The sequence below is a fragment of the Phascolarctos cinereus genome, unplaced genomic scaffold (assembly GCF_003287225.1).
Source record: "Phascolarctos cinereus isolate Bilbo 61053 unplaced genomic scaffold, phaCin_HiC Scaffold_2;HRSCAF=192, whole genome shotgun sequence".
In the NCBI taxonomy this organism is placed as follows: Eukaryota; Metazoa; Chordata; class Mammalia; order Diprotodontia; family Phascolarctidae; genus Phascolarctos; species Phascolarctos cinereus.
In genome coordinates, this window is record NW_027555625.1 from 37,474,645 (window position 1) to 37,592,780 (window position 118,136).

At 40.0% G+C, this 118,136-nt stretch overlaps 2 protein-coding genes and 2 pseudogenes across 6 annotated transcripts; 2 read left to right on the forward strand and 2 right to left on the reverse strand.

The window, feature by feature from the left end:
- Window positions 1-6,295: 6,295 nt before the first annotated feature.
- LOC110203469 (uncharacterized) lies at window positions 6,296-30,886 on the reverse strand (annotated as a pseudogene). The gene is made up of 5 exons (XR_013484451.1): window positions 30,664-30,886; window positions 29,898-29,986; window positions 14,822-14,948; window positions 13,962-14,057; window positions 6,296-12,438 (listed from the first exon to the last, which is right to left on the reverse strand). The product of XR_013484451.1 is annotated as an uncharacterized LOC110203469 (transcript).
- A 19,560-nt stretch (window positions 30,887-50,446) lies between these two features.
- On the reverse strand, window positions 50,447-64,085 carry LOC110203476 (uncharacterized). Of its 3 annotated transcripts, none has more exons than XM_020979982.2 (5): window positions 63,867-64,085; window positions 62,900-62,988; window positions 56,648-56,774; window positions 55,787-55,882; window positions 50,447-53,833 (listed from the first exon to the last, which is right to left on the reverse strand). In XM_020979982.2, exons 1-5 carry the CDS (start codon window positions 63,925-63,927, stop codon window positions 52,806-52,808), a joined length of 1,401 nt encoding a protein of 466 aa, XP_020835641.1. In that variant the 5' UTR covers window positions 63,928-64,085; the 3' UTR covers window positions 50,447-52,805. The 3 variants fall into 3 exon arrangements, with proteins under 3 accessions (XP_020835641.1, XP_020835642.1, XP_020835643.1); XM_020979983.2 differs by lacking the exon at window positions 63,867-64,085 and adding an exon at window positions 63,728-63,823; XM_020979984.2 differs by lacking the exon at window positions 63,867-64,085 and having other exon boundaries at window positions 62,900-63,098.
- A 6,548-nt stretch (window positions 64,086-70,633) lies between these two features.
- On the forward strand, window positions 70,634-81,738 carry LOC110203486 (uncharacterized; annotated as a pseudogene). Its single transcript, XR_013484450.1, has 4 exons — window positions 70,634-71,027; window positions 75,090-75,216; window positions 75,961-76,056; window positions 77,775-81,738. The product of XR_013484450.1 is annotated as an uncharacterized LOC110203486 (transcript).
- Window positions 81,739-88,232: 6,494 nt separating this feature from the next.
- On the forward strand, window positions 88,233-117,150 carry LOC110203470 (uncharacterized). The gene is given in 7 exon segments (XM_020979975.2): window positions 88,233-88,475; window positions 89,337-89,433; window positions 97,394-97,520; window positions 98,265-98,360; window positions 100,118-102,062; window positions 112,782-113,026; window positions 113,029-117,150. Coding segments are annotated over 7 exon segments (3,990 nt in total). The 5' UTR covers window positions 88,233-88,281; the 3' UTR covers window positions 114,315-117,150.
- Window positions 117,151-118,136: the final 986 nt, after the last annotated feature.

Genomic DNA, 118,136 nt, shown 5'->3' on the forward strand with positions numbered 1-118,136 from the left:
CGCTGTTGCCCCACTAGGACTAAGGAAAAAGAACCCCAAAGGGGACACACCAGCCTCTTTAAACAATCTAGATTTCTATTTTTATTCTGTGTGGGAACTTGATTCTGTCCCCCAGAACTCCTGACCTAGATATCATGTCAGCAAATTCCTCAAAGATGAGAAGAAATGGAATAATAAGTGAGGTAGGCTTTACAGGAAGTTTGGTTAAGGCAAGGAAGAGAGACACATTATACCCACTTCAGGGGGATGGTAAGGTCTAGTGGCATTTTTTGTGTGTGTTTTTTAAACTACATTAGGTGATTAGTTCCTTATGAATTCACAGAATTTTCTTTAGAGAATCCATCATTTTGCTCTTCATTGGACTCGTTTCTCTTTGAATCATAAGAAATTCATTCTTGAAAGCTTCCCATAGCTCTCATTCTGAGATCCTCACACATAACTATTTTTTCCTATGAGCATGACTATCTTTTTTTTTCAAATCCTTGAAATCTCTGCCAAAATTGAGGGCACATGTCAAACTTTTCCCAACTTACCTTTCCTTTGTGGGGAAAATACTTTTTTTTATTAATATGGTTTGAACCCAGCCTTATACAGTAGGAATTACTTAACCCAAAGCTTACCATAGTGTTAACACTGACCTCAGAGATGCTCTAGGGAAGACAGATGGCTGCAAGATTACATTCAGTTCTAAAATGGTTTGGCTCCAGCTAGGCTTTAGGGCCACCCGACAACTTTTGAGCTGTTCAAATCTGATTGAATGTTTACACTTTTGTGCTGATACACAACTCGACCAACCCTTTCTGAAAACTGCCTACGGGCTGGCAACCAGCTGCTTGTCATTAAGTCCTTCTCTGAACCCTATATAATGTCAACTTTTCAAGACTTGAGAGAGGAAGCCATACCCTTATCTGGCTCTCTCCTCTGCTGAATCAACCAAATTCTTTCAAAAAAGCTTTTTTCAGTTTAGGGGGTTTGCTGTCAACTGACATCTTCTCTAACACAATCTTCAACACAATCTCTAGATTGGCTTGGCCACTTGCTCCCCGGCTTTTCATTAGTTCCACTCTTGTGACGAAAATTAGGTTCAGAATAGAATTTTCATTACTGGACTCCCATTCTTCTTGAAGTTTGACATTGTCATTCAGACTTGTCAGGGTATTTTATCTTTTCTCTTCTTGCCCCAGAGGAAGGTAGGGGGCATTATCAAATGTCCAAATAACCGAAGTCCCTCATCACTACTGTATTATGACTATGTGATATGCTTATTCTCTGTCAAGTCTTTATCAATTTCTCTTTTCTTTCCCATCATCTTTAATGAATGAACAGAAACACAGACTCCTGTAACTTGGAGCTAGAGGCTTCAGTGGCTGTTTCATCCAACATGTGTAGAATCAATTGTTCTTATACATTCTTAGTAAATAGTTGTTTTTTTTTTTCTTCACTAGGCAATCAGGGTTAAATCACTTGCCCAGAGTCACACAGCTAGCTAGGATCAAGTGTCTGAGGTTGGATTTGAATTCAGGTCCTCCTGACTCCAGGGCTATTGCTCTATCCACTGTGCCACCTAGCTGCCCAGGTAAATAGTTTTTTTTCTAAAAACTGATTAAGTCGGGTTAGCTAGGTGGCACAGTGGATAGAGCACCAGCTCTGGAGTCATGAGGACCTGAGTTCAAATCTGGCCTCAGACACATAACACTCACTTAGCTGTGTGACTCTGGGCAAGTCACTTAACCCTAATTGCCTCACCCCCCAAAAAAAAAATTGCATAAAAACTGATTAAGTCTTGGTCCCTGTTCATGGGGCAGCTCACTGAATTCACTGAATTCCTTCACTTTCACATTCAGAACACTGGGCTCTAAGAACTTCATGTAAGAACTCAGAATCATAGTCTAGACAGCTATGGGATCCTCCCCCATTCCTTACATTCACAAAGATTCTAGAGAGTATGAATTCTTTAAAGGACATCAGAGTAGTGTCCTCAGTCAAAATGCCTTCTTACATACATTCTGTAACTCATAAAATTTCTCTCCAGAATAGATCTTTTGATGCTAACTAAGTTGTGTCCTCATTCTGAAGGGCTTCCACATTCATTAAATTCATAAGGTCTCTCTCCACTATTAAGGTGCTGATAGTAAGTTCCACAGACAGGAGGAAGGTCTGCCCACATACAGTACATTCTATAAGGTTTCTTTTCAGTTGAATTCTGTGATGTCTAGTAAGTTCTGAGTTGTAGTTGAAGGCCTTCCCATGCTCCTTATATTCATAATCTTCCCAGTATGAATTTTCAATGCATAGTAAATTGTGTCTTACTCCTGAAGGCCTTCCCATATTCACTGCATTCATTAGATTTCTATCCACTATAAATATTCTGATGCACAGTAAGTTGTGCCTTACTTTTGAAGGGCTTTCTACATTCATCATGTCCCTCACCCGTATGACATCTCTTCTATTCAATAAAATCTGAGTTGTAATGGATGATCCTCCTAATCTTTACATTCGTGAGGAATCTCTCAAGTATGAATTTTCCGATGGACATAAAGTCATGTCCTCTATCTTAAGGCCTTCTCACATTCAGAATATTCATAAGGTTTCTCTCTAATATGACTGCTCTGATGAAAAATAAGTTGCATCTTACTATTGAATGCCTTTCGACATTTACTACATTCTTAATGTTTCTCTCTAGCATAAATTCTTTAATGCATAATAAGTTGTAGCTTCCTCATGAAGGCCTTCTCATACTTACTATATTCAGGTTTCTTTCCAATATGAATTCTCTGATGCACAGTAAGTTGTGTCTTACTCCTGAAGGCCTTTCTACATTCACTACATTCATAAGGCCTCTCTCTAGTATGAATGCTCTGATGAATATTATGATGCCCCTTACTGCTGAAGGCTTTCCCACATACGCTACATTCATAAGGTTCCTTTCCTGTATGAATTCTCCGATGCATGGTAAGTTGTTTCTTACTCCTGAAGGCCTTCCCACAGTCCTTACATTCATAAGGTTTCTCTCTAGAATGAATTCTTTGATGCACAGTAAGATTTTCCCACAAACACTACATGCATAAGGTTTCTCTCCAGTATGAATTCTCTGATGGAGAGTAAAATGTGACTTCCTATTGAAGGCCTTCCCACATTCACTACATTATTAAGTTTTCTCTCCAGTGTGAATTCTCTGGTGTAGACTAAGTTCTGAGTTGTAGATGAAAGCCTTCCCACAGTCCTTACATGCATAAAGAATCTTTCTAGTATGAATACTCTGATGCACAGTAAGTTGTGTCTTACTCCTGAAGGCCTTCCTATATTCACTACATTCATAAGATTTCTCTCCATTAAATTCTTTGCTTCCTGAAAGGAAGAATGATGAGCTGATTAACCCTACCTTTTCTTCCATTTTCCAAGGCTCCTACTTACTCAAAAGGTTTTACAGTAAATATTCTCTTGCCTGTCCACTTGAGAAGACTAGTCTCACTACTTCCCTAAGGCAATAGTTTTAATAGAACAGTCAGAATAAAAGCCACATTATAAAGGGGTTACAGAGATGGTTGGTGGATAGGAAAGCAGACTCATTAATAGAAAAATAAAATAGCACATTTCTGTTCTTAGAAAGTAAGCTCCTTGAAGGGAGGGACTGTTTTTGTCCTAATATGGGAAGACCTTCAGATTGAGGACACAGTTTCCTAAGCAGCAGAGCATTCATTCTGTAGAGAAACCTGATGAATGTAATCACACCACATACCACAACTTGTTCAGCCATTTGTCAGTTGATGGGCATCCACAGATTCCCAATTCTTTGCCACCATAAAGAAATGTTATAAACATTTTTTTTTTACAAATAGGTCCCTTTCCCTCTTCTTTGATCCCTTTGGGACATAGACCTAGCAGTAGTATTGCTAAGTCAAAAGGTATGCATAGTTTTATAGTCATTTGAGTGTAGTTCAAAATTATTCTCCAGAATGGTTAGCCTAGTTCATAACTCCTACAATAGTACATTAATGTTCCAATTTTTCCACATCCCCCCAGCATTTGTCACTTTCCTTTTCTGTCAAGTTAGCCAATCTGATAGGTGTGAGGTGGTACCTCTAATTTGTTTTAATTTGCATTTTTCTAATAAGCAGTTATTTAGAACATTTTTCATGCAACTAATAATAGTTTTCATTTTTTCTTCTGAAAACTACTTGTTCATATCCTTTGACCATTATCAACTGGGGAATGGCTCTTAAGTTTTATGAATTTTAAATCATAAATTTTATGTAATTGTAATTATGTAGCTGTAAAATTGTAAACAATGAGACATCTTGTCATTAGGCACTACATGAGATTGGTTTTGGATGACACTCTTAAAGAGTTGGAGCGATATATTAGGTCCTCTTGTTTGGCCACCTCATTCACTTGCTCAATCTCCACTAGACTTTTCTGTGAGTTCCAATGTGCTAAACATGTATCAAAACTTCATTCTCTGGATGATTTTAAGTCTAGAATTGCAAATGCAATCCTTTCAGTCATTGAGCAGCGGCTGATGAAAATTTTTAGGAAGTCAGAAAGTTGGCTACATTTCACGTGTTTTTTGTAAGTTCATAGAATTCATACTCCTGGACTAATTAAAGCATAAAACTGCATTGACTTTTGGGATGTCCCATAAGTTCTGTCTCCCTGTATCCAAGCATGGTGTTCTACCTGCTGCATCACCACAATGACAACTCCTTGGGAAGCTATGGTAATGGAAGAGGCAAGAGCTAATACAGTCCTGACCCTGAGCAGGAAGAACAGAATGAAAAAGAAGTTTGAATACAAGTGATATTTGAGAGGTAAGAATGACAGAATGTGGCCACTGACTGGAATGGAAGAGTTAGAACAAAGGTCAACATATATTTGAGATTTTGAGGCTGGGTGAACAAGGGGTTGGTGCCATTGACTAAAAATAGCAACTCAGGAAAGAAAGGAACAACTTTTTTGGGAAAACTAATGAGTTAAATTTAAGACATGCTCAGTTTGAGCTACTCTCAAGAAAAACAAGTGGAAGCACCCAAGAACTGGTTGAAAATGCAGTTATAGTACTCAGGAAAGAAAAGGGCTGAAGACAGAGATTTGAGAATTCTCTCTCTACAGAGCTAGATTTATCAGAATGAATTAGATCCAAAAAGAGAGATTTGCATACCTTTAAAGAAAATAAAAAGGCATGGGTGTTGGGAAATGCCTTCCAAAAGGAACCTCCAGAAATAGCTTGTGAGTAGATCTTTTCCATACCTGCTGGAAAGGGTTGTGTTTCACCAGACACCAGGCAATGTGTTTGGAGTAGTTACTTGGAGCTGGTGAACCACCAAATGGTACTCCAGAGTCATCACCTATATGACCAGCTTCACATGTAACGCTGCCTGTTACTCATGGATTCTATAACCACCATGGCTCACTCCTAGTGGTTTCTTTGGTTTTTGTCTCAAGCTTAGGGGTAAGGATATTCTGACTCCTGTAGAGAGAACAGAGACACTGGTTGATCTAAGACTCAGAGGCTGATGATCAATATCATGCTCTAGCCCATACTCTTGTTTCCTTTCTCCAGAGTTCTTCCAGCTCAACAGGACTCCAGGATGAAATACAATGCCTAGACTATGGCCTACTCCAAGGTTCCATGAGAAGGCCAGGAATAGAGACTGAGAATGCTCCAAGGACTGAAGGGCCCAGAACTTAATAACTGATAATTCTTTTGGTCATTGCTCTAATTCTCTCACTTATTTTCCCGGAAATCTTTTCTCTCCTTCTGAAATCTCAAAGGATTCAGTCAATTAGCTTTTAAATGAAATTCCATAGAAGGAGGGGCAGCTAGGTGGTGCAGTGGATAGAGCACCAGCCCTGAAGTCAGGAGGACCTGAGTTCAAATGTGCCCTCAGACCAAATGCTTGACACTTACTAGCTGTGTGACCCTGGGCATGTCACTTAACCCCAATTGCCTAAAAATAAATAAATAAATCAATAAGCAAATAAATAAATGAATGAATGAATGAATAAAAGCTGAAAAAAGAAATTCCATAGAAGGAAACAATATGAAAAGTGAAATGTATAACTTTAAAACTTAGGCACTATGGGTATTTCCCTTCCCCTATTCTTCTGGGACATGCCTCCTTGTTCTCCAAGGGAAAGAAAGGCTGTTACTCCTTAACAGAGAAGCACTCTAAAACTTCCAATATCCAAATCAAGAGGTGGAGGAAAGAAAAATGATCTTGTCATCTCATTTATTTTTCACCAATTACATATAAAAACAATTTTAACATTTTTTCCCCAAATTTTGAGTTCCAAATTCTTTCCCTCCCTCCCTACCCTCACCACCCCCACTGAGAAGGCAATTTGACATAGATTATACATGTGTCATCATGCAAAACATATTTCCAAGTAAGGCATGCTGTGAAAGAAAACACAAACAAAAATTAAAAGTATGTCAGGATATTTTTCTGCTGTTAGCTCATTTTGCTGAACAATTTCTAGACTTCTAACTCTATGCTAAAGTGCTTATGGACTGGAAGGGACACTGACCCAAGAGTCAGGTTTTTTGTGCAGCTGTTTTCAGAGTAATTCTGGGGAACCTGTAAGTTTGCAGTTTTTCCAAGGTGGCATGACCTAGGAATAGGGTATTTACTACTTTTCTGCTTTGGTCCGAGTGACCACAAGCACTCTTTTCCATTCCAGAATGTGACCAGGGTCCCAGGTCCCCTGTGGCTGCAAGCTCTAGTATGCTAGGGTTTCTCTTCATCCTGGGCCTGAGACCCACATCCAGGTATGGGCAATGCAACAGAGTCCTGCCTCTGGTGCCAGCAAAGGGACCCTGCAATCTCCTTCTGACCAATTATCTGACTCCCCTTACTGTGTGTTGAGATCAGGAAACTGCTTCAGTCACCACCCTCCCTCCCTAAGACCTACTTGTGGTTTGCTGGAGCGTTACCTATGCTGGACTCTTATCCCAGTGTAACAGACCTTTTCTGCTGACCCTCCAACTTGTCTTAGGCTGGATAACTGTTTCACTCAGTTGTTTTGTGGGTTCTCTTGCTCTAGAACTTATTTTGAGGCATTATTTAAAGATGTTTGGAGGGGTTTTGGGGAGAGCTCAGAAAAAGTCCCTGCCTTTTCTCCATTATCTAGGTATTGCCTCTATCACCTCATTTTTCTAGTCCTTAGAAGGGGCACTGTAGTGTCCACTGAACTCCTAGCTGCCAACCAAGGATGTCACTTCTTTGTATCGTCATGGGCAGGATGGGCAAGTTTCCATCTCTTGTTTTCTCCTGGAGTTGCACTTTTCTCCCAATCAGGAAGAACTAATGCCCCCAAGGTTGAGTAGGAAACAGTGACTCCCAGGGGACAGTCACAAAATGCTGCCCTTTTACACTGACCCACTGGAGTTCTTCATCTGGTATATCTCTGATGTGAGTACTTTAAGTACTTCTCTAACATCTCTTGATACCTAAAGGCATAAAATATTCAGGAGGGAAATACTTTGGCTGGAGCAAAAGTTGCATTGGGGCTACATCTGAATTAGAAGCCAACAAGAATTACAGCAATTTGGAGCAAATGGCAAGTTTGAGAAACCACTTTGGATATTGAGGTTTTATTCTTGAAAGATTTATTTAAAAAACAGAAAACCTCCCATCACAAATACAGTAAAAAAAATGTGAATTTCGTCTTTATGTTTCTGTGGGGACTGGGGAGGGAGAGGAGAGAGACAGAACCCTTTAAGATGAGGATCCTGGCCAAGTCTAGGGTTATATGTTCAATGTGCTCCTTGCCCAGATATGTCTGATTGTTTATAGCAAACACTTGCTTAGAATGCAATAAAAATCAGCTCATTTTTGTCTCTAGCCAAAAACCATTATAAAAGTGCAGACGGCAAATACATAACGATTTAAGGGTAAGTAATGTCAGTTCACCAAACAGGATGAGGAAATGCGAAGTGGGAATATATTCCATCAGCTCTCACTAGCAGCATGACAGCAATATCTTGTCTTGGCAGATTACTCCTTAAGTGCATTCAGAAGTTCGACAACTTATGAGTAGACAACTACTCATGACTGTATTAAGTCTTGGGTAGGGACATCCTTCATATGCTGTCAGCTCTCCAACCAGCTCTAAAGTTCCTACTCTCTTTGGCCCTTATAGCTTCCAAGTACCACCAGGCCTAGGCCCTCTTTGTGTCTGGGAAAACTATGCTCCCTATTAGTCTCTGTACTGATAAAGGACTAAACATTCCCCCAGCCCCCTTGCTGAGGGACAATGCTTTAAGGTAGATTCATGAACCAATAAACAACTACTTATTATCAGTAGTGAATCAGATTCTGCACATATATATTTAATAACGACCACTTGGGAGGGTCAACTCAAATCACTTCCATTCCCTCCCCCTGAAACTGCAGGGATTATTACTGCAGAGCCAACTTCTGGCTAGTATGTGCATTAGTCACGCAACAAACTATCCATTACCCTAGAGCCCAAGCTTGGCCCTCCACAAATTAATCCGCATTACACTTTGCATCCATCTGGCTAGAAATGGCGGGCGGATCACTAGGGCTCAGGGAGGCAGGCAGAAATCTTATGTTTTTTCTCTCTGCTGCAGAAAGACCCAAGTATCATAATTCAATTATCTGGTCCATATCATGAGTGATTCCAAATTTTTTTCATCATTCAAAAAATATTTTTAACATTCTTATAAAAATTTGGAATTACAAATTCCCTTTCTCACTCCATCCCCTCCCACATCCACATGGAAGGCAAGCAATATATCATTTATACATGTGACATCATGCAAAACAAATTTCTATATTAGTCAAAGACAATGAAAAAATTATACTTCAATTTACACTGAATTCATCAGTTCTCCTTCTGGAGGTAGAAAGCATTTTTTATCATGAGTCCTTTGGAATTCTCTTAGATCATCATCTTAAACAGAGTAGCTAAGTCTTTCACAGCTGACTGTTATTACAATACTGCTGTTACTGTATACAATGACCTCCAGGCTCTGCTCACTTCACTCTGCATCAATTCATATAGGTCTTACCAGGTTTTTCTGACCCCATCCCCCTCATCATTTCTTTTGTTGTTGTTCAGTTGTTTCTCACCCTTTGTGACACCACTGTGGGGTTTTCTTGGGAAAGATACCGGAGTGGTTTTGCCATTTTCTTCTTCAGTGGATTAAGGCAAACAGTGGTTAAGTGACTTGCTGAGGGACACACAGCCAGTGAGTGACTGAGGCCAAATTCGAACCATGGTCTTCCTAATTCCAAGCTCAGCGCAATATCCCCTGAGCCATCTAATGTTTCTTATAGTGCAATAATATTCCACCACAATCATATACCACAACTTGTTCAGCCATTCCCCAATTGATGGCTTTCCCCTCAATTTCAAATTCTTTGCCATCACAAGAAGAGCTGCTATGAAGATTTTTGTACATATAGATCCTTCTTCTTTTATCTCTTTGGGATACAAATCTAGTAGGATATTGCTGAATCAAAGGATAGGCATACTTTTATAGTCCTTTGGGCACAGTTCCAAATTGTTCTCCAAAATGGTTGGTCAAGTTATAAACTATTTTTTTACATCTCCTCCAGAATTTATCATTTTTCTTTTCAGTCAAGTTAGCCATCTGATAGAAATAAGGTGGTACTTGTTTTCATTTGTAATTTTCTGACCAACAGTGATTTAGAGCATTTTTTCACATGATAATTGATAGCTTTGATTTCCTCTTCTAAAAACCCCATTCATACCACTTGACTACAATGAAAATCTCATTCATCTTTTCCTACGTGTCACTAATTACATAAAATGGGAAGCTAAGTGGCACAGTGGATAGAGTACTAGCCCTGGAGTCAGGAAGAAATGACTTCACATCCAGCCTCTGACACTTACTAGCTGTGACTCGGGACAAGTCATTTATTTAACCCTGTTTGCCTCACTTCCACATCTGTGAAATGAACTGAAAAAGGAAATGGTAAACCACTCCAATATCTTTGCCAAGAAAACCAAAAGGGGGTCACAAAGAGTCAGCCACAATGGAAAATGCGTAAACAACAACAAATTAGATAATGTACTTGACTAACAGAGTCACAGTTATTCATGTCATTTACCTGCACTTAACTGGATTTCTCCATTTGACATTAAGAAAACTGGGAAGAAATCATATCCCACGAACATCTGCCACAAGCTCTCTGATGCTTTGTTTTAACTAATAAGATTCCAAATCTTTGCAGTTCACACTGGCTACCCTGATGAATACAAGCAGAAGCAGCACCATCAAAATCAGGAACACAATTCAGATCATGCTTCCTCAAGCACAGTCCACAATTACGTAGCAAACATCATGATCATCTGATGGCCAAGAGGTAATTCATATACCTCTTGCATGACATATGTCAGGGATCAAAGTTAACACCAAGGCTTTTCCAATACCACTAGCCACTCAGGATCCTCTGCCCATCCAGCATAACCTCTCACTCCCTGAAGGCCCATGGAAGGATAACATTAAATTTTATCCTATTAGAGGACTCCGAAGAAAGAAGGGATATTTCTTTATCCCATGAGGGCTAAATAAGGACTCTCTGAACTTCATTTAGTGACTCAGAATCATAGTTTACTTAGCTAGATCTTCCCACACTCCTTAAATTTATAAAGAATCTCTCCAGTGTGAATTTTCTGATGGAAATAAAGCAGCATTCTTAGTCTAAAGTCCTTTCCCACATGCATTACACTCATAAGATTCCTCTACAAAATGAATTCTTTGATGCTGAGCAAGCTGTGTCCTAAGTTTGAAGGTCTTCCCACATTCATTACACTCAAAAAAGTCTCTCTCCAGAATGAATGTTCTGATGTTCAGTAAATTCTACATTCAGGCATAATACCTTCCTTCTTACAGTACACTCATAAGGTTTCTCTCTGGATGAATTTTTTAATGTTGCATAACTTCTGGGTTGTAACAGAAAGCTTTCCCACATTTCTTACATTCATAAAGGATCTCTCCGGTATGAATTCTCTGATGCACAGTAAGTTGTGCCTTCCTATTGAAGGTCTAACCACATATACTATATTCATAAGATTTCTCTCCAGTATGAATTCTTTGATGTCGGATAAGTTCTGAGTTGTAAGAGAAAGCCTTCCCACAATCCTTACATTCATAAAGAATCTCTCCATTATGAATTCTCTGATGGATATAAAGGTGTGTCCTCTGTCTAAAGAACTTTCCACATTCACTGCACTCATAAGGTTTCTCTCCAGTATGAATTCTCTGATGCACAGTAAGTTGTGTCCTACTCCTGAAGGCCTTCATACATACAGTACATTTATAAGGTTTCTCTCCATTATGAATTCTCTGATGTTGAATGAGATCTGAGATGTAAGGGAAAGCCTTTCCACACTCCTTACATTCATAAAGAATGTCTCTGGTATGAAGTCTCTGATGCATATAGAGGTGTGTCCTCTGTCTAAAGAACTTCCCACATTCATTACATTCATAAGGTTTCTCTCCGGTATGAATTCTCTGATGCACAGCAAGTTGTGTCTTATTCCTGAATGCCTTTCCACATACAGTACAGTCATAAGGTTTCTCTACACTATGAATTCTTTGATGTCGAATAAGATCTGAGTTGTAGAGGAAAGCCTTCCCACAATCCTTACATTCATAAAGAATGTCTCCAGTATGAATTCTCTGATGCAGGTTAAGATGTACCTTCCTCTTGAAGGCCTTTCCACATTCACTACATTTATAAGGTTTCTCTCCAGTATGAATTCTTTGATGTTTAATAAGATGTGAGTTTCTATGGAAGGTCTTCCCACACTCCTTACATTCATAAAGAATTTTTCCAGGATGAAGTCTTTGATGTACAGAAAGATGTATCTTACTCCTGAAAGCCTTTCCACATTCATTACATTCATAAGCTTTCTCTACAGTATGAATTCTCTGGTGTTTAGTAAGATCTGACTTGCAGAGGAAACCTTTCCCACACTCCTTACATTCATAAAGAATCTTTCCAGGATGAATTCTCTGATGGACAGTAAGTTGTGTCTTCCTCTTGAAGGCCTTTCCACATTCACTACATTCATAAGGAATCTCACCAGTATGAATTCTCTGATGGACATAAAGGTGTGTCCTCTGTCTAAAGGCCTTTCCACATTCACTACATTCATAAGGTTTCTCTCCAGTATGAATTCTCTGATGTACAATGAGATTTGCATTCATGCTGAAGGCCTTACCACACACTGTACATTCGTAAGGTTTCTCTCCAGTATGCATTCTTTGATGTCGAATAAGTTCTGAGTTGCAGTGACAAGCCTTCCCACACTCCTTACATTCATAGAAAATCTCTCCAGTATGAATTCTCCGATGTATACTAAGTTGTGTCTTACTCCTAAAGGCCTTCCCACATTCACTACATTCATAAGGTTTCTCTCCAGTAAATTCTTTGCTTCCTGAAAGGAAAAATACAGAGCAAATTAATCCTGCCTTTTTTCTCCTTTCCCAAGGTTCCCAGTTGCTCAAAGCTTTTAGAGGTATTCTCTTGCCTTCGCACTTGAGAAGCCTAGTCTCACTGTCTTTCGCTAAATATCATAATTTATGTTATGTGAAAGTGTAATAATTTAAAGTTAACATATGTAAATGAATTGACTTAGGATGAAACTACCTGGAAAGATGAGTAAGTGCTTACACTACTGTAAATGGCTAATATTTGAATGAAATAAGGAAATGAAAGACTACCCATAAAAAACCAGATGACTCTGAGAGCTTGCAAACATATCTGGGGGGAATATAGGAAGAAAAAACACCGGACAGAAAGAAAAAAAATTGATGAGTTTAGAGTGAGGAGAAGAGATAGAGACACAAAACAAGCAGAATAAAAAGAAATATGAGGAAAGGGGGTCATATCAGACAACTGTTGCCATAAATTTTCTCTAAAAATCCAACGTATCTATTTTGTAAGGAACTGATTCAAATTTGTAAGAGTAAGATCCAATTCCAAAAGGTAAATGATCAAGACATATAAGTATTTTTCACAAGACAGATTATAATAATCACCTGAAACATAAAAAACCCCCCTAATTTGGAGGTATCACCAAATAGTCATCAGATTTGCAAAGATACTTTAAAATTTAAAAGATACTTTAATTTTTGGCTGTTATGTTGAAATAGGCACTTAATAAGCTGCTGGTGCCATTTTTTTTCTTTTGTAAAAAGCAACATAACAATTTAACCAAGAGCTATAAAACTGTTCATATCCTTTGACTCAATGGTCTTACTATCAGATCTATATCCTCAAAATGTTGTCAAAAGCAAACAAAGATCTCTCTCAAAATATATTGACAGCAGTTTTTTGTGAAATAGCAAAATACTGAAAAACTATAGGTCCAAAGATGCGGTTATAGCCAAACAAGTCCTGAGATATGAACATAATATTGTGACTTTATAAACATAACTTCAAAGCACAAGGTAAAACAGGATGATGTATAAAATGACAGACTGGAGAATGGAAAATTAGGTTATGATTAAATATTTTAAAAAGTAACAGAAGCAAAGGAACATTAACCATAAAAACAACACAGAAGAAAATATTAAAATGGAACTCCAAAACAAAAAGGGCATATTGTTAATATTTTAAGTAACATGTCTATTTTAAAAAGGAGAATGAATTCATGCAACTGAGGCAAGAGAATGCCTGTTTAAGATAAGATAATCTTCAATGAAGAGAACAGAAATACCTATCCTGTATAGAGGCAAGAACTTTCTCTTAGAGTGGAGGTACATGTGAGTAAAGACATACATAAAAAGGTAACTTTCTGAATTAGAAAATGAAGTTGTAAAGTCTCCACTCTTCTCAACAGGCCTGAGAAGCTTTAGTAACATCACCTTGTTCCACATTTTACAAGAGCTTTGACCTACAATGACCAACAGAGCTGCAATTTGCAATGATCCATCTAATTGATTTCTATGTAGTCACCTGGACAGCTGCTACTTGGAAAATCTGGCTCTGACATCCAAGATGCTTCCTTATGTTCCAATTGGTAGATCACGTCTGGTTTGGAAACTGCAAATCCTGTCCATCGAAAATAAAAAAGTACTACAGACAGTCAACTCAGAACCCATCATAAAACAGATATGAAATCCTCCTTAGTAGAAAGGCGATGAAATAAGGGTGCAGAATATATCTTATATCATCAAGGGCACTGTCTATGTTAGCTGATTTTCTCTGAAAATTTTTATTTTTTTCAACCAGAGAGGGCTCAATGCACTAGTTAGAAAGACAGATAGGTTTTTGTTGTTGTTGTTGTTGTTGTTTGTTTGTTTTTTAAGGGGTAGAGTGGGAGTGTAGAGGAGAACTGACATTAAAAAAACAATCTATTAAACTTAATAAAAGAATTCCAAATCAGATCAAGCTCTTTGGTAAAAAAAAATGTAGGCATGCTAGGAAGACCTCAAAAATAGTACAAAGGACCACTGAAGGATATTCTACATCATGGAGAAAGGGGTTACAGAGTAGGACTTAGAAAATACAGTTCATTTGACTCAATCCTTACTTAGACAATGGGAAATAATACCTATACTAGGATTGAACAGAAAAATCTTGGAGTTGAAGCAACAGAGAGGGGAAGATACATTCTCAAGGATAACAAATGAAGCAGGCTAGTTTATAGATATACTACAGAAAGACATTTTCCCTCAAAACAGATAGCACAAGTATTCTGTCTCTTGGCTACAAAAGGATTATGAATATCTTCCTTTTGTATGACAAAAAATAACTTAAAATCTCAAAAGTCTCTATAGCATACATCATGGCTCCAAAGGGGAAGCTGTTCTTACCCAAAGAGACCAAGTTCCTATAGTTCTCCAGCATCACATCCTTGTACAGTGTTTTCTGAGACGGGTTCAAACGTACCCACTCCTCCCAGGTGAACTCCACAGCCACATCCTGGAATGTCACCGATTCCTGAGACACCAAAAATATTTGTGCTTACTCAAGTATAGTTCTAACTGTTATGAAGTTTGAATATAAACTTCTTGCCAGTGGGGATTATTTCATTTACATATCTGTAACCCCATACAAAGACTGATGTACAGCAGGCACTTAGGAATTCTTCTCCCATCAGACTGTAAGCTCCTTGAAGGCAGGGGCTATTTTCACCTTCCTTTATATCCTTATCACTTAGCGCAATGCCCAGTACACAGTAGGTACTAAATAAATACTTGTTGTTAATGGATCCAATGATACAGATTTTAAATGTTTTTTTTAAACACGCACCAGTGACTCTTACTTCTGCCCTCTAAGCTCAAATAGTAATAGCCTAGTTCCTTTTATACTTGCTGAAATAAAACAATGAAAATGAAATAGATGAAAGTAGCTATCATGTAGCCCTAAGTCTTCTCTTCTAGGCTAAATACACCCACTTCATTCAACCAATCATCCCGATCTCTTCACCACTAAGGTGGTTTCCTCTCTTCATCAAATCACTTTGCTTGTTAAAATGTAGTGCTTTGAAATTAACAAGATTGTGCTCAGTGCTCCCAGGGCCAAAAGAACAAAAACAAGGGAAGGTGGCAGAATAGGTTAGAAAGTTCCAAGCTCTACAGATTTCCTCCATAAACAAGACAGAATGGCACCTCAGGGTGAATGGAGAGTTGTGGTAGAGCAGTGGCTCTCTGAGGACAACTGAAAAAGACCTGAAGACAGACCCCAGGATGGGAAGTTTGGCCCAAGTAAAGTCCAAACACTCAGGCCCTCTCCTCCCAAACTACAAACAACAGCCCTGGGGGTAGCTGGGTTGGGAGGCATCCCCAGCCTCAACCTCAGCCACAGCAATTTTCACCTCACAGGGACTGTAGGGCTCAGATATCCGAGCAGGGGAGGACTGAAGGACCCTTTGCTTTCCTGTGCTGGCTGACTAGAAGCCTAACCCTAAACGCGTGCTACGGCTAACAACAAGGAGCTAGCACATGCCTGTTATAACAGCCACCTTAGCAGTGTGGCAGGGAGGCTGCTGGCTGTGGATACTTACAGGAGAGTGGATAAGAAGCATCTACCTAAAACCATTAGCAAGCATTATTTGTAATGGGGATGAGCTAGAAGCTTTCCCAGTAAGATCAGATGTGAAACAAGGATGCCCACTGTCATCAGTATTATTCAGTATTGTTTTGGAAATCTAAGCAATAGCAAAAAGAGAAGAAAAAGAAATAAAAGGAATCAGAATAGGGAATAAAGTAATAAAACTATCTCTTTTTGCAGATAATATGATGATGTATTTGGAAAATCCTAAAGACTCAACTAAAAAGTTACTTGAGATAATAATTTCAGCAAAGTGGCAGGATATAAAGTAAACCCTCACAAATCATCAGTATTTCTATATATCACCAACAGGACCCTGCAGGAAGAGAAAGCTATAGATATGCCATTTAAAATAACTCTAGACAGTATAACATATTTGGAAATACAAATGCCAAAATAAACCCAGGAACTATTTGAATAAAATCATTAAAAAAACATTTTGTATTAAAAAAAAAATCAGATTTAAATGGAGAAATATTAATTCTTCATGGGTAAGCAGGGCCAATACAATAAAAGTGAAAATCTTACCAAAATTAAGTTATACATTCAATGACATCGCAAATAATACTAAAAAGTTATTTTGCTGAGCTAGAAAAAATAATAACAAAATTTATTTGGAAGAACAAAAGGCTAAGAATATCAAAAGAACTAATGGGAAAAAAGTATAAAGGAAGGAGGTTTAGTAATACCAGATCTTAAACTATATTATAAAGCAGTGGTTATCAAAACTGTCTGCTACTGGCTAAGAAACAGAGAGGTAGATCAGTGGAACAGAGAAGACATACAACTTACAGCAGCAAACAAATATAGCTACCAGTGTTTGACAAGTGTAAAGCCTTCAAGCTGCTGGGACAAGAATTCAGTATTTGGTAAAGATTGGTGAGGCTAGGAAGCAGACTGGCAGAAAGTAGGCATAGACTAATATCTTCCACCATTTACCAAGGTAAGGTCAAAATGGATACATGATCTAGACATAAAGGGAAATATTACATGAAAATCTGAAGAATACGCATGGGGTCCCAATTGGGGAGAAACCATAATACACAGTAAGAAATTGTGATGAATGAATTTTTAAAAAAAAGACATTCTGACCTCGCTCAGTATGCCTGCAATTTGACCCAGACTCTTTTTTCATGTTAATCTTACTCCTAGGTTGAAGGACTGTTCATGGTATGTGCTCCCAGGAAGAGCTAGCCATCCCTCCAGTAATCCAATATTCATAAATAGGAATACTCTCAAAGATAATTTTAAAGCAGCTCCTTTCTCACAGATCATATATTTTTTGGCAAATTGCCTTCTTTGTTAGAATGAACTATTAAAGGCAAGTAGCCCTGAATTATCTTTGGAGTCTCCCCTACACGCAGACATGTAGCCTGGGATTTTCCTGTTGGTACTCTGGAGGCTGAAAACCAGAACTCCCCAGCCCATGTGGCCAGATGTAGGTGGTTCCCCTGACAGTGATGATTAATTGTGACAAGATTTGATACCGATTGAGACTTAAGTATATTATTGTTACCTATTGGGACTTATTAACTCTAACTCTACTCTACTTACTAATCTTAATCCTATTTTACTATCTTAACAATAAATACTTTTACTATATACTTACATATAAATCAAACTTGAGATTCTGTGTCCTTTCTAAGTCAATCCAAACCAAAACTAATTGCTGCAGTAAATAAGGCTGCTTAGCAGTACAGAAGTAAAAAGCCATTAACTTAAACTCTGTGAAAGGTGGAAGCCTGGACATGTGACCTGTTAAAAAAATCATAATTTAGACACCGAGGGATAACTTAAATACTGTAACCGATGAAAGCCATAACATAGACACAGTGACCAGTTCATGTCCAGTACACAATTTTGTGTTTGGGCATTTACTCATCGACATTGGCTTAACACCCATGCTTGGAAATGAGCTCACTACTAAGCAGAAACCTAAATATCCACCAATCAGCAGTGATATGTAGAGGGCTTGCACCAATGGGTTTGAGGATTTAGGCTAGGCCAGGTTTTACCTCCAGCCTGTTCTAAAATCTAAGGGCCACCTAAGTCAGACCATAGGCTCTCCAAGCCCTCCCTTGCTCTGTTTTCTCCTGAGAACAGAAGGGCCTTGAAAAATAACCGGGAAGCAAGGAGACGATTCTAAGGGGACTCCCCCCAGTTACTGTTTCCATGAGAAAAATTATTGTTGATAACTTGGCTTTTTCCACTCTGGGTTCTGTTCCCACAAATGGGGTATAAAAACCCTAACCCTCAGATCAATAAACGGAGCTTGTTCTTAACTTGCTACCCCCAGTCTGCCTGATTCCTTTTTTTCTCTCATACCTCACTGGCAATTAAACATGCAATTAAACACAGTCGTAAATGCAGGTGTCTGCAACAGGTGGCGCCCAATGTGAGGCACTCAGGAGCCTGAAAGAGTGGTTTCCTCCGGTAAGGAGCCCTTGACCAAGGTGGGCTGTCTGGCCATCAGCCCTAATGAGGAACATTCCACTCGTCTCAAACAAGATGGGAAACACGTTGCCGGAAAGCAGATGACTCCCGCTGTTTGAAAAAAGACAGCAAACGGATCTCCGGAAAGGGAAAGGAGGCAATGCCAGCCTTTGAAAAAAGACAGCAAACAAGGTAAGGGTGGTAATTTCTTTCTAAGTAGTTTTATTCACCAGGTTAAGCAGGATTAGAAAAATAGATCAGTGTGTGTGTTTTATTTTCACTTTGAATTGATGTACTTTGCTAGGTTGGTTTACAGTGAAAGTGAAGTTACACAAGCTGAATGAGAGTATAAGAAAATATAAACAACAGAAAAGAAAGACAGAGAATATTGTTTAAAAGAAAACATAAGCAGTAAAAATAGGGCAAGCTTCATCAGCAGAGCAAAGAGATCGAGAATATTATTTACAAGTATTAAAATCATTAGTAAAAGATAGGGGATTATTGATCAATTCTAGACAACTGATTGAATTTTTAGATACAGTTGGAACAATGCTGTCCTTGGTTTCCCAAAGAAGGGACCACAGATATAGAAACATGGGAAATGGTAGGTAAACAGTTCAGTGAGTCTTATCAGGAATGTGGACCTGGTGCTTTTCCAGTGTCCACTTTTTCAATTTGTAACATACTTAAAATATGACTCCAAAAACCAGAAGAAGTGCCTTAGCCACAAAAGTAGTTAAGGTGGAGGCTTCTTGTAGCACCACAGAGGAGGAAGAAGTAGCAGAAATATTAACAAAAACAGAAATTAAGGATGAGAGAAGTCAGAAAGGGGCTGGAGTTTTAAAACCCCCTCCACATGCTCCATGCCCTCCAGCTCCTCCAAAACATTTATCCCAGTCAAATCTGGATCGATGGAGAGGAGGAAGACATTGTGACCAGAGCTCTAAGACACACAGCAGGGTAGGATGTCCCTACAGAATTGCAGATTGCTTTGCCTGTTACAGAAACAGCAAATCCTAATGGAGGGGTCATCAGAGAACATCGGTCTTTTGATCTAAAATTACTAAAAGAATTGAAACATGGGGGCAAGGAGGTGATTATTTAGTCTGGAAATCAGAATTTTGGGAACTGTGTCAGAAGAAGGCTAGGCAGAACCATCAACAGGGAATAAACATAACTTTTGAACAGTAACTGGTACTGGACAATATGCAGAATTAAGAGAGCAATTAATTACACTATGACCTACATGCTTGTGAGCAAATTATGCAGTGTGCTCGTGCAGCGTGCATGAAGGTCCCAGGGAAAACTGATCGCTCTACTTCCTGTACTAAACTTGTTCAAGGGCCTCAAGAACCTTTTGCCAACTTCCTAGCTCATCTATCTTTAGCCATTCAAGAAGTTATCAGTGACCCTGAGGCAGCTGCTATTTTGTTACAAAGGCTAGCTAAAGAAAATGCTAATTCTGACCATAAAAAGTGCTTAGCTGGAACAAGGGATGACATATCTGTTACTGAGATGATTAAAAGGTGTAGGAACAACTGCTTATTTCGCGGGAACTTTTGCTACGGCATTAAAGCAGTCTCAGGGCAGCAAAGATCTCCGCTGTTATAATTGTGGGAAACAAGGTCACATGAAAAAGATTGTAAGGCCCCCATGCATAACCCTCAATTTCAGAAATCTCAGCTACCTTCACAGGTCTGTCCTAGATGCCACAAGGGCAAACACCGGGCTAAGGAGTGTTACTCCACTACAGACAAAAAGGGGAATCCACTTTCGGGAAACGTCTCCTGGGGCCAGCTCCGGCCCCACCAAACAATGGGAGCAGCGTTATCCTTAATTCCTCCAGTTCAAATGCCCGCTCAGCCACACTAAAAGAATTATATCATGCTACTAAGGGTAGTGCAGGTCTTGATCTCCCTACTGCATGTTCTTATTCAATAACCCCCTCTACAGGCACATGTTCATTACCTACTGGTATTTTGGGCCCTATCCCTCAAAGGACAATGGGACTCATTCTTGGTCTTAGTTCATCCTCTTTAAAAGGACTTGTAATATTACCAGGAGTTGTTGATTCTGATTATACTGGAGAAATTCATGTTCTTTCATATTCACTGTACCCTGAGCCTCTGCTACTAACCAAAGGGGAGAGAATTGCACAGCTGATACTTATTCCTTATATGAACACAGGCAGTAGTAAAAATAAGATCAGAGGGGCACAAGGATTTGGCAGTACAGGTAGAGAAGCTTTTTGGGCACAGGCAATTACCGGTAGTCGCCCCACTTTAACAATAAATATTGAAGGAAAAACTTTTGAAGGGTTAATAGATACTGGAGCTGATAAGTCTGTTATTGCTAGAACACACTGGCCTCAGACATGGCCTTTATATCAAACAGAGATGCCTCTTCAGGGAGTAGGGACTGTAACAATGCCACAACAGAGTGCCCAATGGCTCTCGTGGCAAGTACAGGAGGTCAGAAAATTTCGGTCTTAAGTTCTTGAAAATCTGCCAGTAAATCTTTGGGGGCGAGATGTGCTTAAGGATATGGGAGTATCCACACAATCTACACATCAGGGTTTTTAATTGGGGTCACTGTTGAGAATAATAGAAAGGTAGAGACCCCTAACATAACTTGGAGGAAGGGGCCTCCCATATGGGTGGAACAATGGCCCCTGTCTCAAGAAAAACTGGCTGCCTTAACAGAAATAGTAAAGGAACAGTTAGAAGTTGGTCACATTGAACCCTCTAATAGTCCATGGAATTTACCTATTTTTGCTATAAAAAAGAAATCAGGAAAATGGAGAATGTTAACTGATCTTAGATGCATAAATGATAGAACGCAAGATATAGGCAGCCTTCAACCAGGCTTACCCTCTCCTAATATGATACCACAAGAATGGCGTTTACAGATAATAGATTTAAAAGACTGTTTTTATACTATTCCGCTACAACCCACTGACAGACCGTATTTTGCATTTTCTTTGCCTTCAATAAATTTAAGAGCCCCTCACAAAAGATATCAATGGAAAGTTCTCCCTCAAGGGATGAAAAATAGCCCCACCATTTGTCAACAATTTGTAGCAGCAGCTATTCAACCAGTTAGAGATCGTTTTCCACAGGCTTATATTATACATTATATGGATGATATTTTATGTTCTCACCCAGATGCTGGAGTATTAGAAGTAATTTTGGGTACTATGACTAAAGCGTTGGAATATCAAGGTTTAGTTGTAACACCAAATAAAATACAGCTTGCTCCACCCTTTTCATACTCACGACAAACAGTAGATCAGGCAGACGTCAGACCGCGGAAGGTTACAATAAGAAGGGATCAATTAAAGTCTTTAAATGTTTTCAGAAATTATTGGAAGATACCAATTGGCTTCAACCTCATTTAGAAATAGGAACTCATGAATTAGGGGAACTTTTTAAAATACTCTGAGGAGATCCTAATCTTAATTCCCCAAGGCAGTTAACTCCAAAGGCAGATATACAATTGAAAAAAGTTGAATCTGCAGTTGACAAATGTAAAATTCAAAGAATAGAAAGCAATCTTCCTATTGAAATAACAATTATGCCAACTCCAGAAATCCCTTCTGGAGCTATACACCAACAAGCGGGAATCTTAGAGTGGGTATTCCTGCCATTTCAAACTAAAAAGTCTGTAACTCCTTATGCACGGCTCATAAAGCAACTTATATCAAAAGTGCTAAAAAGAGTACTTGCAATCAGTGGGTGCCTCCCTCAAATGATTCATCAACCATATACTCAGGAGCAGCTTGATATGTTAGTCAACGGTGACACCTTCTGGCCAGTTGTGGTATCTGTGTATCAAGGATCTATGGATAATATAGTTACTCAAAAACTCTTTCAATTCAATTATAAGTGGATTTTCCCTCAGATTGTACAGACACAACCATTATCTAAAGCACTAACTATTTTTACTGATGCCACGAAAAACTGTAGGGCAGCTTATTACTGCCCGCCTGACACTAAAAGGATTATTAATACTCCAATTCTACTCAACAAAATGAAATTTTTACAATTATTGAAGTCATAAAACATTACAATTGCCCTCTCAATATTGCTTCTGATAGCAAGTATGCTGTTTATGTAGATAATTCTATAGAAAATGCACAATTGAAGTACTCCACTAACCTCTCTATTTTTCAGCTTTTTCACGAATTACAAAGTGCAATACGAGAACATACCCATTCTCTTGTTTGCATGCATGTTCCTGCTCATACTTCTCTTCTAGGTCCTATTGTAGAAGGAAACTCCATTTTCCCTACTTGAAGCAAAACAATCACATGCACATTTTCATCAGTCTCCTAATATGTTAAGGGGACAATTTCACATTACACGAGAACAAGCAAGGAATATTGTTAAAACATGTACAAAATGTATTCCTTATCTTCCCTCTCCGCGTATAACCTCTGTTAATCCAAGATGTCTCCATCCATTGGACATATGGCAAATGGATGTCACTCATTATCCATCTTTTGGACATCTTTACTATCTACATGTGACTGTAGATACTTTTTCTAGTTTTACTATGGCTACACCCCAAGCTGGGGAAGCTACTACTCATGTTATTGATCATTTATTATTTTGTTTCAGTATTCTTGGAATTCAAGACACCTCAAAACTGACAATGGTCCTGCCTACACTAGCAGGAATTCTGCACAATTCTGTCTCACTTACAATGTCACTCATTCTACTGGCATCCCGTACAATTCTACAGGACAAGCCACTGTTGAAAGATGCAACAAAGATATTAAAGTCCTCCTTGGAAAACAGAAAAAAGGGGGAATAGAGAATAGGGTACAGAGGAGATCGGATCTGGTAATATATACCATAAATTTTTTGACACTAGATGATCAGGGACGTACTCCTGCACAAAAACATTTTGCAGGGCAAAAGAACAGGTTGTTAGATGAGCAACCAGATGTCACAGTAATGTGGAAGGATCCACAGACAGGGAAGTGGGATGGTCCAGTAAAATTATTAACCTGGGGTCGAGGTTGTGCTTGTGTTTTTCCAGGAAATGCAGGAGAACCAGCCTGGGTCCCCGAGAGAAACATCCGTATGTGTCAACACGCTCGCTGCAGAGATGAAGACCCTGAGGATCTGAAGAGGTTCTTCAAGCATGCAAAAGTGGAAGAGGAAAGCAAGACCAAGGAGAAGACCAAGACCGAGTGCTAAGTCAGTGACTTTACTTATGCCATGATGTCTATCACGGGTGCCTATGGGATGGGAGAACAACTGCAGTGGACTTCTCTGCCTTATCCCCCGCGGGTCAAACCTGTTACTTGGTATGATAACTTGGTCCCGATAGCTGTAAATGATACTGACAGTCTTGGTGGGAAAGCACACAATCCACACATTGTAAACATGCAAAAAATTGTATCCACGAACCTTTTAGCAACAAGAGTTCCCATATGTTTTTCTAAAATCAGTTTGGCCGGGGAAGAAGAACTGAACAAAATGTGTTATAGTCTTGTTTATAAGAAAAAGACAGCTCAACTTCTTGAGCTTGCACAATGGTGGACAGTGAAAAAACTGTTTTTGAATACTTGTGCTTGAAGAAAGATGTCTAGGTCACAAACCCCTGGGCCTCCTTATCATACTTGTTCCCTTACCCAGGGTGTTAAATGGCATTCTCTTCCACCTTGGGAAAAATGTGTTGCTCACCTTAATATAACCTGTGGGGGAGGGGGCCTAGGTTATTTGTGTGGTCTGATACTGGAGGTGGTGCATCTATAGGCTCTCTTATAGAAGACACTATTATAACAAAACCAGGAGGAAAAATGTCCCCGGATCTTTGGAGGGCCATGGCAGCATTAGGCTCTATAACAACACGGAAAATGGTGTGCAAATGCCAGATGACTCCTAAAACTCATTACATACAAGTTTGTATTGGGTATCCTTAAATGTTCTTGCATGGTAATTTGTTAGTCCAAAAGTATCACAAATAAATGTTTAACATGTCTTGCATTAATTATACTTTTATCCAGATGTATAGATCCTACGTCAGGACCGATAGTTTTGATTGTAGAACAACCCAGTTATGCATTATTTCCCACCAAAGTGTCACATAGGTGGTATCAGTCTGCAGGAGAAGAAACTTTTGATAAAATAACCCATGAAATGGCTCTTGTAAAACACAGAAGAAAAAGATTCATTGGTACTTTAGTTCTAGGTATAATAGCTGCAATTTCCATAATTGCCTCTCTCTCTGGGTCTGCAGTGGCCTTACAAACTTCTGTACAAACTGCTCAGTATGCTAACAATTTAGCTCAGAACACATCCGTAGCTTTACAACATCAAATTGAAATAGATGCTATGGTGCAACAAGAATTGGATCTTTTAGAACAATCAGTGCTTGCATTAGGTAAACATATACAACAATGAGAAACGTGCTTCAGTTTGAAATGTGATTATCGCTATTCATTTATCTGTGTAACTCCATATGTGTATTCAGACTTTATAAGGTACCTACTGAACAAACATTAAATAAGCTCCAAGGTGCATGGCACTCTGACAGGATTACCTGGGATGTTAACCAGCTATCCAAAGTACAGCGTGAAATCGCTGATTCTCGTATTGACGTGTTAATCAGTCAAGAGTAATCTACTCAGCAAAACCGAGCATCATCCTCAAAGACACGGCATTTACTGAAACAGAGGACTTTGAAGCATTCCTGACGAAAAGAGCAGAGCCCAATAGAAAATCTCACAATAAAACACAAGACTCAAGAGAAGCACAGAAGAGTAAACAGGAAAAAGAAATCATAAGGGACTTAAAGTTTTATTTTGACAAGGTAGTTGAGGTTAAGTGACTTGCCCAGGGTCACACAGCTAGTGTCAAGTGTCTGAGGGTGGATTTGAACTCAGGTCCTCTTGACTCCAGGACTGGTACACTAATCTGCTGTGCCACCTCACTGTCCCTGGGAATTAATAAGTTAAACTGTTATTGTGAGAAGACACATGCAATGTCTAAGAACTTTATTATTAAGGCAGTTGGAAGGAATCTACATAAACAGAAGGCAAGGATATGAGTTGATAATGTGGGGAAGATCTCAAAAAAAATAGGGGGTGAAAAGAAGGAACGCATTAGGAGAAGAAGGAAGGAAGCAGGAAAATAGGGAAAAGTGTCTCACATAAAAGAGGTGCAAAAGGAAGTATTCTTACATTGGAGGGAAAAACAGGTAGGCAAAGCTTGAACCTCACTCTCATCTGGTTCAAAGAAGAAAGAATAAAGAATACAAACAAACTCAGTGAGGTAAAGAAATCTATCTCACCCAGTGAGGAAGTAGGAAAGGAAGAGGATAAGAGAAAAGACTGGAGGTGATAAGAGGAAGTGCTGATTAAAGCAGGCATAGTCAGAAGCAAAACAAAAAAAAAAGGCTTTTAAAAAAGGAGAGAGGGTTAAACTGAAGAAAACAGGACAGAGGGAAATACACAGTTAGTAATCATAACCGTGAATCTGAGTGGAATGAATTCACATATAGCGTCAAGGGGGGAAACAGAATGGATTAGAAACCAGAACTTATTATGTTGCTTACAAGAAACACACCTGAAAGTGAAAGATACACAGTTAAAATGAGGGGCTGTGGCAGAAACTATTATGTTACAGCAGAAGTTAAAAAAAAAAAGCAGGAGTAGAAATCATAATCTCAGACAAAGGAAAGCAAAAATAGATCTAATTAAAAGAGATAAGCAGGGACTCTATATCTTGCTAAAAGGCAGTTTAGATAATAAATAATATCAATACTAAATATATATGAATCAAATGGCATAGCATTCAAATTTCTTAAAGGAAAAAAATTAGTTACAGTAGGAAAGAGACATTAAAATCCTGCTAGTAGGGGACCTCAACTTTCCTCTCTCAGAAACAGATAAATGTAACCATAAAACACATAAGAAGTTAAGAAGACAAATGAAATTTTTAAAAAACTCAGCTATGGTAGAGAAAATTGGATTTCTAAAGAAAAATGAATGAGAACAGAAAGGAATACACCTTTTCCTCAGCTGCACATGACATTTTCACATAAATTCACCATGTATTAGGGCATAAAAACTACACAAACACAGAGAAGCAGAAATATTAAACACAACTTTTCATTACAGAAGGCAATGAAAATCATACTAAAGTAGGGCCTTTGAGACAGACTGAAAATTAACTGAAAACTAAATAAAAATTAGTTTAAAACTAAAGAATGTGGAGGTCAACGAACAAATCAGAGCAACAATCAATAATTTCATTAGAGGTAACAAAAACAACGAGACAACATACCAAAATCTGCAGGATGCAACCAAAGTAGTATTCATATCAATAGCTGCAGAAAAAGGCTGTGACAAAATACAACACCCATTTCTACTAAAAAACACCATAAGGCACAGGAATAAGTGGATCTTTTCTTTAAATAATTAGTATATATCCAAAACCAAGAGAAAGCATTATCTGTGACAGGAATAAACTAGAAGCTTTCCCCAAACGACCAGGGTGAAGCAAGGATGAGTACTGTAGGCACTTTTGTTCAACATTATACTGGAAAAGACAGCTGTAGTAATTATACAAGAAGAAAGCAACTGAAGGAAGAAGGCAACAAAGAAATAAAACCGTCACCCGTTGTGGGCGGTATGAAGTTTACTTCAAAGAATCACAGAGAACCAAATAAAAGGCTGGTTGAAACAATGCAGAGCATTACCAACCGTGCAGGACAGAAAACAAACCCACACAAATTTTCAGCATTTCTATATGCTGATACAGCAATACGTCTATCAAAACTCAACAAAGCCCAGCAGCAAGAGAAAGAGAAATGCCATTTAAAATAACTGCAGACAATATAAAATACTTAGGATTCTATCTGCCCAGATACAACCAGGAATTACAAGAACATAATTACAAAACACTGTTCACACAAAGCCAGATCTAATTAGGTGGAAAAATATTAATTGCTCATGGGTAAACTGAGCCAATAATATAATACAATGACAATTCTACCCAAATTAATTTGCATATTCAATACCATACCAATCAAACTATCCAAGAAAATTGGGGGGAGGGGCGCTAGGCAATGGGGTTAAGTGACTTGCCCAGGGTCACACAGCTGGTAAATGGGTTTTTTTATGTATCTGAGGCCAAATTTGAACTCAGGTTCTCCTGAACCCAGGGCTATCCATTTCACCACCTAGCTGCCTCTAAAGAAATTTTTTATAGAACCAGAAAAAAAATAAAATTTGTAAGGAAGAAAAAAAGGTCAAGAATTTTTTTTGCTTTTTTTTAAGGCAGCTGGGGTTAAGTGACTTGCCCAGGGTCACCCAGCTAGTAAGTGAAAGGTCAAGAATATTAAGGAAATCGATAAAAAAAAAATTTTAAAGGGTGACTGCCTAGCAGTACAAGATTTCTAACTATACTAGAAGGAGTCATCATCAAAAGAATCTGGTGGGGTAGCTAGGTGGCACAGTGGATAGAGCACTGGCCCAGTGGATAGAGCACTGGCCCTGAAGTCTGGAGGACCTGAGTTCAAATCCGGCCTCAGAGCAAACACTTGACACTTACTAGCTGTGTGACCCTGGGCAAGTCACTTAACCCAATTGCCCCCCCCAAAAAAAATCTGGTAAGAGTTAAGAAATAGAGTGCTTGATCAATGGCATAAATTAGGTAGACAATAAAAAGAAACAAATGACCATAGTAATCTACTGCTTGATAAATCCAAAGATCCAAGCTTTGGGGGCAAGAATTCCCTATCTGACAAAAACTGGAAAGCTGTCAGGCAGAAACTAAGCAAAGAGAAACATCTCATAACATATATCAAGATAAGGTAAAGTTGGGTAGATGATCTAGACATAAATAATGACATCATAAGAGAAGTAGAGAGGAGCATGGAATAGTTTACCTGTCAGATATGGGAAGAATTCATGACCAAACAAGAAAAAGAAAGCATCACAGGAGGTAACAGGAATAATTTTGAGTACGAGGAATGTAAAAGTTTTTATAAAAACAAAAACAACGCGGCTAAAATAAGAAGGCAATCAGGAAAATGGTAAGAATTTTTACAGCAAACTTGTCTAATAAAGGCCTCATTTCACAAATACAGAAGCAACAGAGACAAATTTATAAAAAGAAGCGCCATTTTCTAATTCAAAAATGGTCAAATGATCTGAACAGGCATTTTTCAGAAGGAGAAATCAAAGCTATCAAGAGTCATATGAAAAATATGCCCTAAATCACTAATAATTAAAGAAATGCAAATTAAAACACTTCAGGCCTATCGGATTGGCTAACATGACAGAAATAATAAATGATAAATGCTGGGAGGGACGTGGAAAAAGATGGAAACTAATGCACTGCTGGTGGCGTGGCCAACTGCCTCAAGCACTCCTGAGAACAATTTGGAACTAAGGGCCACAGAGCTATAAAACTGTGCATATCCTTAGACCTAGCAATACCACTGTCATGTCTGCATCCCAAAGACATGAAAGAAAAAAGAAAGACTCAGTTTACCATGACCAATTAATACGTTTCCACCTAGTTAGGCCTGGCTTTGTGTGAACAGTGTTTTGTAACTGTGTTCTTATAATTCCTGATTGTATCTGGGTAGATAGACTCCTAAGTATTTTATACTGTCTGCAATTATTTTAAATGCAATTTCTCTTTCTCTTGCTTCTGAGTTTTGTTGAATTTTGATATACATATTGATATATCAGCATATATAACTGTACAAAAACATACCCGTTTTTTTCTGTTTCTTTTTAAGGATCAGAAATTGAGTGGATGCACATCACTTAGGGAACGGCTGAATAAAATGTGGTCTAAGATTCTGGCGGAATATTATTGTGCACTAAGAAATGATGAAGAGGGTGAGTTCAGAAAAGTCTCTAGGAAGACTTCTATGAAGTGAGCTGAACTAGGAGAATTCTGTGCACAGTAACTGCAATAGTCAGGTTGATCAACTGTGAACATAGCTACTCTGATCAATACAATGATCCATGAAACTTCTACACGCTCATGATGAAAAATGAAGTGAACTGCAGATCAAAGCTAACTTTTTCAAACTTTATTTTATTTTTTTTTCAACATGGCTAATACTGAAGTGTTTTGCACGATGTCATATGCACAATCGGTATCATACTGTTTAATTTCATGTGAGGGGAAGGAGTTGGATGGAAGGAAAAAATCTGGAAATCAAAACTTAAAAATGATTGTTAAAAAAAAGGTAAATCTAATTTGTTTTATGGGGGGAGGATAAATAGAAGACCTATATGGTATCTTTACGCTCTAAACACAGAATTCCTTCATGCCCACAATTCCTAGTGCTACAGCACAGAACAAAGAAACCTATCCCATGGTCTCTGGCCTGAGATGCTATTTCAGGAAAGCAGCAAGTGGCACTCACCTTCCCAGGCCTGGCTGTCAGGGCAGAAGCCATTCTCTCCTCCTCCAGGCTGTCCTCCTGGGGCAGAGCAGAGGCCACAGAAGGGAGAGCTGGGGAGCAAAGGAGAAGCAGGACAGTGAGGAGTCACGCTGGGGGTCTGCCCTGCTCACACCAGACATTCCCATTTCTCCACTGCGGGATCAGGGAGGGGGGCAGAGGCTGGGGGTGGGTGGGTGGGAGGGGCCCAGAAGGAAGCAGTCATTTCTCTCCTGGGGGGGGCTGTCTTGGGGCCAGCACCTCCTGACCCTTTCAGCAGGGCAGGGCACGGTCACCAGGGGCATCGCAGCCTCCCTCCAGGGACACAGAAGCACCAGGACTTCATGCCCCAGGGCTCTGCACATGGAAGGGCCGAGGCCTGGAGGGGCAGGGCCTGTCGGAGGCGGCTCTGGCTCCAGCCCCCAGCCCCGGGGCAGAGTGCGGGCCCGAACGCTGCAGACACAATCTCAGCGCCCGCTAGCCGGGTGACCCTGGCCAAGTCACTGAACCCTGTGGGCCTCGGTCTCCTCATCTGCCAAATGGGCTGAAGGAAAGGGCAAACCATCGTTGCCAAGGAAACCCCAACCGGGGTCACGGAGAGTGGGCAGACACGGGACAACCCCCGCCCACGGCCTCGCCCCCACGCCCCTAGGGGCTTCGCCCTCTGGTGGGAGCCCCCCCCAGATCCCAGGGCTCCGGCCCCGCAGCCCGCCTCCGCCTAGGCCAGGCCCTGCTTTCCGTGGCCACTCACCCCGTTTTCGGTCAACTCGGTGTAGAGAAGGGAAACAGACACCCCCCAAACATGAAAAAAGGGGTGAGGGGGCACGGCGGAAATGACGTCAAAGGCACCGCCCAACCTCCCTCCTCTGAACTTGCAAGATGCACGCGGGTGAGCAAGCCCTTCTGGGAATCGTAGTCTCGAGGCTGCCGCACTTTCTGCGCATGTCTGGGGCTCGGCTCCTCCCTGGCCGCCGATGCACGCGCCATCGCGCCCGCCTTTCGTGGCGTCCCCTTGACCTGGGCCAGCCTGTGTCACACACACGGGGAGGGGTGCTGCGTTTGCTGAAGGCTGCCCAGGCCGGCCTGACCCCACGCGAGTGTCTGCAGAGGCGGAGTGCCAAAAAGCAGAAGGAGGGAGAGGCCCATGTGGAGGCTTTTGTGCAGAGGCAGCGGGGGCCCGGCATCCTCATCAGGAGCCAGACGAGCAGCCTGGTCAGAGCCGCGCGAGAGCCACCGTGGCAGCCCGGGGAGGACGGACTGCGGGGTGGCCCGGGAGCAGATTGCGGCAGCACCGCCTGTCCGGAGATCTGAGCCGCCCAACGGAGCTGGCGGCCTTGGAGAGGGCGGCAGGGAGGGACGGCTTTGCCCCGGGAGGAGCCACCAGACTGGCCAGCTGAGGGGAAGGTGGACAGTGAAAATGGGCTGCAAAAGAGGGCAATGGAAGAGCACTGAGGACCAGCCCTGGTCCTGCACGTGCCCTGCGCAGGTTAGGAGGCCAGCTGATTCTCTGGAATGAGATCCTTCACAGGAACTCAGCCCACGGAGACAGGAGGGTCCAAAATGAAATCATAAGGACACCAAGGACAACAGTTTTTTGAGGAAGAAAACAGTTGTCTGATGGACGCACAGACAGCTTGTTCACCAACCCAGGCGTGTCTTCATGGGCAAGACTGCCCAGGTTCCACCTCTTGATTTCTCCTGGAGTTGCAGACATAGCTCAGGGAGGAAGAGTAAATGCTTCAAGGACATCTTTTGGGGGCAGCTAGGTGGTGCAGTGGATGGAGCATCGGCCCTGAAGTCAGGAGGAACTGAGTTCAAATCGGGCCTCAGACAAAACACTTGACACTTACTAGCAAGTCACTTAACCCCAATTGCCTAAAAGCAAAAAAAAGCACTGACCCTTTCTTAGGACCCACTGGAGCACCAGACCTCACAAGTCTCTGACATGACTACTCCAAGTCCTTACCTAAAGATACAGAAATGCAGGAGGGAAATACCTCAGCTTCCAGCAAAAGCTGTTCCTGATTGGAACTACAATTGAACTGTAAAGCAAAGACCATTTATAGCTGTTGTTTGGGGGGTACAGCAATATCCAGAAACCACTTTGGACATATGAAGTTTCAGTCTTGAAAAAGAAAACAAAACAAAATGAAAACCCTCCCATCTCAAAACTAATAAAACACATATGTCCTCCCTTTCTGTTTCTTTGGATGGGGCTCAGGAGAACCCTTAAATATGAAGCTTCTGGCCAAGTCCAGGGTTAGGTGTCCAAATTTTCCCCTTTTTCCTTCTCCAGGGAGTTCCAGTTATTGACAGCAAACACTTGCTTAGAATTTGACAGAATTAGCTTATTTTTTTTTCTCCATCCAAAACGCATTGTAAAAGTGCAGACAGTAAATACACCTAGGGTAAAAGTAATGTCACTTCACCAAGCAGGATGAAGGGGAGAAGGAAGTGAAGTTAAAATGAATTCACTCAGCTCCCAAAAGTAGCAGAACATCAACATTCAGTCTGACACACTATGCCCTAAATGGGTCCATAACTTGCACGAGCCTCCCACTCTGGATCACGTTCAGTTTTGGATAGCAGCGCCCTTCATTTGCTATCAGTTCTCCAAACAGCTCCCAAGCTCCTACACCCTTTACCCACTGCAGCTTCCAGCTCCCACCATCCTTTGGCCTCTCCTTCTATCTGGGAAAACTATACTTGTTAATAGTCGACTTACTAATAAGGGACTACACATTCTCCAGTCCCTCCCAACCACCATTAAAACAAATTCACGAAGTGATATTTATCTGCTTCTATTCGGCAGCAAAAGTCTGCACAGATGACATATTTGATGATGGCTACTTGGAAGGGCCAACTCAATCTCTTGCTTTCTCTCCCCCTGACCACTCCAGGGATGCTTACTACTGATGCTCAAGTCCTTTCTGTCTTCCCACCAATTTTCGTTCCCCCTCCACAACTCCCTCTTGTGTGGGTGGAGAGCTTGGTCTGTGGTAGCAGGGGATGGGAAGGAAGTGCAAAGGCCCAAGGCTTCTCCTTCATCTGGTCCACCATTATCATTCCTTTGAATTTATCCTTCTTATTTGTAATTGTTTTCTTTATGTTTATTCTGTATATTATGGTGGTCAACACATTCCACCTAAAGAGGTTCGGACATGCTCTAAACCCTAATTATAGAGTTTTTAAATTTAAAATTACACATTGGAAAGATATTAGGAGACACTCTGGTTTCCAGAGCTAAGGTCCAGCAAGCAAGCTGTGCCTCGAGCTTGGCAAAACAAGAATCCTTTCTGCTTGCCCTCTGGCAAAATGCCATAATTATTATATTGCTTGGACAGCACTTCTCTGAGCTCAGAGAAGCTCAGGAAAAGCTTGGACAAAACCCATGTTCCAGTCATAAAGCCCGATATGAATCAAACTTGTATCATTGTGGCTGTTACCCCTCATTGTCAGGGCTACAGCTCACTGTGCAGCTATTGGCATAAATATTGAGATCTCCCCCCACTGCCTCGAGTCCCCCTACTAGGGGCAGGGCACCAACACATGTGTCTCATTCTCTCTCTCTTTTTAAGCCATTTCACTCACTTTGAAATTGAACTTTCGTTTGATTCCTGACTCCCTTGCATTTAGCCTGCTCTGTTCAGCATATAGCCACTCCGAGGTTAGAAGCCTGTTAGGTACAGCTGACACTTTTATTTTAGCAATTATTTTTCCTTCTCTCTCAGTGAACAAAAAAGACAAGAAAAATAAAACTTTCATATCATATATTGTCCAAAAAAAAAATTTCCACATTGGTCACATCCAAAAATCTAAATCTTATTCTGTATTTTAAATCCACCACCCCTGCAGAAAGAGATGAGTACCAATCTTATTAGTCCTCTTGAATCACAGTTTGGCTAGGACAGTAATTTATAAAAAGGTGTCCAACTCTGAGTGTAGGTAACCTCCACACAGGTGCAGACCAAAACAGACATACAGGCAGTCTTTCCTCTTTCCAACACATTCTGTATACAATGAACAATCTGATATTCCTAAATCATAGATCAGACCATACCATTCTGTCCCAAGGATTCAGCAGTTTTCTTACAGACTCTGGGATAAAATATGAACCCCTTTGTTAAAGCCTACCAGGGATCTACAAGCTGATTTTTTTGGGATCTGTAAGGATTGTTAACCTGAAAGTTTGGTTAAAGAAGGCAAACAAGTTAGGTGATACATGATTATATAGTTTATTCCCTTTTAGCTAGCGAATCATGTTAACATGGGAGCCAGATGTGATTCTGACTCGGAGATTAAGCAAAATGAGAGGGGTTTTATACAGTTTAGAGTGATCAGACTCAGGATGTCTGTGTTACAAAACATACAGCCTCCATATGTTTGTTTAACATATAGCATGGGAAAGGAATTTTCTTAGTTGAATAAGGTTGTAAATACAATAAAACAGAAGAATGTCAAAGTGTCAATAGAAACTCGAGATAAGAAAAGTCCCATTATTCAAGAGAGTATCTGCTCCCAGACATCCTGGGGTTAGTTGATCAGTTCTATCTGTTCCTGGAATTTGCTGACACAGGAAGGGGTGTTTTTACTTCACTCAGAGAGAAAAAGATTAATTCAGGCTTTTTGGCCCTTATTGGGGCTCAGTTGATCTTAAATGATTATCAGGAGGTAGAGGGCCACAGGCTGTTCATGAGGTCTCACTGATGGGCGGAGGCCCCCCTCCGGTGCTGATCTTTGAGCAAAGGTCACCTGGTTCAGTGCTCCATTGTATGGATCTGTAACAATCTTTAACTCCCCTAGTTATTGTATGGCCATTAGCAGTCTGTTCTGGGATTGGAGTCAGATAAGTGCACAGGACGTGCGTGCACTGTCCTCGTGTAATGCAGAACATTATTTTACCATTTAGGTAGTAGAACCCTTTAGGCCGTGGAAAACTCCAAATTCCTTAGCAAGATCCTTATCTGGCTGCTCAGGCCACAGCCCTCAGATCATATCTCTGGAAGCCTCCATTGTTAGAAAGTTTGCAGAGCATTATCATATCTACACAGAGGAGAAGGGTGTCCTTGACCAGCCCCCCCAAAAAAACTCTTCCTCTTGCCAGACTTCAAAGATCCATCCCCTCCCTGTCCTGTATACTCCCTATATAAACCCTAACTCGACCCCTGATGGGTGCTGCTTGATTTGGATGTGAATATCCCTGGCAGCCGCGCGCTAATAAAGTCCACAATTTAAAATTAGCTTGGGTGGTCAACTCGCTCATTTCTCGGTATAACATTTTGGAGGCGCCAGCGAGATAGCAGCGTACCGTGTCGCTGCAGAGACCCACCTGGAGAGGACATCGGCCTCGGGAGGGGGAATTGTTCTGTTCTGACTTCTAGGGGAGCCGGCCCCTGATGATGTTCCAGGGCCCCAGGACTCAGGACTAGGAGAAGCCTCCCTCCCCGACTCCGACTGTACCTCATTTCGGCCCTCGTGGACCTGGTAACCCTCTGGAGGTAAATGTTTGCAAACCTGTTTTCTGGTGGGGAACGAGTGCCAGACGTGGCAGAGCACCTAATTAGTGCCTCAATCCCCCGGGCACCCCGAGACGTTGGGACTATGCCCGTATCTGGTTCCTGGTACCCGGTTTCTGGTTCCTGGTTTCTGTCTTAGTTCTGTTGGGCCCGTGTCTCGTTCCTGGTTTCTGTCTCAGTGTTGGTCTATTAGTTTATATGTGTAGAGATTGTGTTTTTAAGAGATTCTGTTTTGCAATCATCTGCCTGAAGCCACCTCTGTTTCATACTGAAAGACAGGTGTCAGACTGGATTGCAGACAGTTTTCTCCAGACTTCCATTGGGAGGATGTGTTTGTGTTCAGGCTCTTATTGTTTGTCTGTGTCTGTGTTCTGCAATAATGGGGGGATACGGCCAGTACATCATTTCCCTCCCTTTTGGGTTGTTTGCAGCCAGACAGCCAAAGGCTGCAGCAGGACTCTGAAAAGTTGCCTTCATTCTCCCCTCTCCTCCCCAGGTAACAGCAGCTTCAAAGCAGTGCGTGGATGGGAGAGGGAAAGAGAGAAGAATACTTTATTATTTAGGTTATATGGTTGGTAGAGGGCAAGTTGGGAAGGATTTTTGAAGTGTCAGGTCAGAATTAGAAAGGAATGAGATATGTACAGGTTTTAAGGGGATTTTAAATCATTAGAAAGAAAGGCAAGGAAGTTTAAGCATGTAGGAGAGAGGAGTGTGTGTAGAAAATTTGAAGGGAATATGATTTAGTTGCATGGTGTGACTGGAGGTTTTGAAAGTGAGAAGGTTTTGGGACTTTTGCATGAGTAATAGTTTCTCTCTCTCTGCATTCTAACTCTGGCCAAGTTTGAGTGTGGAGACAAAGAGAAAAGTTCTTGTGTACCAGAACATAGACAAATGGTTTATATGCTGAGGACTACTTGCTGGGTTTAGTTGATATTTTCCCACGAGCCCCAGCTCATCCAAATTGGTAAATATGTGAGGTTTTCAATTTCAGCATTTGTTACACTGTTTTGCACTTAGGTACATTGAAGGAAACTCAGACGAGTGGATTGTTTTGAGTGCACAGTGAGGGCAGTTTGAGGAGAGATGGAGGGAATTATGTCCACCCACCTTTCAGGCTAGATCCCCGGGTGGGTTCTTTTAAAGACTGGTCATTATGGGAAAGAAAAAGCAATCAGAATACTGGTCCAGTACATTTCTAAGCTTAACAAGGGTATTGCATTTGGGAATATATTTTTACCCCTCCAAAAACTAAATAAATAAATAGGGAGAATGAATGGGTTAGAATAAACTTCCAAATTTTATTTTTTGAGGAAGTTTCACCTATAATTCTTATCAAATCTGTGTAAACGTTTTCTGTGTTGTGAAATTCCTGAGTAAATGAGAATTCTTGAGATAAAAATTGAGTAAATTTTTAAAAGTTTGATAATATTTGTTATTGTGGTAATGTTCTTATTATAAAAACTGAATTTTTTTCTCTGTTTTTGACTAAGGAACTTTGATGTCTAGGAATTCTGTAACAACTAGGAATTTAGTTTGTTATGGTACTTTGGGAAGTTATTTATGTTACTTGAGGACATTTTACATCAACTTAGTTTTAATGAATTCCATTTTTAAAGGTTTATTTTTACTTTAAGGTAGAAAGATATCTATCACCTTAAAAATTTCTAACAAATGTTCTTCATGAAAGTTTAGTGATTATTCCTTCTAACATCAGGATAAACTGTAAGCTTTTTTAGAAAGGGAAATACTTTTTACAAAGTAATGTTTTGCAAAATCTTTTTGTATGATTTTTAGAAGGCCTACTAAATTTCCATTTGCAAGCTAATTTGTTGCAATAATTTAATACTTATAACAATTATGTCTTAATCCACTGTGAATTTTCTAAGTTTCATTCCTATGTAAAGTGTCCTTGAATTGGCCTTAAATGGGTGCTTTCAGAGAAACAGAGTCAATGGTTCCTGCTTCAGGTAGCATAAGAAAGGGCACTGGTCTCAAGAATGTAGGTTTGAAAGTTCAATGCCCCACTCTAAGTTTTTAAGGGGTGGACGTAGAAGTGAAAAAGATAGGACAGCTAAAACATCTTAGCAGATTCTGGAAGTTTTTGAGATTGATCATTAAGGAGTTTTTAAACACCTCCTTACAATCTTGTCACTCCTTTCCCCCACTTCCTCCCCTTGAGTCAAGAGGGTATCTCTGTGTGGGGATCCCAAACAGCGCTGGGTTTCTCTATTAACCCCTTTCAGCCCAGATCAGATTAGGAAGAGAGTGTTTTACCCCCTCTCCCCTGCCCGCAAATTCACCTTCCCCCACCTGGCTATAGGAAGGAAGGGGAGGGGCAGCAGCTACAGCCTGGAAGTATCTTCCAGCACACAGCCATGGGGAGTAAAAGGGGATGGGTCAAGGTAAAGAAGCCAGTCTATAGGGATGGGAGTGGCCCCAGGAGACTGTTGGACCTGGTGAAAGGGTCTAGAAAGAAGAAAGATTTTTTATTGGGTCAATTGTATTAGTTATGTTGCTGGAAGGGCAATTTCTTTTATAATCTAGAATGTTAAATTAATTGTGTCTTCAAAAAAAAAAGGAGTCAATTTGGCTGTTGGGGCATTTTATATGATCCTGTTTTGTAACATTTCCTTTTAAATATTGTAATTCAAGGAAGTATAAAATTTTCAAATTTTGTCTCTATTGAAAGGGAATTTTCAGTTGAAATTGTTTTGTTATAATTTATAAAATTTGTGAGATTGTTAACTAAGTTATTTGGGGTTATTGTTTTAATATCAAAACCTAAGATTGTTAATTGATTACTTGTGTGTGAAAAGGAGGGGCACATGGCAATTCCCCTTATTTTGTAAACTTGCCAGGATCCCTGGAAACTATGGGGGGGGGGCAAGGTCATCTGCCCTGAAAGAAAAAAAAAAGTGCAGCTTCCATATGTTTGTTTGACATGTGGCATGGGAAGGAATTTTCTTAATTGAATGGGTTGTAAATTCAATAGAGCGGGAGGGTGTCAAAGTGTCAGTTGAAATTATAGACCAAGATATCTGTGTTTCTTTTACCATTAACATGACATAGCATAGTCTATGTCCATAAGATACCGAGATAAGAAAAGTCCCATTGTTCTGGAGAGTGTTTGGTCCCAGACATCTTGGGCTCAGTGATAACAAACAGAAAGAATGTTGGTCAGTTCTATCTGGTCCTGGAAAGGGGTGTTTTTGGTTCACTTGAAAAAAAAAAAGAATTAGCAGGTTTTTGGCCCTTATTGGGGTTCAATTGATTATACTCACCTCAAGATGTTCCCATTGTTTAAAGGAATTATGAGAGCAGTAGTATTTTTCTGTGATCAGTCTCTTACTATTACCAATGTGAGATTAAATTCTTATTATCTAGGATTTGTGATTTTATGGGACAGACATTTACTATTGTTTTGAGCTTTGATTACCAGGGTACTTGTCTGAGTTGTCATAAAGCCAATAGTAGAATGGCATGTGCTGCAGGCTGATAACTGATAAAGGTGGAAGTCTGTGCCTGGGAAGACTTTTGAGGACAACCTTGGACACAGCCTAGATAGGATCTTCTGACTCTATTTCCCAATTGTGCTATTTCCTTTTGACAAGGGAAATCCCCACCTGATTAATCCCAGGCCCTGCTTTTAACATCCAGTGACTACGTGATTACCTATCAGATATGACTCATGCCTGGAATCAAATGGAGCTAAGGAAGTTCTTTCCTTCTGATATGATATATGACCCTGTCCCTCTGGAACATCCCTGTGTTACCGTAATAGGATGCAAGTACATTCATGGCCACATAATAATAATATAGGGATAACATCCCCCTAAGGAGGAAATGTTTACACACAATAATAGGACAAAGGTGTAATGTGATAGATGTCTAATTAAATAGGATAGCAAATTTTGAGAAAAGCAATAGGATTAGACTGATATGATTGGCTTCCAAGATGTATCTATCATGCAATCCAAGCTTTAAGCATGTTTAGGTAGGAAGATCACAGTTTTGGATTTTTACACTAAGCCAGAGAAGCAGAGCTCCCTTTTTGAACTGCCTATGAATTAAACCGATTGTACATGAGCAAGGAACTTAATGTTAGTTAATATAGGTAATACTGATTGTATTGATTTGTATGATTCCTGTCTAAGGTTTTCTTTGTTACCCTGATTACATGTAAATCTCTCTTTTCCAAACTAGTCTATTGTGAGCTCTCTGATTGGTTTAATCTGTACCTGACTTAATGTAATTATGCAATTTTGCGAATTATGAGTAAACTTTGTTGTATTGTTTGAACCTAGTCCTGTGTGACTGGGAAAACTGAACTATCTCTATGTGCCTTTAACTAAAGACTTATGAGGGATTCTGGAATACTTAGGAATTCAGTTTCCTTAATACTACTCTGGAATTTGTGTTATTTAAGAACTTTTGTACCAATTTAGTGAGGTTTTATGAACAAGAGTAGAAATGCATGCAAGCTTTTAGGGCTCATTTTGGAAATGTTCCTTAGGCAATGTGACATCTTAGGGTACTATAGAACTGGGACTTGTGTTCTGTGTGTGTTCCTATATGAGTTAAGGTTCTTTACAATTAGGTCAGGGGTTTGTGAGAATGTTATTTTGTTATTTGGGTAATATCATACTTGTTTAAAGTTGTGTTACAATTAATAATGTTAAAAGGGAAATGGCTTGTGGTTTATCTTGTCCATGTCATCAGAGAAACATGGCATGACTGAAACATTTAAGATCCTATATGCACTGTGTTAAAATGGATTCTTTCATATATCTATGTATGTATTGGGGCCTGTGGATTAATGTAAGGTATGCATATTGTTGTTTGCTCTTGTTTACTATTTAGTGGGGGTTGGCAGTATGGGTCCGCTCTTACGGCAGTCCTCTTCCTTGGATGATTCCTTTGCCAAAAACTAAAAGGGGGGAGTAGGAACTCAGGGATGGCACTAATTCTTCCTTAACCAAGTTCCTGCAGGGACTCCAGAAAGAAAACACAGAGGCCACTACTGATCATACTTCTCTTGTGTTTGTTTGGTCCATGTTTACTAAATATTCTTGCCAGATTCCTTTCTTCTAGGGTCGGAGCCATCAACTTCCAGATGACTGTATACCAACCCAAGGTCTCTAGTCCACTGAACCTGGCATCAGCCAGGTTTTGAAGTTTGACCCCTCGAACGGGACCCAGAGAGGCAGGGACAGCTCTACGCCCCTTGCCAGCAGGAAGCAGTTTCAGAAGCAGAGACCTCGCCCCTTTTCACCAAAAGAATTTGGTTCCTATTTGTTTGAGGGGGGGAATGATGGGGGCGGGGCCCAAACCAAGATCTTAGCTCTTTGCCTCAAAGGGAATCTGACTCACAGGCCCCAGACCCTCATCTCCCTTTGAAAGCCTTAGCCTTACCTTTTAATCTTATTCAGATCTGGCTCCCTCTTGTCTATAGGCCCCAGGCCTTCCTTTATCTCCTTTTGAAAGTCCTAGCCCCACCTTGATTTTGTGCAGATGCCTTTCAAACTTCTGCCTTCCTGTTCCCTCCATTATCTATTCCCATTGTCTATTCAATCTCCCTTGACCCCTGCATTTCCCTATTCTCCCTACCCCTCCCTGTTTCACATGCCCCCACCTACTTGCCCATCCCCCCTTTCCCTTGGTTCTCCTTCCCTTTTCCTCTGGCTCCTAGTAGGACCCCTCAGGCAGATCCTCCTCACCCTCGATTATGAGACTGCTCTGAGCCATCCATAGCATTGTCAACTCCACCGGCCTGACCTAGGACCTAGCTGCTGGCTGTGTATGGATGCACAACCCCCATACTATGTGGGAGTGGCAGTTAATGGTTCTGTTTCCCATAGCCCAGACTCGGAAAATTGTCGGTGGGAACAACCTAAGTTGACCCTGGGGATGTCCAAGGAAAAGGTACCTGTCTTATCATCACCACATCCCTGAAAACTTCTCCTTACTCTCCTGTCTGTAATAGTACTGTGGTTGTTCCCCAATCCTCCTCTTTTTATTCAGCGCCATCCGGCACTTGGTGGGCCTGTCTGGATGGGATCACACAGTGTGTCTCCGCTGCAGTGTTCCTAAAAGAATCTGAGCCTCTATGTATATGTTTCCATTATCCCCAGGTTCTCCCTTCTTCAGCGCCTGGAGGGTTGGGAGTACTTCACTCATGAGGGCAGTGTGTCCTGCTGAAGCAAGCGAGCCATTCACCTCCTCATCCCTATCCTCAGTGGTGTTGGGGTTAGTGGGATCAACTGCTGTAGGTACCACTGCCCTAGTCCGAGGAGAGGCCAGTTACCAGGAACTTAGTGCTCAGGTCAACATAGACCTCAGTCATCTGGAGCATTCTATTTCCCAACTGGAGAGACAGGTCAACTCCTTGGCAGAGATGGTTCTGCAGAACTGGAAGGGTTTGGGCTTATTGTTTCTCAGGCAAGGCGGCCTTTGTGCCGCCCTAGGGGAGGCCTGCTGTTTCTATACCAATAACTCAGGTGTAGTTCAGGAGCAGCTTTCCCTAGTACGGAAAAATATTGCAGACAGGCAGAGGGAATGAGAAGGGAACAAAAATTGGTACCAGAGCCTGTTTTGGACTTCCCCATGGTTACCCATTCTTATTTCTGCCCTAGCTGGGCCTTTGCTCCTCCTTACTATAGCCCTAATTCTTGACCCTTGTCTAGTTAATCGGCTCCTTGACTTTGTTAGATCCTGTATTAATTTAGTTAAGTTACTGTTGGTTAGAGTCCCCGTTATCAGACCCTGGTTTCTGCCTTCTTTGCACCCTATAATGAGGCAGCCCCCACCACGTCAAGGGTTTGACATGGTACACAAAAGAAGTGGGGAATGTAATGCAGAACATTATTTTACCATTTAGGTAGTAGAACCCTTTAGGCCGTGGAAACCTCCAAATTCCTTAGCAAGACCCTTATCTGGCTGCTCAGGCCACAGCCCTCAGATTATATCTCTGGAAGCCTCCATTGTGAGAAAGTTTGCAGAGCATTATCATATCTACACAGAGGGAGAAGGGTGTCCTTGACCAGCCCCCAAAAAAAACCTCTTCCTCTTGCCAGACTTCAAAGATCCATCCCCCTCCTGTCCTGTATACTCCCTATATAAACCTAGCTCGACCCCTGATGGGTGCTGCTTGATTTGGATGTGAATATCCCTGGCAGCCGCACGCTAATAAAGTCCACAATTTAAAATTAGCCTGGGTGGTCAACTCGCTCATTTCTTGGTATAACACTTGAGCACAGCATGGGCTATATGTCATTGTAACTTGAGAAAGAGTGCCTGTTATTTTACTACATAAGTAAGTGCTTTGCTAAAAATAAACGGAGTTGCTTCCATCCTGCCTCCCACCTCATCAATGCACATTCAAGATAGGAAATCAAGCTGGTCTTGATTCATCAGGTGAGTGGGAAATCCTAGGCCCTAGGTAGCTCTATAGCCAAGTGAACTAGTTGCGCACAACAAACTGGCGCCCAACGTGGGGCTGCACTGCTGCCGTGAAGAAGATACGGAGAGTAAGACAGCTGCATAAAACAGTCAGGAAACGTCTGGACCAAGAAGATGCGACACCCACATCAAGACACCGAGGTCTGTTGGAGCCAGGCAGCCTCCTTGTGAGAGGTCTCCAAATTGTATCCCGTGGCAGAAAACTACGGAGAGGTAAGATAAAGTCTTATCATGAGGCAAAATCTAGGTAAACTCTCAGATAAGGAACAGAATGTTAGAGTAATATGTAAAGTGATTGAGGAACAGGGGTGCTCGGTAACTCCTAAGAAAATAAGAGTTTTAGATATTATTGATATAAAATCTCCATGGCACCCCAGAGAAGGGAGTTTAGATTTAGAACCATGGAAAATAGTGGGAGAACAATCGACAGAATTTTATAACACCAAAGGCCCAAAATCAGTTCCTCTGGGTACTTTCACTATCTATAATCTTATAAAAATGGGCTTGTAGGAGCTGTGAGAACAAAGGAAGCTCCCACCATGTGCCTTGAGGAATTTCAAAAATCCCCAAGGGGAAGTAGAAAAGAAACGTGTAGTCACAGCACTATATTGTAGACGTTGTGGAGCATTACAAAGTGAAAAAGTTTCCTTTTATAAAAACCAAAACCTTAAGAAAGATTTTGCCTGGTTTCAGAATACCATGAAAAGAAAAGATAAAATAAAATAAAAATAGTATTATTTCATTTGTGTAGGGAATTTCTGACAAGTGTCTCACTTTTGGATTCTCCCTGTCATTTTGTTCTATGTTTGTCTGTGTCTGTGTGAATGATGGTCTGTGATTAATGTCTGTGATCTGGTTAATCTTTTACTGCCAGGCAGCCAAGGGCTGGAACGGGATTTTGAAATGCTGTTAGTGACTTTCTCTCCTTCCCCCTCCCTAATAACAGTCGCATTTCCCGGGGGCAGGTGGATTGGGGAGAGAATGGGAGAAAAAGTACCTCATTATTTAGGTTATATAATTTGATAAAAGGCAAGAAAGTTTAAACATACAGGAATAAGAAAAGTATGGGTGGAAAGAATAATATAATCTGTTTGCATGAATAGCAGGAACAGATGATTTGAGAGTAGAAGATCTGGAAACTTTTGGAGAAAAAATTCTCTTTCTTTTTTGCATTCTAAAGCTCTGGACAAAGCTTTGGATGTAAGATTGAAAGATTATGTTGAAAAATATTCTCTTCCTTTCTCTCAAATTCCAACCCTGGCCAGGTTGGGGTGGGGAGAAAAGAAGGAGAAGGAGGAGTTTTCCTCTTCAAATCAAAAAGAAAGTTTTTAAGTATTGGAACACAATCTAAAGATAATATAGTTCATTCACATTAGTAATATGCATGTTTCAAGTTTTAAAAATCTAGTCTCATTACAAATTGGTACACTTTTATGTGTTATATCAAGCAATTTTTAATAATTTAAATGTTACTAAAATGTGAACTAAAAGAAACTGAAAGGTAGTGAGATAACTGTGTAAATCCAGCTAAATTATTTTATCAAGTCCGGTTAATCTTGTTCTATGACATTTTATAACTATCATTTAGAAAATCAGGTATTTCTATCTTTACCTATGATTAAAAGAACAGCTTAGAACTAAAATAATTTAACTATCACTCATGAAAATTACCAAAATTGTTAACTAAGTTATTTGAAGTTACTGTTTTAAAGCCAACACCTAGAATTCTTAATTACTTCTGAGTGAAAAGGAGGGACACAAGGCAATTCCCTTAACTTTGTAAGCTTGCCAAAAGCTCCTACCAGCTGTGTCAAGGTCGTCTGCTCTGAGAGAAGAATTTGTTTATGTTATTGAGTTCCTAAACAATTCATTTAGCTTACTGAGAAATTGCAGCTTTATATAAATTATTTCTAATAATTGGTTTTTTCACCAAGAGAAGGTTTAAATGTGGGAAAGAAAGGATGTTAAGTAAAATTTCTTATATATGTGAGTCCTAGTAAATCTTTATTGATTATTGCACTTCTATGAAAACAATTAACTGTATCTGGCTTTAAGCCATAATTAGTGAAACTTACTGCTTGAGGTAAAAGACTCTTAGAACTATAATTAACTTTGTTTTGAGCTTGAATTTGGGTATGGTTGTCTCATTAAATCAGTATTTCCCATTTTCCCTATTATGATCCTTTAAGGAAGAATGTTTCTTACCATGTGCCGAAATTTTGTTCATCACACTATTAAACTTGTTAGTCAGAAATATTCCCAGACAAAAATAATTTATTGTATGGATGATAAACTTTGCAGTTGTCCTACTACTACCAAACTTTCCTTATTAATGCCCAAGTTTTAACAAGCTTTTCAGTCAACAAGCCTTTCAGTCTCATAGATTTATAATTACCCCTGAAAGGGTACAGAGCGTGTCAACCTTTGCTTACTTTGGGTGTATTGTTCTGCAGTCTGCAGGTATACCACACCAAAATGTTGCAAATTAATCAAGATTCCTTGATAATTTTTAATAATTTTCACATGACTTTTTACAGATATTAATTACTTTTAGCTTGCCTAATAAATCACCACTAATCAATTATTTTAAGATGAAGTTAAACTACTAGGATAACAGATAGCTAAAACTCAATTCATTTCCCCTTAATCTGTGGGCGCGATATTTTACATTTACTGAGAGCTGTTATTTTCTCCTGCCCACTGTTTGTGTTTTTTCTATCCATAAAACTGACGAAATACAAAATGAAATCCAATGAACTTGTCTGGGTTCCTTAAAATTCACCTGTTTTTATTATTGCAAAGTAGTTAGGAAAATTAATGATGCTTTATGACTTCCTAGCCTTTGACAGTTATTGATTTAAAAGATTGCTTTTTTACTATTCCATCACAAAAAGCTAAAAATGATACATTACATGGATGACATTTTATGTGCTCATCCCAATCCCGAAGTGCTGGAAGAAATCTTGTTAAAAATACAAAATTTGTTGCAAAGTCATGGGCTTCAAATAGCCCCAGAAAAAATTCAAAAACTTCTTCCATATCAATATTTAGGTCACCAAATACTTCAAGAAAAAATAGTTCTACATCCTCCAAAAATAGACCTACAAAAGTTGAAAACACTTCATGATTTTCAGAAACTTATAGGAGATATACAGTGGCTTCGGTCAGACAGGCATTCCAAATTATGAATTGATACCTTTATATGATTGCCTTAGAGGAGATCCTCAATTAGGTTCACCCTGAATACTGACCCCTGAGGTGAAACACACATTGCTGTATATTCAGGAACAAGTAGCTGGAGCCCACACAAACAGGATTGATAGGCATGAAAGTGTGGAGGCTTCTATATTTAACACTCAAATTCTCCAACAGCAGTGATACATCAGAAACAAAGGCTTTTTAGAATGAGTATATTTACCACCTCAGCCAAAAATACTTTAAGTAATTATATGGCCTTGATAGGGGACTTAATACATAAAATTGACAACAGGTGTTTAACATTATGTGGCACACATCCGGAAGTCATACACCTTCCATTTTCTCAACAAATGATTGAAACAGCAATACAAACAATGACTAACTGGCAAGTGAATATCAATTTGAAACTTGTGTATGGAAAACCCCTTAAATATCATACAATCTTTGAGAATTGGCCTTGGATACAACCTACACTTACAGCAGGTGAACACGTACACGGGATTAATGTCTTTACTAATTAGCCACAAAGATGAATAAGGCCTCTATCTGGTGCCCTAAAAGAAAGGAGTTACATGTGATTGAAACACCCTTTATATCCACACAACAGAATGAATTAGCCAATGAATATTAGCACAGATAGTAAATATGTTGAAGGAATTCTAAAACATCTAGAGACTGATGTAATAAAAAATACTGGTCACAATATATGACAGCTGCTTAATGCTATACAACTTATGATACAGAATAGGACAGAAAAATTTTATGTTTTGCATGTTTGTTCCCACACTCTTGCCCCAGGACCAATTTTTGAAGGTAATGATATTGTTGATAGGTCTTTAACAATGAATGTGGAAATAGCAAGGAATAGTCATAATAGGTTACATTTATCTGCTAGGTCTTTAAGAACTTTATATGGCATAACAAAATCACAAGCACATGAAATTGTTAAACGCTGTGCTACTTGTGTGCCTTTTCAACCCCCTTTCCATGTTGATGTCCATAACCCCAAGAGACTTACACCTAACACCTTATGGCAAATGGATGTTACTCATTATTCTCCTTTTGGAAGACAAAAATATGTTCATGTTTCTATTGATACTTATTCCGGCTTTATTTTTGCTACTGCTCAAGCAGGTGAGGCTGTTTGCAATGTTGTTAATCATTTGCTTCATTGTTTTTCCTTCGCTGGCCCACCTCAATGCTTAAAGACTGATAATGGTCCTGCATATATTTCGCAGGGTTTTAAAAAGTTTTGTACTGAGTTCTCTATTAGTCACACTGCTGGCCTTCCCTATAATCCTCGTGGTCAGGCCATAGTTGAACGTGCCAATCGTACCTTGAAAATGGTGCTCCAAAAACAAAAAAGGGGAGCTGAGGGATCCCCTTCGCATCAATTGAACACTGCACTCTATACTATAAATTATTTAAAATTCGATAGTTGTAACCTCTCCCCTGCAATGAAATATCTGGCAGGAAATGACAACAGTACTAGTGACACCACTAAATCAAACAGATTCCTTTCTCCTAAACATAATATGAAAGTTATGTGGAGAGATGTTGACGGTGTCTGGCAGGGTCCAGGGCAAGTGCTAACCTGGGGGCAAGGGTTTGTTCTTATTTTCACAGGTGATGGAGAACTCTGGGTCAGAACAAAGGATGTCCGCATTATCCATTCAGAAGGGACAAGGCAAGCAGAAGAGAAAACACAGGCCGGCCAGGAAATTGAAGGAGCCAAAGGAATAAGAAGAAGGCACTACAAGAACTTTTAACCAAGCTGTGCCTCTTGTCGTTATAGTCAGCAGGAATACAGAATACAGCAGCAGCAGAGACAGGAAATACAACACGATGGGCCTTTTGTGACAAAACCACCATGGTCCAGACTAGTTACATGGGGAGAGACAATACCTGAGGTCATTCTGCAAGGAAATGCCTCCACAGGTTTTGGCAAGGAATTTCATTTCATATCACCTAAGAACCGGTCTCAACACACTGTAAAAATGAACTTTACTGGTGTGGCTTTGGTGCCGCCCTATTTGTGTTATAAAAGGCAATGACACTAACGACTCCATGTGTTTACAATTATTTAATGTCACCACCCGTTTTGATGGGTATGTGTTTAATAACACGGCACCCCCTCCTTATACTGTTGTCTTTTTTCAATTTTATAAGGTTACTTACACAGGCATCTTGGGGTCACAGTGTGTTAATGACACACCTATCAGATGTCCAAGTAATTCAAAGCCATGCTATCATGTGACACTGATTAGCAAGAGCTTAGAGTATCCTCCTTGGTTATCTTGTCATACTTCAGAACACATCATTGTGTTGTGTTACAAAAGAATTTTACGTTACAATCCTGGCACAATTATACTAGGGAGAAAAACAATCATACTTGGGCTTTTGGCGGGTTTCCATTTCCTCAGTGGGTTTCCCTTCATGACAGAGGGGTTGAAAATCAGTTGTGGAAGGCATGGGCAGCCTTAGGTCCCATAAACATCACAAATTTGCAAAGGACGTTCTATGATAATATGACAATGCGAGCTTGTTTGACTGGTAATCATGCATTTATGTGGGGAAGAGCACACAATGTTAATATAACGGCCGTGGATTCAGCGGAATATAATGTCACTTGTATTAACTGCAGGATGTCTGAATGTATAGGAACCAAGATTAGAGACCAAATTATTTTTGTTATTACACAACAAAAGTTTGCCTTGGTGCCTGTGAAAAGCAAAGATTGGTATGAGTCACGTTCTGATCATATTTTTGGAATAATAGACCAAAGTAATCAATTAGCAGTTGCTAGGAAAAAGAGATGTATTTCATGTGTAGTATTAGGAATTGTTTCACTTATAGCTATCATAACTGCTCCTGTATCTTTATCTCAATCTATATCTATCGCAAGAAATGAAATGGTTCAAGCTGATTTTATGAATCAATTAGCTCGCAATGCATCTAAAGGTTTTCAAACACAAAAAGGGATAGATGATGAATTTTACCATATACTTGAGGGAATGAAGGAAACCATTATTGAAATAGGTGATGAATTGGATATTTTAGAATATAGAACACATTTGAAATGTGATTATAGGTATGAGTTTGTTTGTTTTATCAATGTTAAATACAATAAATCCCAATGGGATTGGCAAAGAATACGTAGAAATCTAAATGGGCTGTTTAGAAATTCTACTGTTGCAGTGGATACTGATGACTTATATGAAATTGCTAAAGATATTGCAAGGGCGGCTGATAAGGATTTGATGCCAGATATGCTTGACTGGATAAACTCCGTATTCCTTTTAATGACCTTGGACATTGGTTTCTATCTCTATTGTCTTCCTTATTGCCATTATGTTTCATTTTGCTGGCCATGCTGTGTTTTGGACCGTGTTTGTTCAGGTGCACAGCTGATCAGATAAAGGACTTTGGGACTGAGCTTCATATGCTCCGTCTCCGTCAAAAACAAATAGGGGGAGTTGTTGGGGATATGTAAGGATGTAGAGGGCCACAGGCTGTTCATGAGGTCTCACTGACGGGGAAGGCCCCTCTCGGGTGCTGATCTTTGAGCAAAGGTCACCTGGTTCGGTGCTCCATTGTATGGATCTGTAACAATCTTTAACTCCCCTAGTTATTGTGTGGTCATTAGCAGTCTGTTCTGGGATTGGAGTCAGATAAGTGCACAGGACATGCGTGCACTGTCCTCGAGCACAGCATGGGCTATACGTCATTGTAACTTGAGAAAGAGTTCCTGTTATTTTACTATTTAAGTGCTTTGCTAAAAATAAACGGAGTTGCTTCCATCTTGTCTCCCGCCTCAACAATGCACATTTGAGATAGAAAATCAAGCTGGTCTTGATTCATCAGGTGATTGGGAAATCCTAGGCCCTAGGCCCAAGTGAACTAGTTGTGCACAACACTGATTAAACTTTGTTTGCCCTGCAGAAACATGGGAAGATGCCTCAAAACACTGAAGAGGGGCTGGAAGAGAGCAGCAGCTCCAGAAACTGAGACTGTTGGGGCACTTGTGCTTGAGACGATGGGAGTGCTGGAACAATGGGATCGTACGTAGTGATTTCTAGATCATCGTCAACTTTGAGAGAGAAAAGACCTGGTGACTCAATGCCAGGATTGGTCAAATAGTTGCAGAGCCAACCTCTGGCTGTGTGCATTAGTCACTCACCAAACCTTCCATTGCCCTACAGCTCAAGCCTGGTCCTCTACAAATTGACCCCCACTGGATTTTGCACCCATCTGGCTAGAAATGGCAGAATATTGGGGAACAGAAAGGCAGGCAGAAATCTTAGGATTTTCCCCTCTGCTACAGAAAGGCCCAAGTCCAGGAGTTCAATAATCTGATCCATGTTGTAGGTGCTTCCAAACAGTTTTTAATATTTAAGTTAAAAAATTACTCATTTTGAACATTCTTTTTAACATTTTGAGTTTCAAAATTCTCTTTCCAGGCCCTCTCCCACCCATTGATAAGGCAGGAAATATATCAAACGTGAAATCACACAAAAAATTTCTATACCAACCATGTACAAAAACAGTAAGAAAAACAAAGAAAATGAAAAAGAATGATACTTCAATTTACATTGAGTCCATCAGTCTGCTCTTTGGAGGTGGATAGTATGTTTCATCATGAGTCCTTTGGAATCATCTTGATCACAGAAGCTAAGTCTTTAACAACTGCTCATCATAACAATATTGCTGTTACTGTGACCACCTGGTGCTGTTCCCTTCATTCATAAAGGTCGTCATAGGTTTTTCTGAAACTATCCCCCTCATTACGTTGTTGCTGTTGCTGCTTAGTGGTTCAGGGGGTTCCCTGTTCCCATCTGGGGATTATCTTGGCAAAGAGAATAAAGTGATTTTGCAATTTCCTTCTCTAGTGGATTAAGGCAAACAGAGCTTGAATGGCTCGTCTACAGTCAACGAGCTAATCTGTGTCTGAAGCCCTATCTGAACTCAGGTTTTACTGACTCCAGGCACAGTGTCCTATCCACTAATCCATCTAGCTACCATCTATTGTTCCTGACAGCAAAATAGTACCCCATTACAACCATAAACCACAACTTACCAGCCACTCCCCAAATGAGGAGCATCCCCTCGATTTCCAATATTTTGCTGGCACAAAAAGAGCAGCTGTAAATATTTTTGTCCATATAGGCCCTTTTCCTTTGGCTACAAACCAATTAGTGTTATAGCTGGGTAAAAGGGAAGACACAGTTTTATAGGTCTTGGGGCATAGTTCTAAAATGTTCATCACAATGACTGGAATAGTTCTCAACTCTGCATCAGTGTCCATATTTTTCCATATCCCCTCCAGAATTGGTCATTTTCCTTATCTGCCTTATCCTTAGTATGTTGACCAATCTGATAGGTGTGAGGGAGGATCTCCCAGTTATTTTCATTTGCATTTCTCTAATCAATAGTGAATTTGAGCATTTTTTCCTAAGACAATTGTCAGCTTTGATTTCTTCTTCTGAACACTCCTGTTCATATCCTTTGAGCACAATCAAAATCTCACCCTTCTTTTCATATGGCACTAAGTAGATGCCAAGGCCCATGGCTACCTAAAAAGAGCATTAGTTACTACCGCCACTGACTGGCACTTCACTGAATTCCTTCACTTTGATATTCAGAACACTAGGCAGAAATCATACAGCATCAATATCTGTCAAAGACCTTTACTAGGCTATTAAAAAAATGAAGGAGATTCCCAATGTTCATAGATCAGTGGGTACCCTCATGAATACGAGCAGAAGCAGCACCAGCAACATCAGGAACACAGCTCAGATTATGACACATTCCTCAAGCACCGTCAGTAAGCATTTTATCATACATCAGGCTCATCTGATGGCCAAGAGGTCATCCATATGCCTAGTGCATGCCATCTGCCCAGGGATCAAAGCTAATATCAAGGCTCTCCCAATAACCACCACTCACTCAGTATCTTCTGGCTCAAGAAGAGATCCTCTCCATACCAGAAGGCCTGTGGGAGGATAACATTAATCTTTCTCCCCTTACAGGGCTCTGGAGAGGGGAAGGATATTTCCTTTCCTAAGGGCTAAAAAAGGACTCTTAGAATTTTATATACAGACTCAGAATCATAGAGACAGGTATGGGATCCTCATACACACCTTACATTCTTAAAGGTTATACAGAGTATGAATTCTCTGACAGACATCGGAGGATTATCCTCAGTCAAAACGCCTTCCCACATGTATTACCTAACTCATAAAGTTTCTCTCCAGAATAGAGATTCTTTGATTCTGAATAAGTTATGTCCTCAGGCTGAAAGTCATCCACATTCATTACTTTCAGAAGGTCTAGCTCCAATATCAATGCTCTGATACTAAGCTCTCAAATCAGGAGGAAGGTCTGCCCACATGTAGTACATTCATAAAGTTTCTCTTCAGTATGAACTGAATGTCCAGTAAGTTCTGAGTTGTAGTAGAAGGCCTTCCCACCCTCCTAATATTCATAAAGAATCTTTCCAGAATGAATTTTTAATGCATAGCAAATAGTTTTACCTCTGAAGGCCTTTCCAAATTCACTATATTCATAAGTTTTCTATCCTGAATGAATGTTCTGATTGTGGCTTCCTCCTGAAAGCCTTTCCATATTTGTAAGAACCCTCACCAGTATGAATTCTCTGATGTTCAACAAAATCTAAGTTATGATGGTCTTTCCCCTCACCTTTATATTCAGTAGTAATCTCTCAAGTATGAGTTCTCTGATGGACATAAAGTTGTGTACTCCATATAAAAGCCTTCCCGCATGCACTACATTCATAAGGTTTCTCTCCAGTATGAATTCTCTGATGCATATTCAGATTTTCCTTCCTCGAGAAGGCCTTCCCACATTCACTACATTCATAAGGTTTCTCTCCAGTATGAATTCTCTGATGCACAGTAAGATTTGGCTTCCTGCTGAAGACCTTTCCACATTCACTACATTCATAAGGTTTCTCTCCAGTATGAATTCTCTGATGCACAGTAAGTTGTGTCTTACTCCTAAAGGCCCTCCCACATTCACTACATTCGTAAGGTTTCTCTCTGGTATGAATTCCCTGATGCACAGTAAGTTGTGTCTTTCTCCTGAAGGCCTTCCCACATTCATTACATTCGTAAGGTTTCTCTCCAGTATGAGTTCTCAGATGCACATTAAGCTGTGGTCTCCTCCTGAAGGCCTTCCCACATACCTTACATTCATAAGGTTTCTCTCCAGTATGAATTCTCTGATGCACGGTAATATCTGCCTTACTTCTGAAGGCCTTTCCACACTCACTACATTCATAAGGTTTTTCTCCAGTATGAATTATGTGATGCAGAGTAAGTTGTGTCTTACTTCTGAAGGCCAACTCGCATTCATCACATTCATATGGTTTCTCTCCAGTATGAATTCTCTGATGAAAAATAATATGTGCCTTACTCTTGAAGGCCATCCTGCATTCATTACATTCATAAGGTGTGTCTCCGGTATGAATTCTCTGATGCACAGCAAGACTTGACTTCTTACTGAAGGCCTTCCCACATTCACTACATTCATAAGGTTTCTCTCCAGTGTGAATTCTTTGATGTAGACAAAGTTCTGAGTTGTAGATGAAAGCCCTCCCACACTCTTTGCATGCATAAAGAATCTTTCCAGTATGAATACTCTGATGGACAGTTAGTTGTGTCTTATTCCTGAAGGCCTTCCCACATTCACCACATTCATAAGATTTCTCTCCAGTAAATCCTTTGTTCCCTGAAAGGAAGAATAAAGACCTTATTAACTCATCCTTTTCTTCCATTTCCCAAGGCTCCTAATTCTTCAAGAGGTTTGAGAGAGATTCTCTTGTGTTCCCACTTGAGAAGACTAGCCTCACTACTCTTTCACTAAGGATCCCAATTTATCTTATGTGAAAATATGAGGACTCAAAATTAACATATAAGTGAATTGACTTAAAATGAAATTACCTGGAAAGATTAATAAAATGAATTTATTTTAAGGTAAATGGTTGACATTTGAGTGGAAAAAGGAAATGAAAGCGTGTCCTTAATAACTAGATGGCTGAAAGGTTTCAAAAGTAGCCTTAGGGCATCTAGGTGGCACAGTGGAGAGAGTGCAGGGCCTAGAGTCAGGAAAACTAAGCTTTCTGAGATCATATCAGGATTCAGTGTCGAGCTGTGTGAGCCTAGGCAGGTCATTTAACCATGTCTGCCTCAGTTTCCAGACCTTTAAAGTGACTTAGAGAAGGAAAAGCCAAACCACTCTATTATCTCTGCCAAGAAAACCCCTAATTAGATCAAAAAGAGTTGAAGACAACCAAAAAATGATTAAACAACAAAAAATGCATCCTTAACATTTAAAGTGGAAATGGGAAGGGAAAACACTGAGCAGAAAGTAAAAGGAGAACTGATGAGCTTAGCATGAGGAAACACAGAGTAAATTACAGAATGGAAAAAACTTGAAGAAAGGGGGTTATATTGGAGAATTTTTGCCATAAAGATCAGTTAAAAATCCAACATATCCACTGTGGAAGGAATGGATTAAATCTGTAAGACTAGGATCCAGTTACAAAAAGGTAAATAATCAAGACACACATGCATTACTCACAAGACAAAATATGTGTAACTACCTGAAACAATACTGAAACTCTAGTAATCAAAGAAGTAAAACTCAAAACAATTTGAAGATATCACCAAATACTCATCAGACAGGAAAAGATAAATAACAAATTTTGGAAGTTATACTGAAATAAGTACTTATTAAACTGCAGATGCCATTTTCCTGAAAAGCAACAAAGTAACAAGCTTTAGCTAAAACTTCATAACTAATGACTCAATGGTCCCTTTACTAGGTCTACATCCTCAAAATGTCACTGAAAGCAAAGACATTTCTCAAAAATATTCACCATATGGAGCAGCTAGGTGGTGCAGTGAATAGAGCACTGGCCGTGGAGTCAGGAAGACCTGAGTTCACATCCGGCCTCAGACACTTGACACTTACTAGCTGTGTGACCCTGAGTAAGTCACTTAACCCCACTGTCTAGCCAAAATATATATATATATATATATATATATATATATATATATATATATATATATATATGTATATATTCACCATAGCTTTTTGTGAAATAGCAAATTCTATAGGTCCAATGATGGTGTCATGGCTAAACAAATCCTGTCACAGGAATGTATTATTCTGCCTTGATAAACATAATTTCAAAGCATAAAGAAAAACAGGATGACATATAGGCTGACAGAAGGGGAATTAGGTTAGGACTAAATATTTTATAAAGTAACAGCAGCAGAGAAACATAAGCATCAAGCAACAGAGAAGAAAAGTATCAGAAGAGAACAAAAAAGCCAAAAGGGCATATTGTTAATAAAGTAAATGATGTGCTTACTTTAAGAGGGAGAATGTATTCATGCAACTGAGGCAAGAGAATGCCTGCTTAAAATAGGATAATCACCAATGAACAGGACAGAAATACCTATCCCACAATGAAGCAACCACTTGCTTGGAAAGTGGAGGTCCATGTGAGTAAAGAAATGCATAAAAAATTAACTTCTTGAATTAAAAAATGAAATTTTAAAGTCTCCACTCTTCTCAACAGGCCTGAGATGCTTTGATAAGATCACTTTGTTCAACATTTTATAAGAGCTTTGATCTACAATGACCAACAGAGCTGTATTTTCCAACGACAGTCACCTGGACAGCTGCTTCTTGGAATATCTGCCTCTGGCATCCAAGCTGCTTCCTTTCTTTCCAACTGGTAGATCACATGTGGTTTGGAAACTGCAAATCCTGTTAGATGAAAATGAAAAAGTGCTAGGTACAGTCATCTCAGAATTCAATCACAGAACAGAGAGATGAAATACTCTTCTCAATTCTTTGTATAAAAGTGGAGGAATAAGGGGACAAAATTTACTTTCCACCATCTAAAGCACTGTCCTTGTTAGCTGATTTTGTCTGTGATTATTTTTCTTCAACAAGGGAGGGCTTAAAAGCCTAGATGGAAGGAGAGGTAGGATTTGTTTTCTTCCATTTTGTTTTTCTGTAGTAGGAAGGGAAGGAGAACTTACATTTTTTTTTTTAAATAAGCATCCATAAAACTTAATCAATGCCTTCGAAACTAGTTCAAACTCTCCTTGGGAAAAAAGTAAGCATGCTAGGAAGATCCCAAAGATAGTACAAAGGATGAATGAACAATATTGTATTACGTGGGAATGGGTTAGAGTAGGACTAAGGAAAAATAGTACATTAGACTCTGCATAGACAATGGGAACACTTTGTATATGATGAAACCTACACTAGAATTAAACAAAAAGTCTTGGATTTGAAGCAGAAGAGAAGAGAAGATACATTCTTGAGGATAACAAATCAATAAATCAATTTCCAAGCATAGAAAGCAAAGAGTTTTATCCTGGAAACAGGAAGCATAAGTACTGCCTCTCTGGCCTACTCAAGGACTAGGGAGTATCTTCTTTTGTATGCCAAAGAATATAAATCTTAAAATCTTGAAAGTCAACATCATATAGACCAGGACTGCAAAGGGGAAGCTGTTCTTACCCAAAGACACCAAGTTCTTATAGTTCTCCAGCATCACATCCCTGTATAACTTTTTCTGAGATGGGTGCAAATGTTTCCACTCCTCCAAGGAGAATTCCACAACCACATCCTGGAATGTTACTGATTCCTGAAACACCAAAATATTTGTGCTTACCCAGGTATAATTCTAATTGTTATGGAGTTTCAATATAACTCCCTTGTCAATATGAATTGTTTCAGTTGCTTATCTATCCAGTTCAGCAACTGATGCATAACAGGCACTTTAGTAAAATTCCTCTCTCATTAGACTGTAAGCTCCTTGGGGGCAGTGGCCAGGTTTGCTTTCTTTGTATCTTCACAACTTAGTACAGTGGATACTTATTGTTGTTAATGTATCCAATAACATCCATTTTAAATGTGTATGGGCTTTTCTTCCCCCCCCCCCTTTTTTCTTAGTGAACATGATTGTGCTCAATGCTCCTGGAACCATAAGAGCAAAGGTGAGCATGTGGGACGACCATCTCCTATGTGCAACATTGTGGGAAAATGTTTTACAGATGAAAAGGATGTTAAAGGACCATTGTTTTCCAATTCATATATTTAGAACTGAAAGAGACTTGACAATCCAACTTTCTCATTTTACGAATTAGGGAAGTGAGGCCCAAAGAGAGAAAGTAACCTGCTGAAGGTCAAAAGGGAGTAAACTGCAGATCTGCACTTTGAACCCAGGTTTTAACTCCAAATCCAGAGATATTTTCATTGTACCATGCTGCCATACCCTTTTTCTATAACCTAAACAAGGCCACAGGTGAGTTTATACACAAAAACATTCATAAGAGCATGCTTTGGGGCAGCAAAGAACTGAAAACAATCTGAATTCTCATCAACAAAGAAGGATTACCAAAAAATGGCATATGGATTATACAGTTTGAAATGACAAATATGAAGAATTGTGAATAGCAATGGAAATGTAAATTAACTGACCCAGTATAAAATAAACTGAGCCAACAGAACATTACACACAAAGACTGCAAAAAACATATCTTCTAAGAAGAAAAAGATGCTGAACTCCGAGTAATTTGAAAAAAACGTTACTGTTTCTAACAGCAGACAAGATAGAGACCACTAGAGAAGGGAATGTTTTCTGAATTAAACAGAAGAGTCACTATAATGGATATTTTTCTGAAACTGTGTTTCTTTGTTATAAAGGAAAGTGAGGGAAAGAAAAGTTTTTCCAGAAATGACTGAGGTAAATACCAAAAAGCACTACAGGAAAAAAAAAGGCTTTTCTAATAGCTCACTAACCAACTCATTAAAAAGGTATTCTAGGAATGTGCCAGAGTTGGAAGTCACTGGCCTAGACTTTGCTGAATCCACAGCCTCTTTTTTCAGACTTGGCACAAGTCCCCTCTCCAGTTCTGTGGCACCAACCCTAATCTCCAAGGTCCTTCAGGGATACCTGAGAACGGCTAAGCAATCACATTACACACTTCTCTCAGAACAACCGGATCCTGTCTCTCTCCCTTTACCTTGGGTATCCACTTCTTGCTGACAACGTGAGGGCTCTCAATCCCACTTCAAAGACCTTCCTTTCCCAAAGAGAAAACTAAAGCCAAGCAAGAGTTTACTTGTGTAGCTTTCTCTCAGGCATCCCCTCCTTATGGTCATCCCATCCACCCCTAAACATGGTCCTCACTATTCTTTGGATCTCTTGCTTGCCTCCAAACTAGTTTTTTTCATTTTTTTTGGGGGGGTAACATTTATCACCAGATACTTATCACCAGAATCAGATCTTTGGGGCTTTGTTGTCTTCTACTGATTTTTTACCCTGTGCTATTTCTTTTTTATTCCCCTTCAGTTAATGGTACTTCAAGCTATTTTTGTTATCATGATTAGTTAGGCTTCAAGTCAATCAGCTATTAACAATTACTGCTGAGTCTCACAAGCCTTCTGACATAGTCTGGTGCTCTTATCTTTATACTTTGCTGCCTCTTACTCTTTAATTCAATTCATGTTAATGTAGCAGTTCCCCAAAAAGCAGATTTGAATCAAAGGCTTCAGTCTTAAACTTCTAGTATACATTAGATAAAAAGTTATGAACTATTGGGGTACTAGTAGGGAGGCCCACTCACACCAAAAAGGATTCTTCTCAACCATCCTCCTTGAGTCCTAGGAAGCAGGGCTACCCTTGACAAAAATCTATTTTCTAGCACTCCTACTTCCCCCACCACACTAGGAAAAAAAGATGAATAAAATGAATACACACACACACACACATCTGGAGTTCTTAAATATTTCAAGTTTATCTCCTTCACTCTTTAAATTTCTTCCATTATTACATGCAAAAACAACTTTAAATATTCATTAAAAAATTTTTTTCAATTCTAAATTCCCTTTAAACACTGACTCCTCAATAGTTCTTTCTCCAAAAGTAGAGAGCATTTCTCCCCATAAGTCCTCTGGAACTGCACTGGATCACTGACTGCTGAGTCATTCACAGCTGATTATTTTATAAGATTGCTGTAACTTTGCAGGATGTTCTCCTAGTTTTGCTTATTTCGCTTTGCATCAGTTTGGGTAAATCTTTCCCAACACAAGGTATTCCACTGCAGTTCTACGTCACAAGTGGTTCAGCTTTTCCACAACTGATAGGCATTCTCTCAATGTCCAATTCTTTGACACCACAAGAAGAGCTGCAATAACTATCTGTGCACATATAGGTCCTTTTCATTGTTGTTTGGGTCTCTTTGGAATACAGACCTAGCAGCGATATTGCTGGAACAAAGGGCATGCACAGTTTTGCACACCCTCAGGCATATTTTTAAATAAACATTCACAATGTAAACAAGGAAATCATACTACACTGAAAGAACTATTGATGACAAACCACTACCAGTATTAAATACTGATGCTCCAAATCTCTTACTGTATAAATTTACACCAGAAAAGACAACAGAAATCATGTGTTTATATCTATAGCCGAAGAAAAAGCTGTTGACAAAATACAACAGCCATCGCTATTAAAAGCACTGGAAAATACAGGAATAAGTGGAAGCTTTTCTTTAAATAAGTAGTATCTCTCAAAAACCAAGGGCAAGCATTATCTCTAACGGGGACAAGCTAGAAGGTTCCCTAAAAGATCAGGGGTGAAGCAAGGATGCCCATTATCAACTCCTGTACTCAATACTGTACTAGAAATGCTAACTGTAGTAATACGACAAGAAAAAAAACCTCAAGGAATAATGCAAAAAACAATACAAAAGCATCATGCTTCGCAGGTGAGGCGATAGTTTACTTAAGGGAACCCTAGATGAGCGACTAAAAAACTAGTTGCAATAATGAACTTTACCAAAGTTGCAAGATATAAAATGAATCCACATAAACATTCAGCATTACTACGTATTTACAACACACTCCAGCAGCAAAAGACAGAAAGAGAAATTCCACTTAAAATAACGCAGAGTAAAATACATGGGAGTCTATCTGCCTAGACCCACCCAGGAACTATATAAACATCATAACAAAACACTTTTCACACAAAGACAGATATAAACAATTAGAGAAATATTAATTGCTCCTGGGTTAGCTGATTCAGTGTAACGAAAATGAAAATTCCATCTAAATTAATAAATTTATTCTGTACTATACCAATAAAACTACCAAAAAATTTTTTTTGTAGAGCTAGAAAAAATAATACATATTATCAGGATAAACAAAAAGTCAAGAACATCAAGGGAATCAAAAACATGTGAAGGAAGGGAACCCAGCATAATAGATTTCAAACTATATTAAAAAGGGTAATCATCAAAACAGTCTGGGAAGGGCTGAGAAATTCAAGGGTTGATCAATGAAATAGATTAGGTACACATTATACAGAAGTAAAGATCATAATAATCTAGTATTTGATAAACCCAAAGATCCAAGCTTGTCAGGTAAGAACTCCCTATTTCACAAAAATTGCTAGCAAAACTACTAAACAGGCAAAAACTAGGCATGGACCAACATCTAAAGTTATATACCAAGATAAAGTCAAAATGAGTAAATGATTTAGACATAAAGGGTGGTATCATAAGCAAAGTGGGCAAGCATGGAAAAAGTCCCTGTTAGATCTATGGAAAAGAGAAGAATTTATGACTAAACAAGCGATACAGAGGATCACAGGACGTAAAATGCATAATTTTGATTAAATGAAATTTTAAAAGTTTTTGCCAAAATAAAACCAATGCAGCCAAAATTAGAAGGCAATCAGGAAAATGGAAAAAGGTTCTACAGCAAAGTTTTTCTAATAAAGGACTCATTTCTCAAATATATAAGAAACTGAGATAAATATATAAAACTAAGATCTATTTAGCAATGGGAAAAAAAGGCAAAGGATATGAAGAGGCAGTTTTCAGAAGTTAAAGTCATCAATAGTCTTATGAAAAAATGCTTGAAATTGCTAGTAATTAGAGAAATGTAAGTAAAAACAACTCAAAGACACCACTTCACAACTATCAGATTCCGTAACCTGACAGAAAAGTGAAGTGACAAATGCTGGAAAGGGATGTGGAGAAAATAGGGACACTAGTGCACTACTGGTGCAGTTGTGAACTGTTCCAATCATTCCTGGAATACAATTTGGAACCACACCCAAAAGGCTATAAAATGTGCATATCCTTTGACCTAGCAATCCTTCTATTAGGTCTGTATCCCAGCAGATCAAAGACAAAGGGAAAGGACCTACATGCACAAAAACATTTAGAGCAGCTTTATTTGTGGTGGCAAAGAATTAGAAATTGAGCAGAAGTGAGGGAATCATTTTAAGACTGCAGGGGAGAACTCCTAGGACTTTGGGTAATTCCAGGAACTGACCCCTTTCTGAAATAGTGAGTGAAATTTGAGGGAATTCAGGGGATTAGGACAGCAAATGGTTAATTGTGGGAATTGAGTGTACCACACTGACTTCATCCGGTGTCTGAATTCTGGAGCTAGCTTAATTTTCATCCAGTTTTTGGTTTCTCTATTCCAATTGCTGTCTTGTGAGAAAACTTCATTCATCAGTGGCAATTCAAAATCTTATCTCCTTGTTTGACCCAAGCTCTTCCTGGCTGGGAATCTGGACACCCTCTCCCTGCTATTTAGAGCCTTAAGAGGCTGACATGATGCTGATCAGAATCCCAGTCCGATCCAAAGAGATTCTCAGTTTTACTTCTCAAGCAATTCATGTCTTATTTGAAAACTGGCCCCCTACTGATCAATCAGTTATTGTTTCCATGTTCCTTTAATTGTTTACAAACACCTGGGGGAAATGGGGCATCTCTTTTTCTGATTTCAGGCCATGGCACCTGTTCATCTCCCCTTCCCAACTTGGAAAGTTCCTAATCTTTCAACCAATTAGAAATCAGATTACCTCATGGTGTAATTTTCCCTTTAATTAACTGACCTTATTTGTCAGTTATTTGATTAATTGTTTTTAAAAGTCTATCTCTCCCTGCATTTGGGGTCCAGGCCTAAAGTGAGGAGGTCTGGTCCTGGTTTCTTAAAAAAACTGACATGTACTGCTTAATGAATCAGTATGCTCAGAAGGTCAAACCATTATTTCCTCGTCATTTCATTTTTCACCCACCACAGATGCCCATCAGTTGGGGAATGGCTGAACAAGGTGTTGGATATGATTGTGAGGGAATACTATTGTATATCAAGAAATGACAACTGTGAGAGGTAGGTTCAGAAACACTTGAGAATATTTTGATAAACTGAGGCAAAGTGAAATGAGCAGAATCAGAACTCTGTGGCCAGTAATGCCAATATTGTAACAATGATCAACCGTGAAAGACTTGCCTACTTTGTACAACACAATGATGCATGAAAATTCCAAAGGATTCAAGATGAACAATGAAGAGCTGATGAACTCTAAAGGCAGATAAAGGATTTTTTTAAACTTCTTAAAAATTTTAAAAATTCGGACGCCTTTTTAATTCTTTTTGCAACGTGGCTAGTATAGAAATGTTTTGCCTGTCTTCACATACATAATGGGTATCCTGTTGCTTTCCTTGTCAATGGGTGGGGAAAGAGCTGGAGGAATGGATAGAATCGGTATTCCAAAATTTAAAAATGAATATAAATTTTAGGGTAGGTGGTTTTGGATAGATTATAATCTATGGTATCTTTTAGCTCTAAATATATGATTCTCTGATGCCCACGATTCCTAGTGTTACAGCACAGGACAAAGACACCTATCCCACGGTCTCTGGCCTAAGATGCTATTTGAGGAAAGCAGCAAGTGGCACTCACCTTCCCGGGCCTGGCTTTCGGGGCAGGAGCCATTCCCTCTTCCTCCAGGCTGTCCTCCTGGGGCAGAGCAGAGGCCACAGAAGGGAGAGCTGGGGAGGAAAGGAGAAGCAGGAGCGTAAAAGGGTCAAGCCGGGGGTCTGTCCTGCTCAGACCAGACATTCCCATTTCTCCACTGTGGGGAGCTCGGGGGGGGGGGGGGGGGGGGAAGGGAGCCAGAAGAAAGCAGTCATTTCTCTCCGGGGGGGCTGTCTTGGGGTCAGCACCTCCTGACCCTTTCAGCACGACAGGGCACGGTCACCAGGGGCATCGAGGCCTCCCTCCACGAACACAGAAGCACCAGGACTTCACGCCCCAGGGCTCTGCACGGGGGAAGGACCGAGGCCTGGAGGGGCAGGGCCTGTCGGAGGCGGCTCTGGCTCCAGCCCCCAGCCCCGGGACAGAGTGCAGGCCGAAGGCTGCAGACACAATCTCAGCGCCCGCTAGCCGGGTGACCCTGGCCAAGTCACTGAACCCTGTGGGCCTCGGTCTCCTCATCTGCCAAATGGGCTGAAGGAAAGGGCAAATCACCACTCTAGCATCGCTGCCAAGGAAACCCCAACCGGGGTCACGGAGAATCGGCAGACAAGGAACGACCCCCTCCCACGGCCTCGCACCCTTCCCCCACGCCGCCCTCCCGCCCCCATTTCCGGTGCCGCCCATGCCCCCACGCCCTTGGAGGCTTCGCCCTCTGGTGGGCGCGTCCCGACCCAGATCCCGGGGCTCCGGCCCCGCCCAGGCCCTGCAGCCCGCCTCCGCCTAGGCCGGGCCTCGCTTTCCGTAGCCGCTCACCCCGTTTTCAGTCACCCCTCTCGGGGCAGAGAAGGGAAGCAGACCCCCCCCGCCAAGCGCTATAGAGGGGTGACGGGGCGCGGCGGATATGACGTCAAAGGCACCGCCCAGCCTCCCTCTCTGACCTTGGAAGACTCACCTCGGTTGAATAAAGCCTTCTTGGGAATCGTAGTCTCGAGGCTGCCGCGCTTTCTGCGCATGCCTGGGGCTCGGCTCCTCCCTGGCCGCCAATGCACCGCGCCATCGCGCCCCCTCGTGGCGTCCCCCTGACCTGCGCAGTGTGTCACACACAGCCGGGAGGGGTGCTGCGTCTGCTGAAGGCTGCCCAGGCCGGCCTGACCCCGCGCGAGTGTCTGCAGAGGCGGAATGCCAAAAAGCAGAAGGAGGGAGAGGCCCATGTGGAGGCTGATGCTCAAGTCTTTTCTGTCTTCGCACCAATTTTCGTTCCCCCTCCACAACTCCCTCTCGTGTGGGTGGAGAGCAGGGGATGGGAATTGCAAAGGGCCAAGGCTTCTCCTTCATCTGATCCTCCATCGCCCTTCCTGTGAATTTATCCTTCCTATTTACTTGTAGTTTTTTTTTAATGTTTATTCTGTATGTTATGGTGGTCAACACATTCCCCCTAAGGAGGTTTGAACATGCTCCAAACCCTAATTATAGAATTTTTTAATTTAAAATTTTACTTTCGTAAAATATTAGGAGACGCTCTGGTTTCCAGAGCCAAGGCCCAGCGAGCAAGCTGTGCCCCGAGCTTGGCAAAACAAGGATCCTTTGGCAAAATCCCATAATTGCTGTGTTGCTTTGACCAGCACCAGGTGTTCTCTGAGTTCAGACAAGCACAGGACAAGCTTGGACAAATACCCATGTTCCAGTCACAAAGCCTGATATGAATCAAACTTGTACCATTATGGCTGTTACCGCTCACTGTCAGAGCTACAGCTCACTGCCCAGCTATTGGCATAAGTATTGAGATCTCCTCCACCGCCTCGGGTCCCCCCCCCCACCGCTAGGGGCAGGGTGAGGACGCGTGTGTCTCGTTCCCTCCTTGCTTGCAAGCCATTTCCCTCACTTTGAAATTGAACTTCTGTTTGATTCCCGACTCTACCTGCAGCCTGCTCCGTTCAGCATACAACCATCCACAGGTTAGAGATCAGTGCAGTACAACTGACACTTCTATTTTAGCAATTATTTTTCCTTCTCCTGCAATGAAGAAAAAAAGAAAAACAAACCCTTTGTATTATATACATAGAGTTTACTAAAATAAATTTCCACTTTGGTCATACCCACAATGTAAGTCTCATTCTGTATTAAATCCATCACTTCTACAGAAAGAGATGACTATTGTGGGGAAGATTTAGAAGTTAGGCTCCCACAGCAGAACGCGGGAATTCGAAGGGGGACCCCCAAGATCTTGCGGATAGTCCCTCAACCAATCAGAAAGTGCCCCAAGCGTTCTGCAAACCACTACTTCCTTAAGACAGAGCCCTAGAGGCTAAACTGGTTACAACAGGTAGGGGGCAAGGACTGGGCAAAGGCTTTTCTCCACCGTGCTTGCTTAATAAGCTTATTGAATATTAACTGACACACCCTGAGGGTAGAGATAGCTGCCATTTTTTTAACATGGGAAGCATGACTGGGAGGGCTTAACATGACAAGGAGTAACATGGGATGGGCGGTTCAGGAAGAGAGCAACCCAAATGAGCTGGTCCAATCCCAGCTCAAATGGGAGGAGTATGGATTTTACTAACCATTTAAAAGTCGGCTCTGCTTCCATATTGGCACACACGTGCCGTACTAGGGTGCTGTGTGCCTGCTTCTCTCGAGAAGGGTTGTAAAGGCTTTCCTTCACACACTCCTGTAGTAGATTTTTATTTCAGATTCTCTAAATACTATACTTATTTTCAGTCTTCTTTAATCATGGTTTGGCCAGGACAATAATTTATAAAGGAGCTGTCCATCTCTATGATGGTAGGTGACCTCCTCACTGGTGTCAAAAGAGACACACAGGCAGTCTTTCTCCTTTCCAACACATTCTCTATATAATTAACAAACTGATATTCCTAAATCACAGATCAGACTGTATCATTCTTTTTCAATGATTCAGTAGCTTTCTTACTGATTCTGTTGAGGTCTAAGAGTGCTGGGAACCCCAAAATTCAAGGGCAGAAGACACAGATTCTGCCTGGAATGATTTGACTCAAGCCTTCTTTCAGTCAAAGACAAGGTTTATTAAAATACTGATTGAGGTGGGAAAGAATTTAATGGGGGCAAGGTGGGCACTTAGATACAGTGTTCAAGGAGTGGCCTTGTTGACTGGGAGGTAATGGAGAAGGAGTCTAGAAGGAATTAAGGGTGGGAAGTGGCCTGGGGCCATCCAGCCAAGGAAGAACTGGGCTAGGTTAGAGGTAACATTGGAGGTTTGGGTGTGGGACCACAATGAAAGGCCAGTTATAGGAATTACTGGGATGAGTCAATGCCTCAGGGATCACCAGAGACTTGGCCATGTGGGAAAGTTCAAGGAAAGTTGCGGGGGAGGTTCCAGGGTTGACATCCCTCATTTCCCCTTTAAACAAATTGGACCTAAATTCTTTTTGGGTAAGGGGAGAAGGCCTTGGCTTCTGAAATTGCCTCCTGCTGGCAAGAGGCACAGAGCTGTCCCTGCCTCTGGGTTCCATTCAAAAGACCAGACTTCAGAACCTGGCTGATGACAGGTTTAGTGGGCTAGAGACATTGGACTCGGTCACAGGTTTGTATATAGTTTGTATATATGTTGATGGCTCAGACGACAAACCTGGGAGTTTAAGGACCAAACAGCCACAAAAGGAATATAGAGAAAAGACAATTTCCCTGGAGGAAATTAAAGACTACTATGGCAAGTAAACCTTAAAAGGAAAAGGGCATGTATGATTCCATCCCTTTTTATCCATCTGTCAGTTGGAGGGGGCAGGATGCCTTTCCAAACAGTCGCTTGAGGTCCTCCAAAGGTTCACAAGTATATTCCTGAGTGTCTGGGTGCAAGTTGGGCAAGCCCAACTTGGGTGGTTTCTCCAGGCTTACTGCCAGGGGACGGATTTTGGACATAATGGCTGTAGCCGCCGTTGCAGCCTCAGAGCCTAACTGTTTTGAAAAACAAGCAACGGCCTGGGGTTGGATCCTAAGGACTGGGTCAGGACTCCCAAAGCCAGTCCTCTCCTTTCACCAACATACAGAATGAAAGATTTTTTCTAGATTGGGTAGAGCTAATGCCAGAGTGGTGATCAATTTAGTTTTTAAAGTCTCAAAACCTTTAGCCTGGTCGGGCCCCGCTCTGGAGGGAGTGAGACAGGGCATTGAGTAGAGTCACAGAGGGGCTTAGCAATAAGAGCAAAATTAGTGATCCAGAGTCTGCAAAATCCAGCCGTGCCTAGAAAAGTTCTAGTTGTTCTAGGGGAAAAAAAGTTCTAGAAAAGAAGTTGTTTCTTAGTGGCTGGGACAGGGATAGACAGGATTATCCTTTTCCTCTCTGAGGTTAAGGATTGAGAGGTGGATGTTAGTTCATGGCCCAGATACTTTACAGACAGTCATGCTATCTGGACTTTGTTTAAAGAGACCCTATAGCCTAGAGTGCCCAAGAAATAAAGAGCTTCTGTGGCAGCAGCTACAGAAGCCTCCTGGGTGGGGCTACAAATAGGAATATTGTCCACATACTGCATTAAGCTACTATCAGCTGGTTCCAGGTCCCTTAAATCCCTCCCCCCAAAGCCTGGCCAAATAAATGGGAGCTATCCTGAAACCCTTAGGGCAAGACTGTCCATGTTGGCTGACATGGACTTGATTTTCCAGGGAGTGTCCTTTCAAAGGCAAAAAGAAATTGTGAGTCTGTGTGAAGAGGTATACAGAAAAAGGTGTCTGAGATCCAGGGTGGAAAATCACTGGGTACCCCCAGGGATCTGAGCGAATATGGTATATAGGTTAGGGACTATGGGGTATATCAGAATACCAGCTTCATTGACAGCCCTGAGATTTGAACCATTTGGTACTCTCCATTATGCTTTTTTTATAGGAAGGATAAGAGTGTTACGGGGGACTGGCAAGGGACAAGGATTTCATATATAAGGAATTTTTCAGTGAATGGTTGCAGTCCCTCTGAGGCCTTGGACTTAACTGGATATTAACAACAAGGGTCTCAGAGGCGGACAACAGCAGGGGTGACATGAGCAGCTCACCCAGAAATTCCCTGTTCCCAAACAATTGGCTCAGCTGTCTCCCACACTTTTGGGGAAACATGGGGAGGTCTGCTGAACAGAGGGAAAAGGGATATCGGTGGCTTAACTAGAGAAAATTGGCTCCCCAATTTCACCATCATGTCCCTTCCCAACAAGGGGGCAGGGCAAGAGGAGATGATGAAGAAGGAGTGTTCAAACAACAGATCCTCAAATAGACAGAGAAATGGCTATGTCTCAGGACATCCCTTAGTTTTCCCTTCAATGCCCATGACCTAGTGGGGTCCAGTAGGGCCAGAGTAGTTGGTTAAAAGAGAGAACGTAGCCGTGATAAAGAGAAGGTAACTTTGACCTAGATTTTTGCCCAGGGCTCAGTAGTGAGAGATGGAAAAAGTGGGAACGCTGCTAAGCCCCAGGTTCCTCATCATTCCCAGTCTTGGGAAGACTGGAGGACAGGGTAATGGGAAGTGGCTCCACCACTTTTCCAACCTTGGGGACAATCCCTCCAATGTCCCCTCTGGCACATGTTGGGTCTGGTCCTAGAGGCATCAGTCCTGGGGGCTTCTGGGGTGGGAGGCGCCCTGGAGGGACACTCCTTGGTCCAGTGGCCTTCCTTGTGGCGTGGAAAGGAGGTTTCCCCACCACCCAAGTCGCCAGGAGCATCCTTGAATCTTCTGCTGCCCATAGCAGCAGTCAAGAATTGAGCATGTTCTCTGTCTCTAGTCATTTCCCTTCTTTCTCTCTTCTCTGCTGCAACGAGATCTCTATTGTTAAAGACTCCATAGGCCATCTCCAGTAATTGCGTGTTTGGGGTCCCATTGCCAATTTCTGCAGTTTTCTTTTAATACCTGGGGCAGACTGATTAATGAAATTTATGCCAAGGATTGCTGCCCCTTCTATAGAGTTAGGATCTAAATTTGTGTACTTCTTTGTAGCTTCTACTAGCTGGTCCTAGAAAAGGTCAGGGTTTTTCTTTTCTCCCTGAATAATTTCCTTAATTTTTTGAAAAATTTTTTGCTAACAAACAAAAACAAAAACAAAAAGAAATTATTTTTGCTTTTGAAATGTGGTCCTTAGGCCTTCTAACAGCCAAATTGCCCCATGGTCTCTCTTTCCTCTATCCTCACTGTTCCGATAATCCCACTCCGAATCACTAGTGGGAACAGTAGCCTTTCCTGAGGGCTATTTCATGGGACCCATTGCCTAGCCAAAAAAAAAGAGAAGGGACTATAAGGTCTTTTTGCCTTTTGGTTTTCTCTTTGGGAATATATGTAATTTCTAGAAAAAAATAAGTTGACTAGACTGACTAAAAATATATTACTAGATGGGTGTATTAGTGATATACTATAGTGATATATCATTCTTTTTTTTTTTTTGGCTAGGCAATGGGGGTTAACTGGCTTGCCCAGGGTCACCCAGCTAGTAAGTGTCAAGTGTCTGAGGCCATATTTGACCTCAGGTCCTCCTGACTCCAAGACCAATGCTTTACCTACTGCACCACTTAGCTGCCCCTATATCATTAATTTTTGCTAACATTCACTTCCCCTATGGAATCAAAATGAAGTGATTAATACCGATTGGAATAAAATAGGGGCATAAATAGAAACATTCTTCTTGTTACTGTGAACAAGAAAAGTAGTTACTGTTGCATCATTTCTGACTCTTAGTGACCCTATTTGAGGTCTTCTTGGTAAAGATGCTGGAGTGATTTGCTGTTTCCTTCTCTGTGTTATTTTATAGATTTGGAAACTGAGGCAAATAGGGTTAAGTAACTTGTCCAGGGTCTCACCGGTAGTGTCAGAGGCTGGATTTGAACTCAGAACTCAATTCATTTAGACACCCAGGAGCCCCCTCCTCAGGGTCCATTCACAAAAGTCACTCAAGACAATTGCAAAGGCCACCTGATGAAAAATGCTATCCCCCTCCAGAGTGAGATGAGGAACTCTAAATGCAGACTGAAGCATAATTTTACTTTTAACTTTATTTTTAACGCTTATTTCGTGTTTTCTTTTACATTCCCAGTCCTCAGAAGCTAAGCAGGGTCAGGGGAGATGAGGGGGCGGGGCTCCCACTCCAGCAGTGCCCTGAGCACCTACAGTCAGGGAGATTCAGGACCGCATTCCCCACCTGGGAGAGGGCCGAACTCCAGGCATGCGCAGAAGACACGCCTTCTCCAAACTACAATTCCCAGAAGACCTTGCTCATCCCAGGGGCATTTTTCCGACCCCCTGGCTGGAGGGTGTGAACTTCCTCCAATGTCACTACCCTGTGGCGCTCTCTGCTCTTCCTTTCTTCCTCCTGCTCGCTTCCCATCCTTCGTCCTAAGGCGACCTGGGACGGGGCGAGCGGCAGCCGAAAGCGGAGCCAGGCCTGGCCAGAAACCCGATGGCAGTAGCAGGGGCTGGCTGGGGAGCACACAAGATTGGAGCTTCCGCTAGAGGCGAAGGAAGCCATCCCCGGGCTTACAGCGCTGCGGGGGTGGAGCCTGGGGAGAGATGTAGGCGGGGACTGGGAGGGTCACGTGGGTGTGGAGTCGGATGCAAGCCCCTCCCCAGACACGCCCTCACCGCGTGAACCCCTGCGAATGTCCTGACCTTCCGGACCTCAGGCTTTCCTTTGGCGAGAATCTTGAACTGATGTCTGTCTGGTCCTTGGTGCAGATTTCCCTGTGGCATCATCCCTTCCCAGCATCCTTGGTACCGTTTCCTCAGGAAACCTTCTCTGATGCTGGGGATGATCAGTGCTCTCCCCTTCCAGAAAGTATTCCCTCTTCTCTCCACCTCCAGAAAGTATCTGTTTTATCTCTGAAGTATATTGTCTTAAAGACAGTGCCCCCTCCAGAAGAGATGTGACTGTTTCCTTCTGGCCCCTTCCCCCACCCCCAGCCCTATGTCCTCCTCCCTGCTCTCCACCTCAGTGGAGAAGGGGGAATTTTTAGCCTCTGATTAGGGGACACATACTGCGTGGCCCGAGCTTCTCACGCTTCTCCTTTTGTCCCCAGAACCTCTGCCCCTTGTGGCCTCTGCTCAGCTCCAGTAGCTGGGAGCACTGAGGAAGAGAAAATGGCTTCTGTTCTCCTGACAACCAGGCCCTACGTGGTGAGTGCCAATTGCTTGTTTTCTGAAATACTATCTCAGGCCAAAAGACCAAGGGATACATTTCTTTCTCATATGCTATATCTCCATAAATTCTGGCTATCAGAGAATCCTGTATTTAGAGCTAAAAGATATCATAGAGATCATCTATTTAATGCCCCTACCCCAAAATTAACATTCATTTTAAAATTTTGCATTCCATATTCTTTCCCTCCTTCCAGCAGCTTCCCTACCCTTTGGCAAGGCAAGCAACAAGATACCCATTATTCATGTGAAGACATGTAAAACATTTCCATGTTAGCCACATTGCAAAAAAAAATTTTTTTAAAGCATTAAAATAAAAGAAAGTGAAAAAAAAATTCTGTTATCTGCCTTCAGAGTTCATCAGTTCTCTCCTCATTTTTCATCGTGAGTCCACTGGAATTTTCATGCATCATTGTATCAATCAAAGTAACCCAAGTCTTTCATAGTTGATCACTGTTACCATATTGCCCTTATTGGGCACAATATTCTCCTGATTCTGCTCACTTCACATTGCCTCAGTTCATAAAAGTCTTCCCAGGTTTTTTCTGAACCTTGTCATTTCTTATTACACAAGAAAAGTTGGACAGCTCTCAACACAATATGCAATGTTTATTATATAGGCTTTCTTGAAATGGAAATTTATTGCTCTATATTTTGAATGCTCTCTTACATTCTGCTGTGCACATGACAGTTTTTTCTTTTTTTGTATTTAAGTTTATAACATGTTTCTTTTTTTTCTTATTGTGTATTTAAGTTTAAACTAAATTAATTAAATAAAAGACTCCTTGATTCATACCTACGTTTAGGGGAAGTGCTACATTAAAGTGAATTTAATTAAAGAGTAAGAGGTGGCAAAGTATAAAGAAAAGAACACCAGACTGTGGGTCAGAAGGCCACAGTGTTCTGATTCTGCTCATTTCACTTTGCCTCCGTTTATCAAAATATTCTCAAGTGTTTCTGAACCTACCTCACCCTTGTCATTTCTTGATATACAATAGTATTCCCTCACAATCATATCCCACACCTTATTCAGCCATTCCCCAACTGATGGACATCTGTGGTGGGTGAAGGATGAAATGACCAAGGAAACAATAGTTTGATCTTCTGAGCATACTGATTTATTAAGCAGTACATGTCAGTTTTTCAAGAAACCAGGACCAGACTTCCTCGCTTTAGGCCTGGATTCCAGATAGAGGGGGAGACAGACTTATAAAAACAATTAATGAAATAAAGTCAATTAAATAAAAGGAAATATTATGCAATGAGGTAATCTGATGTCTAATTGGATGAAAGATTAGGGACTTTCCAAGTACAGAAGGGGGAGAGTGAACAGGTGAAATGCTTGAGATCAGCAAAAGGGTAGTTCCACTCCCCCAGGGTGTTTGTAAACAATTAAAGGAACATGTAACTAATAACTGATTGGTCAGTATGGGGCCGATTTTCAGATACGACATGAATTGCTTGAGATGTACAATTGTGAGAAACTCCTTACATTACTCTTTGGATCTCACCTAGTTTCTGGTGAGAATGATCTAGGTCCCTAGGTTAAGGGGCTCTACACAGCAGGGAGAGGTCCTCCAGTTTCCCACCCAGGAAGGGCTAGGGTCAGACAATGCACTAAGGTTTTCAAATTGCCACAGTTGAATAAAGTTTTCTCATAAGACAGCAATTGGACTAGATAGCCCTAAGGTTGACTAGAAACTAAGTTAGCTCCAGAATTGGAGTCACAAGATGGTGTCACTATGGTTCACTCAATTTCCACAATTAACCCTTTGCTGTCCTAATCCCCTGAATTCCTTCAAGTTTTACTCATTATTTCAGAAGAGGGTGAGTTCCTGGAATCACCCAAAGTCCTAGGAGTTCTCCCCCTGCAATCTTAAAATGATTCCCTTACATCTGCTCAATTTCTAATTCTTTGCCACCAGAAATAAAGCTTCTACATATTTTTGTGTGTTTAGGTCTTTCCCTTTTTCTTTGATCTCTTTGGGATTCAGACCTAATAAAGGGATTGCTACATCAAAGAGAATACACATTTTTATAGTCTTTTGTACATTTAGGATTAGGGTTCCAAGACTGGTTGAAACAGTTCAAAATTCCACTAATAGTGCACTAGTGTCCCTATTTTCCCACATCCCTTTCAGCATTTATCATTTCCCTTTTCTGTCATGTTAGGCAATCTGATAAGTTGTGAAGTAGTGTCTCTGAGTTGTTTTTACTTGCATTTCTCTAATTATTAATGATTTAGAGCATTTTGCATATTACTGTTGATGGGTTTACCTTCTGAAAACTGCCTCTTCATACCCCTTGCCTATTTTTCAATTGGTAGATAGTTCTTAAATTTGTATATTTAGCTCAGTTTCCTGTGTATTTGAGAATTGACTCCTTTACCAGAAACTTTTTCCATTTTCCTAATTGTCTTTTTATTTTGGCTGCACTGGTTTTGTTTTGGCTAAAACTTTTAAATAGCATATAATCAAAATTATGCATTTTATGTTTTGTAATCCTCTGTATCTCTTGTTTGGTCATAAATTCTTCTCTTTTCCATAAATCTAACCGGGACATTTTCTCATGCTCACTTACTTTCCTTATGATACCACCCTTTATGTCTAAATCATGTGCTCATTTTGACCCTATCTTGGTATGTGATTTGAGATGTTGGTTCATGCTTAGTTTTTTCTGTACTGCTTTGCAGTTTTGCCAGCAATTTTTGTGAAATGGGGAGTTTTTACCTGACAAGCTTGGATCTTTGGGTTTATCAAACATTAGATTATTGTGGTCTTTACTTCTGTATATTGTATACCTTGTCTATTTCATTGATCAACCACTGAATTTTGCAGCCTTTTCTCAGATTGTTTTGGTGATTACTCCTTTTAATATAGTTTGAAATCCATTATGGTAGGTTCCCCCTTCCTTCACCTAGCTTTTTTGTTTGATTCCTTTGATGTTCTTGATTTTTGTTTATCCTGACAATGTTTAATATTTTTTCTAGTTCTATAAAAAATTCTTTGACAGTTTGATTGGATCTGCAATTTACTCCCTTTTGACCTTTAGCAGATTACTTTTTCTCCCTGGGCCTCACTTTGCTAATTTGTAAAATGAGAAAGTTGAACTCTCAAGTCTTTCAGTTCTAAATATGTGAATTTTAAAACAATAGTCCTTTAAGACTTATATGGTCTGATGCTGAGTGAAGTGAGCAGAACCAAGAGGACTTTGTATACAATAGCAGCCACGTTATGCAATGACTAAGAATGTTAAACTGAACCCTTCTCAGCATTACAAGGATCTAAGACATCTCCAGAGGCCTCGGGATGGAAAATGCTGTCCACATCCAAAGAAAGAACTATGGAAGTCGAATCGCTCTCACTTATTTTTACCTTCAGTTGAGTTTTGTTTCATCTTTCTGATGGTTCCTCCTATTGGTTTTAATACTTACAACTTCACTAATGTGAAAATATGTTTAATGGGTATGTAAATGTAAAGCCTATGTCAGATTGTGCGCTGTCTTGGGAGGGCGGGGCGGGGGGAGAAAAAGGGAGAAAAAATTTTCAACTCAAGCATATGGAAAAAAAAAATTTTTTTAAAAGTCCTTAAAAAAAAATAAAACAATAGTCCTTTAATATCCTTTTCAGCTGTAAAACTTTTTCCCATCATGTTGCAGATAGGAGATGGTAGTCCCCCATGTTCGCCTTTGCTCTTATGGTTCCAGGAGCATTGAATACAGTCATGTTCACTAGGAAAAAAGCAAAAAACAAAAAAACCTCCCACATACATTTAAAATGGATGTCATTGGATCCATTAACAACAATAAGCAACCACTTTGCTAAGTGGTAAGGATACAAAGAAAGCCAACCTGGCCACTGCCCTCAAGAAGCTTATAGTCTAAGGAGAGAGGAATTTTAGTAATGTGCCTGTTATGCTTCAGTTACTGTACTGGATTACAGTTAAGCAACTGAAATGATTCCTATTGATAAGGGAGTTATAGTGAAACTCCATAACAATTAGAGTTATACCTGCATAAGCACAAATATTTTGGTGTTTCAGGAATTGGTGACATTCCAGGATGTGGCTGTGGAATTCTCCTTGGAGGAGTGGAAACATTTGCACCCATCTCAGAAAAAGCTGTACAGGGATGTGATGGTGGAGAACTATAGGAACTTGGTCTCCTTGGGTAAGACCAGTCTTGATATATGTGATATTGACTTTCAAGATTTTAATAGTTATTCTTTGGCATGCCAAAGGAAGATATTCCCTAGTTCTTGTGTAGTCCAGAGAGGCAGTACTTATGCTTCCTATTTCTAGGATAAAGATATTTGCTTAGTATACCTGGAAATTGATTGATTTGTTATCCTTGAGAATTTATCTCCCCCTCTCAAATCCAAGACTTTTTGTTTAATCCCAGTGTCCTAGTGTAGGTTTCATCGTATATAAATTGTTCCCATTGTCTAAGCAGAGTCTAATGAACTATTTTTCCTTAGTCCTACTCTGTAACCCATTCCTACATAATAGAATATTGTTCGTTGGTCTTTTGTATTATCCTCAGGGTCTTCCTAGCATGCCTTCTTTTTTCCCAAGGAGAGTTTAAACTAGTTTTTAAGTCTTTTAAAAAATATTTTGGATGCTTTTTTTTTTTTAATGTATGGTCTCCTTTCCTTCCTACTATGTAAAAAAAACCAAACCCCAGACCAAAACAAACCCTACCTGTCCTTCCATCTAGGCCATTAAGCCTTCCCTGGTTGAAAAAAATAATCAGACAGAATCAGCTGACAAAGACAGTGCCTTGGATAGTAGAAGATAAATTCTGTCCCCTTCCCCCCCCTTTCTATTAAGAGTTGAGAGGAATCTTTCAGCTCTCTGTTCTGTGACTGAATTCTAAGATGACTTTGTCTTACACTTTTTCATTTTCAATGAACAGGATTTGCAGTTTCCAAACCAGATGTGATCTACCAGTTGGAAAGAAAGGAAGCATCTTGTATGCCAGAGGCAGATATTCCCAAAAGCAGCTGTCCAGGTGACTACATAAAAACCAAAGAAATGGGTCATTGCAAAATACAGCTCTGTTGGTCATTGTAGGTCAAAGCTCTTATAAAATGTTGAACAGGGTGGTCTTATAAAAGCTTCTCAGGCATTTGAGAAGAGCTGAGACTTTAAAATGTCATTTTTTTAATTCAAGAAGTTTTTTTTTTGTATCTCTTTAATCACATGTACCTCCAATTTCAAAGCAAGTGGTTGCTTCAGTGTAGGGTAGGTATTTCTCCGGTCTCAGTTGCACGGATTCGTACTCCCTGTTAAAGTCAGCACATCACTTAATCTGTTAACAATATGCCCTTTTGACTTTCTTGTCTTCTGATAATTTCTTCTCTGTTGCTTGATGTTTATGTTTCTTTGCTGCTGTTACTTTATAAAATATTTAATCCTAACTTAATTCCCCTTATGTTAGCCTGTTATGTTATATATCATCCTGTTTTTCTTTATGCTTTAAAGTTATATATCAAGGCACCTTAATATGTTACTATGACAGGGTTTGTTTTACTGTAATGCCATCATTGGACTTACTGGTTTTGAGTATTTTGCTGTTTCACAAAAAGCTATGGTAAATATTTTCTTTGCTTTTTTGAAGATGTAGGGCTAGTAGTGGGATGCTTGAGTAAAGGTTATGAAGTTTTGTAGTTAAAGCTTAAATTTCTTTTTTGCTTTTCAGAAAAAATGCCGTCAGTAGCTTAATAACTGTGTATTTCAGCATAACTTCAAAATTTGTTACCATTTTAAAATATCTTTTCTAATACGATGACTATTTGGTGATACCTCCAAATTGTTCTGAGTTTTATTTCTTTGATTACCAGAGTTTCAGTATTCTTTCAGGTAATTATTAATAATTTGTCTTGTGAATAATTCCTATATGGCTTGATCATTTACTTTAGAACTGGATCTTACTCTTATAAGTTTAATGAATTCCTCACAAAGTACATAAGTTGGATTTTTATTGGAAGTATATGGCAACAGTTGTCTGATATGATCTTTTTTCCTTATAATTTTTCTTTTTTCTGTTTCTTCTATGTCTCTGCCTCTCCTCATGTTAAGCCCATCAGTTCTATTTTTTTTTCTTTCTGTTCAGTGTTTTCCCTTCATATTTCCATCTGAACTGTTAAGGATACATTTTGTTCTTTTTTGGTAATTTTTTGGTCATGTGCAACTGTTTCTGACCTAATTTGGGGTTTTCTTGGCAGCAGTAATGGGGTGATTTGCCTTTTCCTTTTCTAAGTCACTTTAAAGGTGAGGAAATGGAGGCAAACATGGTAAAATGACCTGCTCAGGGTCACAGTGTCTGAGTCCTGATTTGATCTCAGAAAGATGAATCTTCCTGACTCAAGCCTAACCCTGTATCCATTGTGCCACCTAACTGCCCTAAGGCTACTTTTGCAAACTCTCAAAGTCATTTAGTTTTTAAGGATACTTTTTAATTTCCTTATCCATCCAAATATCCACCATTTACTGGAGAGTAAATTCATCTTTCCAGGTAATTTCATCCAGTCAATTCATTTATATATGTTAATTTTGAATCATCATATTTTCACACAAGATAAACTGTGATCCTTAGTGAAAGAGTAGTGAGTCTAGTCTTCTCCAGTAAGAAGGCAAGAGAATAGCTCTAAAACCTTTTGAGGAAGTAGGAACCTTGGGAAATGGAAGAAAAGCCAGGGTTAATTACCTCTTTTTTCTTCATTTCAGAGAGCAAAGAATTTAATGGAGAGAAATCTTATGAATGTAGTGAATGTGGGAAGGCCTTCAGGAGTAAGACACAATTTACTGTGCATTGGAGTATTCACACTGGAAAGATTATTTATGAGTGTAAGGAGTGTGGGAAGGCTTTCATCTACAACTCAGAACTTATTCTACACCAGAGAATTCATACTAGAGAGAAACCTTATGAATGTAGTGAATGTGGGAAGGCCTTCAGGAGTAAGGCACAACTTACTGTACATCAGAGAATTCACACTGGAGATAGTCTTTATGAATGCAAGGAATGTGGGAAGGCTTTCCCTCGCAAGTCAGATCTTATTGCCCATCAAATAAATCATACTGGAGAGAAACCTTATGAATGTAGTTTATGTGGGAAGGCCTTCAATAGAAAGTCAAATCTTACAGTGCATCAGAGAATTCATACTGGAGAGACACCTTATCAATGTAGTGAATGCAGGATGGCCTTCAGGGTTAAGAGACAGCTTACTGTGCATCAGAAAATTCATACTGGAGGGATAATTTGTGATTACAAGGAGTATGGAAATGTTTTCATCACAATTCAGATCTTATAAAATGTCAAAGAAATCATAGGGCAGAAAAACCTTATGTATGTAGTGTATGTGGGAAGGCCTTCAGGATGAAGTCACATGTTACAGTGCATCAGAGAATTCATACTAGAGAAAAACCTTATAAATGTAGCAAATGTGGGATGGCATTCAGACATAAGACACAGCTTACTGTACATCAGAGAATTCATACGGGAGAGAATCTTTATGAATGTAAGGAGTGTGAGAAGACTTTCTTCTACAACTCAGTATTTATTCTACATCAAAGAATTCATACTGGAGAGAAACCTTATGAATGTGGGAAGGCCTTCAGGAGTAAGACACAACTTATTGTGCATCAGAGAATTCATCCTGGAAAGATTCTTTATGAATGTGAAGAGTGTGGGAAGGCCTGTCACTACAACGCTGAACTTATTCAACATCAAAGGATTCATACTGGAGCTAAACCTTATGAATGTAGTCAGTGTGGGAAGGCCTTCATGAATAAGAGGATACTTAACGGTGCATCAAAGCATTCACACTGGAGAAAAGCCTTATGAATGTAGTGAATGTGGGAAGGCATTCAGATGCAAGACACAACTTACTGTGCACCAGAGAATTCATACTGGAGAGAAACCTTATGAATGTAGTGAATGTGGGAAGGCCTTCAGGAGTAAGACACAACTTACTGTGCACCAGAGAATTCATACTGGAGAGAAACCTTATGAATGTAGTGAATGTGAAAAAGCCTTCAGGAGTAAGGCACATTTTACTGAGCATCAAAAAATTCATACTGGAAAGAAACCTTATGAATGCAATGAATGTGGGAAAGCCTTCACCAGGAAGACACCACTTACTGTGCATCAGAGAATTCATACTGGAGAGAAACCTTATGAATGTAGCAAATGCAGGAATGCATTCAGGAGTAAGATAGAACTTACTTTTCATCAGAGTATTCATACTGGAGAGAAACCTTATGAATGTAGTGAATGCAGGATGGCCTTCAGGAGTAAGGCACAGCTTACTGTGCATCAGAGAATTCATACTGGAGAGAGGCCTTATGAATGTAGTGAATGTAGAAAGGCCTTCAGGAGTAAGGCATATCTTAGCGTGCATTGGCGAATTCATACTGGAGAGATTCTTTATTAATGTAAGGAATGTGGGAAGGCTTGCCACTGCAATTCAGAACTTATTTGACATCCAAGAATCCATACTGGAGGTGAATCTTATGAATGTAGTGTACATTAGAAGGCCTACAGGATGAAGGCAAATCTTACTGTGCATCAGAGAATTCATAATTGGGCTAAATCTTATGAATGTAGTGAATGTGGGAAGTTCTTGAACCAGAAGACAAAACTTTATATTCATCAGTGAATTCATACTTGAGAGATTCATTATTAATATAAAGATTGGGAACACCATCACAAGTTAGATTCTATTGAACATCAGAGAATTTATGCTGGTGAGGGACCTTATGAATATGGAAAGGCTTTCAGAAGTAAGCCACAACTTATTGTACATCAAAGCATTTTTCCTGGATAGAAATCTTATGAATGTAGTGAATATGGGAAGTCCTTCAGGAGTAAGACACAATTTACTGTGCATTTAAAATTCACACTTGGGAGATTCTTTATGAAATAAGGAGTGTGGGAAGGCCTTCCATTACAATTCAGAACTTACTGGACATCACAGAATTGATACTGATGAGAAATCTTGTGAATGTACTGTATGTGGGCATACCTTCCTCCTGACTTTAGAACTTACCCTAGACCACTGATACTGGAGAGAGACCTTATGAATGTAATGAATTTGGAAGACCTTTAGAACACAGCTTACTCAGCATCAAAGAATTTATTCTGGAGAAAAACAGTATAAGTTACATAGTACATGTGGCAAGGCATTTTCACTGAGCACACTGCTCTGATGTTCATCAGAGAATTCATACTTTTCAGAATCTTTATGAATATAAGAAGAGTGGGAGAATCCCATTGCTGTCTAGACTATGATTCTGAGTTATATGAATTCTTGGGAGTCAGACCCCAAGAAAGGAGATATCCTTCCCTCTGCAGAGCCCTCTAAGGGGAGAAAAATTAATGTTACCCTCCCATGAGCCTTTTGGTATGGAAAGGATTTGGTGATGGGGCCAGACAATACTGAATGGGTGGTGTTTGGGGGAGAGCTTTTGTATTAACTTTGATTCCTGGGCAGATGGCATGCATGAAGCATTTGGATGACCCCTTGGCCATCAGATGAGCCTGATTTGTGATAAATACTTGTTGACTGTGCTTAAAGAATGTATTATATTCTGAGCTGTGTTCCTGATTTTGCTGGTGCAGCTTTTGCTCCTATTCCTCAGGGTAGACACTGAACAATAAAGATTTGTAATCAGATTAATTTTTTTAAAAGCCTAGTAAGGGCTTGTGGCCGATGTTGATGCTATGTAATTTCTGCCTGGTGTTCTGAATGACAAAGTGAAGGAATCCAGTGATGTGCTGGGCAAACAGCAGGAGTAACTAATATTTTTTTGAGTTAGCCACAGCCCTTATCATCTAATTAGAGATATGTGAAAAGAAGGATGGGATTCTGACTGTGGTCAAAGGATATGAACAGGGAGTTTTCAGAAGAAGAAATCAAAGCTAACAATTCTCATGTGAAAAAATGCTCTAAATCACTACTGATTAGAGAAATGTAAATGAAAACAACTCTTGAGATACCCCCTCACACCTATCAGATTAATTAACACTGGAGATAAGGAAAATGACCAATTCTGAAAGGGATATAAAAAAAATTAGGACATTTATGCATAGTTCACAACTGTTCTAATCATTCTGGTAAACAATTTGAAACTGTGCCCGAAGAGCTATAAAACTGGGCATTCCCTTTTATCTAGCTATAGCACTACTTGTTCTATATGCCATTTCTGTAAAAAAATGATAGTACCTTGATTGCTTACTGCATAGAGTGCCCGGAATCAGTAAACCTGAGTTCAGAAATGGACTTAGACATTTATTGGCTCTGTGACACTGGGCAATTCACTTAAGCTCTTTTTGCCTTAATCTACAGGAGAAGAAATTGGCAAAACTACCGTGTTATCTTTGCCAGGAAAACCCCCATAATGAGGTCATGAAGAGTCTCACGGTGATTGAACCACTGAACAACAATAACATAATGAGAGGTATAGTTCCAGAAAACCCTGTGAAGGCTCATATGGAGTGATACAGAGTGAACAGAAGCAGGGGTTCATTGCATACAGTAAAAGCAATATTGTAATGATGATCAACTGTCAAAGACCTAGCTACTCTGATCAAGATTATTCCAAAGAACACATGATTAAACACACTGTCCACCCCCAGAGAGCAAACTGATGAACTCAATGTAAATTAAAGTATATATATTTTTTCATTTTCTTCATTTTTCTTACTGTTTTTGCTACATAATTAGTATAAAAGTTTTTTGGGGGTGAGATTTTACATGTGTAATTGATATATTTCTTCCCTTATCAATGGGTGGGGGAGGGCCTGGAAAGAGAATTTTGGAACTCAGAATGATAAAAAAGAATGTTCAAAATAAATAAACTTTTAAATTTAAATGATTTAAAAAAGATTTGGAATCACCTATGACATGGACCAGATTACTGAACTCCTAGACTTGGGTCTTTCTGCAGCAGAGCATAAAATCCTAAGATTTCTGCTTGCCTTTCTATTCCCCAATAGTCTGCCATGTCTAGCCAGATGGGTATAAAATCCAATGGAGGTCAATTTGTAGAGGTCCAGGCTTGAGCTCTAGGGTAATGGAAGGTTTGTTGAATGACTAATGCACACAGCCAGAAGTTGGCTTTGCAACTACTTGACCAATCCTGGCGCTGAGTCACCTGGTCTTTTCTCTCTCAGAGTTGACAATGATCTAGAAATCACTACTTACTTACAAACCCACTGTTCCAGTACTCCCATCGTCTCAACCACAAGTGTCCCCACAGGCTCAGTTTCTGGAGCTGCTGCTCTCTTCCAGCCCCTCTTCATTGGTTTTGAGACATCTTCCCATGTTTCTGCAGGGCAAGCAATGTGTAATCAGCTTGTAGATCCCTGGTAGGCTTTAACAAAGGGGTTCATATTTTACCACAGAGTCTCTAAGAAAACTGCCAAGTCCTTGGAATGGAATGGTATAGTCTGACATGATTTAGGAACATCAGTTTGTTCATTGTATAGAGAACGTGTTGGAAAGAGGAAAGACTGCTTGTGTGTCTTTTGGTCTGCACCTGTGTGGAGGTTACCTACACTCATAGAGATGGACAACTCTTATAAATTATTGTCCTAGCCAAACCATGATTCAAGAGGACTGAAGATAAGATTGGTACTCATGTCTTTCTGCAGAAGTGATGGATTTAAAATGCAGAATGAGACATATTTTGGGTGTGACTAATGTGGAAATTTATTTTGTTCAACTCTATATAATAGGAAGGGTTTTTTCTTTCTTTTTTTTTTTTTTGGTTGTTGCAGATGAAGAAAAAATAATTGCTAAAATAAAAGTGTCAGTTGTACTGCACTGATCTCTAACCTGTGGATGGTTGTATGCTGAACAGAGCAGGATGCAGGGAGAGTTGGGAATCAAACAGAAGTTCAATTTCAAAGTGAGGGAAATGGCTTGCAAGCAAGGAGGGAATGAGACACATGTGTTGGTGTTCTGCCCTTAGTGGGGGACCCAAGTCAGTGGGGGGAGATCTCAATGCTCATGCCAATAACTGGGCATTGTCAGCTGTAGCCCTGACAATGAGGGGTAACAGCCATAATGATACAAGTTTGATTCATATCAGGCTTTATGACTGGAACATGGGTACTTGTCCAAGCTTGTCCTGTGCTTGTCTGAACTCAGAACACCTGGTGCTGGTCAAAGCAATACAGCAATTATGGGATTTTGCCAGAGGGTGAGCACAAAGGATCCTTGTTTTGCCAAGCTGGGGCACAGCTTGCTTGCTGGGCTTTCGCTCTGGAAACCACAGTGTCCCCTAATATCTTGCCAAAACAAAATTTTAAATTAAAAAATTTATAATTAGGGTTTGGAGTATGTCCCAACCTCCTTATGTGGAATGTGCTGACCACTATTACATACAGAATAAATATAAAGAAAACAATTAGAATTAAATAGGAAGAATAAATTCAAAGGAATGGCAAAAGTGGACCAGATGAAGGAGAAGCCTTGGGCCTTTGCAATTCCCATCCCCTGCTACCACAGACCAAGCTCTCCACCCACACAAGAGGGAGTTGTGGAGGGGGAACGAAAATTGGTGGGAAGACAGAAAGGACTTGAGCATCAGCAGCAAACATCCCTGGAATGATCAGGGGGAGAAAAGCAAGAGATTGAGTTGGCCCTCCCAAGTAGCCATCATTAAATACACCATCCCTGTGAATTTTACTGCCGAATATAAGCAGACATTTATCAGACTGAAATGGTACAGGCCCCTATTACAGTCTATCCAAACCACCCAAGCGACTCTCCAAAAATCTGTGGGCACAATAGCAACGTCTCCATACCTTGCAGAGGAGACCACCCTTTACTGTTGAGAGTAAAACTTTAGATATATAGACACTTTTTTGCTTACACAGAGATGATCGAAGGTTTGAATCAGAAGTTTTGAGTAAAAATCTCAACTTAGAGTTTTCTTAGGAAAGGGCCTGTCTAAATGATGAAATCTTACCATGAGCACTAGGAGGAGAGTGTGTTTTCCTAGGAAACCCCAAGCCAGACCTGTTTTTTTTTTTCCCTTTCAACTCCCTTCTTGGTCCCCATAACTGTGATGTTTAGTTGAGAGATATAGTTTCTGGTAACTTAATCGTTTCATTAATAAGGCCAGTAGGTTATTAATAAAAGGATGGTCATTTGGCCATCTGTTTTAGACCAAAGACCCCTAATGGTGGTGGGGTCATACTTTATATGCCCTTCAAAGAGGAGATGTTTCTGAGGGGTGGCAGTTAACTCTGATTGGTTATCACAAAGACAGGGGTGGGTTATATTAAAATGAAGGTTTTGGGGTACATGAATTAGGTCACTTAAATATTTGTCAAAGAGACATCAATTTCCATATCACCTGTCTTGAAAATAGGGAGAGGTCTGTCTGAGCAAACACAATCAGCAGGAATACATCCATTAATGCATACTTAGAATTACTTTTACTGTCTGAGTAGATCTAGCTCTGGGTAAGTCTCTAAGATAAATTTCCGACACTAGTTGGTTTCTGGATAAGGAAGCAGAAAGGGGGAAGATCATTAGTCCTAATACAAGAATTAGTTATTAAACATAAGAGAAAATATTCATTTCTCACACCAGATCGCTATCCAAAATTGTTGGATCAGCTCACAGATTGGCCAACAATGAATTGAGGTCCCAATTTTCCCACATCCCCTCCGCCATTTGTGACTTTCCTCTATCATTCTAGCCAATCTGATGGGTTGCTTTAATTTCCCCTTCCCTAATCAATAATGATTTCACATATTTCTTTCATATGAATATAAATTGTTTTGATGTATTCATCAGAAAAATTGCCTGTTCATATCTCTTGACCATTTATCAATTGGGGAATGATTCATATTCTTATAGATTTGACAAAGTTCTTTATATATTTGAGATGAGACCTTTATCTGAGAAACTGCCTATAATAATTCTTACCCCAGTTTTCTGCTTTCTGAACTTGGGTACATTTGTTTTATTTGTACAAAACCTTTTTAATTTAATGTAATCAAAATTATCCATTTTACATCTCACAATGCTCTCTCTATCTTGTTTGTTTATAAATTGTTCACCTATCCATAAGTCTGATAGGTAATGTGTTCCATGTTTGAGGTCATGAATTCCCCTAGCTGGGGAAACCTGTACCTCTCCCATAACTGTGGGTAAGTTTGATACCACAGGAAGATGCCAAGGGGCTCCAGATTGATTACAGGTGTTTAATTAGTCATTATAATTATTTACAGGGGCAATCTGGAGCAGCTGCTAGACAATACAGTGGATCCCTGCAGAGATCCCAGGAAAGCCCAGTGGTAATTATAAAAATCAAACAAAAGGAGTACATCTCTAGTGTTTGGTGCATATTTTGGGATTCTGCTTAGTAATGAATTCATTTTGTGAATCTTACTCTCATTGGATTTGGCTTAAGGAGGGAATAACATACACACTCAAATGGGTATGGAAATCTGTTACCCTCCAGGAAAATGGGGGGGGAAGGGGATAAGAGAGGTGGGGATGATAGAAGGGAGGGAAGATTGGGAGAGGGGGTAATCAGAAGCAAACACTTTTGAGGAGGGACAAGGTCAAAGGAGAGAATAGAATAAATGTGGGGGGGGATGGGATGGAGGGAAATATAGTTAGTCTTTCACAACATGACTATTGTGGAAGTGTTTTGCATGACTACACATGTATAACCTACATCACACTGCTTGCCTTCTCAATGAGGGTGGGTGGGAAAGGAGGAAGGGAGAGAATTTGGAACTCAAAGTTTTAAAAACAAATGTTAAAAATTGTTTTTACATGCAACTGGGAAATAAGATATACAGGCAAAGGGGGTATAAAAATCTATCCTGCCCTACAGGAAAATAGAAGGAGATGGGGATAAAAGAAGTGGGGGATGACAGAAGAGAGGTCAGGTTGGGGAAGGGTATTCAGAATGCATGCCCTCTTGGGATGGAGTAGGGGAGATATAGGGAGAAAATTTGGAACTCAAAATCTTGTGGAAGTGAATATTGAAAACTAAAAATAAATTAATCAATAAAAAAAATTTAAAGATATAGTCACACAAAACAAACACAAAAAACAACAAATCAAAGTAATGAACTTATTTCCAAGCTTGGGCATTAAGCCAATGTTGATGGGTAAATGCCCAAATGCAAGATTTTTTTTCTGGTCGCGTACTGGACATGAACCATCACTATGTCCAAGTTATGGCTTTTATTGGTCACAGTATCTAAGTTACGAGTCAATGTCTAACTTATGCTTTTTTTTTTTAACAGGTCACCCATGTCTGGGCTTCCAACTTTCACAGAGTTTAAGTTAATGGTTTTTGACTTCTTCCTGTGAATTATGGCTTTTCCCCAACTGGGACCCCACAATCCACCCCTGAAAAGTTGCCCATACTTTTTTTTTTTTGGTGAGGCAATTGGGCTTAAGTGACTTGCCCAGAGTCACACAGCCAGTGAGTGTTTTATGTCTGGGGCCAGATTTGAACTCAGGTCCTCCTGACTCTAGGCCAGCGCTCTATCCACTGTGCAACCCAGCTGCCCGCACCCATACATTCTTTCCGAATATGTTCTGCAAGGTCCCTTGGGTGGTTCTATACTAGGATGTTTACAGTCTTTTTGGGTACAGCCAGGGTGGTCCCATTTGTAAGCATGAACCACAAAAGCAGTACAAGCACAGGTAGGAAAACAACATGACCAATGAGAAAATTACACTTGTTCATAAAGTCTTTCCAGGTTTTCTCCATGTGCTCATCATTTCTTATAACAGAATAATATTCCATTACACTCATATACCACAATTTGTTCAGCCATTCCCCAATTGATGGACATCCCCTCAATTTCCAATTTTTTAATGATCTTTTTGGGATACAGACCTAGTAGTGGGATTGCTGGTTCAAAGGGTATGCACATTTTGGTTGTCCTTTGGGCATTGTTCTAAATTGCTCTCCAGAATGGTTAGATCAGTTCACAACTCCTCCAGCAATGTATTAGTGTCCTGATTTTCCCACATCTACTCTTAACATTTATCATTTTCCTTTTTTGTCATATCAGCCAATCTGAAAGGTGTGAGGTGGTAGCTCAGAGTTGTTATAATTTGCATTTCTCTAGTCAAAAGTGATTTGAGCATTTTTTCATATGACTATAGATAGCTTTGATTTCTTTATCTGAAAACTACCTGTTCATATCCTTTGACCATATATCAATTGGGAATGACTTGTATTCTTATAAATCTGACCCAGTTCTTTGTATATTTGAAAAATGAGGTCTTTATGAGAGATACTTGCTGTAAAGATCATTTTCCAGCTTTCTGCTTTCTTTCTCATTCTGGCTGTCTTAGTTTTGTTTGTGTAAAACCCTTTAAATTTAATATAATCAAAATTATCGATTTTGCATTTCTTAGTGCTCTTTCCAGAGTCTGTTCCTCATCATTTCCCCCTGAAACAAATGGAACGCAAATTCTTTTGGGGTATGGGGCAAAGGTCTCGGCTTGGGCCCATACTCCATCATTTTCTTATGGCACAATAGTATTCCATCACAATCATATACAATAACTTGTTCAGCCATTCTCCAACTGACAGACATGCCCTCTATTTCCAATACTTTGCCACCACTGAAAGAGCTGCTGTAAATATATTTGTACACATAAGTCTTTTTCCTTTTTGTTTTCCATCTCTTTGGGAACATATGTAATTCCTGAATAAAAATAAGTTGTCTACACTGACTAAATGTATATTACTAGATGAGTACATTAGTGACATACTATATATACTATGCTATATGTGATATTATTACTATAATATGATTACTATTTTATATATCATAATATATACTATATTATAATATACTATTACTATATGTGATATACTATAGCGATATTAGTGATATATCAGTAATTCTGGCTACATTCACTTCCCCTATGGAATCACAATGAAGTGAGTAATACTGATTGCAATAAAATAGGGGTATAAATAGAAACATTCTTCTTATTACTCTGCTGCATCATTTCTGGGTCTTAGTGACCTCATTTGGGGTTTTCTTGGTAAACATAACTGGAGTGATTAGCCATTTCCTCCAACTCATTTTACAGATTTAGAAACTGAAGCTAACCAGGGTCAGGGGAGATGAGGGGGCGGGGCTTCCGCTCCAGAAGTGCCCTGAGGAATAGCTGCAGTCAGGGAGATTCAGGACCACATTCCGGACCTGGGAGAGGGCCGAGCTCCAGGCATGCGCAGAAGATGCAGCCGTCTCCAGACTACAATTCCCAGAAGGCATTGCTCGCCCCAGGGGCATTTTTCCAAGTCTCTGGCTGGAGGGTGGGAACTTCCTCCAATGTCACTTCCCGATGGCGCTCTTTGCTTTTCCGTTCTTCCTGCTGCTCGCTTCTTCTTCTTCTCTGTCTTGAGCCGACCTGGGACGGGGTGAGCGGCAGCCGAAAGCGGAGCCAGGCCTGGCCAGAAGCCGGATGCGGGGCGCGGGGACCCCGCAGCAGCACGGGCTGGCTGGGGAGCACCATAGATTGAGCTTCCGCCAGAGGAGAAGGAAGCCATCCACGGGCTTACGGCGTCGCGGGGGTGGAGCCTGGGGAGGGATGTGGGCGGGAACAGGGAGGGCACTTGGAGTCGGGGTGGAGTCGGATGCAAGCCCCTCCGCAGACACGCCCTCACCACCTGACCCCCTGTGCATGTCCTGACCCTCTGGACCTCAGCCCTTCCCTTAATGAGACTCTTTGGTCATGAACTCCTGGTGTCAGTCTGGTCCTTGTTGCCGACTTCCCTGTGGCATCATCCCTTCCCAGCATCCTTGGTACCACTTCCTCCAGGAAGCCTTCTCTGATGCTGAGGATGATCATTGCTCTCCCCCTCCAGAAGGTGTCGTGTCTGTGTCTGTGCCTGGACTTCACCATAGCCTCATCTCTTCTTCCCAGCGTCCTCCTCTTCCTCCAGACCTTTTCCTGGGTACCACCCCCTCCAGGAAGCCTTCTCTGATGCTGGGGATGATCAGTGCTCTCCCTTTCCAGAAAGTATTCCCTCTTCTCCCCACCTCCAGAAAGTATCTCCTGTTTATCTGTTCTTCTGTTTTATCTCTGAAGGATATTGTCCTAAAGACAATGCCCCCTCCAGAAGAGATGTGACTGTTTCCTTCTGGCCCCTTCCCCCCCCCCAGCCCTATGTCCTCCTCCCTGCTCTCCACCTCAGTGGAGAAGGGGGAATTTTTAGCCTCTGATTAGGGGACACATACTGCGTGGCCCGAGCTTCTCACGCTTCTCCTTTTGTCCCCAGAACCTCTGCCCCTTGTGGCCTCTGCTCAGCTCCAGTAGCTGGGAGCACTGAGGAAGAGAAAATGGCTTCTGTTCTCCTGACAACCAGGCCCTACGTGGTGAGTGCCAATTGCTTGTTTTCTGAAATACTATCTCAGGCCAAAGACCAAGGGATACATTTCTTTCTCATATGCTATATCTCCATAAATTCTGGCTATCAGAGAATCCTGTATTTAGAGCTAAAAGATATCATAGAGATCATCTATTTAATGCCCCTACCCCAAAATTAACATTCATTTTAAAATTTTGTATTCCATATTCTTTCCCTCCTTCCAGCAGCTTCCCTACCCTTTGGCAAGGCAAGCAACAAGATACCCATTATTCATGTGAAGACATGTAAAACATTTCCATGTTAGCCACATTGCAAAAAAAAATTTTTTTAAAGCATTAAAATAAAAGAAAGTGAAAAAAAAATTCTGTTATCTGCCTTCAGAGTTCATCAGTTCTCTCCTCATTTTTCATCGTGAGTCCATTGGAATTTTCATGCATCATTGTATCAATCAAAGTAACCCAAGTCTTTCATAGTTGATCACTGTTACCATATTGCCCTTACTGGGCACAATGTTCTCCTGATTCTGCTCACTTCACATTGCCTCAGTTCATAGAAGTTTCCCAGGTTTTTTCTGAACCTTTCCCCCTTGTCATTTCTTATTACACAACCTCACAATCACATCCCACACCTTTTCCTTCATTCCCCAATTGATGGGCATCTATGGTGGGTAAAAGATGAAATGACTAAGGAAACAGTGGTTTCATCTTCTGAGCATACTGATTCGTTAAGCAATGCATACCAATTGTTTAACAAACTGGGACCAAACCTCACTTTAGGCTTTTACCCAAAATACAGAGGAGATAGACTTTTAAAAACAATTAATCAAATAAAGTCAATTAATTAAAAGGAAACGTTGCACCACCAGGTAATCTGACTTCTAATTAGATGAAAGATTAGGATCTTTCCAAGTTCAGAAGGGGAGAGTGAATAGGTGCAAATCCCTGAAATCAGAAAAAAAGATATCCCACTTCCCCCAAGTGTTTGTAAACAATTAAAGGAATTAAAGTAATCTGTATGTATGCATACAGATGAATAACTGATTCATCAGTACAGGGCCAGTTTTCAGATAAGACATATGAATTGTTTGAGATTTACAATTGTGAGAAACTCTTCACATCAGTCTTTGGCTCTGACCTGGTTTCTGATCAGCATAATGTAGGTCTTTGGTTAAGGGGCTCTGCACAGCACTGAGAGGTCCTTCAGTTTACCAGCCAGGGTCAAACAATGCAATAAGGTTTTCCAATTGCCACAACTGAATAAAGTTTTCTCAGAAGTCAGCAATTGGACTAGATAGACCTAAAATGGAATAGAAACTAAGCTAGCTCCAGAATTGAGTCATAAGATGGTGTCAGTGTGGTTCACTTAATTCCCACAATTAACCATTTGCTGTCCTAATCCCCTGAATTTCCTCAAGTTTTATTCACTATTTCAGAAGGGGGTAAGGTCCTGGAATTACCCAGTCCTGGGAGTTCTCCCTTGCAGTCTTAAAATAATTCCCTCACATTTGCTCAGTTTCTCATTCTTTGCCCCCATAAATAAAGCTGCTCTAAATATTTTTGTGTGTTTAGGTCCTTTCCCTTTTTCTTTTGTCTCTGTGGCACATAGACCTAATAGAGAGATTGCTAGGTCAAAGGTTATGCATGGGTTTACAGTCTTTTGGTCATGTTCCAGATTGTATTCCAAGAATGGTTAGAACAGCTCATAACTCCACTGATAGAGCACTAGGGTCACTCTTTTTTCACATCCCTGCCAGCATTTATCATTTTCCTTTTCTGTCAGGTTAGACAGTCTGTTAGGTATGAAGTGGTAGCTGTGAGATGTTTTCATTTGCATTTCTCTTATTATTGTTGATTTAGAGCATTTTAACATGACTATTGATGGGTTTAACTTCTGAAAACTGACTGTTCATATCCTTTGCTTATTTTTCAATTGGTAAATGGATCTTAAATTTATATATTTAGCTCAGTTTCCTATATATTTGAGAAATGAGGCCTTTATCAGAGAAACTTTGCTGTAGAAACTTTTTCCATTTTCCTGATTGCCTTATTTTGGTTGTGTTGGTTTTGTTTTGGCAAAAACTTTAAAATTGCATGCAATTAAAATTATGCGTGTTATTTCCTTCGATCCTCTCTATTTCTTGCTTAGTCATAAACTCTTCTCTTTTCCATAGATCTAACAGGGACATTTTCCAACACTCGCCTACTTTGCTTAAGATACCACCCTTTATGTGTAAATCATGTATTCATTTTGACCTTATCTTGGTATATGACTTGAGATGTTGGTCCATGCCTGGTTTTTGCTGGACTGCTTCGCAGTTTTGCCAGCAACTTTTATGAAATGGGAAATTCTTTTTTTTCCCCCTAAAAACTAACTAATTAATTAATTAATTTTTTGTTTTCAGCATTTACTTCTATAAGATTTGGAGTTTTAAATTTTCTCTCTCTCCTTCTTCCCTTCTCCAAGAAAGTGTACAAGTCTGATATAGGATCTGCTTATATATTCATATTAAGTATATTTTCACATTAGTCATGATGTAAAGAAGAATCAGAACTAATGGGAGGAACCATGAGAAAGAAGAAACAAAACAAAACAACAAAAGAAAAGGAGAGCAAATAGTATGTTTCCATCTGCATTCAGACTCCATGGCTCTTTCTCTGGATGTGGATAGCATTTTCCATCATGAGACTTTTGGAGATGTCTTAGATCTTTGCATTGCTGAGAAGAGCTAAGTCTATCAAAGTCAGTCATCACACAACATGGCTGTTATTGTGTACAACCTTCTCCTGGTTCTGCTCATTTCACTCAGCAGCAGGCCGTACAAGATTTTCCAGGTTTTTCTGAAGTCTGCCTTCTCATCAGTTGTTACAGCACAATAGTATTCCATTACATTCATATACTACAACTTGTTCAGGCATTCCCCAATTGATGGACATCCTCTCAGTTTCCAATTCTTTGCCACCACAAAAAGAGCTTCTATGAATATTTTTGTACATGTAGGTCCTTTTCCCATTTGTATGATCTCTTTGGGATACAGCCCTAGATGTGGTGTTGCTGGAACAAAGGGTATGCACAGTTTTATAGCCCTTTGGGCATAGTTCCAAATTGCTTTCCAGAATGGTTGGATCAGTTCACAACTCCATCAGCGATGCATTAGTGTTCGGTTTTCCCACATCTTCTCCAATATTTATCATTTTCCTGTTTTGTCATGTTAGCCATTCTGATAGGTGTGATGTCTATCTCAGAGTCATTTTGATTTGCATTTCTCTGATCAATAGTGATTTAGAGCATTTTTTCACGTGACTGTAGATAACTTTAATTTCTTCCTCTGAAAACTGCCTGTTCATATTTGACCATTTGTCAATTGGAGAATGACTTGTATTCTTACAAAATTGACTCAGTTCTCTATATATTTGAGAAATGAGGCCTTTCTTAGAGACGTTGTCTGTAAAAATTGTTTCCCAGCTTTCTGCTTCCCTTCTAATCTTGGTTGCATTGGCTTTGTTCATGCAAAAACTTTTCAGTTTAATGTAATAAAAGTCATCCATTTTGCATTCCATAATGTTCTCTATCTCTTGTTTGGTCATAAATTCTTCCCTTCTCCATAGATCTCATAGCTACACTATTCATTGCTTTCCTAGCTTGTTTATGAAGTAATATCATTACTAAATATATATGCACCAAGTGGTATAGCATCCAGATTCTTAGAGGACAAGTTAAGGGAGTTACAGAAAGAAATAGTAAAACTATACTACTGGGGGACCTTAACCTCCTCCTCTCAGAACTAGATAAATCTACTCACAAAATAAACAAGAAAAAATTAAGGAGATGAATAGAATTTTAGAAAAGTTAGATATAGTTGACCTCTGAAGAAAATTGAATGGGAATAGGAAGGAATATACCTTCTTCTCCATAATACATGGCTCCTACGCAGAAACTGACCATGTACTAGGGCATAAAAACCTTACAGTCAGGGGTAGCTAGGTGGTACAGTGGATAGAGCATGGCCCTGGAGTCAGGAGGACCTGAGTTCAAATCTGGCCTCGGACACATAACACTCACTAGCTGTGTGATTCTGGGCAAATCACTTAACCCCAATGGCCTCACCAAGACAAAACAGAACCCCAGAACCTCACAATTCAATGCAGAAAGCCAGAAATATTAAATGCATCCTTTTTAGATCATGATGCAATAAAAATTACATGTAATAAAGGGCCATGGGAAGATTGACTAAAAATTAATTGGAAACTAAATAATCTAATCCTAAAGAATGAGTGGATCAAACAACAAATCATAGAAACAATCAATAACTTCATCTAAGAGAATGACAATAATGAGAAAACATACCAAAACTTACAGGATGCAGCGAAAGCAGTTCTTAGGGGAAGTTTTATGTCTCTAAATGCTTACATGAATAAAATAGAGAAAGAAGAGATCATTGAATTGGGCATGCAACTCAGAAAGCTAGAAAAAGAACAAATTAAAAATCCCCAATTAAATACCAAATTAGAAATTCTGAAAACCAAAGGAGAGATTAATAAAATTGAAATTAAGAAAGCTATTTAACTAATAAATAAAACTAAGAGTTGGTTTTATGAAAAAATCAATAAAACAGATAACCTTTGGTTAATTTGATTAAAAAAAGGAAAGAAGAAAACCTAATTACCAGCATCAAAAATGAAAAGGGTGAATTTACCACCAATGAGGAGGAAATCAAAACAATAATTAGGAGCCATTTTGTCCAACTGTATGCTAATAAATTTGACAATCTTAGTAAAATGGATGAATATTTACAAAATGTAAATTGCCCAGATTAACAGAAATAAAATGCTTAAATAACCCTATTTCAGAAAAAGAAATTGAACAAACCATCAATGAACTCCCTAGGAAAAATTATCCAGGGTCAGATGGATTTATAAGTGAATTCTATCAAACATTTAAAGAACAACTAATTCCAGTACTATATAAACTATTTGGGAAAATAGGTGAAGGAGTCTTACAAAGTGCTGTCTCCACTGTGCCACCTAGCTGCCCCTCAACTAATTTTTTGGTTTTTTTGTGTGTGGCTAGGCAATGGGGTTAAGTGATTTGCCCAGGGTCACACAGCTAGTAAATGTTTTTTTTAAAATGTGTCTGAGGCTGGATTTGAACTCAGGTCCTTCTGAATCCAGGGCCAGTGCTCTATCCACTGTACCACCTAGCTCCCCCTCAACTAGTTTTGTTGTTGATTATCTGGGGTCCCCTTAAGTATACTGTCATATTATCTGCAAAGTATGATGGTTTTTCTATTGTTTTTTGTCTTATTCCTTTAGTTTTTTACCTTGTCTTATTACCATAATAATTTTTAGTAAAATTTTAGTAACTTTCTAGTTAAATATTGAATAGAAGTGTTGATTATGGCCATCCTTACTTCATCCCTGGTCTCTTAGGGAAGGCTTCTAGTTTGTCCCCATTAGAGATAATGCTTGTTCCTGGTTTTTGAGAGATACTAATTTAAGTAAAGTTACATTTATTCCTGTGTTTTCCAGTGTTTTTAATGGCAATGGCTGTTGTATTTTGTCAACAGCTTTTTCTTCAGCTATTGATATAAGCATGATTTCTGTTGTTTATGTTACTGATATGCTCAATTATGATATGCTCCTTTTTCCTATATGAATTTATGTGTTGAGACATTTGAACACAAACATTTAATACTGATATTGGTTTGTCATTGTTCCTTTCAGTGTAATATGATTTCCTTGTTTACATTGTGAATGTTTATTTAAAATTATGCTCAAGGGGTTATAAAACTATGCATCATACCCTTTGTTCCAGCAATATCACTACTAGTTCTACATCCCCCAAAAATAAAAACAACAATGAAAAGGACCTATATGTATAGAAATATTTATAGCAGCTCTTTTTGTAGTGGCAAAGAATTGGAAATTGAAAAGATACCCATCAATTGGGGAATAACAAATTGTGATATAGGATTGTAATGGAATACTGCTGTGTTCAGAAGGACTTAGATAAACTGATGCGAAGTGAAATTAACAAAACTAGGAGAACATCATACACAGTGCCAGCAATATTATATGATGACCAGCTGTGAATAGCTTATCTGTTCTCAGCAATACGGTAATCCAACCCAGTTCCAAAGGACTTAGTCTCTTTACTTTTGAGAAAGAACTGTTGAACAGCTAATATTTAAAGTTGTTTTTACATGTAATGATGGAAAAAAATTCAAGAGTGAAAAAAGAGATAAATTTGAAAGTTTTAAGAACTCTGTGTGTGTGTGTGTGTGTGTGTGTGTGTGTGTATGTGTGTGGTTGTGTGTATGTGTGTGTATTCATTACTTTCTTCATCTTTTTTTCCCCAATGGGGTGGGGGCAATAGGAGTGCTAGAAAATAGATTTTTGTCAAGGGTAGCCCTGCTTCCTGGGACTCAAGGAAGATGGTTGAGAAGAATCCTTTTTGGTGTTAGTGGTCCTCCCTACTAGTATCCCAATAGTTCATACCTTCTTATCTAATGTATACTAGAAGTTTAAGACTGAAGCCCTTGATTCAAATCTGGTTTTTGGGGAACTGCTACATTAACGTGAATTGAATTAAAGAGTAAGAGGCAGCAAAGTATAAAGATAAGAGCACCAGACTATGTGTCAGAAGGCTTGTAATTGAGACTCAGCAGTAATTGTTAATAGCTGATTGACTTGAAGCCTAACTAATCATGATAACAAAAATGGCTTTAAGTACCATTAACTGAAGAGGAATAAAAAAGAAATAGCACAGGGTAAGAAATCAGTAGAAGACAACAAAGCCCCAAAGATCTGATTCTGATGATAAATGTTACAAAAAAAAAAGATGAAAAAAACTAGTTTGGAGGCAAGCAAGAGAACAAAGAATAGTGAGGACCATGTTTAGGGGTGGATGGGATGACCATAAGGAGGGATGCCTGAGAGAAAGCTACACAAGTAAACTCTTGCTTGGCTTTAGTTTTCTCTTTGGGAAATGAAGGTCTTTGAAGTGGGATTGAGAGCCCTCACGTTGTCAGCAAGAAGTGGATACCCAAGGTAAAGGGAGATAGACAGGATCCGGTTGTTCTGAAAGAAGTGTGTAATGTGATTGCTTAGCCGTTCTCAGGTATCCCTGAAGGACCTTGGGGAATAGGGTTGGTGCCACAGAACTGGAGAGGGGACTTGTGCCAAGTTTGAAAAAAGAGGCTGTGGATTCAGCAAAGCCTAGGCCAGTGACTTCCAACTCTGGCACATTCCTAGAATACCTTTTTAATGAGTTGGTTAGTGAGCTATTAGAAAAGGCTTTTTTTTCCTGTAGTGCTTTTTGGTATTTACCTCAGTCATTTCTGGAAAAACTTTTCTTTCCCTCACTTTCCTTTATAACAAAGAAACACAGTTTCAGAAAATATCCATTATAGTGACTCTTCTGTTTAATTCAGAAAACATTCCCTTCTCTAGTGGTCTCTATCTTGTCTGCTGTTAGAAACAGTAACGTTTTTTTCAAATTACTTAGAGTTCAGCATCTTTTTGTTCTTAGAAGATATATTTTTTGTAGTCTTTGTATAATGTTTTGTTGGCTCTGCTTAATTTTCATTGCATCAGTTAATTCACAGTTTCATTGCTAGTCCCCCATGCTCACCTTTGCTTTTATGGTTCCAGGAGCATTGAGCATGATCATGTTCACCTACTGTAAAAAATAGACAAAAAAAGCTCATACACATTTAAAATTGATGTCACTGGATCCATGAACAGTAACAAAAAGCAACCGCTGTGCTGAGTTGGGAGGACACAAAGAAAGCCCTCAAGGAGCTTACAGTCTAATGAGAGGAATTTTACAGAAGTGCCTGTTATGCACTAGTCACTGTACTGGATTACAGATAAGCAACTGAAATGATTCCTATTGACAAGAAAGTTATATTGAAATTCCATAACAATTGGAGTCATCTCTTGGGAAGCACAAATATTTTGGTCTTTCAGGTATCAGTGACATTCCAGGATGTGGCCGTGGAATTCTCCTCAGAGGAGTGGACACATTTGAACCCATCTCAGAAAAAGTTATACAGGGATGTGATGCTGGAAAACTATAGGAACTTGGCGTCTTTGGGTGAGAACGGCTTCCCCTTTGCAGTCCTGTTCTATGTAATGTTGACTTTCAAGATTTTAACAGTTATTTTTTGGCATGCAAAAGGAAGATATCCTCTAATCCTTGTGTAGCTCACAGACGTGGTACTTGTGCTCCCTGTTTCCAGGATAAAAGTCTTTGCTTACTATTCCTGGAAATTGATTTCTTGATTTGTTGTTATTCTCGAGAATGTATCTTCCCCTCCAAGACTGTTTAATCCCAGTGTAAGTTTCATTATATACGAAGTGTTCCCATTGTCTAAGCAGAGTGTAATCAGCTATTTTTCCTTCTTCCTACTCTGTAACCTATTCCCACATAATAGAATATTCTTCATCAGTCCCTTGTAATATCCTTGGGGTCTTCCTAGCATGCCTACTTTTTCCCCAAGGAGAGTTTGCACTAGTTTTGAATACTTTTATTAAGTTTTATGGATGCATATTGTAAAAAAAATGTAGGTTTTCCTTCCCTCCATGCTACATTAAAAAAAAAAACCCTATCTCTCCTTCCAACTAGGCCACTGAGCCTAATAATCACAGACAGAATTGAGCCTAATAATCACAGATAGAATCAGCTAGCAAAGATAGTGCCTTGGATCATAGAAGTTAAATTTTGTCCCATTATTTCCCCACTTTTGTACAAAGAGTTTATAGGAATATTTCATCTCTTTGTTCTATGATTGGATTCTGAGATGACTGTGTCTAGCACTTTTTCATTTTCAACAAACAGGATTTGCAGTTTCCAGACCAGATGTGATCTGTCAATTGGAAAGAAAGGAAGTACCATGGATGCCAGAGGCAGATGTTCTAAAAAGCAGCTGTACAGGTGACTACATAAAAACCAAGGTCATTGGAAAATACTGCTCTGTTGGTCAAAACTCTTTTAACATGTCGAACAAGGTGGTGTATGAAAGCTTCTCAGGCCTGTTGAGAAGAGCTGAGATTTTAAAATGTCACTTTTTAACTGAAGAAGTTACTTTTTGTGCATCTCTTTACTCATGTACCTCTATTTTCAAGGAAAGTGGTTACCTCATTGTGGGCTAGCTGTTTCTGTCCTGTGCATTGAAGATTATCCTATTTTAAGCAGGCATTCTCCTGCCTCAGTTGCTTGAATTCATTCTCCCTCTTAAAATAAGCCCATCATTTAAACTATTAACAGCATGCCCTTTTGGCTTTTTTGTTCTCTTCTTATGCTTTCCTCTCTGTTGCTTGATGCTTATGTTTCTCTGCTGCTGTTACTTTATAAAATATTTAATCCTAACCTAATTACCCTTCTGTCAGCCTATCATGTTATATGTCATCCTGTTTTTCTTTATGCTTTGAAATTATATTTACAAAGGAACAATAATACGTTCTCATGATTGGATTTTTTTAGCCATAAAGCCATCATTGGACCTGTAGTTTTTGAGAGTTTTGCTATTTCACAAAAAACTGTGGTGAATGTTTTTGAGAAATGTCATTGTTTGCTTTCAGTAACATTTTGAGCATGTCGACTTGGTAGCAAGATCATTGGGTCAGTGGTTAGGAAGTTTTGTAGCTAACGCTGAAGTTGCTTTCTTGCTTTTCAGAAAAATGGCATCAGCAGCTTAATAAGTACCTATTTCATCATAACTTTCAAAATGTATCATTTTGAAGTATCTTTTCTAATCTGATGGATATTTTATTACATCTCCAAATTGTTGTGTTTTGCTTCTTTGATTACTAGAATTTCAGCATTGTTCCATGTAGTTATTAATGTTTTATCTTGTGAAAAATACCTCTATGTTTTGATCATTTACCTTTTCGGAATTGGGTTTTACTCTTACAAGTTTAATCAATTGCTTATAAAGTAGACATGTTGGATTTTTATCGAATGTTTATAACAGTTGTCCAATATGACCCCCTTTTTTTCATATTTTTCCTTTCTTCCATTTACTCCAAGTCTCAATCTCTCGTCATGCTAAGCTTATCAATTCTCCTTTTTTCTTTCTGTTCAGTGTTTTCCTTTAATTTCTATTTTAAATATTAAAGACACTTTTTTTGTTCAGTCATTTTTTTGATCATTTCCGACTGTTTATGGCCTTATTTGGGGTTTTCTTGGCAGAGGTAATGGAGGGGTTTGCCTTTTCCTTCTCTAAGCTACTTTAAGGGTGAGGAAATTGAGGCAAACATGGTAAAATGATCTGCCCAGAGTCACAGAGCTTGTGTCTGAGTCCTGTTACGATCTCTGAAAGATTAATATTCTTGATTCTAGGTTTAGCAGTCTATCCACTGTGCCACCTAGCTGCCCTAGAGCTACTTTTGCAACCTCTCAAAGTCATCTAGTTTTTTGGATAGTCATTTCCTTATTCCTTTTAAATGTAATAGAGCGAATTTATCTTATTTATCTTTCCAGGTAATTTCGTTCTAAGTCAATTCCTTTATATGTTAATTTTGAGTCATTATATTTTCACATAACATAAACTGGGATCCTTAGTGAATAGTGAGACTAGTCGTCTCAACTGGGAAGAGAAGAGAATAGTTCTAAAACCTTTTGTGCAAGTAAGTGCCTTGGGAAATGGAAGGAAAGGCGGGGTTATTCAGCTCTGTATTCTTCCTTTCCAGGGAGCAAAGAATTTACTGGAGAGAAAGCTTATGAATGTAGTGAATGTGGGAAGGCCTTCAGGAGTAAGAAACAACTTACTGTGCATCAGAGAATTCATACTGGAGTGAAATGTTATGAATGTAAGGAGTGTGGGAAGGCTTTCATCTACAATTCAGAAATTATTCTCCATCAGAGAATTCATTCTGGAGAGAAGCCTTATGAATGTAGTGTATGTAGGAAAGCCTTCAGGAGTAAGAAACAACTTACTGTGCATCAGAGAATTCATACTGGAGAGAAACTTTATGAATGTAGTGAATGCAGGATGACCTTCAGGAGGAAGACACATATTACTTATCATCAGAGAATTCATACTGGAGAGAAACCTTATGAATGTAATGAATGTGGGAAGGCCTTCAGGAGTAAGACACAGCTTACTGTACATCAGAGAACACATACTGGAGAGAAACCTTATGAATGTAGTGTATGTGGAAATTTCTTCAGTAGGAAGGCAAATCTTAATATGCATCAGCGAATTCATACTGGAGAGAAACCTTATGAATGTAGTACATGTGGAAAGGCATTCAGGAGGAAGCCACCTCTTACTGTGCATCAGAGGATTCATACTGGAGAGAAACCTTATCAATGTAGTCAATGTGGAAAGACCTTCAGGAGTAAGTCACATCTTACTGTGCATCAGAGCATTCATACTGGAGAGAAACCTTATGAATGTAAGGAGTGTGGGAAGGCTTTCATCTACAACTCAGAACTCATTCTACATCAGAGAATTCATACTGGACAGAAACCTTATGAATGTGGTGTATGTGGGAAGGCCTTCAATAGGAAGTCACATCTTACTGAGCATCAGAGAATTCATATTGGTGAGAAACTTTATGAATGTATTAAATGTGATAAAGTCTTCAGGCACAAGACACAACTTACAGTGCATCAGAGTATTCATACTGGAAAGATTCTTTATGAATGTAAGGATTGTGGGAAGGCTTTCATCTATCACTCAGCTCTTATTAAACATCAGAGCATTCATACTGGAGAGAAACCTTATAAATGTAATTTATGTGGGAAAGCCTTTAAGATTGAGCCACAACTTACAGTGCATCAGAGAATTCACACTGGAGAGAAACCTTATGAATGTAGTGAATGTGGAAAGACCTACAGGAGTAAGAAACAGCTTACTGTGCATCTCAGAGTTCATCCTGGAAAGATTCTTTATGAATGTAAAGAGTGTGGGAAGGCTTTTCACTACAATTCAGCACTTATAAAACATCAAAGAAATCACATGGGAGAGAAATCTTATGAATGTAGTGAATGTAGGAAGGCCTTCAATAGGAAGTCATATCTTACTGTGCATCAGAGAATTCATACTGGAGAGAAACCTTATGAATGTAGTGAATGTGGGAAAGCCTTCCGGAGGAAGGCAAATCTCAATATGCATCAGAGAATTCATAATGGAGAGAAATCTTATGAATGTAATACATGTGGGAAGGCTTTCCCTCTAAAGTCAGATCTTACAAAACATCAAAGAAATCATAGAACAGAAAAACCTTATGAATGTAGTGTATGTGGGAAGACCTTCAATAAGAAGTCACACCTTACTGTGCATCAGAGAATACATACTGGAGAGAAACCTTATGAATGTAAGGAGTGTGGAAAAGCTTTCTTCTACAACTCAGGACTTATTACACATCAAAGAGTTCATACTGGAGAGAAACCTTATGAATGTAGTGTATGTGGGAAGGCCTTCAGTAAGAAGTCAAATCTTACTCTGCATCAGAGAATTCATACTGGAGAGAAACCTTTTGAATGTAGTGAATGTGGAAAGGCCTTCAAGAGTAAGGCACAACTTAATGTGCATCAGAGAATTCATACTGGAGAGAAACCGTATGAATGTAGTATATGTGGGAAGGCCTTCAGTAGGAAATCACATCTTACTGTGCATCAGAGAACTCATACTGGAAAGAGACCTTATGAATATAGTGAATTTGGGAAGTACTGTAGACAGAGGACACAACTTTATGTCCATCAGAGAATTCATACTTGAGAGATTACTCATAAATGTAAAGAGTGGGAGGACCATCACAATTTAGATTTTGTTGAATATCATAGAATTCGTACAAGTGATGTTCCTTATGAATATGGAAAGCCATGAAGAATCTATTCTGCAGCGAAACCTTTATGAGTTAGGTAATGTATGTGGGAAAATACATTTTTACTGAGGACACTTCTCTGATGTCTATCACAGAATTCATACTCTGTATAACCTTTATGAATGTAAGGTATATGGGAGGATCCCATAGGTGTCTAGGCTATGATTCTGAGTTGTTATATCAATTTTGGGTCCTTATTTAGCTCCCATGAAAGGAAATATCCCCCTTCCTCTGCAGAGCCCTTTGATAGGAGAAAGAGTAATGTTATCCTCCCATGGGCCTTCTGGTGTGGAAAGAATATGGTGGTTGAGCCTGAGGACACTGAGTGGATGGTGGTGTTAGGAGAGACTTGGTATTAACTTTAGTCCCTGGGTAAATGGCATGTATGAGGCATATGGATGATCTCTTGACCCTCAGATGAGCCTGATGTATGATCAGTTCTTATTGACTGCTTGAGGAATATATCATAATCTAAGCTGTGTTCCTGATGTTTGTGGTGCTTCTGCTCTTATTTATCAGGGTAAGCCCTGATCCATAAAGATTTGGAATCACATAAATTTTTTAAAAATCCTAGTAAGGGTCTTTGGCAGAGATTGATGCTATATGATTTCTGCCCAGTGTTCTGAATATCAAAGTGAAGGAATTCAGTGGAATGCTTGTAAACAGCAGGAGCAACTATTACTCTTTTAAGGTTGCCACAGGTGTTATCATTTAATTAGTGACAAATGAAAAGAATGTGATTCTGATTGTGGTTAAAGATATGAATAGGGCATTTTCAGAAGAAGAAATCAAAGCTATGAATTGTCATAGGATAAATGTTCTTAATCACTTTCGACTAGAGAAATGCAAATGGAAACAACTCTGACATATCACCTCACACCTATCAAATTGAGTTACATGATATTTAAGAAAATGATCGATTCTGGGGGGGATGTGGTAAAATAAGGACACTAATACACAGTTTACAACTGTTCCAACCATTCTTGTGAACAATTTTGAAGTATTCCCAAAGGCCTACAAAACTGTGAATTCTGTTTTACCCAGCCATAGCAGTACTTGTTCTGTATGCCAAAGAGATTCAACTAAAAAGGAAAAGGACTTATATGTACAAAAATATTTATAGCAGCTCTTTTTGTGGCAGCAAAATATTGGAAACTGAAGGGATGCCCATTGTTTGGGGAATGGCTGAATAAGTTCTTTAGAATTGTAATGGAATTCTGTTTTGCTGTCAGAGGTGATTGATGGTAGCTGGATGGCTTAGTAGAGATAGCACTGTGCCTGGAGTCATTAAAAACTGAGTTCAAATAGGGCCTCAATCGCTTATTAGCTCCATCACTCTGGACAAGTCATTCAAGCTCTATTTGCTTTAATATACTGGAGAAGGAAATGGCTAAATCACTCCATTATTTTTTCCATGATAACCCCCATAATGTGACCTCGCTGAATCACTAAACAGCTTTAACAACATGAAGAGAATCATTTCAGAAAAAGCATATGAAGACCTGTATGAATTGGTATAGAGTGAGGTCAGCAGAATGAAGTGGTCATTTTGCTCAGTAACAGCAACATTGTAATGACCAGCTGTCAAAGACTTAGTACTTTGATCAAGATAATTCCAAAGGACTCATGATGAAACATACTATCCACCTCCAGAAAGCTAACTGATGAACTCAATGTAAATTGTAGTATAATTTTTTCCACTTTTTTTTTTACTGATTCGTATTGAATATTTTTGTATGATTCCATATATATAATTTACATATTTCTTGCCGTATCAATGGGTGGGGGAGGGCTAGAAAGAATTTTTGAATTCAAAATGTTAAAAGGAATGTTCAAAATAAATAATTTTTTAAAAAGTTAAATGATTAAACAAAAAGATTTGGAATCAGCTACAACATGGACCAGATTATTGAACTCCTAGACTTGGGTCTTTCTGCAACAGAGAGGAAAAGCCTAAGATTTCTACCAGTCTCCTTCATTCTGAATAATCTGTTTGCCAGTTCTAGCCGGATGGGTACAAAGTCCAGTGGAGGTCACTTTGGAAAGCTAAGCTTTGACTCTAGGGCATGGAAGTTTTGATGAGTTACTAACACACACAGCCAGAAGTTGCCTCTGCAGCTAGACTAATCCTGGAAGAAGGTCACGTGGTCTATTCTCTGTCAAAGTGTTAACAAAGATCTACAAATCACTACGTATACTCCCATCCTCTCAATCACAAGTGTCCCGACACTCTCAGTTTCTGGAACTGCTGCTCTCTTCCAGCCCCTCTTCAGTGGTTTTGAGGCATCTTCACACCTTCTGCAGAACATGCTATGTGTAATCAGATTGTAAAGATAAGCTTGAGTCACAATCCGGTGGGCTTTAACATAGGAGTTAATATTTTATCCTAGAATCAGTAAGAAAGCAACAGAATGATATGATCTGAGATATTTAGAAATATCAATTTGTTCATTGTATAGAGAATGTGTTGGAAAGGAGCAAGACTGCCTGTGTGTCTATTTTGGTCTGGACCTGTGTAGAAGTTACCTATGTTCATAGAGATGGACAATTCCTTTATAAATTCTTGTCCTACTCAAGCCATGATTTGAGAGGACTGAAGGTAAGTATGATGCTCACCTCTTTCTGCAGAGGTGATGCAGAGGGGAAATACAAAATGTGAATTATATTTTGGGTGTGACCAATGTGGAAATTTATTTTGTTGGACTATGCATATATGATAAAGTTTTACTTTTTTTTACATCTCTTATCTTTCTTGTTCAACAATGGTGAAGGAAAATAATAAAATAAATTACATTTTAGATTAGGAAAATTTTAAATTGATAACTTCTGTTATTTGTCCAAACTTCCTGAGGTGGAATGTGTTGACCACCATTACATAAAGAGTAAAAATCAAGAAAATAATTACAGTAGGAAGAATGAATTCAAAGGAATGGCAATGATGGACCAGATAAAAGAGAAGGCTTGGGCATTTACACTCTGCTGCCACAGACCAGGCTCTCCACCCTTATGAGGGACTTGTGGAGAGACGACTAAAATCGTTGGGACGGCAGAATGTACTTGAGCATTAGCAGCAAACATCCCTGGAACGATCAGGGGGAGAAAAGAGAAAGATTAAGGTGGCCCTCCCAAGTAGCCATCATTAGATATGCCGTCTATGCAGACTTTTACTGCTGAATGTAAGCAGACATTTATCAGTGTATGAGTTTGTTTTAAATTATTGTCCCCCACCAAGTGAGAGCTGGGAGGGAATGGGGACTGTGTAGTCCCTTATTAGTAAGACTATTAGCAAGTATAGTTGTCCCAGATAGAAGGAGGGGCCAAAGGATGGTGGGAGCTGGAAGCTGCAGTGGGTAGAGGGAGTAGGAGCTTGGGAGCTGTTTGGAGAACTGATAGCAAATAAGGGGCTCTGCTACTCAAAACTGAATGTAATCCAGAGCACTTGCAGCCTTGTTAACCCACTTAGGGCATGATCTGTCAAGACTGGATGTTGATGTTCTGCTGCTTTTGGGAGCTGAGTGAACTCATTTTAACTTCACTTCCTTCTCCCCTTCATCCTGCTTGGTGAAGTGACATTACTTTTACCCTATGTGTATTTACTGTCTGCACTTTTACAATGCGTTTTGGATGGAGAAAAAACAATAAGCTAATTCTGTCAAATTCTAAGCAAGTGTTTGCTGTCAATGATTGGACCTCTCTGGAGAAGGAGAAAGGGGAAAATTTGGACATCTAACCCGGAACTTGGCCAGGAGCTTCATATTTAAGGGTTCTCCTGAGCCCCACCCAAAGCAACAAAGGGAAGACATATGTGTTTTATTAGTTTTGAGATGGGAGGGTTTTCATTTTGTTTTGTTTTCTTTTTCAAGACTGAAACTTCATATGTCCAAAGTGGTTTCTGGATATTGCTGTACCCCCCAAACAACAGCTATAAATGGTCTTTGCTTTACAATTCAATTGTAGTTCCAGTTAGGAGCAGATTTTGCTGGAAGCTGAGGTATTTCCCTCCTGCATTTCTGTATCTTTAGGTACCAGAGAAGGACTTGGAGTAGTCATGTCAGAGACTTGTGAGGTCTGGTGCTCCAGTGGGTCCTAAGAAAGGGTCAGTGATTTTTTTTGCTTTTAGGCAATTGGGGTTAAGTGACTTGCCCAAGGTCACACAGCTAGTAAGTGTCAAGTGTTTTGTCTGAGGCCCGATTTGAACTCAGTTCCTCCTGACTTCAGGGCCGATGCTCCATCCACTGCACCACCTAGCTGCCCCCAAAAGATGTCCTTGAAGCATTTACTCTTCCTCCCTGAGCTATGTCTGCAACTCCAGGAGAAATCAAGAGGTGGAACCTGGGCAGTCTTGCCCATGAAGACACGCCTGGGTTGGTGAACAAGCTGTCTGTGCGTCCATCAGACAACTGTTTTTCTTCCTCAAAGAAACTGTTGTCCTTGGTGTCCTTATGATTTCATTTTGGGACCCTCCTGTCTCCCGTGGGCTGAGTTCCTGTGAAGGATCTTATTCCAGAGAATCAGCTGGCCTCCTAACCTGCGCAGGGCACGTGCAGGACCAGGGCTGGTCCTCAGTGCTCTTCCATTGCTCTCTTTTGTAGCCCATTTTCACTGTCCACCTTCCCCTCAGCTGGCCAGTCTGGTGGCTCCTCCCGGGGCAAAGCCGTCCCCTCCCTGCCGCCCTCTCCAAGGCCGCCAGCTCCGTTGGGCGGCTCAGATCTCCCGGGACAGGCGGTGCTGCCGCAATCTGCTCCCGGGCCACCCCGCAGTCCGTCCTCCCCGGGCTGCCACGGTGGCTCTCGCGCGGCTCTGACTCCTGATGAGGATGCCGGGCCCCCGCTGCCTCTGCACAAAAGCCTCCACATGGGCCTCTCCCTCCTTCTGCTTTTTGGCACTCCACCTCTGCAGACACTTGCGTGGGGTCTGGCCGGTCTGGGCAGCCTTCAGCAAACGCAGCACCCCCCACCACTGTGTGTGACACACTGCCCAGGTCAGGGGGACGCCACGAGGGGGCGCGATGGCGCGGTGCATTGGCGGCCAGGGTGGAGCCGAGCCCCAGGCATGCGCAGAAAGCGCGGCAGCCTCGAGACTACGATTCCCAGAAGGGCTTGCTCACCCGCGTGCGTCTTGCAAGTTCAGAGGAGGGAGGTTGGGCGGTTCCTTTGACGTCATTTCCGCCGTGACCCCTCGCCCCACTTTCACGCTTGTGGGGGTGTCTGTTTCTCTCCTCTACCCTGCGTTGACCGGGAACGGGGTGAGCGGCCACGGAAAGCGGGGCCCGGCCCAGACGGAGGTGAGCTGCGGGGCCGGAGCCCCAGGATATGGGGGGGAGGCTCCCACCAGAGGACGAAGCCCCTAGGGGCGTGGGGGCGAGGCCGTGGGCGGGGGTCGTCCCGTGGCTGCCCACTCTCCGGTGCTTGGCAACGATGCTAGAGTGGTGGTTTGCCCTTTCCTTCAGCCCATTTGGCAGATGAGGAGACTGAGGCCCACAGGGTTCAGTGACTTGGCCAGGGTCACCCGGCTAGCGGGAGCTGCGATTGTGGCTGCAGCGATGGGCCCCGCACTCTGTCCCAGGGCTGGGGGCTGGAGTCAGAGCTGCCTCCGACAGGCCCTGCCCCTCCAGGCCTCGGCCCTTCCCTGTGCAGAGCCCTGGGGCATGAAGTCCTGGTGCTTCTGTGTCCCTGGAGGGAGGCTGCGATGCCCCTGGTGACCGTGCCCTGCCCTGCTGAAAGGGTCAGGAGGTGCTGGCCCCAAGACAGCCCCCCCAGGAGAGAAATGACTGCTTCCTTCTGGGCCCCTCCCACCCCCCCCCCAGCCTCTGCCCCCTCCCTGATCTCCCGCAGTGGAGAAATGGGAATGTCTGGTGTGAGCAGGGCAGACCCCCAGCGTGACTCCTCACTGTCCTGCTTCTCCTTTGCTCCCCAGCTCTCCCTTCTGTGGCCGCTGCTCTGCCCCAGGAGGACAGCCTGGAGGAAGAGGGAATGGCTTCTGCCCTGACAGCCAGGCCCAGGAAGGTGAGTGCCACTTGCTGCTTTCCTGAAATAGCATCTCAGGCCAGAGACCATAGGATAGGTTTCTTTGTCCTGTCCACTAGGAATCATGGGCATCAGAGAATCATATATTTAGAGCTAAAAGATACCATAGATTATAATCTATTTATCCAACACCACCTACCCTGAAATTTACATTCATTTTCAAATTTGGAATACCGATTCTTTCCTCCAACCCCTTCGCCACCCATTGACAAGGTGAGCAATTAGATACCCATTATGTGTGTGAAGACACAGAAAACATTGCTATATTAGCTACACTGAAAACAAAAAAATTACAGTTATTGAAATAAAGTGAAAAAAAATCCTTTATGTTCAGAGTTGATATCTCTTCATTTTTCTTTTCTTGTTTTGCTTTTTTGGTGAGGCAGTGGGCTTAAGTGACTTGCACAGGGTCACACTGCTAGTGTCAAATGTTATGTGTCTGAGGCCAGATTTGAACTTGGGTCCCGACTCCAGGGCCAGTGCTCTATGCACTGCGCCAGCTAGCTGTGGCCTCTCTTCATTTTTCATCTTTAATCCTTTGCAATTTTCATGCATTATTATATTGAGCATAGTAGCCAAATATTTTACAGTTGATCACTGTTAAAATATTGGCATTACTGGCCAAAATGTTCTGATTCTGCTTACTTCATTTTGCCTAACTTCATAGAAGTCATCTCAGGTTAATTCACAACCCCTTTGCTATTCAGACTTCTTCATTTTGTCATTTCAAACTGTATAATAAATCTTGGTATCCATATATCCTTTTTTTTGGTAATCCTTCTTTATTAGTGAGAATTCAAATTATTTCTAGTTCTTTGCTGCCCCAAAAGCATGCTCTTATGCATATTTTTGTGTATAAACTCACCTGTGGCCTTGTTCTCATTACAGAGAAAGGGTATGGCAGCATGGTAAACTGAAAATATTCCTGGATTTGGAATTGAGAAAACCTGGGTTCAAAGTGCAGATCTGCAATTTACTCCCTTTCGACTTTCAGCAGGTTACTTTCTCTCTCTGGGTCTCACTTCTCTAATTTGTAAAATGAGACAGTTGGACTCTCAAGTCTCTTTTATTTCTAAATATATGAATTGGAAAGCAGTGGTTCTTAATATCCTTTTCAGCTGTAAAACATTTTCCCATAGTGTTGCAGATAGGAGATGGTAGTTCCCCATGCTCATGATTGCTTTTAGGGTTCTACGAAATTGAGCACAATCGTGTTCACTAGGAAAAAAGCAAATTTTTTTTAAAAAAGCCCATACACAATTAAAATTGATGTCATTGTCTCCATTAACAACTACAATAAGCAACCCCTTTGCTGAGTTGTGAGGACATAAAGAAAAGGAAACCTGACCAGTGCCCTCAAGGAGCTTATAGTCTAATGAGAGAAGAATTCTAAAATGCCTCTTATGCAGCAGTCAGTGTACTGGATTACAGATAAGCAAGTAAAATAATTCCTATTGACCAGGAAGTTATATTGAAACTTCATGACAATTAGAGTTATAATCTGGGTCAGCACAAACATCTTTGGTCTTTCAGGTATCAGTGACATTCCAGGACGTGGCTGTGGAATTCTCCTTGGAGGAGTGGAAACTTGCACCTATCCCAGAAAAAGTTATTCAGGGATGTGATGCTGGAGAATTATAGGAACTTGGTGTCTTTGGGTAAGAATGGCTTCCCTTTTGCAGCCCTGTTCTGCATGATGTTGACTTTGAAGATTTTAACAGTCATTCTTTGGCATACAAAAGGAAGATATTCCCTAGTCCTTGTGTGGCCCAGGGACTCAGTACTTGTGCTTCCTATTTCCAGGATAAAGGTCTTTGCTTACTGTTCCTGGAAACTGATTTCTTGATTTGTTGGTATTTTCAAGAATGCATCTTCCCCTCACTTTTGCTGCAAATCCAGTATTTTCTGTTTAATTCCAGTGTAGGTTTCATTATATACAAAGTGTTCCCATTTTCTAAGCAGAGTCTAATGAAGTATTTTTCCTTAGTCCTACTCTGTAACCTATTCCCACTTAATGGAATATTTTTCATTGGTCCTTTGTAATATCCTTGGGGTCTTCCTAGCATGCTTACTTTTTTCGATATTTTTTTTATTACTAATTTCTTTTGATTTAGCAGCAATCAGTTCCATGAGCTTTAGAGTTTAAAATTTTTCTCTCCCTCCTTCCCCGCCTACCTCCCTAAGATGGTGCGCAATCTGATATAGGCTATACGTAACATTCCTATTAAACATATTTTCACATTAGTGATGTTGTAAGTACACGCTTACATTTTTCCCAAGGAGAGTTTGCACTAGTTTTGAATTCTTTTATTAAGTTTTATGGATGCTTATTAAAAAAATATATATAAGTTCTCCTTCCCTCCCCACTAAATAAAAATAAATTAGAAAACCCCTACCTCTCCTTTCAGCTAGGCCATTGAGCCTGCTGTGGTTGAAAAAATAATCACAGACAGAATCAGCTAGCAAACGCAGTGCCTTGGATGATAGAAGATAAATTTTGCCCCCTTATTCCCCCACTTTTATACAAAGAGTTTATAGGAATATATCATCTCTTTGTTCTATGATTGAATTCTGAGATGACTGTGTCTAGCACTTTTTCATTTTCAACAAACAGGGTTTGCAGTTTCCAAACCAGATGTGATCTGCCAATTGGAAAGAAAGGAAACATCTTGGATGCCAGAGGCAGATATTCTAAGAAGCAGCTGCTCAGGTGACTACATAAAAACCAGGGATATGGGTCATTGGAAAATATCCTTTTTTGGTCATTGTGGGTCAAAGCTCTTTTAACACGTTGAACAAGGTGGTCTTATTAAAGCTTCTCAGGCCTGTTGAGAAGAGTTGAGACTTTAAATGTCATTTTTTTAACTGAAGATGTTACTTTTTTATGCATCTTTTTATTCACATATACCTCCACTTTCAAGGAAATTGTTTGCCTCATTGTGGGTTAGCTATTTCTTTCCTGTTCGTTGAAGATTATCCTGTTTTAAGCAGGCATTTTCCTGCCTGAGTTGCCTGAATTTATTCTCCTTCTTAAAATAAGCCCATCATTTAAACTATTAACAGCATGCCCTTTTGGCTTTTTTTGTTCTCTTCTGATGCTTTGCTCTTTGTTGCTTCTGTTTCTTTCTACTGTTACTTTGTAAAATATTTAATCCTAACCTAATTCTTCTTCTGTGAGTCTATCATATTGTATGTCATCTGGGTTTTTTTTTATGCTTTGAAATCATGTTTATCAAGGTACAATAATATGTTCCAATGATGGGATTTGTTTAGCTATAACACCATCATTGGACCTATAGATTTTGAATATTTTGCTATTTCACAAAAAGCTATTGTGAATATTTTTGAGAAATGTCATTGTTTGCTTTCAGTAACATTTTGAGGATGTAGATCTAGTAGTAGGACCATTAGGTTAATAGTTATGAAGTTTTATCTAAAGCTTAATTTGCTTTTCAGGAAAATGGCATCAGCAGCATAATAAGTACCTATTTTACCCTAACTTCCAAAATTTGTTATTTTAAATATCTTTTCCAATCTGATAAGTATTTGCTGATACCTCCAAACTATTCCGAGTTTTACTTCTTTGATAGAGCTTCACTATTGTTTCCCATAGTTATTAATATTTTTCCTTGTGAATAATACCTGTAATATCTTGATCATTTCCCTTTTTGGAATTGGATTCTACTCTTACAAATTTAATTAATTCCTTACAAAGTAGACATGTTAGATTTTAATGGACAATTATGGCAACAATTGTCTAGTACGACCACTTTTCCTCATGTTTTTTCTTAGTACAATTTACCCTATCTCTTCTCATGCTAAGCTCATCAATTCTTCTTTTACTTTCTGTTTAGTGTTTTCCTTTCCTATTTCCACCTTAAATTTTAAGGATATACTTTTTGTTGTTCAGTTATTTTTTGGTTGTGTCCAACTCTTTATAACCTAATTTGGGGTTTTCTTGGCAGAGATAATGGAGGGGTTTGCCTTTTCCTTCTCTAAGTCACTTTAAAGGTCCAGAAACTGAGGCAAACATGGTTAAATGACCTGGCTAGGGTCAGACAGCTAGGCACTGAATGCTGATATGATCTCATAAAGATTAGTCTTCCTGACTCTAGGTCCCACACTCTCTCCACTGTGCCACCTAGCTGCCCATAAGACTACTTTTGCAACTTCTCAGCCATCTGATTATTAAGGATATGCCTTCATTTCCTTGTTTTACTCAAATGTCAACTATTTGCCTTAAAATAAATTCATCTTATTAGTTTTTCCAGAAAATTTCATTCTAAGTCAGTTAATCTATATATTAGTATTGAGTCATCATGTTTTCACATAAGATAAACTGGGATCCTTAGTGAAAGAGTAGTGAGACTAGTCCTCTCAAGTGAGAAGGTAAAAGAATAGCTCTAAAACCTTTTGAGCAAGTAGGACCCTGGGGAAATGGAAGAAAAAGCAGGGTTATTCAGCTCTGTATTCTTCTTTTCAGGAAGCAAAGAATTTACTGGAGAGAAATGTTATGAATGTCGTGAATGTGGGAAGGCCTTCAAGAGTAAGAAACAACTGACTGTGCATCAGAGAATTCATACTGGAGCGAAACATTATGAATGTAAGGAGTGTGGGAAGGCTTTCATCTACAATTCAGAAATTATTCTCCATCAGAGAATTCATTCTGGAGAGAAGCCTTATGAATGTAGTGTATGTGGGAAAGCCTTCAGGATGAAGTCAAAACTTACTTTACATCAGAGAATCATACTGGAGAGAAACTTTACGAATGTAAGGAGTGTGGGAAGGCTTTCATTTATGGCTCAGAACTTAGTCAACATCAGAGAATTCATACTGGAGACAAACCTTACGAATGTAGTGTATGTGGGAAGGCCTTCAGGATGAAGTCAAAACTTACTTGGCACCAGAGTATTCATACTGAAGAGAAACCTTATGAATGTAATGTATGTGGGAAGGCCTTCAGGAGGAAGCAACCTCTAACTGTGCATCAGAGAATTCATACTGGAGAGAAACCTTATGAATGTAGTGAATGTGGAAAGGCCTTCACAAGGAAGACACAACTAACTGTGCATCAAAGAATTTATCTTGGAAAGATTCATCATGAATGTAAAGAGTATGGGAAGGCTTTTCACTACAATTCAAAACTTATAACACAGCAAAGAATTTATGCTGTAGAAAAACCTTATAAATGTAGTATATGTGGGAAGGCCTTTGGGATAAAGTCAAAACTTACTTTGCATCAGAGAATTCATACTGGAGAGAAACCTTATGAATGTAAGCAGTGTGGGAAGGCTTTCATCCAGAACTCAGATCTTATTCTACATCAGAGAATTCATACTGGAGAGAAACCTTATGATTGTAGTGTGTGCGGGAAAGCCTTCAGAATGAAGTCCAAACTTACTTTGCATCAGAGAATTCATAGTGGAGTGAAACCTTATGAATGTAAGGAGTGTGGGAAAGCTTTCATCTCCAACTCGGATCTTATTCTACATCAGAGAATTCATACTGGAGAGAAACCTTATGAATGTAGTGAATGCAAGATGGCCTTCAGGTGTAAGGAACAACTTACTGCACATCAGAGAAATCATACTGGAGAGAAACCTTATGAATGTAGTGAATGTGGAAAGGCCTTCATGAATAAGAGAATACTCACAGTGCATCAGAGCATTCATACTGGAGAGAAACCTTATGAATGTAGTGAATGTATGAAGGCCTTCAATAGGAAGGAAAGTCTTACTCTGCATCAGAGCATTCATACTGGGGAGAAACCTTATGAATGTAGTGTGTGCAGGAAGGACTTCAGGAGTAAGCAACAACTTACGGTACATCAGAGGATCCATACTGGAGAGAAACTTTTTGAATGTAGTGAATGTGGAAAGGCCTTCAGGAGTAAGGCATGTCTGACTGGGCATCAGAGAATTCATACTGGAAAGAAACCTTTTGAATGTAGTAAATGTGGGAAGGCATTCAGGAGTAAGATACAACTTACTTTTCGTCAGATCACTCATATTACAGAGAAACCTCATTAGTATAGTGAATTTGGGAAAGCCTTTAGACAGAACGCATGACTTTGTGTTCATTAGAGAATTCATAATTGAGAGATTCCTCATGAATGTAAAGAGTGGGAGGACCATCCATCACAACTAAGCTTTTATTGAATAGAAGAGATTCCATACTGGTGAGGCATGTTACGAATGTGCAAGGCATTAAGAAGGAAGGCGCAACTTACCGTACATGAGAGTATTTATACTAAAAAGATTTGTTATACATGGAAGGGGTATACGACTTTGAACTTAGCTTACATCAGATAATAATGTTGGAGAGAAACCTTGTGAATGTAATATATGTGTGAAGGCCTTTATACAGAGTATACAACTTAATTTCTGTTGGAGAATTCGTACTTAAGAGATTCCTCATAAATATAAAGGGGGAAAGACCATCACAACTTAGATTTTATTGAATGTCTGAGAATTCAGCTGGTGAGGGTCCTTATGAATATGGAAAGGTCTTCAGAAGTAAGCCGCAACTAACTGTATGTCAGAGCATTCATACTGGATAGAAACCTTATGAATGTAGTGATTTTGGGAAAGCCTTCAGGAGTAAAACAAAATTTACTGGGCATTGAAAATACTACGAAGGTTCTTTATGAATTTAAGGAGTGTAGGAAGGCTTCCACTACAACTCAGAACTTCTCATTCGTTCTGATGAGAAACCTTATGAATGTACTGTATGTAGGCAGGCCTTTCGTCTGACTTTAGAACATACTGAGAACAAAAAACAGAACTCATTAGAACATACTTGTACATTAGAACATTGATACTGGAGAGGGACCTTATGAATGTAATGAATGTGGGAGACCTTCAGCCTGAGGATACTTAATCAACATCAAAGAATCTATTTTGGAGAGGAATCTTATGAGTTTCGTAATGCATGTGGGAAGGCATTTTGACTGAAGATACTCCCCTGATGTCTGTCAGAGAAGTCATGCTCTCTAGAATGTTTATGAATGTAAGGAGGATTGGAAGATCATATAGCTGTCTGGACTATGATTCTGAGCCCTTATATGAAGTTCTAAAGTCCTTATTTAGTCCCCAGGAAAGGAGATGTCCTTCTGAGCCCTCTGCGGGAAGAAAGATTAATGTTATCATCCCATGAACCTTCTCATAGGGAGAGGATTTGGTGATTGAGCCAGAGGATACTGAATGGGTGATGGTATTAGAAGAGCCTTCATATTAACTTTGATCCCTGGGCAAATGGCATGCAAGAGGTAAATAGATCTCTTGGCCATCAGATGAGCATGATATATGATAAATTCTTATTGACAGTGCTTGTGGAATATATGGTAATCTGAGCTGTGATCCTGATGTTGCTGGTGCTGCTTTTGCTCATTCTCATCATGGTAGCCACTGAACCATGCAATTTTAGAATCACATTAATTTTTTAAAAGCCTAGTAAGTGTCTTTGGTAGATAATGATGCTATATGATTTCTATCCATTGTTCTGAATATCGAAGTGAAGGAATTCAGTGAAGTGCTGGTAAACAGCAGTAGTGACTGTTACTCTTTTAAGGCAGTCACAGGCCTTGTCATCTAATTGTTGTGCTTTATTATTTGTTTTCAGAGGACCATGACATCAGAGAGGTGATGCCATGATGTAGAAGTGAGTTGGAGTTCATTGAGGTAGACTCACCTGCCTCACTTTACCCTCTGGAGTCATCTGGGTCCAGTGGTGAGGTATAGATCAGGATCTGCTCAGTGTTCTGAATGTCAAAGTGAAAAAATTCAATAAAGTCCTAGTAAATAGCAGGAATAAGTATTACCCTTTTAAGGTAGCCACAGGCTTTGTCCTGTAATTAGCGACATATGACAAGTAGAATGGGATTTTTATTGTGGTCAAAGGATATGAACAGGAAGTTTTCAGAAGAAAAAATCAAAACTAACAATTGTCTTAGGAAAAAATGCTCAAAATCACTTTTGATTAGAGAAATGCAAATGAAAGCACCTCTGAGATACCCCCCTCTCACCCATCAGATTGGGTAACATGATAAGGATAAGATAGATAGGGAAAATGACCAATTCTGGAGGGAGTATGGAAAAATATGGACACTAATGCACAGTTCAGAACTGTTCCAACCATTCTGGCGAACATTTTGGAACTGTGCCCCAAGGTCTATAAAACTGAACATTCTCCTTTACCCAGCTTTAACACTAGAGATCAAAGGCAAAGGACCTATGTGTACAAAAACATTTACAGGGGCTCTTTTTGTGGCAGCAAAGTACTGGAAATTGAGGGGATGTTTCACATTTGGGGAGTGGCTGGTAAGTTGTGGTTTATGGTTGTAATGGGGTACTATTTTACTGTCAGAAATGATAGATGGTAGCTAGGTGGTTGAACACTGTGCCTTGAGTCAGTAAGGCCTGAGTTCAAATAGGGCCTCAGACACTTACTAGCTCATTGACCTTGGACAAATCATTTAAGCTCTGTTTGCCTTAATCTGCTGGAGAAGGAAATTGCAAAATCACTCCATTCTCTTTGCCAAGATACCCCTATAATGAGATCAGGGATGCCATTGAACCACTATACAACTACATAATGAGGAGGATGGTTTCAGAAAAATCTGTGAAGACCTATATGAACTGACATAGACATTGTACATATAACAGCAACATTGTAATGATGATCAACTGTCAAAGACTTAGCTACTGTGATCAATATAATTCCAAAGGACTCATGATGAAACATATTATCCACCTCCAGAGAGCACAGTGATGAAGTCAATCTAAATTGAAGTATATGTTTTTTCATTTTCTTTGTTTTTCTTACTTTCTTTGCTACATGGTTTGTATTGAATTTTTTTTGGTATGATTTCACATGTATAATTGACATATTTCTTGCCTTATCAATGGGTGGGGGAGGACTAGAAAGAAAATTTTGGAACACGGTGTTAAAAAGAATGTTCAAAACAATTTTTTTTAAAGTTAAATGATTCAACAAAATGATTTGGAATCAGCTACAATGTGGGCCAGATTATTGAACTCTTAGACTTGGGTCTTTCTGCAACAGCAGAAAAGCCTAAGCTTTCTGTCTGCCTTTCTGTTCCCCAATAATCTGCCGTTTCTAACCAGATGGGTGCAAAATCCAATGGAGGTCAATTTGTGGGGGTCCGAGCTTGAGCTCTAGGGCAATGGAAGGTTTGGTGAGTAACTAATGCACACAGCCAGCGTTGGCTCTGCAGCTACATGACCAATCCTGGCACTGAGTCACCTGGTCTTTTCTCTCTCAGAGAGTTGACAGTGATCTAGAAATCACTACTTACAAACCCATTGTTCCAGCACTCCCGTCCTCTCAACCCCAAGTGTCCCAACAGGCTCGGTTTCTATAGCTGCTGCTCTCTTCCAGTCCCTCTTCAATGGTTTTGAGTCATCTTCCCATGTTTCTGCAGGGCTAGCAATATATAATCATCTTGAAAAGATAGGCTTGATTCATATCCTGGTGGGCTTTAACAAAGGAGTTAGTATTTTATCCTAGAGACAGTAAGAAAGCTACCAAAGTGCTAGATCAGAATGATGTGGTGTGACCTATGATTTAGGAATATCAGTTTGTTAATTATATAAAAAATGTGTTGGAAAGGAGAAAGACAGCCTGTGTATCTGTTTTGGTACAGACTCTTGTAAAGGTTGCCTGCACTCATGGAGATGGACAACTCCTGTGTAAATTATTGTCCTGGGCAAACCATGCTTGAAGAGGACTGAAGATTACTTTGGTACTCATCTCTTTCTGTAAAGGTGATAGATTTAAAATACGAGTGAGACTTAGATTTTTGGCTTTGCCCAATGTGGAAATTTATTTTG

Coding starts and splice junctions, on each gene's coding strand:
- LOC110203476 (XM_020979984.2), bottom strand. CDS start 63,064: ATGGGAATGTCTGGTCTGAGCAGGACAGACCCCCGGCTTGACCCTTTT. Junction 55,883..56,647: donor TAAGAACTTGGTGTCTTTGG/GTAAGAACAGCT, acceptor TTCATCTAACAG/GATTTGCAGTTTCCAAACCA. Junction 53,834..55,786: donor TCCAAGAAGCAGCTGTCCAG/GTGACTGTCGTT, acceptor TCTTCCTTTCAG/GGAACAAAGGATTTACTGGA.